We start from the raw sequence: 144179 nt of genomic DNA on the forward strand, positions 1-144179 counted from the left end.
ATTTAAATTATGATGATCTGTTACAAAATAGAATAAAAAAGTTATAGAACTACACATTTTAGTAACATTTTCTATAACCTAAACTAACCCTAAAATTATTTATAATGTAAAATAAACTGGTATCTTTTAAAAATTATTTACTTTTATTAGTTTTTTAAAAGCTAATAGATTAAATTTTCATATTAAACTTTTAAGATTTCCATCTGACTATCGCTAACAATTAAGTGTGTATTTCTGAATTTTACAAAATAAAAGTTCTAAATCAGTCAATCAAACTATAAAATTTAATTTCTTACTTTAAAAATATTGACACATTCATTTATAACTTATTTGTTAAGTAACACTAACAAAGTATTTAAAAAGAATATTTAAATAATAACATCTTATCTTGTATAAAAATATCCCTCTTATAAGTTGTTTGAAACTCAACAGTATATTTAATAAAAACTACGACAAATATATGCTTTCTTGAAGTAAAAGAAAACTTAGGTCAAACAGGTTACTTGAAGAATAAATATCTGATAATCATGGAAGCAAATCTAATTCATCATCTTTATGATCCTGTGAAACAATTTTAAAACTTAATTTAATACTGTAATCTAAAACTTTAGTCACAGACTTATGTAAAGATTTTGTATTTATTAACTAATATTTTTTTTTAACTTTTACATTTACTAATATGAAAATACTTTTGTTTATAATTGAGTAGTAATAAAAATACTTATTTAAAAGTAAATTTAAAAATGAGAGTATGAGTAGAAAACAAGACAATGTTCTTTTTTATGATTGAGAAAGATCATATTGTAATTAAGTAATAGATAAGGTTCTAAAAAACTAGTATGGTGTACGATTAGTATTTATACACGTTTAACTTCAAGATTTTAATTACTGAAACGTCATCAAACTCTTATCCTGGTAAGCCAAATTTTGGTATTTTGCTAAATACTTTAAAGTGTTTTTTAAAAACTTTTAATACTAACCAAAAATCATTCCAAAAATTTTGTATACCTTAGGTTATATTTTAAAATACACTGCTTCTGACTTTAAAAAAACTAAAGTTATCAGCTTATAAAATTAAGGCTATACAAATAACTTTTTTAACTTAACAATGGTAAAGTACAACTATAAGTTACTTTATGAAGAGTTAAAAAAATTCATTACAATATGAAATATAGTCAGTAATACATAAAGTTTCTTATACAAACTTATGACAAGTATCTTTTTTCATCATCAAAATTTTGACAAAAAAAATAAAACTATATCTCCTAAAGGTATTTTAAGCAAGAAACTTTTATATTTAGGACATTTATTTTTTTCTTTGAAGAGAATTTCTGATCATCTTATACTATTAGTGCTTTTTAAAAATATTAAAGAAAACCTCTATAAAGGGAAAAGTACCTATTCCATTTTTTAATACAAAGAAAAAAACCATGGAAAAGTTTCAGTTTTTTCTGCTTTAAGCGGGTGTGTTGAAAAGAAAGAATAATGTATACACAACTAGATTAGCCGCAGAAGAACTACTTAAATCTGTTATGAAACTCTGGTCTAAACTGACGGTCCAACATCTGGCGGCTTATTGGATAGAGATGCAGGTAGAGAGAATTGTACTAACAGGGGGTTTTTCTAAAGTATTTTGCCAAATTTTCCTCAAGTAGTAAACATTATACGACGAAGAGCCTACTGTTTTATCCGATGTTACTAAAGAGAAAAAGAGCCCTGGTTGCAAACAAGTGCGCCGCAAATTTATCAGTGGAATTGTTCAATGGCTTCCCATTTTCAGTACAACTCTTTTCGTACTGTTTACCAACAAAGCCCTTATGACGCTAAAAAGTTTCAGATAAAACGTTACTATTCGATGGATTTCAGGCTACATAAATATTTTACAAAATGAAATTGCTTACTCTGTTGCCAAACAAAAATGTTTTTGAAAATCACCAAGTTTTAACTAAACGGCTTTCTACTTTTAAACAAGGTAAAACTCTACTTAAACAGTTTGAAAGAACGTTTAAAGTTTTAAGCGAGTACAAGTCCACTAGAGAATGACAGTCAAGAAACGGAAGATACTAGAGTGGCCAAGCTTTTTACTAGATAATACAAACGGCTTTGTGCTTACAAATAGTTTTATAATCTTTTTGACTGTACAGTGTACACTCACCCTCTGTAACGGTAAAAATAAACTTTTTTAAGGTTGAAAATTATACCTACTTTATAAAATTAAATAAAAAATTCTTTGTTTCTGCCTAACTAGTGAATATGGAAACCGTGTTTTAATTAAAAGCTATCAGCAAATACAATTTTATAATTTCTTACCAGAAAAGCTTTTTTAAATTGAACTATTTGCGAAAAAATGTGTTGAAGGACATGTTTGGCATCTCTCTCTTTTACATCAAGTTTATTCGTTACTCCTAATATGTCTCCACATTCTCGTATGTAATATTCCAGGTCGTTGTCATTACCTGTTAAAAAACTGTATTAAGTCCTACATAAAAAATACTTAGTGATAACTAAAATTATATGAAGCATTGTTCTCAATCAAGAGAGCTTACATATTCAAACTTTATGCAACTACAACATCACGAAGTTAATAATATTTTTACATTAAAGTTTCTTTATTACTTGTAAGTAACAATGGATAAAGTTGAAGCACAAATATACAAAAACATTAAAAAGTAAAACAGAAAATGTAAACAACTAAGATATTCTACATAGTTGTTTACATTGAAGAATATAATTAAAGGCATAAAAGAAATAACATTCTATACAAAAGGAATACTGGTTGTTATCATTTAAGTTTAAAGTATAAACCATGAGTCTATTTTTGTAGAATATAAAAATTTTAATTAATTTTTGAGATATAGGCATTTTGTAAAAATTTTTCAATACAAATGTGTAGACCGCAATTTTTGTAGTCTTGTAGTCTTCAATTTTCAGGGAAATTTATAACTAAACAAAAAATGTATCTACTCTTTAATTTTTTTGAGCTAGAAACCTCAATTTTAATAAAACATTCTTTGAAGTTTAAAAGACTTTAAATGCTGGAATCTTAAATACACTATAAAAAAAACACTGTGCACTGAAAAATTTTTAACCTTAGTAATAAACTTACTTTAAAGTTTGAAGAAGTTTTGTTGAAAAATGAAGAAGAAAGAATTTTGGTTAATTAGTCTTTTATAGTATTTTTAGTTTGCGCGTTCAATGCGTAATTACTTTGTTAGTAACTACGAGATTGATTTAAATATAACTTGTTAATATTTTTACTTTATTAAATTTTAACCTTATGGACAACTTTAAAAACACTATTTATTATTTAGTTTATAACTGTGATATTGCTTTTCAAAAAAAGACCAACAAAAAAAATACAATCAAGAATAACATTAAATAAAAAACTCACAATAAGTAATTTTCCAAAAGATCTTGCAAACCAAGCGCTCAAACTCAAAGTGGATGATAATTTAAGTTGTAAAATTGTATAACTTTATTAATTGTAACGTAACTATTTTACTTGTGAACTTAAAAATTGGCGGAATAACTAATATGCTTTTTAAAGTGAATGGCCTTCACGTTACACGTTAATGGTTATCTGCCTGGATTCATTGAAGGCCTTGTTAAACATTTCAAACCAATTTAACTTACATTTTGGACTGACAAAATCTCGGAAAGATGCCATGACTTAACAAAGTTTGGCATAATTCAAAACTTGATTCACCAGAACAAAACAGCTCTGTATGCTTTGGCAGACTTTTAAGTTAAAAATTTGCAAATAGATATCAGGTATTTCAGCAGAGGCTTGATACGTCATCAAAATTTCTAAACTAAGAAAACACAACTAATCTTTTAACAGAGCTGGAATTTTTTAGGACTTCGAATGAAACCAACGCTCGTCAGAGATCTATCCTTTGTCACCAGTGATATTCTAACTCCAAATAAAAGAGAATGGTGTCATCAACATTTAATATATTTCAAAACCAAAATTGTATACAATTCAAACTCAAAAATTCAAGTTCTTAAAAATATGTTAAAATTGTCACAACTCAAAAAGAAACACATATTTATAAATTAAAAAAAAAAAGGTTGTACGTCTAATTAATAAAATTATGATAGTAAAAAATAATGAAGAAAAAAATATTATAATATAACTTATAAAATATACTAAAAATTACTTTTACTAAGACTTATTTTAGCTATATCTCAAAAAATAATTTAATTTTTGCAAAAAAAAAATTGTTAGACCTTTATGCTATTATAACTACTTTAAACTTTTTTAAGATATATTTCTACACGATCCGCTAAACATTTTTAACAAGACCGGGATAGGAAAGACATTTTCTGATTAATCTGGTAAAATAATAATAATTTATTCAAGAAGTTTTTGTAAGGCTATATTGTATATAGTTTATATTTATTGTATTTTCATATTAGAACATTTAAACATATATATAGTTTATATAAATATATACACAAACTTATAATAGTAGTTATATATCTTGTACTCTTCTAAGTACTTATATTTTAAAGAGCTCCGTAAATCTGTGTAATTAGTTTAACATAAAGATGTTAAGTCTTAAATATATTAAATACTTTGCAAACTATTGTATTTATATTCTAACGAAATTGTATCGTTTGGGTTTATATTAACAAACATTATTAGAAATTAATTATTAATAAAAGTTAAAAGTTGATTTTAAAGATGATAATAAATGTTTTGATTAAATTAATTTATATTTCTGTTTTAAGTTGTGTAAACTAGTTTTAGACTAAATTATAAAATAATACTAACATTTGTTAGTTATTTGTGCAAGGCGTACTTTTTCAGAAGAAAAGCATTCATCCAAATCAAACAAATCAAGTGGGGGGCCGGGTAAGTCATTGAATTCTGGAGGAAAAACCTGTGATCAACAGATACCAGTAGAAGGTTATAAGCTATGTGTATAATCTATATACATCAGACAAGATTTATCAGTAATGAATAAATTAATAATTTAAAAAATACACTAACGAGTTTTTCCTTTAACTATTTAGAGAATAATAACAAATAAAAACCAATCTATCATAACACAAGCAAATATTTTGTAAACGACACGATACACTGAACAATTAAAATAATTTATCATTATTATTTTGCTATTTTTAAAAAACTAACTGCAGGCTGCAATGTAGGTAGCGGAGTTTCAAAATTTGGAGGAATTAATGTAAGAGGTTCGTGTTTTACTTTCATTTGATCGTATGCTCTACAAAACAATTGTTACTTTTTAAACACTTTATTCAAAAAAGTAAATATCAGATAAAAACTATTTTCGTAAATGAACAACTAAATGTAGTAAATTAACACGTATAAGTAGAATTAAAAGGCATAAAACTAAAAAAATACTTATACAAAAAAATAATTTTTAGAGAGTTGTTTGTTCATTTTAAATTTCAAAACAGCACAAATAAAATTTCTATAAAAACAAATAACAAACTTTATTTTTCTGAATTCAACTGTATAAACTAAATCTTTATAAGCAAAAATAATATCTAATTTACTACATTTTAATTATATTGAAGAAAATACTTGTACTTTCTTTATGAAAAAAACAATTACAGTATTTGTTATATAAATTTATTATCTTTTACAATTTTTTTTTATATATCTTAAAAGATTAATGTAGCTTTTAACATAGTTAAAAATCATAATAATAAACCTTAAAACATCAGGTAATACGTTATTATCCATTTTGTAAAGGCTCAAATCAAAAAGTTTAGTATGATCATTTGGAATATCATCACCTTCTTGCAAACAACTTTTAAGTCTAAAAATAAAACTGTTTAAATTATAAAAAGCTATGACATTAAAAGAGTAATAAAACTAACACATAAAAGTTTTTTGAAAAAATTTCATACAAGATAGACGTTTTTATAACGAAGTTAAAATAAATATCAATTATTAAATGTAAAACAATTACTTTTTACTCATTTGTATAACTGTGTTTTACAAAAAACGATAAAAGCAAAGACAAAAACTTATATTTACTAACAAAAAATAATTTAATATGTGACTTCTATTGGTGTAAAAAAACAATGGCAAACATGTTGAAAAGCAATGCTATAAAGTAAAGCATTTTATGTAAACATTTTTAAACTAAGTTTTTTGAAAGCAACCTGTCAAACATCAAAGCAGTTGTAGGAAGCTGATTGTAATCTGATATCTCAGGATCTTCTGCATCTATAACATTTAATTCAAGCTCTTTTGTTGTAAGCCATTTTAATACGACATCCTGTTGTATTTTCACATGTAAAAACTCAGTTGTTGCTAAAATAAAAGACACCTTGGATTTAGGAAAGTTTTAATATTGGAAAGCTATAATCCGTGTAAAAAATCATAAAGCTTTATAATAACAATTCTGAAAAAGAAGTTAAAACTAATTGAAAAATAAAAAATATATAACGGTGTGCCGCGATAGTCTTTAGTTTTATGAATTTATAAGATACTTAAATAAGCTAAAAATAGAAGAACAAGCAAATAAACAACACTTTGAATGGTTATTGTAAAAATAAATAAGTTGTTTTGTTAACAAAGGAATACACTCTTTGAAATGTGTATAAAACAGAGTTTCACTTGCAATTTTGCGCAGTAGCAGTTGTGGTTTGTTGAGTTTTGCAGTATTGTTTTAATAGATAAAATTTAGGGCTTCGTTGCCTTAAACTCTAAGATTGCTTTTTAGTTAAATGCTCGTTCATTTGTGTTCAATTCTTTTGTTATTTATTGTAACTTTAGTTAGCTTGTTGTAGTGTTCATTTAACCTTTACTTTTTTTAGTTTATCCCATTCGTATTTTATAACATACGATTATGTTTTACTAAGGGCTTTCTATCTTTATTTAATAGTATTTCTTAACTTCTACCCAAAATACCATAAAATGCATTTAGAGGTTGCAACAGTAATAAGTAAATTATTTCAATGACAATTTTGTAAATCAAACGATTAAAAAATTCATTAATTAAATAAATTTTTTTAAAACACAAACTTTTTACATAAGTATAAATATATTTCAAATTAGGATCCGGCTAGATACAGATCTTAGCAAAAAAGGCCGGATTCAGATTGATCCGAATCCGGTAGATCACTAGTTCTTATTAATGTCTAATTTGCATTTTATTATATATAAGGTAAATCAGGAAACCCATATTATGATTACAAGGCAAGGAAAGTTTTGTTACCTTGTCTATCAACATCAGTTAATTTACTTCAATAACTGGCTGATCTGAGGTTAAATCTTACGTAGGCAAAGACGATTACAAACTTAAAGTTGATGCTAAAAATTCGGTGTGCAGACTGTGCATAAGAAAAATACAGTAGTTGTGTATGCGTAAAAATAAAGACTTAATCACAAAAGCAAATCGACACTTACTTGTCAACATATTTAAATCAATACATTTTAAGTTTATAATTTTGTTTAATAGTCACTAGCAAAAATTAGTATTAGTGTTTGTTGGCATAAAATACAGTTGAGATTTTACACTAAACTTGGTTATAAGTTTTCATCAAATTTAGGTCATGAATAATTTTCTGCTTCCTTTTGTAAAAATTGTCAATCTTTATAGTAGGTTTTTGTTTTTAACTTAAATATCTAGGAATCCTATTTGAGTGAAAATTTAGTAAAGGTGTTTTAGTAAACATAAATATTATTTTCTAATAGTTTGTCGATTTTAAAAAGTTACCTAAAATAAATAAATACCTTAATATAAGTACGTCGAACTATTTTAAAACTAAAATTAAAACTATAAATAAACTTCATTAGTTTTAAATCAATTAAATATTAAAAAAATAATAATTACTCACTTAAGTACTTTTAAAACTGTTGCTCCTAATACTAAATTATTCACCTCACACTAACAAAGTTAGAAACTTAATAGAAAAAAATATTGATGTATTTATAATAACAAACCTATATTGCTTTTTTAAATAATTAATTGATTTCTTTTTTTTTATTGTTTATTTTCGCAGTTTTAAATCATTTAGAAAAAAATATATATAACGCAAAAAATTTAAATTTTAGTTTTCAAAAAAGATTTTATTTTAACGTAAAAATTGTAGAAAAACCAAGTTCTAACAGTCTCGATAGTAAAAGTAACTTTCCGAAATAATTAGATTAAGTAAACTAAACTCTCACCTAAACTTATACAACTATTTTATTTTGATGAATAAGCTATAAAAGTAGACTTTTATTTTATTATTTTTTTAATTTTAGAACTCTAAAAACGAGTACAAACTTACCATTACTTTAGAATTCTCTTCCTTATCGATGTAACTATCATTAAACATATGGGCTGAGCCAAGTACAGCTAGCTTACCTGTCGCCTTCTAAATAAAAAACAATATCTTTAAATTAGTTATACAATATGGTTATGTAGTTCAAAAATTGACAGAGTTGGCACTCTTAAAAACAAAATATATAGCGTGAGTCACAAAGAAATAGCTTAAATAATGGCTCAACTTAAAAAAAAATTAAAAATATATGAAGTAGTAGATTAACAGTAACAAATGTGACTAATAAGAGAGCTTCAAAACTAAAAAATAAACAAAAACTAAATTTAACAATTTAATTGATCAAGGAAGCAAGACAAAAAAAATTAAGTGTAAATTTACTTAAGGTCAATAAAAATAAAAACAAAATTAGCCTAAGTAACATGGCTGCCACAGATAAAGCTGAGAAAAATTTCCTGACTTTTTACCAAAATTTTCCTGACTTTTCTAAATCAAACTCTTAATTTAAACTTATTCTCAAATACATAATCTAACATTTGAAACTATATAAAGCTTTCAATCTAATTTTAATACAGGTTAAAACAAGTTTTTTTTTGTTGCTGAAAATCATCAAACTTCCATTACCTCACTTGAACCATCTGTGTATGATTGATGTATTTGCAATAAACAGCTTTATAAGCAAAATACTTGTATCATTACCTTATAAACACAGCTTGTCTAAAAAAAGACACAATTTTTTAGCATTTCCTAGCATACATGTATCTAAATAAACGAAACGACATATAAGAAACTTTTACAATTAAAACCTTAAATTAATAAAGAACTTTTACAACTAAAATCTTAAAACGATAACGAACTTTTACAGTTGAAACCTTAAAACAATAAAGAACACAATTTTTATAATTTCCTAGCATAAATGTATATAAATAAACGAAACGACATATAAGGAACTTTTACAATTAAAACCTTAAATCAATAACGAACTTTCACAACTAGAACCTAAAAACAATAAAAACTTTTACAATTAAAACCTTGAAACAATAAAGAACTTAATCTTTTAGAAATTTTAAAAATAAACTTTAGTCAGACTTAGTTTAAAAGTTGTAAAACAACCTAGAAGGTAAAAATATCTAATAATAATAAATATTTACTTAAAACATGTTTTACTTACATAAATTGTACACTTAGTTTAATAAAATACTACCCAAACTACTTAATATAAAGTCCTTAAACTAAAAATCACTTAAAAAGAATACACTTAGTAATTGTAAAAAATACATAAAAAAGTAAACTATATATCTGTTGTATAAAATATTTCCTCTTATCATTTCGTATAAAGTTTGTAACAAATAAACATACTTTTATTTATTTTAAAAACTTAAGTTATTCTAAAAAAATACAAATGTTAAGTAAACTTAATCTGGCATATACCTCTCTAATAACTTATCTTATAAATTTAAACAACTTTAAAAAAATTTATAAAGAGGTAAATTATACACATCAGTTTGTTACATAAAATACTAAAATAACTGCTTAATTATAAAGAACTCAATTATTTACTTAAACAAAAAACACTTTTATTCTAAAATTATGCGAGGTGTATATATCACAGTTTCACTATAAAAGTGTCCTTGCTACAGATCATCAATACTAAAAAGCTTACAAAATGTGCTTGTTCAAGTAGAGTACTTGTTCAATATGTCAATAGAAAAAAATTTCAGTTTTATAAGGATATTTTACTAATTTATACCAGATGAAGGCATTGGAAATTAAATAATTTTGTAAATTTCTAGGAAAATATGGGAATTTTTTTCCGACTTTAAAGGATTTTTAATAAATTTTTACCATTTAAAGGCTTTGGAAATAAGGAATTTTGTAAATTTAAACTGACAAAATCTGACCTTTTTGTTTTTTTTTTATCAAATTTCCTGACTTTTTTTCAAAACTCCCTATTTTTTCCTGACTTTTGTCATTTTTTTAATTTTTCCTGACTTTTCCTGACCATGTGGCAACCCTGAACTAACCTGAATGGGCGTCTTTAATAATTATATCATATTTATTAAAATAAAAACAATAAATATTTATATTTTATTTGAAAGCGCATGATATATAACAATGTTTCACTCTTATAGGTTGTCTTAAATTAATATAATTCTTAATTTTTTTTTTTTTTTTAATTTTTTTTTTTTATATAAGCTTAACTCAAACCAATTTTTAAATATTTGTCATTTTTAATATTATTATTTTACCACAGATTTACAATTTGAAAATCCGCTCTGCGGTGAAACTGAGTAGTTGTTTATTCTCAAAAATAATAAATTATTAATGTTTCACTCTAACAAAGATATTCAGTTATAATTAAACATTTTAACAATTTTAGTTACACTAACAAAATAAAGTAATGTTAAAATCAAAACTTATTTCTTTAAACTTGTAACTGAACGAGTTATAAAGCTACTTAAAAGCAAATTTATCTAGATCTAAAAACGTCATTAAAAATAAAAGACTTTTTTTATTGATAATTCAATTAAAAAATAATTACTTTTGGCTGACAAAGTGCAAGCACAGGTCTATTGACTGGAATGCATGCAGATCCAGTTGACAATACTGCAGTTGATGGCTTCACTACGTTTAGTGTTGCTCCATATGGATAAACAAACTGTAATGCCCTATTTTTTTATAATTAAAGCAATTAAAACAAAGTAAGTTATTTGTACGCTGTTTTTATTGTATATTTTTATTTATCTAAGCTTTTATAAAACAACCACTATTTACTCTGATATAGATGAGTACTTTTCTTTGTCTTCGTCAATATTTCCAGGCACAAATTTTCCAGCAGCTTTGCTAATAGATCTATTCAAAACACCATTACTTATCAGCGCTTCTTTTGGATGGAAGTATTTATAGTACACACTTCTAACAACAGCATCTGAAAATTTAAAACAACTTTAATTTTAATTTGTAAAACTACTTAAAACAATTAAAGATATGTTTGTAAAGCTTGCTGTAGGTTAATGTATAGCTAACCCGCAGTAAAATACAAAGAATAAAGTTTTTATTAGGTATAGCACTATTAACCTTGTAGTCAGAATAAATAGTGATACAAACTTATCACATATATCAGCTACTATACAATGAAATTGGTTAAAAAAACAAAAGAAAAAAGCTGTCTTAACTCTTTAAAACAAAAAAAAAGTTCAGCGATATTTCGTTTTATTAAAACATATTCAATTCTGTTGAAAATTATTTGCTTTTAGAGAAACACAATAAAGACATTTTTCAGTTTGTATAGGATTAATTAAAGAACAAAATTTTATTCTATTAAAAATAGCACTTAAATATGTAAAAAAGTTAGATAATTCACTGTAATTTAATTAAGGGTTAACAATATAGATTTAAATGAGAACAAAAACTGAAATAATAGCAACAAATTTCTTTGAATCTAAGTAGACAAACTATCATTAAGATTTTGTACTTAACTGTAATTACGGTAATTATAAATAACAATTGTAAAGAAAAAATAAATAAATCTTGTAAGACAGAACTTAATAATGAATACTTTTTATATTGTTTTATAATCTATTGAGTTAGTGTTTGAATACATTGTTTAAATTAATTTCTGTTTTATTATTTTTTAATCCATCATTTTTCTACAAAATCTAAACTATTTTTTAGTGGTCTCTCTAAAAATTGTGCTTTTTAAGGTTCTTCCATTTCTTGGTATGTTTTCTTTATGAAAGTTTTATAATGAATAAATGAAGTAAATTAGTTCAAACAATCATGATTTAATTTTTCATATTATTTTTCCACGTGTTTCTGTTAGTGTTTCATAGTTAGTGAATTTTTTTTTATTCTTAGAAAATCGGCCTTGAAAATTTTTGATTACATACGGTAGTATCGGATTTATTTTATAAAACTGGTTACATCTCAAAAATTACTTGAATGTTTTTTTTGTTCTATAAATCGTACCTTATAGTATACATTCTAAAAGCTTTGAAATAAGAGCCAATACAAATTTTGGTATAAAAAAATGTTGGACCTCTCCTATGCCCTTAAATAGTCAGTAATGTTTCAATGTTAACTTAAATTTACAAACTACATTTAAAACTAATGAAAACAACTAAAAAACTGGAAGCTTATATTAATAAATTGCATCAAAACTTATTGAGTAATTGAAAAATATATCAACTTATTTTTAAAATAATTTATTTAAAAAGAACGTACAAAACTAAAGTTTGCAACAAAAAAAACTTAAGCGCATGTGTGGGTCTACCTTGATTTTTAAAAGTTGATCTTATTTAGATTTAATCTTAGTTATCAAGTATTTTTTACCACTAATAAATTTCTAAGTAAGTTTTGATAAATAAACGATCAAAGCTGGTGAGCTTAGTAGGTTCCTCATACAAGCAGGCGCAAACCAAAACAGCAGTAAAGACTGTTCACTAAAAAACCTATATGTTCCTTTATTTTATAACTGATCTTTTTAAAATTACTAATATCCGAATCGTTTCTATTCAGGATATTTTTAACTTTGAAAATAAAAGGGTATATTGTCAAAAAACCTTTTTTTTTTGTTTACACTTCTTTATTCAATTTTTTAATAATAACATTCAAAGAATTTTTAAACTATATAAGGAATATTTCCTGAAAGTTTGAGGTCTGAAATTAAGATTGATGAACTTTTAGTCAATTTTGAAATTTTGGAGAGAATTGCAGTCCATACGTTTGTGCCAGAAACCTTTTACAGAAACGTCTATATCTCAAAAATTTACTAAAATTTCTATTATCTACAAAATCTAAATAATTTTTTATACTTTTAGCTCTCATATAAGATTGAATGCTAAATCTTGTAAAGAAATGTCCTTACCCCCCTTTCCTAAGCCCTTAATGGAATTTTAAGATACAGCAAGTTTTGTAAAAACTACAGTGTAAAAATGTAGGGATTGTTTTTTATTCATACGTTTCTCTGTGTACTAAAATAAAAAACTTACACTTATAAAGACTTACTACATCTACTGGCATAAAGACAAAGTGGTAAATTCAACTTATTTTCTTATCTAGTTTTCTTATTTTCTTTCATCTATCTTAGCTAAAAGGCAATTTTTTTCTTAACAAAATTAAAAGTTTTTTTCTACCAAAAGATTTTTTTTACTCTTTTATATTAGTTTTAATTTTTTAATATTTTTAAGTTTGAACACTATACATCTCTTAAACTATATAAAACAATTTTCTAAAAATTTGAGATTAGATAAATAGCTTTTTAACTGTTTTTTTATTTTTTAGAAAATGTACCACAAAATTGCCGTCTATATTTATATATTAGAAGCGTTCTACAAAAATGAATATGATAAAAACTAATTTAATACTTTATATTCTATAAAACTGATTATAGTTTATGCATTAAGATTTCAATAAAAGCTAATGTGATTTTTTTAACACCCTTACCCTTCTCTCTATGACCTTAACTCTTTTGAGAAGTTTTCCTGTGCAAAATTATTTAAAGCAATACTTTAAGTTAACATTAAGTTTTGATCATACTACTTAGATAATCAGACCACAAGCTTTTGGTAGACTGAGACCCTGGTTTTATTTTGATTGAAACACGTCAGTCAGTTGCAACAGAAAAAACTTGCAGTTGGCAATCTACAAATGGTTATTCATGTTTTACTATGAAGCTACTCATAGCTGGTGTGATTAGTGTTGTCGTCAGCCGTGTCTGTTTTCCGTGCAACAGTTAATACAAAGTTCATTTGGCAATACAGGTGGTACTTTTCTTTCTAATACGATCAAACGTTTTGTGTTAATTTGAGCAATGGCATACGGAAGTCCAGATTTTGGCCTGATAGAATTTTAACAACGTTTTCTTCAAAAAATGCTTTATAAGGACATTTATAATTATGTTCGAGTGTGAAATTAAATCAAATTAATTTTGAGCGTATGAACAATTCCCTTATTTTAAATGACCTACATGTCTGGTTGGTACAATACAAAAGCAACTACAAAACTTTTATTAGTTTTTCTAGCTATGGTGCGAATTAGTGATCTACCATTTCTAGATCCCGCTGAAATCTTGTTTTGTGTTTATTTTTATAACTGTATCCAGATCCAATTATTTGAATTGAGCAATAGTATTTTTGTTGAAAAAATTTCACTCACGTTCGTACAAAAAACAATCACACTAAATTTACAACAAGAGTTTCCTGAAAACACACAATTAAACTACCAAGCATAAAAACATCACAGTATCAGTAATTTTACAAATTATAATTTATTTATAATGTAGATTTACAAATTTTTATTTGTGTTTTTTGTTGCTTTAGAAATAAAAAAGCTTTCATGAAAAAAATAAAGACTATCTTTTCAATTGCTTTTTTTTGGTAATGTTTACTCATGGTTGCCACTCATCAAGCTGAGAAAAATTTTCGACTTTTCCTGACTTTTTACCAAAATTTTCCCGATTTTTCTAAATCAAACTCTTAAATTAAACTTATTCTAAAATACATAATCTAACACTTTAAACTATAAAAAAGCTTCCAATCTAATTTTAATACAGGTTAAAAACAATAGTTTTTTACTGAATTCTATCATCAAACTTCCAGTACATCACTTAAACCATCTGTGTATGATTGATGTTTGTAATAAACAGCTCTATCAGCAAAATACTTGTATAATTACCTTATAAACACAGCTTGTCTGAAAAAAGACATAATTTTTTAGCATTTCCTAGCATAACTTTATTTAGATAAACAAACGACACATAAGGAACTTTTACAATTAAAACCTTGAATTAATAACAAACTTTCATAATTAAAATCTTAAAACAATAACAAATTTTTACAGTTGAAACCTTAAAACAATAAAGAACACAATTTTTTACCAGTTCCTAGTATAAATGTATCTAAATAAATGGAACGACACATAAGAAACTTTTACAATAAAAACCTTAAATCAATAAGGAACTTTCACAACTCAAACCTTAAAACAATAACAAACTTAATCAAATACTCTTTTTTTTATATGTATATACTAAAATTTATTTTCTTAGTTTTTTTATTAGCACTTCAACCTCTTCATCTAATACTAAATTAGTATAAAATTTGTAACAAATAGATATACTCTTATTTACTTTAAAAACTTGAGTTAATCTACAAAAAATACAAATAATAAGTAAACTTAATATTTGCATATACCTCTCTTATAACTTATTTTATAAATTTAAACAAATTTGGAAAAATTATAAAGAGGTAAAGTATACACATTAACTTGTTACATAAAATACTAAACTAACTGCTTAGTTATAAAGAACTCAATTGTTTACTTAAACAAAAAACTTTTTGATTCTAAAATTATGCTAGATAAACTTTTGTGTATATATCACAGTTTCACTATGGAAGTGTCCTTGCTACAGATCATCAAAACTAAAAAGCTTACAAAATCTGCTTGTTCAAGTAGGGTACTTGTTCAATGTGTTAATAAAAAAAATTTTGCAGTTTAATAAAGGATATTTTAATATTTTATACCAGCTTGAAGGCATTGAAAATAAAATTAAATATTTTTGTAAAATTCTAGGAAAACTTTGGAATTTTTTCTGACTTTAAAGGACTTTTAATTAATTTTTACCACTTGAAGGCTTTAGAAAACAAGGAATTTTGTAAATTTAAACTGACAAAATATGACTTTTGTTTTTAATTTTATCAAATTTCCTGACTTTTCCTGACTTTTTTTCAAAACCCCCCATTTTTTCCTGACTTTTCCTGACTTTTGTAATTTTTCAAATTTTTCCTGACTTTTCCTGATTTCCTGACTTTTCCTGACCGAGTGGCAACCCTGTTTACTATAATTATATCAATAAAAGCATGTTGATTGATTAATAGTAGCTTTGCTTTCTTCTTTTCATGGTAAACCAAAACTTTTTTATATGTATGTGTTTTAAATGTTTAATGTTTTTTTTTATTCCTAAACAAATTAGTTTTTGCACAAAACTTAATGTTCTATAATAGGGTTAGGCAACTACTCTAGTCAGTGGACCTGGTATTGCAGCGTTTTGTACATAACAGGCCGGATTTATTTGACACAGACAAGTTAGTTATGTCTATATTAAGCTCTACTAATAACAGCCAAAATATAACAAAGTACACAACAGCGGTTTCTCGCGACCAATCCTGCTTGATGAGTCTTAATAAGGGCGAAGTCGGTCATAGGTTGTCTCAAATATTGTTGTTGTTGGTGGTGCGGTGAAGTTCATTGTTTATTACAGTTTGTTAGTAGAAATATTTGTTCTTTTGTCTATATGAATTCATTTGTTTAGTTTTTTTTTTGTTTTAAGAGTTTGTACAATAAGACTTACATAAAACACAAATTCAATTAAACTGAATATATATAGAGCAGTTCTCATCAGTAGAGTACAAAGCTAACAAGACATAAAATTTTACAAACTTATATATCAAGTAATCATTAAGTAATCAAAAAAGTAGAGAAAAGAAGAAATTAATAACAATTAAAATCATAAAATTTAAGGTAAAAATGGCAAAACGTCTGAATCTTTCTAAAGATTAATACGCAGGAAATTTTTAATTTAACTATTAGCTAGAACATGTTCTATGGTTAGATATGGACAAAGTATGACTTGTAAGCTGGATTTGGACAGCTATGTAGAAATCTCTAGCATGCGACATACTTTTTAGTTAATAAAAGTTTTTGAAAAAAACTAACATTGCGAATTTTAATAACAAATGTAGTTTTAAAACATGTTGACAACTTTTTTCTCCATACACAGTAGTACTTCAAAATGATTCATTCAAAATAATATTGCAATTAAGACTTTTTTTATAATTTTCAGTTTTCAAAAATTACTAGGTCTTAGGATTTATTTTCTAACATATCCAACCCGCAAATAGCTTTTGTCTTAAATCTTGCCCATTGACTAGAGACTTTCCACCCCTTATATAATTAATTAAACATAACAATTTTAAAGTTTTAATCTGTAGTTTAACACAATAAAAGTTTTGAAAACTTTAAATTAACTGGATTCGAGTCCTGCCAGAACTTTTTTGATAAGAAGATCTTGATCACGTAGATATCACTGGTTTAAAATATATAATGCTTAAACTTGCCATTATTGACCATTATTCCAAAGTCTTCAAGTAAGAAATTTATGTTGGTGTTGCTATTGCTTTCACCACCTTCTCCGAGCAATACTAATACACTTCCTCCATTGAATATATAGTTTTTTAAAATTTCAAGCTGTTTATTGTATTTTATACTTTAAAATTTCTTATTCAAACTTAAATTTTAACTCATAAAATTACTATGAAGTAATTGCTTATAATAACACGAACATCTATAAAAACATCACCTCAAATGATGTGAATTTTTCTCTAGGAGCTGCAATCACAAATAGCTTAGCTTGCTCTAATGCTTTTAGATTTATATCTTCTTTGTTACTAAAAGTAGTTATATGATAACAAATAGCGTTTTAGTATGAACTAAAAAACTATTGTATCAAAAATAACAATTATATACTAGCGTTTGATTTGATTTCTTATTAATAAAAACTTATTAAAAAAAAACATTTAAGAAACATTTAAACTATTAGTATTATTAGTATTATTTGTAAGGTTACACTTTTGGAAACTAAATTTGTAAACAACATGATATCTATAACTTAAAACTGTACAAATAATATACTTTGACAGTGTTGTAAGGTATTTTTTACGTTTTTTATTTTTATTCTTTTATCAATACGTTTTTAGTCATCTTAAAATTTCCGTTTATATATTTCTAATTTATACTTAACTTTATGTCATTATATAATAAATATCATGTAGCTCCACTCCAAATTTATGTTTGTGTCTCATTTATTTATGAAGTAGCAATTTTTAATAACTATTTTATAAACATTTATTTTCAATACACTTTAGATTTTAAAAGTTTTGACTGATGAAAAACGAAAATAAGGTATTTTATCCTTTTTATGTACATATACGACTTATTTTTTTCATTTTTTTGTAATTTATGTACTAGAATTTAAATTTCTAAAGAATTTCAACTTACGTTTGCACTTTCCATACACTTCTTAACTTCCTGTGCCAACTTTTATAACCATTAGTTAATGTAAAACTTTCGTTCTTTGATTGATTGAAAACAATTGTATTACCAGATGGACTTTTTTCTGCATATGTTGAACCCTGAAAACATGTACTACTGTGAAAAAACTAATATCCTACTTACTTTGTTTTCAAATTAAAATTACCTTTAAAGAGTATAAAAGGATTCCCACTAAAACTTTTTTTTTAAATCAGGGTTGATTTTTTAGAATTTAGAAAATAAAAATTTTAAATGTTATCCACTACAAGGCCTGGATTATTTTATAACAAAGCTTACATCTAAATTAATTTTCACTTTTTTTAGTGAAAATTTTTAAAACTTTTTGCAGACCAGATTATTATGTATTTAAATTTAACTTAGTATAGTATAAGTTAAATAGACTTCTCCTTTTCTTATTTACTGTGCACAGATTTTAAAGAGTTAAAAAACCACAGACTTAAGTTACAGTTCATTCTATTTTTTCACTTCCTTTATAGCAGTTGATATAGTTGCATTTTTGTCATCATAGATTTTAACAGGTTTACATTTTTACAACTGAAATAACTTTGTTTACAGTCATTATTTCTTTCATATGTCATACAATAAAATGTTACTTTAAAATTTATTAAAAAATGGATAAAATTTTTAAAAGAATTTTTGCTCATAATTTAATTTTGAAAATGTAACAAAATTTAAAAGTCTATAACTATTGAGCCCTTTGATGAAAATTGGTACCTATAAAAACATTAAAAGAAAATAATCTTGTACACTGCTTTATCCTTTAATTTATTCAGATTTAGAAAACTTGATTGTTTTGCTTTTAAACAACACTAGTACACTTTATTTAAAAATTACCAAATTTTATTATAAAAAATTGTATACATATATATACTATGTACTAGGCAAAAAAATAGGGAACTCAGTAATTTTATGATTTATATCAGTAAGACAGGTAAAATAATTTATAAACATATGTAGAAAAAATTTATTAAAACAACTAAAAATACTAACTATCAGGTGTTAACCGTAAAAATCAGTCTAATAATCAAAACAAAACTATTTAGTATTTTTTTTAAAGGAGTTGAGAAAAAAAAATACTCAAAACTTAAGCTAGACTTTCTCAAAATAAAGAATATCAAACTCAATGCAAAAGTTGAATGTGTCACAGTGGGCTAGCAAGCGGCCATTGACTATTTTAGTAACTAAAAAATTAAACAAAAGTTCAATTTAATTGCTTAGAGCTGGGCTTCTTTTAAAACTGGGTTTGGTTCTATTCTGTTTTATGTATATTAAAAGTTATGTAAGCCTAAATGTAGCAAATTTTTGCAGTTTTGAAGTTTAAAACTAAGTCAAAAAACCTAAAATTTACGTCAAAATTAAGGCATACAGCAACTGCTAAAAAATAGCTTATAAGCTTTATACAATATTTTTTCTTTCTTTTGGTTTAGTGTTAATTAAAAAAGTCGAAATTCATCAATATTTAAAAATAAAAGTATATTGTTTTTCAACTAAAAAACTACTATTCTTTCCAAAAATTCATCGGTGTTTTTAGAGCAATATACGGTATTTTTAAGAGATTAATATCTCAATTGCTTATCACAAAAATACTTTTTTTTGTTTTAACAAACATAACAAGGATTCTATATCCAAGTTTACAAAAAAATAATTGATAGGTATAAAACTATTTTGTAGGTTTGTACAAGCAACATTTTGATGCCTATTTGCTTCTTCTTTTTTTTTTAAATATCATATTTTAACAATAAATTTTTTTTTTTGTTTTCAAAAAACTTTATCAACTTTTTGATAAACATCATACTACATTTAAGAAAAGCGGTGAAAGAGGTTTTTCTAAATAAGTATTTCAGGTGTTTTTCTGTATCTTTCTGCAAGCAAATTTTTGACAAAAACATTGAAGAATTTTGAGTAAATTTACACTCTAAAAGTCAAAAGCTGGTTGGATTTAACTTATACAGCTTCTTAAAAACTTTAACCAGAAAACTAACATAACCATTTTTGAAACAAAGAAATCAAGTTCTATCTAACTATTTTAACACTTATTTTGATTTTCTATTAACAAAAGTATTTTTTGTACTCGATGGTTGCTTAAATCCCGTTTTCAGCCGATTGTGCGTTCAATTTAAATTAAGTCCTTCTACATTGGTAAAAACAGTAACAAACAAAAAACTTTAATTTAAATAATTAATAGAAAATTTAAGAAAAAAAAATAGTTTTCTTAAAGAATTAAGCTACTTAGCTGTATGATTTTTGATAAAGAATAGACTAAAGTAAAGTTTTTAAGAATAGATTAATAGTTCTAAACTTTCAAAAACAAAGGTATCAGACTAATTTTAAACCGACTATTATCTAGGGTTATATGGCCATGCCTGTAAATTACTTCTTAAAAAATTTTAACTTACAACATAAACTTTAACTATTGTTAAAAGAATAAAAATTAATCTGTATAATAACCATCCATCTTAAATATTTAGTATAAAGTTTTTTTCTATTCAAAAGTAAAAAATTACTAAAAAAAAGATATATATTTATAATTTTAACAAAGAAATAACTTTAAAAAAAAACTACTTCAATCAAAGTGAACAAAACAATTAAAAACATTTTCTTACCATTTGTGGCACTGGTGGCATGCTTTTGTATAACTTTTAATTATGATTATTAGCTACAAAAACAAAGTTGTAATAAAGTTACATACTGAGCAAAATTTAAACAATAATAATGACTTGAATAAATCAAACTATTCATATATCACAGTAGATAACTACGAAACATTTAGAAATAATTAATTAAGTAAAAATAACTATAAAAAAATAACTTTAACAAATTAGTTTTAATGCTTAGTAACTGCTTCGGCTCTTTTTATTTCTTGAGTAATCTGGTTAAGATCTAAAATAAAATTTCTAATTTTTTCCAACTGAGTGTTTGTATCATCTACTTTAATGCTATCAGGTACTTTTTGCTTTAAATGTTTGTTGACAATTTGAAAAAGATTGTGAGTTGCTATTTTTATTCTACCAAGAAGAAGGGTTCGCTTAGCTGCAGTATTTTGAATTTGAGCCCATTTACTTTCCCATTTTACAGCTTTGCTTTGAGCTTTATCAAGTCTTGTTTGTAGCTCAGCAAGCTGATTGTTACAATTTAGTATTTCATTGTTTTTTTCTTCTGTAAACTTTATTAGCTTTGCTTTTTCTATTTCAATTGCATCTTGGTTTATTTGATCTCTTTCTACCAAATCAAGATGAGTTGCAACTAAAGTATCGTACCTGTCCATAATATCTCTAACTTCACCAAACTCCTCAGCACTTTCATGAACTTTTTCCATAAACTTGTGAAATACTGAAGACTTGTGTAACTTAGTTTTATATCTATCTTTTTCATATTCTAAAACTTTTATTTCACTCATAAGTTTGGATACTTCATATTCTTTATGTTTTCTTAAATTTTGCTCAATGTGAGATTTTTTAATTGCTCGTGCCCTTTTTGAATCATTTTCTAATAGAAATTTATCAAATTTCAGAAGAGACTCTTTAAGTTGCTGTTCTTTTCGTTCTAATTCCTTTCTTCTTTGCTGTAAACTTTCCATTTTCATTTGAAACTCTTCTTTTTGAGCACCCAAAGCTTGTTCAACCTCACTCATTTCTCTTCTTTTCTCTAATAATCTTGTAGCAGGAGTTAGATGATCATCCTCTCTTTCCGGCATTTTTACAAGAACCTTATCTTCAAAAGTACTTTTAAAGTATTCATCTAAGTTCACAGCCATGGTGTTTTTCCTACTTATTATTTTTAGTTGTTATTAAATCTGTAAAAATTATAGTCTACTTAATTATGGTGGAGAACATTTATTTTTTTATATGTATAACAATTAAAACTTTTTACTTTTAAAACATGTTCTATAGTAAGGAACTACTGTCTAAGTAAACATTTACCATTTTTTACATTCATAATATTTAATCTTTTATTTAGTTCCTTAAGATAAAATAAAACTTAAACTAACAAAAATCTAAATAAAAATACTGTGTAACATCTTGCAAAATTTAACATAGCTTTAATACTCTAATTTCTAAAGGTATAACTCTAAAGTAAAAATAAAGTTTTAAAAACAAAACACTCTGATATATTATCACAAACTTTCCAGCAATAAGCAGAAAAAAGTAGTCTAGAAAAACTAAGGGGCTTTCAGAAACTTTTCGGTTTTATCAGGTTAAATCTAGTGATTTTTAACTAAATTGCAATAATCTTGCAAAATTTAAAGGAAGTGGGAGGGAACTACATATACTATGTTTTGACAATTTTAAAATAGATTTTTTTTTCATTAAAATAAATATTGATAATGCTTGAACTTTAGTTGTATTAAAGCAGATTCCAGCACATTTTTTAGAGCATACCACTTTAAATTTTATTACTATATATTTTTTAAACTTCAAGTTCTCATTCTTATATTCATTAATTGTGGTCATGAATTTCAACAATTACAGTTTTATTGGCCAAACATTATTATTTTAACATTAACTTAGAATTGTTGTCTTCGATTGAAACTAACATTGTTGCATTGATTAAAGTTTTTCAGTTGAATTATTTTTAAACTTTTTGATATATAAATTAACATAGTAAATTTACTTTTTTTGTGATAACCAAAATAAAAGCACTAAAAACAATTGTTCCTTAGACTGGTGTACAAAAAATATTTTGGTTATCAAGTTGTACTCCACTTGGATACAGTTTAACTTCTTTTCAGAGAATAAAGTTAAAACAACACTGAAAATAATTTAATATTTTTTAAAGAGTCATTTTGAATATTAAAACAACATTTACAGTATGTTGATATGATCTGATCAGTTTATAGTGAACATAAATAAAAGAATAACAACTTTAATAAAAAGTATTCAAAATAAAATGATAATTTCAATGAAAGAGTATTTTGAAAAGATTGTAACCAATTTTTATGATTAAAAACCAATAGTCTCAAACTCTACCCTTTGCAAAAATAAACGATTCTGTGCGTGTGTTACAACATGTAATTTCTTTACTAAATATAATTCAAAAAGTTAAGGTAAATTAGAACTGTGTAGATGAAGACCAAAAGATCTTTCTTTACGCCAGGTCTATTGACCACAATTATTTTCTACTTTGTTTTTTTATTTTCATATTTTATAAAATGTATAGCTTTTTACTAAAAAATCGGTAATTACCTACCATGATGTCACATTAATATCAAGCTGAAATATATTATATTTGATGTCGTTACTAACCATAATTTATGCTAAAAATTAATGTTTTACTTCAAAAGTTTAATTTAAAAAGATACTTTGTTTTAAACAAGATAAATAACTACATAGCAAGAATTTTTTTTTTGTTTTAACTAATTTTAACCATAATTTTAGGCTAAAAATTTGTATTTAATAGATACATTAATAAAATTATTTATCATAAACTAATAAAACTTGAATATTTAATTGCTTTAATTTTACAATAAAAATTTATAATCAACTATATCTATAGTTTAAATTGATTTCAATATTGTAAAATAAAATCAATTAAATATTTTAGTCTATAAATTTAAATTTAAATCTTACTATGTTACTTTTAGAAAAATCTAAAAAGTCTAAATGCACCTACAAATGTAAAACGCTTTCAGGTTCAAAACCCTCCTCAATAAACTTTCAACAAATTATTAGAACTAAAACTTATTTTTGTATTTAAGATAATATGACCAAGTAATTCATAATTTGTAAAAAGATAGAATATCTTAGTTTAATATGATGATATTTTTGTTTGTTAAGTTAATTTAATTTACTAATAGAAGTATTGATGAACAAAATAACATTAGTATGAGAAGTTTGTAAGAAAGAGTTTCTTATTAAGTTTTATTTTTATACTTACTTTAATTTTTGTTTTAGAAAAGCTTTTATATTTATTTAACCAATAACAGTAACTATTTATAAATAATAATTTACATCAAATAGTTCCTTACACTACAATATATTTCACTTTAAGGCTCATATGAACGACAAAAAATATGCTCAAAATATTTGGTACTTGGAATAGTTTTTGTGTTTTATGTCATTATATTTAAATTTACTATCACATACAAAATATATATATTATACTAAAAATCTTCTAGCTTTTTACACAGTTTTTTATCTTGTGTGTATTAATGATATTTTTTCCTCTACTGAGATAAATATAAGATTATTTGCTGATGATGCCTGCTTGAGCTACCAACACAGTGATCCTGAGTATTTAAATGAAACTATTAATAAGGAGTTGGTTAAAGTTGATAAATGGTTGCGTGATAATAAACTTTTTATTAATTATTCAAAAACTAAATTTTTGCTTTTTAGAAAAACTTCAAAAAATTGTGAATTTAGTGTTAAGGTTAATGTTTTTCTTATTGAGCAGAGTGATAGTATAAAATACTTAGGTGTGGTTTTGGATGATAAGCTGAATTGGAAGAAACATTTGAGTTCTCTGAAATTGAAATTGTCTGGGAGTTGTTATGTTTTGTCAAAATTGAGATATTACTTGGAGACATTTACAGTTAAAATGGTATATTATAGTTTGTTTTATTCTCATATCCAATATTCTATATCTGTTTGGGGTAGTGCTGCTGACTGTTACTTAAAACCAATTGTTTGTATGCAAAAAAGAGTGATCAGGTATGTTAGTCGTGTGCCTGCTTTGACCACAACAAACCCTTTGTTTAAAAAAACTGTTGTGTTAAAATTAAAGGATGTGTATAAATTGCAAATTTGTAAGTTGATGTGTAATACTATAACAGGGTTTGATGTAGAACACAATAGATTTACACTTGCTAGCTCTGTTCACTCACACAATACAAGATTTTCAAAGAAAATGAATTTTATAACTGAAAGACTTAGAACAAGACTTGGCCTAAACTGCTTTAGGTATTTGGGTCCCAAGTTTTGGTCTAGTGTCCCTGAAACTTTTAGAAACTTAAAAAAAGATCCTTTTAAATTTAAATATAAAAACTTTCTGTTGAATAACTACATGGAGTAGATCTAGAGTACTTCTACATGTATGTTTGTTTAAGTTGAAATTTGGTTCATGTTATTTGGGAACAGACTGTAATGTGTGGATCGTTATTTTTATGAATGTCCTGGTAATGAAAGAAAGATTGTTACAAATTATTGTAATAAATTTTGTTTATTGCTAAGTTGTTTTACTTGTTTTTTTTTTTGTTATTGTGTTAGATTCATGATAATTCATTTTATTTATATCATTTATTAGAAATTAGAGGTAAAAGTATAAATTTAATACAAAATTTTTATTTATTTTTTAATCAAATCATTTATTTTAAAGTTTTAGTTTTTTTTTTGTATTTATTTTATTTATTTTTTATTTTTTCACTTTTTTTATTTGTTTATTATTTATCTTTTTTTTTTTTTTTTTTTGAGTCTTGTACAAAGTTAATACTAACAAATTTTTAAAACTCTTATTTTTTATTGACTTTATTATTGGTATATATTTATATATATGTTATTTTTTTCAATACAAATGGTATCTTTTTTTCCTACTTACAGTATTTCTTTATTTTAGTTAGTTTTTTTTTATTTTTTAGAACTAAATACTTAAAATTATATATTGGTTTATTTGAGTCTACAACAGCTGATTGTGAGTTCACACTGGTGGAAGTGATCACATGATTGGATTGTTGGTGTGTGTTTTGTTGTAGGTCAGCAAATACTTACTTGGGGATTTGAGCTTCATGATTTTCCCACACTTTGTGGTTTTTAGTGTTGAGATTTTAACCTTGTGAGTGTTTGCCAAATGACGTGTCACCAGAGGTTTTTTCAATAAAGGGTTAGAATTAGTTATTATTTCAGTTATCGAAAAAAATTTTTTATTACATAGACATTTTTAGTTTTGTCTTCAGTTAAAAAGTTTTTTTTTTCTTAGTAAATTTAAAGATAGGGCAGGTGGAATAACATGTGATAAGCTCAAACTCACTTGCTTGACCTTCAGAAAATGTTTATTTGCAGAGGGGAGAGTAAGTATTTTCTGATGTTTTTCTACCTTAAAAAAATAGTTTTGAATTACTTTGTCATTATATAATATATTTTCATAGTTTTTAACTTAGTTCCAAAAAATTGTTTTAGTTTTTTATAGTTTATTGAAAGTTTATTGGAGAAGGGTTTTAAACCTGAAAGATTTTTCTAAACAATCATTTGATATTTTCATTTACTTGAGATTCTGTAAAAACATTGAAAATAAATACTGATTGTGTCCTAGACAGATTTATATTTAATATATAAATCTTAATATATAAATTAATAAATCTAAATAATATATAAAATCTTTAATATATAAATCTTGTCTTCCTATTTTACTTAAATTAATTCTATCTTTCTAAAAATAGTACTAATTTTTGTTTTTGACATATAGATTTAAGTAGAAAATAGCTGTCATATTTATTTTTAATTCTAGCTGTTTAAATGTGAAACTTAGTCTACACACGAGCGTTAACTTAGCTTCAACAACAACTTTTGTGATTTTTTAAACTCTAAACTTTCAAACTTATGATTTTCGTTGTCTTTAAAGCTAACAATAAAATTTTATTTTATCTAAAACAGTCTTCCTTATCTTCTATATAACAGTAAGAATATCATATTTTTAAGTATCTCAAATCTTCCCTTGGTTGTGTGTTTTTCTTCGTGATTTTTTTGTCTTTATCAAAATCGTTTTAAATAAAAAGTCTTTTTTATTTTACAAAAAAATCTACAAAGTTATAAGTACTCGTTACATTGCCTTAAGTACTTTCAAAAAAATTCGTTTTCAGTAGGCAATTAAAATAGAACTGAATTAATTCAAAACTTTCTTGCATATAAAAAGTTTCAAAAAAGTATATATTGACGTAATTATAAATCAAGTTTTAAAATTTTAAAGTAAACTTTGTTTTAAAATGCCTTGCTTTGAAAATTTTAAAAGTTTTTAAAATAGTAAATCTTATTAGTATCTCTAGTTTAAACTCGCATAAACTAAATGAAATACAAAAAAGAAATGAAATAAAATCAAATCAAAGACAAAGGACTAAATGAAACTAATTTTTTAAACTTTGATGTGTTTGATTTAATGTGTTATAATACTTTAAAATGTAAAAAGAAAATAAAAGTACTAATAAAAATAGTAATCGAGCCTATTGTTGGTTAAAGTTAAAAAATCAAAAATAAATAGAGTAAATAATCATAATAAATAAGTCGATAAAAGTAGTAGTGCGTATTACCTTAATTTGTTAAGATATTTAGAAATGTAGAATCAAAAAATTTATAAACATTAAAACATGTTAAATAATAGTATTCTAGTCAATTATCTGTAAAGGGGTAATATAGTTTTGTTTATATTTATTTTTGCTTCGAGTTTATTGATCCATTTACTTTCCAAAAAATCCAAGTCTGAATAATTATTAGTGGTTTCTACTGTCTACAAAGATAATTGAAAAAGCTTCTTTAAATCTTTTTTTGATGTTTTGTGTTTTTTGGCGTAATGTAGTTTAAGTGCTGCTTTATCACTAACATCATCTATGATTGTACTCTTCCAAATTTGTCTGTGAGAGCACCATCTTTGCGAAAAGGACGAGATTGTCTGGCCGACATAGAACTTTTGGCATTCACTACATTTCGCCGCATATATCCCAAAATTTTTGCAATTTAAGTTTTTTTTTCAATTTTATCGTTTTTCTGTTTATTAACTTTATTAAGCTTGTTTTCTTTACCATTGTATCTTTGCAAAGCAAACATTTACCACAAGGGGATAAAATTCCTTGTTCATTATTAACTTCATGAGCTAATGTCTTTTAGTTAGTTAATAAAGTTGCAATAGTCTGCGGTTGTTTGTATGTTATCATCACGTTTTGATTAGATTGCTTTTCTTGTTCTGTTAGTTTAAGCAAGTTTGGAAAGATTGTCTCCAAATGCTTATGTTTTTTTACTTTCCTTCGTTCTTTTTGTTGGTGGTCTGAACCGATCTTTCCATTTTTCTGCTTTTTCCAGCATCTCTACAACTAAACCCTCGCAAAAGTATGATTTTATGCACTTATCTTTAAATAGTTTCAAAGTTTCCAAATATTCACAATCCCGTTCACACAACCTTCTTAATCTTATAGATTCGCTAAATACAATAGATTTGTAAATTGAGCGAGGATGATAAGATCTTCCATTGATATAAACCCTATTGATAGCGGTAGGCTTTATGTAATTTCTTACTAGTTACTTACTAAGAAATTACATAATCTGATGTTTTTCTACTGAAATCCTGTTTTGACTTATGCTACTTTTCTTAATTATTTTCCTATACTTAGTGGATTTTAATTCTAAAATTTTTACCAAGCTTTAGTCAATTTTTTTTTTGATACGTTTAATAAGGAGAACTGTAAAAAAAATATGATGAAGTCTTATTTTTTGAATTTAATTTATATTAGTATAAAAGAAATCATGACCAGTGATATTTTTCAAAGGCACCATATTTTATACTTCAATGTTTTACAGTTTTATACAAATTAACTGTAGTATAAAACAAATAGATATGACTAAAACACTAGAGCAACTCATGGAATACAGAGTACAAACAGCATTTGCCATCACAATTTGGCAGGGAGCCTATAGATCTTTGACCATCTCTAATGGCCGCTCCTCCTTGTAGCAACGAAACAACTAAAATACAACAGACTAAAGAAGGATGATGAGCCTTGGAATATGCCTAATCAGTACCTATTAACTGCAGATCCATGACACATACAGAGGATCAAAAATAGTTATATTTATAATTTTGTATGTTATCAGCAGTGCTTAATATTTTATGAAAATTTTTATTTAAATACTTTATACAGTTATAGTTTTTATTTTCATCGAAAAGTTTTAGATTCATAATTTTGTTTGTTTATGTTTTATTTTTTTAAATTTACTGAGTTGCTTTTTCACTTTATTTGTATGTTTTAATACTTTAAAGATTTAATTTAAGTGTTCTCTTTCTAAATTTAAGCTGATGTTAAGTACAATTTCATCAAATATTTTCAAAGTTTTTCTGTTGGAAATCTGTTCATTAAACTGTTTTAAATAAATAAAAAAAAGTTAGTTGTTTTTATGAACAAATGAACAGTTGAGATTACATAACAAAAATATTTCATTCATTTTGTAAATATAATTTTATTTTAACATAATTTTACTCAAAACAATGGCCTTGATTAATTTTTTTTATCAGAAATTTATATTAATTTCAAAAGACTATGCATGTTAATTATTTTACAGAAAGTTTTCTCGTATACTTGATTTATAACTTATAATATTTAATAAAATTAATTGTCTTAATTTTTAAACTTTTAAAGCAAGCTTTTTTTATGGTCATAGAGGAGTCTAATATTTTTTTTAAATATAAAATAATTTTGGTTATAATATGTAGAATTAAACTATAAACTACAACGCATATTTATTTAATTATAAAGATTTTCTTTATTTTATTAATATAAGTTTCTTTTTTTTTATGTTTTTATGTTTGTGATTTTTTTCCTTGAATCGAAGTACTACATTTTTTCCTTAATTCAAAGTTTTATAAGGTATGGTATTAACTTCATTAGAACCTATTGAGTTCACTAACTTTGATCGCTAATATTTCAAAAGTTACTTTGAATTTTCTTAAGGCTTTAAAAACTTCTGGTACCTTAGTTAAAACTTTTGAAATTTGATAAACCATGGGTTGATCCCCGACCCCTAATGTTTTAATTTATAAAATATGATTCATATTTTTAATGGTCACATTTCAACCTTGATACATTTTTATGTTAAACAAAACCAAATTGTATAATAGACTCATAGAATTTAAAAAAAACATCAAATATTTTACAAAAACTCCAATAAACTAATTTAAGGGCGTAGGGGGACTAAGACATGAGTTATTTTTTTGCTTATGACTTTTGAGCCTTCCATGAGAACCTGTATATTTTTTTTTATATAATCAGATAAGCTACTAGTTACACTTTACCGCTTGTTAAATTTAAAGTAACTTTAGAGATATAAGGGACCAAAGTTAGAGCATTCAATAGTTTTCTTAAAAGATGCGCAAACTAAAAGAGAAAAAATTTTAACTAAAAATCTATCTCCTAATTCAATATGTGAGTAATTGCTTTAAAAAAAGTATTCAGAGTAATTGTTTATAAATTCTAAACAACTTGTTAGAAACATACTTAATTTTATTTTTAAATAAAAAGTATGCAGTTTTTTTTTAATAATTTCTATCATAAAATTTTTAATGTCTTTTTGTTTTAACTAAGTTTTTTCTGAAATAAATTTCATGATATTTTAAATTATATTGCTTTTAATATAAAGGACGAGATAGGTTTTCAATGAATTTGTTTGAATTCCAAGAAAAATTGCCCTTAGAAATTTTGAATTCTATATAGTTGTGTCCGAATTATTTTACAATAATTGTTATATCTCAAAAGTAATGAGTTATTAGTTTTGTAAAAACAATCTTATAGTATATAATCTAAGCTTTGAAATATAAGGCTTATTTATTTAAAATGTTAGAATCCATTATGCCCTTAATATTTAAAAAAATTTAAAATTTATATTTGCTAGTTACTTCTTTCAAAATTAATGTTATAACTTTTTAATATTTACGAATAACTAGCTTTTGAAAAAAGTAATACAAAGTTTTAACCTTTTACAATGTAAATCGTTCGATGACCATTGATCTTGGTGTCAAAATTCCAAAAGAAAAACCGGTTAGGACTATTTAAAAATTAATTTTTTTTCTTTCTATCAAGCTGCAAGCTATAAATTAAAAATTTTAATCATTATACAATTATTACAGCCAAAATGAAACCTAAACTTTTCTTTCTATTAATGTACTCAAATTAACTTTATATAAAGTTGTTTATGTAAAAAATGTAAAGTATAATGTAAAATATGTAAATATTAAGTATAGTTTAAACAATATAATGATTTTAAAAATACTTAAAACAAATTTAACTAAATCTTTAATAAAATACTAAAAATTTGTAGTTTTACGATAATTTATATGTTAAATAATTAGCTAAGCTTGTATCTTATATGCTTAAGTGGACTAAGCTATTCATATCACAAACTATACAGTTTATAGTAAATAAATAAAATAATAATAAAAGTCTTATTTCTAGTAAATTTTAGACTGTATATTAAATTTTAATATTTTTGTTTTATTTACAACAAACTTGATTTAATTAGCTTTATAATTAAATATAATGTTAATCTTAAGTTTATTGCTGAAAATTTATTTATAAAAATCGATTTTATAACATAAATACTAATAATTGTCTTTAAGATTTTGTACTATAACTGATTTATGTAGTTAATTTCTAAACGTCAGTTTATTTTTTAAATAAAAAAGTTAAGTTTATGTCATAACATTTGCTTTAAAAAATTATCGTTGAGTAAAAATTTGTTTGACAATTGCAATTTTGCTTGTAAACTTAAAAATAAATTTTAATCTTCCCTAATAACTGATTAAATAATTAATATTCAATTTTGTTTAGTTATATTTTTATTTTTATTAATTTTAAATTAAACTTGTTTTAAAAATTTAACCATAAAAAAATAGTAAATATTTTTGTATCATAGTATGAATTTGATATAGGTGAAATAAGCAAACTGAAAGTTAGCATTAGTTTGTATATTTCACCTATCAAATTCACCACATCCATTAAAAATAACACCATACGCGATCAATTAGTTTTTGTTAGTTATTTATTTTATTTTTTCTTCTTTTTAACACTCGATAAGCGGTTTTCAGATTAGATTTTGCGTTATGATGATAAATATTACAATATATAATAATTAATATTTTCGCCTCTGATTGTGCAGTTATAATTTACTATTTAAACATTTCAAGTTTAACTTGTTTTGTACCTGAAATTAAATTTTAACCAACTAATTAAGTAGGGGATTACCGTAATATCTACAAAACGACTCCTAAATTAATGAAAACTGTTGTGAAAACGAAGGAAAATGAATTTTTTTTGAAAGAATTAAAAGTTTCGTAATTAGGTATAAAGACAAAGAAAATAATATACTTTAAGTTTTATTTTATTTTTATTATTAAAAAATGGCCAGTGAAGGTTGGTTGACGCTTTTTGTCTTCGTTTCACTCTACTAAAGTTTACAATGTACACACTGTAAATTTACGACTTGTTACGCTTGACTGCAATGTTTCATTGTTTAAGTTATTCTAAATTAAGCGGTTGCATATGATATGCTTAACTTTTTCTGTAAACTATCATAATCTCCCCGCATTCAAAATTTACCCGATTTTTTTGAATATTTTCTTTATTTTATAATTAATTTTACCAAAGATGTTCTTGTGCTAAAACTTTATTTCAACTAACGGCGTTTCACTGTTCTCAAATAAATTTAAGAACATATCTACGGAGTCTATAAAATATTAACACACATTAGAAAAAAAAAGCAGAAAAAGCATGTATATTTATTTGAGAGCAGTGAAACGCCGTTAGTTGAAATAAAGTTTTAGCACAAGAACAGTTGTGGTATATATTCCGATAAGCTTAGCTTATCAGGATCTCCAGGATTTAACGCTTTTTAACGTTACATCTTATTAATTTATTTTATATATATTTTATATTTTTTTATTCTTACTTTATTTATTTTTCACTATCACTGTTACTCCTTACCTTTTTTAACGCCCTGCTATACTATTGATATTACCCATAATCATAGTTATTAAAATTTGAGTATTGCTTTAATTTAGAAGTTATAAATGCTTTGTTTTCTTAGATTGAGATCGTCAAGTGACTAGTTCTGACGTACCCAGTCCAAATAAGTAAATTTTCATAACAGCTAGTATAAAAAGAAACATTAATAGCGGGTCTGCTTCGAAAAAAATCAGGATAAATTGCCAGAAACCATTTAAAACAGTTTGTTGTCAAAAATTTGGCCCTACTATAAAAGTTTTACACTCTAGTTGTGAACATTAAATTCTTCATTTATAAGCTTAGTATATATTATAATAATATACATATGTGTAAACTCTAACATTAAAAACTTTTATAAATATTGGCTTTGGAAAAAGAAGAGCATCCAATTTAGAACTATTACTTTTTGAAGAATTGTTCTGGAGAAAAAATAATCAGTTATGTGAAATTATCTTTTAAATTATGGTATTTTTACTATGCCTACTATTGTAATAACCAGTAGAGTTGAAAAATTCACTAGTTTCTGAAGCAAACTAGTCAAGTAACATATAAGTAATTTTATACAACTTTTTATCAAAAAAATTATAAATAATCTTCCCTGAAAAAGTTGTTTTTTACCATCAAATAGTAAAAAAATAAAATACTATATTAGCCTCAAAAAAGTATGTAAATATACTTATTAAACTTGAAATAAAAACTTGTATGATATATTTGTTGTTTTAGCTGCCTCAGGCAGCCTGTTAAATAGCACATTTTCAAATCCTGTTTATTCAAATAGTCTGGCTTGCCACAAAATCTGGAATTTGACAATTTAGTCTAATAATATCTTTTTTGTTTATTTTTTATATAAAATTTTTATTTTTTTTTAAATTTGATTGGACAAAATTTTTTTAATACTGCAAGAAACATTTCCTGAATATTTGAGGTAGTTATCTCAAAAAAAATGTAGGAGGAGATAGATTTTTAGTGAAATAGTCTATTTTTGCTGTTTTAGTTTGCGCCTCCCATAAGGATCCTATTGCTTCCTCCAACTTTGACAGGCTATATCTCAAAAGTTATTTTGAATTTTTAAAGTCTGTAAAAAGCATCTTGTAGCTTAGTAAAAACTACATAAAATAAGATCAAATTGTGAAAAAAAGTGTTTAACCCCTATGCCCTTAAGGGCATAGGGGGGGTCCACCTTGATTTTTACAAGTTGATCTTAAATTATAGAGTTTTATCTTAGCTATCAGACATTTTCAACCGCTTGAAAAAATTCAAAGTATTTTTTGAGATATGAGCGATCAAAATTGGTAACCTCAATAGGTTCCTAATGGAAGGCACAAACTAAAAACGCAAAAAGAGACCATTTTACTAAAAATCTATCTCCTCCTTCATTTTTTAAGCAATCTTCTTCAAATTTTCACAGAAAGTGTATTATTAGATTTTAAAAAGAATTGCAGGATTTTTTTTAAATTTGAAAAATAAAATTTTTATTAAAAAAAAACCACCTATTTTTTTGTTATTTTTGTCTAAAATTTTTATTTTTTTAATATTTTAAAATTCCAACATTCAAAGTCTTCTAAACTACAAAAGGAACATTTCCTGAAAGTTTGAGATCTCTAGCTCAAAAAATGAAGGAGAAGATAGGTTTTTTGTCATTTTTTAAATTTCTGAGAAAATTGACGTTAAAAAATTTTCAGTCCATTTGTTTGTATTGGAAACTTTTTATAAAAATTACAATATCTCAAAAGTTAAATAAGATTTTTTAATTCTCTATAAACCAGCTAGTAGTTTGTACTTAAAACTTTCATATAAGATACAATGTTATTTTTAGTAAAAAAATGTCGGACCCCCTCTATGCCCTTAACTAAACTCATACTAAAAATAGACCCAAAAACATGTACTTAAACCTGGAATAAATTTCTCAAAACCCACTGCCAACCATGAAGACACCATTTTTCATAAATTTAGTGAATAAATATTACAGGAGCATACACATACAACCTTCCTTTTAATTATTAAGAACAAAATGAACATGAGGTATAAGTAGTTTGGGCCAGAGGCAAAAGTTTTTTTTAAGGATTTGAAAAAAAAACTCAGGATAACTTGAGGCAGTTTTTTGACTTAAAGAGTGGCAACCTTGTAAATAGATATAAAAAATATATCAAGTTCAAAAAAAATTGTGTTATTTAGATTTCTATATTTAAAATCCCTTATTAATTTGCATTGCAGTATCTTATCAATATTTTTTTATAATTTATGTCAGTTTTTTACCTTAAATCTAAATTTATACTAAAAAACTTCAATATTTATAAACCTGAAACTAATTCAGAGAATCTAAAAATAAATTTCATAAAACCCTTGGCAGCCCTGATTTTATAATCAATATTACCAAACATTTGGGAAAACTCAGGTTAGTTAAAAAATTTTGAAAAAGATTCTAGCTAATTTTGATATTCTTTTTGAATAACAGACTTTTTATGACTTGAAAAATTTATTTTCTTTTAATTTTTTTAATTATAGCCTTTTTGTTATTATTTTAGTATTTTTAGTTATCAATCTTGATTAGTGGTTTATTTTTTGGATGTTGGCTCAAATCAATTAAACTGGCTTTTTTGCCTGTAAAAGTGACAACCCTCTAATATTTTAATTAAAGTTTAAAAGGCATACATATGTTTATGTAAAAAATGCTTTGCCTTATTATTTAACCTTAACAATAAACAAATTAAAAACCACCTATCAGAATATAAGTTAAAACATTTTAACTTGAAACAGGGTTGCTAGTTTATGAGGCAATTAAAATCAGCCTGAGTTACAATAAATTGAGTTGGCGTTAGTTTATGAAAAAAAAAACTTTTGAGTGAAACTATGAAAGTAATTACAATTTAAGGGTTGCCACACACCCAGGGTGCTCAGTACATTTGGATATTTTTAAATTTTCAAAAATATCAGGAGAACTCTGTATTTTGATTAGTACTATTGTAGTTTCTGACTTTAACCAGCTTTATCTCAAAATTATTTTCAGCTTCAAAAATCTGCAAAAAGCAACTCATAGCTTAGTTACAACTCAATAAAATAAGACTAAATTGTGAAAATGGTGATTGGCCCCTATGCACTCAACATAACAAATTCAGTGATAAGTTTTAAATTAAGTGATATATCTAATCTAAAACTAGTGTGAAATTTAATATATCTTACTAAACACAATTGTTCAATCTAATTAGGCACTAAGTAAAAACATTATAACCAGAAGATTTATAATAAAACTACGTACATTGTGTGTTTTATTAAAATTTAAAATGAAACTTTTCCACAAGTATTAAAATAAATAAAAAAAGTTTATTATAGTAGTATAATTATTAAAAATTATAAATATTATAGTAATTATTAATACATATTTTGACTAATACTTGATACATAATTATAAATTCTAAACTCTAAATAATTACAGTGATTGTTGACGTTGTATCAGATTTAAAAAACTTACACTAAAATAAAAAATAAGAACCTTTAATGTTTTGTGCTTGTAAAGAAAAATGAATTGTACCTAAAACTTGTACTCCAATACCAACTAAGCTCTGAAAAACATAGCTGATGTAAACAAGTTCAAACAAACAGCTAAGTTTTTGAACTAAACTGTAATGTTTTAATTGTATTTAAAAAAAAACTTTCATAATTATGCTGTATATAATCTACTTAAGACAAAATAATGAAGATTCTTGAATTTTTTAGAGATTCAACAAAAGGTCTTAAGCATTTATTTTTACAAATACTGACTGATTTTGTCTTTGATAACTAAATCTTTATTTTTAGAAATAAGTTCACATTTCAATTTGATCTTAAAAAGATTTCTCAATTTTTTTTTATCAAAAGTTTTCAAGCATTTGAACTGAGAAAAACTGAGATTCTCAAATTTAAATAAAAAAACTGATTTAGCATGACCTTTTTCAACTTTTTTCAAGAAAAAAACTGATTTAGCCTGACGTGCACGTACACTGGTAAATTCAGGCTGACTCAGGATTGTTTTCTTATAAAAAAATCAGAATAATTAAAAGATTTTAAAACTTTCAGGGCAGATTTTTTCTTGATCTTGAATAAGATTTGTTGATCCAATTTCAATATTTTGTTATTTTATGTAATTGTATTAAAAGACCAAATGGAGAGGCATAAATATACAGCCTTTTTGTTTTGTTCTTTCAAAGAAAATGAACTTGAGATATAACTAGTTTGTTATAGAGGCAAAAAAAAACATTTAAGGATTTTAAAAAATCTCAAGATGACTCTGGATATTTTAAGGTCACTCAAAACAGTTTTTGGTCACTCAGGATAGTTATAATCCTTAGTTTAGTTTAAACACTTAAAAGTATTAAAAAAATAAAAAAACAATTGTATAAAAACAGGTATTTTAAGAAAAAAGTACACGGCATAAGGGGTCCAATTTTTTAAAACTAAACTTATATTGGGCCTTTTATGAAAGCTTATGAATATATACTATAAGATGATTATTATAGAACAAAATGATCTTAATTAACTTATAAGATATAACCAATTTTGTAAAAAAAAAAGAAACAATGACATGAAATCAAAAAAAATCATTGCCATTTTTCTCCAAATTTGAAAAATTTCAATGAAAATCTATTATTTCCTTTGTTTTTAAAGAAATTTATTTTAAAATTTCAGGAAGGTACTTTTCGATATTACAAACAACTTATAAGAAGCAGATTTTTGAATTTAAAACAAATTATGATCAAAATAAAAAGAAATTCATTATTTTTGTTTTTTTTGTTGTAGAAAAAGTTGTACAAAATAATTTTATTTAATTCTTACAAATTGTTTAAAATTTACTTAAGTTTACTCTGACAACTAATCAAAAATAAAAGAAGAGATAGATTTTTATTGAAAAAGCCTATGTTTACTTTTTGTTTGCATCTATTTAAAGAAGTTATAGAACTCTCTAACTTTGATTGCTTATATTTTAAAAGCTACTTTGAAACTCAACATGAGGTTAGTAGCTGGTAACTTAATTAGTTATGTTAAAAGTAAGACAAAATAAAAAAGTATTTTATTCCCTATGCCCTTAAAGTCATCAAATGCACACTATGTTTAAAAACATTATAGTTAAAAAATCTATCGTAAACCTGAGTTTACCAAAAAAGTTTTAACTAGCCTAAGCATCTTGAGTATGTGGTTACCCCGTTAAAATTATCTGAAAATTTCAAAATTATTTTATATATATAAAGTGAAAATAAAACTTAATTAAGTATTTTTGATGTTGCAAAGAACAACTACATTTGAGGTTGAAATATAGAGAGAAATTAATTTTAATATTATCATATCAAATAAAATAGAATTTAACAAAAGTATAACACTGCTGATGCAATATAATAATTTTCTGAAAAGTATTGATTACGAATAGTTTAATAGATAAGGCTTCATTTATGATAATTAACTAAAAGTTATTCTTTGAAAAATAAAATGGATTGCAACAAATTTTAGAAGATGTAAGGTTTCTCACTATTTTATTATACAAATTTTAAGTTGATAAAGAAAACATGTATTTAAAAATGATGGAGTGGAATAAAAATTTCCAAATAAATGAGAATACATAAAATAAAGTAAGAAATTCTCAATTTCAAAAAATATTAATGACCCTTGATAACACTAATAGTTGTGCATGAATCTGCTTAATTATATTTAAAAAATTCTTCTTGAGGAAAAAAGTATCTGTTATCTGTAAATGCATTTTTCTATCAATTTCTCTGCATTTCCCTAAATATCTACAGTTATACAATATAAAACAGTAATTTTTAAAAAGTTTTTGATTACTTGTAATATTTTTGAAACATTTTTTCCAAAACTTAAACTAAATCAGGCTAGTCTCTGTTCTCAGAATGGCTTTTTTGCTATATTTAGTAGCAACCACTAAAACATTTTTTTATGAAAGTTTTGATACTTTGGTTTAAATTACAAACTATACTTTTCATGCTTCAATGTTCATGTCATTTTAGCTAAGAATCTATAGACATATTACATTAGCAATATTTCAAAGTTTTCTTTCAAATAGGAATTGGAGTATTCTATTTAATTTTTTCTTAAATTTAATTAGTTGTTTGATTTACTTTTTACTATCACTGTTACCCCTTGCCCCCGGTTGGTAGCTTTTTTTTTACTCTCTTGCAAAGTTGTAACTCGTGTCTTCATAAAAAAGTATCTTTGTGCAGAATTGACCCTTCATGAAATTTAGTCCCCTTGTGCAAATTTATCTTTATGCAGTTTTGTCCCATTCCCATTAAATTGGATGTCTCATGATTGTTTTATACATACTATTAAATAATTATAATAATTTTTTTAAATTTTTTTTTTATTATTTTCATCATTCCACTTGTCACTAATAGATAAAAAATTAGCAGAATTTTAGACTTAAAAAAGTTAACATGTCAGCAAGTGACCAAATGAGAGCTATGCTTGACGAGCTTATGGGCACAGGTAGGGACGGTTCTACTAACAAATCTATAAAATTTGATGACCCTCAAGTTTGCAAAACTTTTCTCGTTGGCTGCTGTCCACATGATGTTCTTACTGGAACTCGAGCAGACATTGGTGAATGTAAAAGCATACATGACCTTGCACTAAAAGCTGATTATGAAATGGCACAAAAGAAAAAAGATTTATTTTATGACTTTGAAGCTTTGAGACATCTTGAATTGTTTGTTTTAGACACAGACAGGCGCATTGTATCATCAAAACAAAGGTTAGAAGACCAGCAAGCTGAAGTTAGTGCTGATGTAAAATCTAAAGAAAATGAAGTCCATGACCTGAATGAACAAATAGGAAACCTTGTAGTTCTTGCTGAGCAGCAAGGCAATGATGGTAATGTTGATGATGCAATGGAAACTCTTAAAAAATGTGATGAGTTGAAAGAAAAGAAAAGAAAAGCTGAAGAGGTATATAGGAATGCAATGCCTGCTTCAACATTCCAGCAGCAAAAGCTTCGTGTATGTGAGGTATGTTCTGCATATCTTGGACTACATGATAATGATGCTCGTCTTGCAGACCATTTTGGTGGAAAGCTTCATTTGGGATTTCTTTCTTTGCGAGCCAAGTGCAAAGAACTTTCAAACAAATGTATTGCTAGAAAAGAAGATCATGAAAGATTTCTGAGAACTGAAGAAATAAAAAGACGTGAGGATCGAATGAAGCGTCTAGAAGAACGAACACGTGAAAGGAGCTATAGAAGAAGCAGATCTAATTCTCCTTACAGGCGTCGCAGAAGTCGCTCAAGAGAACATCGTCGTAGGAGTCGTTCTAGGGATCGTCATTATCGAGACAGAGAACATTCAAGACACCATAGAAGAAGTAGAGACCGTTATAGTAGGAGGCGCAGATCAAGGTCGTGAGTTATTAACAAAACTGTTGATTTTATTAATAAATTTGTTATGTGTCATGACGAGAACTTGTTGATTTTAATTTGTTTTAAAATACTTTTTACAAATATTAATATTGTCTGAGATTTTTCAAGGGACTTGCTTCGCTTTGTATCTGGAAGGACAGTGTGCCATAACTTCAAAATTATTATCAAGGTCTCATTGCTTGTGAGTTCTATTAGTTATGGTTATTGGTTGAATTATTAATAAAATATTTTGCATTTTCATAGTTGTTATTTATACATTAAGCATATAAAAGAACATTAAATGTGTTAAATTAAGATATTTGATAAAGAAGGTGTGTTATTGAAGCTATATTGAAAAACTCGCGTAATTAAAAAAAAAAGAACCAATAGTGCATAAAATTTTCAATAAAATAAAATTTGCTTAAGTTATTGTTTTTATTTCGTAAAATTCACTAATTTAAAAATACTGGTCTTTAAATGAACATATTTACTTATCAAAATTTAACTATTTGTTCAAATTAAGTGTCTATTTTTTAGCTCTCATTTGAAAATGAATATAATTGGCGAATGTTCGCTCAGAGTAACACGTGAGTTTATTTTATTCAAACCAATGAAAACACCGTGAGTTACCAAATAGTTGTATTATCAAAAGAATAACTTAAAATAATGAAGTTATTTACTAAAATTTTTATTAGTATTTCAGTCATTTAGATAGAGCATTTTATTCTAGCTTACACTTCGCCTGGAAAAAGTCACTAATCTTTTGAAATTTCTACACTTTTAATGAGTTAAATAAAAAGTTATGCATGCTAAATGCAGTCTTTATAAATAAATTTTTAGGTGTTTTCAGAATGTAATGATGGCCTCAGTCAAATCTTTTCGCTTCAACAAAAAAAATATTTTAAACAAATCTCAACATGAAGAAAAAAGGCCAAACAGTTAACTCCCTGAAATCGGAGAAAGAAAAGCTATAACTGCTTTTAAAAACTTTAAGGACAATAGTTCCAACGTTTTTTTATAAAAATCAATATTTGCTTTCATTTAAAAGCCTTAACTCTACATTATAAGATACTTTTTATATAATGAAAATAATCAATTAACTTCTGAGATATAAACTTTTTTTTTTATGAAGTTACAATATAAACGTGTGGAATAGAAGTTAAAGTAGAAAAAATTAATAATTAATTAAAAAATATAATTTAAGTTTCTTAACAGAAATGCTAAATTATAACTACAGTTGTTTAACTATGATAATTGGATATGGCATTTGGTTAAATAGATAACATAAACTTATTTAGTTATTTATAACGAAGTGTAAAATTTTTTTTAGTGTTTTAAGAAAAATTGTAGTGTATGTTTCACGTTACAAACTTCTTTTAAAAAATAAGAATAATATGTTTATTGTTTTTGATGAAATCAAAATAACCTAATTAACCATTAGGATCTAAAATATTATTTTTTCAGTAGACGAGGTCTATTTTTAAATATCGAGTAAATTTTTGTAAAAAAATGTCAATTGTAATTTTTGCTGATGGATAAAACTTTAAAGCTTAAATTGGTAATATATTATTCCGTACTAGAAAGTGCTATTTTATTTTAATTATTATGTTTTAAAATATATTAAATATAATTTTGAAAGATATTTAGATTATTACTTTTGCTCTGGACTGCACATTAAGGTGCTTATAAAAATGCAACTTTTAGTTTTTATTTTAAAATAGTTTTAAATGTGGTTAATATCACAAAAACACATTGTGCAGAACTGATGAAGATTTGAAAAAATTTTTACAGAGGCACTACTAAATTTTTCCTAAAAAAACTTACAGTTAAAGTAAATAAGCAAAGTCTCCGTGATTTTTTTTTCAAATATCTTAATTCCGCACTATTTAATTTTGTAACAATTACCACATGTAAAACTATTTTCACCTAAAGCTCAAAGATTGCATTTTTTGGGTCCCATACAGCTTACATTAAGGTTGTTTTTAGAAATTCAAAAGTAGCCTATAACAGCAGTTCTTAACCTTTTTTCGTATTTTACCCTTAGTTAAAAGATAAATACTAAATTCACCCCCAATATACAAGATGGTGTTTACTTTTTAAAAAACAAAAAACGAAATTTAAATGATATAAATAATTTAAGTTACATTTAATGTAACGGCTATTCTTGTTTTATGGCAATGAGCAGATCAATGTCTCGACAAAGTAGTAGATAATAACTGCGTATGTCTGATTCAACGTCAATTCGGTTTCGTGCTTTCGGTTTGATGGTAAGCAATGCAGAGAAGCAGCATTCGCACAAGTTCAACCAAATGGTTTCAAATTTTCAGAGCTTAAATACTTAGTCGTCGACAGCAGCGTTGCATTTTAATCCAAAACGTCTCAAGTTTTCAAGAATGAAACTTATCTCTTTCAAAAGTTTACTGGTTCATTAAATTCTTCCTGTGTGGCTTCAGGAACATCCTCAATATTAAAAAGAAATAGCTAGCTCTTCAATCTTAAATTTTATAAACAACTTTAACTACAGTAATACTGATACACCGAGTTTATAACACTCCACTCTTGCTGATAAACATAGCATCTATTAAAAGAATTCGAAAAATTTGTTAAAAACTTTTAAAGCATTTCAAAAGACAAATTCTGACGTTTGCTAATACTGCCTTAATTTTAGTAAAGTTAAATTAGAAACCTTTATTTTGTAACACATAAGAACTTTTATGTGTGCAATAGTTCAACTTAAGGAAATTTACCTCCTAGAACCAGGGAATTCTTCCTTAACTGTAAAGCATTTATAACTAAAATTGTGAGAACCACTGGTAAAAAGGTGTGAACTATTTGAAGCTAAAAACACTGTAAATTATATTTTCACTTAAACATGGTTCAAAAATACTTAATTTAAGAAAATGTATAAAATCAAACAGTAGATCATTTTAATAGTAAACCCCTAAGCGGATTTCAACTGATTAAAACTTTTATAAAGCAAATAAAAAGTTATAACTATACTAAATACATCTTTTTAAGTATACACATTTTAATTTTTTGGAACTATTTGATGCTTCCCTGTAAATTAAATTCGAGATAAAAACTAAACAAACTCTTATACTGCACTAAGTAAATACTGAATAGATACCTGGAAATCATTCAAGCTCTCTTTTAGAAAAAAATTGGACAACACTAAATGTAAATAAATTAACATATAGTACAAACTTTACCTTTTAATAGTCAAGAATAATTACACTTAAAAAAATCTTTATTAGTAATAAATATAACAACTTGTTGACTTACTTTAGCCATTTTTCAAACAAATGATTTCTTGGACTGACAAACATGTAAAGGTGACCACTATGGCGTACTCGGTGCACCTTTAAAATGCAGCTTTTGTAGTAAAGCTTATTTGATTTTCTAGCATGGATATTATATAAAAAAGTAGTACGAAAATAGTTTTCTAGATTTTAGCCAGTTTGAGTTAATGACATTTTAACCTAGTATTTTTGGAAGACGAAAAGAGGGTCAAAAATTTAAATTCTACAAAATATTTATATTTTGTAAAATTCGATTTAAGATTTTTGTTTCTGTATATAGTTGTTTCAAAAAAATATTTAAAAGAAACAAGTAGAGTAAAAGTTGTACTTACCTAGACGTTAAAAGGTATCCGTTGTGTGCGACTCGATAACAAAAAGGTGTTTCGTGCACCAGGTCCTAGGACCAAACACTGTAAGCAATTTTTTTATGTCGTTCAATTAACTGAGAAGCGCTCAGCTCCAACCCGCGATCATTTCTCACCCTATCTAATTTGAGAACCGTTTACCGACCAAGGGTTAGTGGTACCAGTGATAATAAAAAACATTTATACTAACAAATAATGAGTACTAAAAAAAAATATTTCAGTTGGATTTGTTAGTATACTCAATAAAATATAATATTTTTCAATAACTCTTTTTTGAAAAAGAAAATTTTTAGAGAAAAAAAAAAGTTTTTTATCTAGAATTACTTTCAGCAGTGACATTTAAATGTTAATATATTAGTCTTAGCTTAATATCAAACAGTTTATTGTCAGAAATTTAAACAAAATAAAAAAGGCAAGCTTTTTGTAATCATAACGCAGAAGAGACAATGTATAAATAAAACTAAAAAATTAAAAGTAACAAAACAACTGATTAAGTGAAAAATTTCCATCAAGCTGTTTCCAGGTTTCATTACAACTTTTATTAAATCTTTCAAAAATTTTGTAAAATCAATTTGAGATTTTTCTAAATTTCAATGAAATATAGCAGAAAACTTAATCTCGTTGGTGATCTAGTACATAGTGTCTACAAAATAATAATAATATAACTAGTAACCTAATAACTAGCTTTTCAAGACGTTCCAGACTATAACAAAAATTCCTGAGACGTGCCTTGTATTACAGTTCGTACTGTCAAAATCCATGCTGTAAATTCTAATCACGAAGTTCTATTTTTTAGAAGACTCGATAAACTTATTTATCGTAAATGTTTTACAGGTTGTTCACTTACTATTTTATTCTCCTAATTTTAATTATATAAAAACGAGTTTTACCCATATACGTACCAATGATTGTATAACACGTAATCATGTCAATACTTGAAAAATATGATTGCAGGTAGGCTGACAATTTGTTTACAAGAACTGCTTTGTTTTGAATAAAATAGGAAAACATGTTGATGATATAACCCTTTGCTGTTACAGTTTCGTCTGATACCACATTGTTTTGGTCAGAAACTGCATCATGCTTAGGATTACCTTTACAAATATGCTTACTAGTACCTGATGTCTTCTCGGCCGGTTGGGCTCGCGTAGCGTGCTTAGAAACTAGCTTTGTAAGGCTATTGGCCGAGAGCGTCTTGGGCTTTTTACTGGTAGCACTCAGAGTTAAATATAAATTGAATATCTTATTCGTGACTAAACTAGACAGTAGTTATCTAAGTTTAACTAGTTGTCTTAAGTTTTTTTTAATGAAACGTTTAGTACAGCTTTTTATATGAACTATCGTACTTATTTAGTTTAGTCTATGAAGATTCTAACGTTTACTTAATTAATAATCTAATATACACTAGAAAGTAAGTCTTTAACTTAATCTTAGAGATTTCAACATATACTTCACTATATAAATTTAATAAAGAACAAAATACAATACACTAATTTTATCATTATTAAAACTTACTTAGCTACGTTCTACTGTTAATACTAAAAGTATAGGTTTGGCACCCTAAGTTTATTTAAAATTTTACTAATAAGTAAAAAAAAAGACTCACACGCATGCAAGGCAGAGCTTGATGGTTTGTTTGTAAGGCAATTTTTATTAAATGTATTAGCGTTTGTTTACAGTCCTCAGCAATTCTTACTAAAGTCAGAGCCAATCTAGGTCTTGAAGCGTATGAAACTTCTAAAAGTCCGCTTTGGTTGAACTACAATAGAAGTTTCTACTTGAGAAACGGTTGTTAAAAAAAACAACGAAAGCTGGAAATACATACAAACCAAATATACAATTACTTTAGTTTTTCGGCGATTTGTACAGGAAAATAACTCACTGTAGAAGTGTAGAGCTCAAAAACGGTCGTAGCGAACAACGAAAGCTGAAAAGTGTATGAAGTACACTTGTTTTCGTTTCTCAGCGGTGTTTATTGAAGTCAGTGGACTACAATATAAGTGTAATGCTGAGTAACAGTCGCTAAAAAACAACGAAAGCTAAACGTATATAATTGCTAAAATACAATCTAAGTGACGTTCAGAACTAGACCGAAACACGTTCTGGTAAACGTTTCTAGAGGTCCTGTTTGTTACTAATTCAAACAATACGTAATTCTAACAAGAAATAGCGAAATATGGTTCACAGATAATCTAAAAAGTACATAATAAAACAAAAGAGCGTTTGCTTCATTTCTAACCAACCTTGCCAACAATTATAGCTAGCCGAAACGAAAAGCGAATCAACCTGCAAATGCAAAGCGCACTCGCTTTAAACAAAAAGCTGCGACGCTTAACTACGACAGAAGTTTTAAGATTCTACTCAAGATTATTAGAAATTGCAAAAACTCCCTTTTTAATCAGCGCTCGGCTTTATATAGTGTTTTACTAGAGTAAAAAACTTTATAATGCTTACAAAGCTAAAAAAAGGGAAAAAGTAAAAGATATTTTGAAATTTGAAGTTGTTAAACTTGTTTATTAAGAATTAACATATCTAGTATAGATCTAAATAAATTTACAGTACTTAAATAAGACTTAGATAAGCTTTTTTAGCATCATAAGTTATTGTGTAAAAATGCAAACAATTGATCACAAAAATTCCCTCCGGCCCAAAAATACTGAAATAACAATTCAAAAAGCTGAAAACAATAATAGTATCTAATGAAGAAAAAATATCCTGAAAACTAACTCGCAGTAACTTCAAAGCAAAAAAACTTCGGAATAGCTAGTTATAGATACTTTGACTAAAAATGAGGCATTCAAAGATTTAAGTGGATCTTGATTGAAATTTGGCAACAATTTGATGCAGGGTTTTTATTAACTCGATACTTCTGAGTTTCGTAAAAAATCTTTAAAAACTATCTCTTCTGCTTAATTTTTATAAAGATTTTGTCGATATTTAATATTAAACGAAAAAAATTGCTCAAAAAACTTGGTCCTAGTGCACGAAAAATTCTTTCGAATATCGACACGCACACCACTTGGATAGCTTTTAATGTCGTGTCCAGGAATATCCTTTTAATGTCTTAATTAAAATTTCTGACAATTAAATGTTTAATACTTAAATAAGAACTGTATGTCATCAATTAAAAGTTATTGCCTAAGAAACTGCAGGTGATAAATTTTAAATAAATATATTTAGTTCTTTTACATTCTTCTTCTATGTAAAATCTATTGAAAAATCACATAAACTGATTGTTTAGAAACTCAAAATAAGTTTATTTTGAAATAATTATAAATAAGCAAAAAAAAAAGTAACCTATGTTAAAAACAAATATCTAAGTTCGCTTTTGCTTTACAAAATTTATAATATACAAGGTTGCCACTCGTTTTTTCAAAAATTTTTCCAGGTTTTTCATTTTTCTTCCAGGTTTTTAAAAGTACACATTTTCAGGTCTATTTTAGTTAAGATTTAAGATAAGAAACTGTAGTATAAAAACATACTGTGAAGCTACTTTAAATATGTTTTTGAAGTTAAAAAAAAATTGATGATGACAGATATTTTTAGTTTTTATTATATATTTTTTGAGTCAAATCAAAATTTTACTACTGAACAAGCGAAAATTGTTAAAATTCTAGGTTTTTTTTATAAAATTTTTCAAATTCCAGGTTATTCTATGTTTTTTTGCCTAAATTGTCAAATTCCAGGTAAAGTGGCAACCCTGAATATAGTAACAATTTCAAATGTTAATAAAACTAACAGCTTGAAAGTTTATTTATTTAGTGCTTCTTTTTTAAATTAATTAGGTTGAAAAAATTAATTAAGCTTAATAACAATTTCACGGCTCCGAGTGCGTCCTAATGAGAGCTTTTTCTTGTCTACAGGACTCAGTAAAAACTTTTGAGGTTGGGACTTCTTAAAGTCTTCGTGAGCCGCGTAATTTAACTACATATCAAAAAAATCGTTAATAAAAAAATTGTAATGAATTAATCATTAAATAAGCCCTACTGCGTAATAAAATTAAAACAAAGAACAAATTTTAAAATATTTGGTATAATAAACTTAATTTTATTTGATTTGTATAATTGTTTTCAAGCTAAAAATAAGTCGAAGCCAGTTATTTTATCTGCGGAACAGCCAACTCCTAATGCAAAGACTAAGGTAGTTTAAGTAGTTTTATCTGTATTTATGATTTTATGTATTTAAATAGTTTTATCATTCTTTTTTAATTTATTTAAATATGTTTTTACGTTCAAAAACTTAATTATTTTTCAATTAGGAGAAAAATAGGCGTAATACTTTTTATTAATGAAGTTTAAAATTTGATATTGTTTTAACATTTCTTATAATTTTACGTAACTATAAGTTTTAAAAACATTTTTTTATTATTCAAACAAATTATTTTATGAAAATACTTACTATTCGTCTTAACTTAATCATATAAAACAAAAAAAACCTAAAAAGCATAATAAAATACTAGATCAACTAGCTGAAGGTGATTAATACAATTTAAAAAATTATGAGTTAATAGTAACATAATTTTAAATCTATCATTAAAAAACAAAACAATCTTTTAAGTTAAATTTTAAAATTAATTTCAAGTTGTCATTTAAACTGTTTATAATAATCTTTTAATTAATGAAGATGTTTGGTTTTATTACTAAATTTCGTATTCGAACTTTATCATTTTTTAATGGAAAATAAGTTCTTTTAAAAAAAGATTTGTGTAAAAATTAAATGAATATCACAAGTGTAGATCAGCAGTGAGACAGCTAGAAAATGTAGACATTTGTCTATACTTGTTATCATTTGTAGACATATTTGCAATCATCCTATTCATTATAGTCAAAACCTTTAAAATAATAAAAATAATAAATCAAGATAATAATTTACTGATAAATTAGCTTGTCATAAAAAATAAAAGACTGAATTGCAAAGTTATAAACCTTAAGGAAGACACCTATACCATTTATAAAGCTTGATTTAGACTCTTAATGGAAGAATTTGCTAATACGTATATATTTTATACCATATTATTTAAGACACTAGTTCAGGGGTGTCCAACCAGCAGTACGTGGGACATTGCCAGGGTTCGTGCGCGAAATTTTTTCATTTAGCATGACTGGGACCAATTTAGCCTGACATTTTTTCAAAGTAAGGAAAATCCTCTTTACAAGTCATTTTAGATATTGGGGGGTCTTAATTAGTACTATAGTAATCTCTGAATTCAACTCAAATATCTAAATACTCAAATATCAATCTCAAAAATATTTAGAGCTTTGAAAATCTGCAAAAAGCAACTCATAGCTTAGTAAAGCTTAGCTCAATAAAATAAGACTAAATTGTGAAAAAGGTGATTGACCCCCCTCCCCTATGCCCTTAACATAAAAAATTCATTGATAAGTTTTAAAATAAGTGATATACCTAATCTATCACTAGTGTAAAAATTTAATATATATTACTGAACACAATTTTTAAATTTAATTAACCACTAAGTAATAACAATTATAACAGAAGATTTATAATAAAACGACGTGCATTGTGTGATTTATTAAAACTTAAAATGAAACGCTTACACGAGTATTAGAATTCAAACAAACAGCTAAGTTGTTGAACTAAACTGTAATGTTTATACTGTATTTTTTTATGAACTTTCATAATTATGACGTATATAATCTACTCAAAACAAAATAATCAAAATTCTTAAATATTTTAGAGATTTAACAAAAGGTTTTAAGCATTTATTTTTACAAATACTGACTGATTTTGTCTTTAATAACTAAATCATTATTTAGAAATAAATTCACATCTAAATTTGTTCTTAGAAAGATCTCTCAATTAATTTTTATCAAAAATTTTGAAGCATTTGAACTGAGAAAAAGTGAGATTTTAAAATTTTTAATTAAAAAAACTGACTTAGCCTGATTTAGCCTGACGCGCACGAACCCTGCATTGCGGTCTACTATAAATTTCTAATAAAAGGTCATTTTGGTAGAAATAATCGAATCTTAATGGATTAATTTTTAGACTAACCTATTTTTTTTAATAACACTTATAGTCTGTTTTTTAACTTTATGTGTATTTAGTTGTTATATAAGTATACTTGTTATTATTTGCATTTTTTAAACTATAATAATAGTTATTATAAATATAATAGTTAATTAACTTAAAAACTATAAAAGTCATACGAATTTTATTCAATTACATCTATTAATATAAGATATAACGAAAGAAGGTGTCAAACCCTAGAGATAAAACCAAGCAGAACTTATTGGAAAACCAAAACAAATGTTTTTATACACAATATTTGATTGACTTGCGGCGTTCCGATGCTCATAAAGTATGAACAGCTTTACAAAGCACACTTATGAATATTTTACAGTATTAGAGCTGTCAATATTTTATGAGCAGCGATTTACCGTAATTAACTAAAGTTTTGCGTACATAAACAGTTGATTTTATATATACATATTGTTATAGGGACACGCTAAGTTCTAATCCGCGATTAACTCCAACGCAATTTAATTCCCGCCAAATCAATTCCGACCCTAGTTAATCGTCACTTTTGCAAGGATATTTACTATTGAACGGCATCATTTTTGCACGAGTATCTGCTTTAACAAGGCGTCACTTTTACAAAAGTTGTCAGCTCATTGTCACTTCGCCACGGGTGTCACTTGCTCTCGAAAGTCACTTTTGCATTGCATAAATTTTGCAAGGTTCAACTTTGTCAAACTTAACTAAAACTATATTTAAAGTTAATCTTAAAGCTACATTTAAGGTAATATTGTTTGAAAACTAAAACATAATTAAAATTAACTTAATAAAATTACAACAAAACTAAGCTAATACTAAATTTTATTATTTACTTTTATGAGGGTTGCAAAGGCTTTAATAAATTTCTTCCAGGTGTTCTAGTTTTTTCAGATTTTCGAAAGTATAAGTTTTTGGGTATACTTTGAGTATAAAATTAAGTTCAAGGTAAAAAATGTCTTAGATAGTATAACAACATTGAAAAGATACTGTAATGCTACTTCTAAAAAGTTTTTATTTAAAAAAATTCAATCTTAACAAAAAAAAATTATTAAAGGAAACAAATTGGTTAATTTAAGTAAATAAAAACACTTTGTAATCAAATTCTTTTTGTTTGCACAACTCTGGTTTGTTTAAAAATATAGAGACAGCCTCTAACTTAACGAATCAAAAACACTATTCGGGGTTGCCACTCTTTGAGTCAAAGAATCTTCCCTGAGTGACTAGAAACTTCCCTGAGTAACCTTAAACTTCTCTGAGTTTTATTCGATTCCTTAAAAATGTTATTACTTATTAAAAAATTACAAAGTTAATTCTAAGAATATTGAAAATTAGCCGCAAGGCTAGAAAAATTTCTATTAAGCACTTCAAATTTAATAAAATTATCTTTTTTTTTTAAATATGGAAACAAGATATTCCTTGAGTTTCCCTGAGATTTTCTATATCTTGAAAATTCCCTAAGTTTCCCTGAGTGTGTGGCAACCCTGACTATTACATGATTAATTATTTTAAATCTAGATATCTGATTCTTCCTAGAACAATCTCTACTATTTATTAAATGTTCTGCAATTGATAAACTTTTAGCTGCGTTTTTGGTTGCTGTTGTCTTAATTTCAGGTTTTCTTCTGTAACTTTCAACACACATGCAGGCAAATGTTCCTTGATCCTAGCTTTGAAATGCCAATATAGCTACTTCGTCCGATATAGCTTCTTTAACAGAAGCAAATTGAATTTGTATACTATAGAACCTTTTTTTAAAATCTGGTATCGGATCCTTCAATTGCACTTTTAATATTGATTTCGAGACAAAAATATTTCTTGGATTAACTTAATTGTACGTTGTTTTTGTTAAATTTTTTACTCTGTTAACACACGTGATGTTTCTACAATATATGATAATTTCAAAACTGCTGGGAACTTCTCCGGTCCGTATATTAGGTTTGTTCAGGTTGTTATCATGTAATTTTAACCCCCTTATCAAATCATTTTTTATTAGAATGTCTTTTATTCTCTCCACCTTAGAATGGAGGAGTTCTTTAGAACAGACCTTCTAGGCTCTATGGTATATAGTTTTTATTAAGTTTAATGTTCGCTTCTTGCTGCAAAAAGATTGGTAGTGTAAATACTACCCAGTGGAAGTTGTTTTCTTATAGACATTCGTTAGGAACTTAGTTTCATCTTTTGTTATCAATATATCTAAAAATGGTAGTTGGTAGTTCTCTTCCACTTCTTTAATGATATACATTTTTCCATGTAAACAATTAAACTTTCGAAATATAGCTTCGTTTTCATTTTCTGTTCTGGATATAACTAAACAATCATCAACGTATCTTATGTAGACAACCTGTGACGACAAATATTCAACAAATGTTTATCTATCTGATAAATTTTTTGTGTCAAAACGAAATTTCATTATCATACATGTAAAATTTTATTTTAAATCCTAGGTTCTTTAGATTTCTGTTCAAAATTATAGGATTCTTAGCCTAAATTGTCAAACTTAAGGGTTTTCCAGGATTCCAGGTTTTTGGCAATCCTGTATTATTAAACAACAGTTTATTTCTATTTGAAAGTGATTATAAGTAAAATAAAAACAAAACTTGAGATTATTTTGAAACAACTAACATGTTTTAACACGATTCGGAGAATTTATTTTAAGGTCATCATGGGAATTTGTTAGACGAGTAGGATTAATTGAACAGGTAGGAATTAATTCGGGAGGGTTTTGATAGATTAGTACATACAAATTTAGTAACTACAAATCTTGTTGACGAAGTAAGTAAAACACAAAAATAATAACTTAAGTTATAAACTAGTTATTAAGTTTCTAACATGGTTTATGTTATAATTCTTAAAAAAAACAGAGACGTAGTATCACTGTTTAATTTAAATAGTTTCTTGCCTTTATGTGGTCAAAATTTTTGATTGATGCAAAAAAAAGTATAAAGTAAATGATACCAATGTAGTATTTGTAACAAAATTAGTGTCTTAAATTCTGCATAAATTATTTTTGTAATAAAAATGTTCTTTACTTTGGATTAAAGTTATGAAGTATTAGATGTAGTTTTAAGATATATTTTTTATTACTTATATTAGTAATTCTTTATACCCAATTAAGTTTATGTATTAGTAGTGAATGTTGTTTTTAAATTAATTTTATGTTACTAATGCTTTAATTTAGTATTTACTGTAGATTATAAATACAGTATATCATAAGCGTAAAAAAAAGGGTTGTTTTGATTTTCCAACGAACTTTACTAATCTAAGTCCTTAGGATTAAATGCCTTATTACAATTATATTAGTATAAACTTATTATAACTTTTTCTTGAAATTATATTTTGAGTTTGAGCGTCGAAATAAAATTTTTGTGTCTACAGTGCGTAAAATTAATTAAAGTTAGACATTCCTATTTAAGATTACTAACTGAAATATTAAAAAGGGAGAACTTTTGTAGGGGCTATTGAAGTAAGTATATAAATCAATATTTATCAAGTGTTGAAAAAAAATGTTTTACGTAGGTATCATTTCACATAAACAATATGATCGTATTCTATTTACAAAAGTTATAAATTATATGCTTAATCTCAATGATATTAAATACTTGAAAAAATCAACTTACTTTTAAAAAATCGTATTTTTTGTGAAACATCTTGGTACATTTTATAAAAGACTGAATAAACCATGACCCTGATTGTTTCTTCCACGAAACGAAACCTAAAAATATTATTAAATATAACTTTTCATATCTTAATTATCCGCAAGTCTTTTAGCTTTCAGACTAGGGTTTCCTAATCATAGTCACCTCCTTTTAAGAAATATAGAAATAAACAACGCTCCTTTACTAGTTATTGCTCTCAGGCGCAATACTGCCCACATTGGAAAAATTTCTAAGTTTTTTATGTGCTTTCTTTGAAAATTAATTCGATAACTTTATTCTTGAGATACATTTAGAATGATCATCTTTAAAAGTGCAGTAAACTTTTTAAATAAAACACTCCTAGTAAATTAGTTATATACTTCATTCGTTATAAATTCATTGGTTTGACTCTATACACTGCTCTAAGGACCGTCAATTTCATTTTCTAAATTCCTTTTAATATTTAGTGATCTTAAAGAAATTATATAAACTTTAAACTAAGTTTTAAATATCTATTTACAACTGAAGCTACAAGAATTTGAACAAGGTCGTTTAATTTTTTTTGTTTTGCTAAAATAATAATTACTAATTGCATAAAACTCAATAAAAAATCTAAAGATTAGCTTAACATGAAACTCTATGATTTATTTTTTCATATTTTTCTAAAGTTTTGTTTATCAAAACTAAGGACATGGAAAAGTTTACTTTAGTTTTACAAATTGATCTTATTTTGTAAAGTTTTATCTTAACTATTACATTCTTTTTTACTGCTTACAAAGTTCATATTAACAGGCCGATCATTTCTAACCCGCTATCATTTCTAACCCGATCATTTCTGACCCGATCATTTCTGACCGGATCACTTCTAACCCAATGATTTCCAACCCAATCATTTCTAACCCGAACATTTCTAACCCGATTTAACCAAATGATTTCTAACCCAATCATTTCTAACCCATTCATATATAACCCGATCACTTCTAACCCGATCATTTATAACCCTATCACTTCTAGCCTGGTTCATCTAACCCATTTTACTAGTTTATTTTATTTTGTTATCTAGGTTTCTTGCAAAAACAAATTAATCAAAATAAAGTTATTAAACTTATAAAACAATTTTTTATTTTTAGTTACTATAAAACATAAAGATTTTAATGTGTTACGTAAAAAAAAATTTTTAGTATCAACTTAATTTTAGTATTAACATAACATAATTTTAATTTATTTTTATTATAATAATTTTTTGATTTTGTATCCTACACATAATTTCAATTTATTTTCATTATACTATTTCTTTTTGTTTTTAGACTACTTTAACAGACGTTTTTGTTAACCATATACAATTTACTAAACCGTTAACTTTACAATATTTTAAACTCTTCTTTATAGGATTTTAAAGTAAGCAGTTATAACTATATAAAAGATAGATCTTATTGTAATTCACGTAATTATAATATTTTTAACATAAGCAAATTTTCAAAAACAAACCTTTACAACTATAATATTCAGATACAACAACTTTTATATTACGGTCTAAAAACTACATTGTAAGTCTGACGTAAATGTTGAACTATTTCTGACTAATATATTAATGTTTTATAGAAGGTTAGATTTAAGTTTCATCACAATAACTTATACAAATTGTTCTACAACTTGCATAGGCCTATTAAGATAACAAAATTCAAGTAAACATTAATAGATATTAGCACAATAGATATAATTACATCGCTAATAAGTTCCTACTTAATCCTAGAGCAAAAAAAAGTCACTAATAATTAAAAAGACATGTTTATTTGTATAACAAGTCGGAAAGTAATTAAATCTCGCCTTGGTAATCTTCTTCAAAACTTTCACTTTTCTTAATATTTCTTTAAAATTTACTTTATTAAGAAGAGTTGAAATAACGTAAGTAAAAACAAAAGTAGAACTAAAAAGGTGAGAAATCTGTTCAAAAATGAAACTCCAATTAAAAGATGAGACAGCAGGTCAAAGATGAAACATGAGATCAAAAATAAGATGATAACTTTGATATAGGTAATTACAATATGGTATGTTTTTCACTTTGTTGGAAACAATTTTTTTGTAGTGGAGAACAGGTTGTCAGAAATATTTTTTACAACTACACAATTCTCAGGCAGGTTTGCGTGGATTTATTAATTGCTTTAGCAATGTATTTTTCTATTAATTAATCTACTTTTGTAGGTTTTATCTTTGCTAATTGATATTTTATACAGCTTTTTAAACTTTAAACTTCAAATGCTTTACTGAAATGTTTTAAACAATGGTTTAAATGTAAAATAGATCGAATTTCTGCAACTTAAACTGAGTTACGACAATTGCTAAGCAAGCTTGTGTGCGGGTTAAGATACTTGATTTTGGTCGATATAGATAAATTGACAATTGCTACTTTACAACAATGAACTCGGTCTACCAAGCATTGGAACCAAAACTGACACATAACACTACAAGAATTTGTTCAATTTTGTTATTATTGTACTTGTTTTTTAAAGTAAATATCAGAATAATAATAATTCATTTGTTTATTTCTTTTTCTCTAGAAATCTTTCATCGTTTTAAATGTAAAAACACAGACAATAAAGTTTTTAAAAATTCATACCAGTTTAAGCAGTTTATTTCATAATATTATTCCTTACTTACTACTTACTATTCTTAAGTAACTTATTTTTATATAAATACAATACTTTTCTTTTTCTTATAAACTAATACCTTCTTAAACTATAATTTATATTTATTAAATTAGCTACAAACTTGGTTGCGTTGAGTAAATGATTAAAAAGTCAGCTGACACAGGAATTTTTTCATTCTCATTGACTGAAGTTTGTAAAATTTTACAACCTCTGTCTAAATTGCTTCCTCGGCATGCCTTAAGTAGTTAATTCTCATTAATATTATTAATGTTTTCTTTATGTAATTAACTTTAAGAAATGGAACTTTCATCTTTACAACAACAGTTTTTATAAAATATTTACGTTTGATTGACTGGAACTGTTAGCAAAGACAAATTTTGTTCATAACTTTTCAAAATTAACTTTATGTTGGTAAATTTTTTTTAGACAATTATATTCTTTATTATTTTATATTATCTGGAAAAAAAAATTACCTGGATTAAAAAAACTTTTGGTTTCGTTGCTAATGTAGAACATACGTCAGCATTGAAAAGTGGAAATACTTCATTGTTAAGGTCAATTAAATCATCACTTGCATATATTTTATTTTCTACTGTTCCGTGAGTTAAGAAACAACAAGCAAATATTGAATAAGATTCATGAGAGGCTTTTGAAACTTATGATTAAAAAAAAGTTTAATAATTTTGTATGTCTTTGTCAAATATTAATTTCGTATGAATATTTCAAAAACATAAAATTTATTTATACTAATTTAATTTATTGAAACGATTTACTATGTTTAGATTTACTATATATAAAAACATATTTACAGTAAAAGTTTTAGCTACCCCTTTTTTTTATTTCAGCTTAATAATTTTTCATTGCTGCTATGCTAAATTTAAGCTATATTTAGAGATATAAGAGAGTAAATATTACGAGCATAAATACCATATGGAAAGAACATACTAAAAATAAAAAACATTTCATTACATTTTTGAAAAATTTAATTTTTATATCGAAATATTTTTTCAGACAGTCTTTTTGAATTTCTAAAAATCAATTCTTAATCTGAAAAAAAAACATATTTTTCGAATTATGTAGTTTTAAATTATTTTAGAACAGTTAAGGCCATAGGGGGGTCTAACACTTTTTTTTACAAAAAATGGTTTTGGTATTTATTTAAAAGCTTAAAGTACAAACTACAAGCCAGTTCAAAAATGTCATTTAAATTTCAGATATTTTATTTTTTGTGAAAAGTTTCCGATACAAACGCATGGACCCCAAATTTTTTGGGTTCAGTTTTCTCAGAAATTTAAAAAATAACTAAAAATCTATCTCCTCCTTCATTTTTCAAGCAATTTTCTTCAAATTTTAAAGAAATGTTCCTTACATTATAAAAAAATGTTACTTATGAATTTTAAAAAATAGAAAGGACAAAGTTAAAAAAAAATTGTTAATCCCCTGTTAAATTTGTTTTCTTAAAAGCTTTTATTTGTATTTAGTTTACAGAAACATTTAAAAAAAACATGTATTTCTTTTTTTCTTTGCAAAAAGTCATGTCTAGATTTGACAATTAGTGATTAAAACACTTCAGATTTCTTTCTATACCTTTATTTCTATATAACATAAGTTTAAATCTTGAGACTTACTTTGCTTGAGCCAGTTTAATACTTCATACTTTGTTAAATCCTGAAAAATTTTCACAATTGAGAACTTAAGTTCTTTTTCAAAAAGTTCTTTTAGTTCGTTTGCATCTTTTACACTAGATGGTCTAGGACTTAAATTTAAATCGGTGTTGTAGTTCTGGAGGATTTTTATATTGTTAACTCTACTTATATATCTCTTCAAAGCAAAAACTATCATAACATTTTAACTTAACAATATTGACCAAAAAGACTACTTGTATTTTAATATTAAATTAATTTTGTTCATCATTTATTAAGGAGTATTTTATTTCTTAATAAATACATACTTTTCTTCAGTATAATTTGTATAATATTTTTTCATAGGCAGTGTTATATGTGTTATTTAGTTATAGTATAATAGAGAATATAATAAGTTTATAACTATTATTTTTTTTATTGTAAACGTCATTGGATTTAAAATGTTTACATTGCTGATGATGTAAAAACTTGTTTTTATTATAACTCTAGTTTGTTCTGATGACTCATCAAGTTAAAAAAGTTGTAAATGTTTATACTTAAAAATTATTAATTTAAACATAATCACATGCAATTAAACATGAACTTAGGTTTCTTGTTATATAAAACGCATCATAGGGGTCACTTCAAGTATTTTCCAAAAATCAAGCCAAGCCTATCTGAAATTTTCTTCAAAATATCTCAAATTTTTCATAGGTGTTTTTATGATATATCTGTAAAATAAAAAGTAAAGGCTGAATACTTAAAAACAGTATTTTTAAAAAAGGTATAGAGCAAGGAAAAAATGTGTGTGTCAACTCCTGTCCATAGACTAATGAGGCTATTTTAATTTACAATGCTGATGAATAGAAGTAATGGATCATCTAAAACAGTAGCTACTAAACTAAGTGATGCAATTGTCCATTTTTGGAAACAGTTGATTTTCTTTGGGAAGTTGGTTTTGCCTTAATACCTTTGTAAAAAAGGCTGCAGAAGAATAAGAAATTAATGATAAGCCAGTAATAAATAGAAGTTGTACATACAGATTAAGGATATACTGGCTGAATAGTTTAAAAACCTAAAATAGAAGGATTCTGAAAAAATTGCATGGTGGTGCAAATTGGTTATACTACTAATATGTCTCGTTATATTAAGTACAAAATGTTTACTAGTTTAGATTTTTTGTTGTTTTATAAAAAACAATCAAAATAAGCATCATTTCAACAAAAAATAATAAGAAATGTTGTTAACAGATAATCATACATACTTTACCTTCTATACGTAACTTAGTTTACTTATACAGACTAGTTAAACTAAAAATTAGCTTTATCTAAATTAATTATGTTTATTTTTGCATTTTCTAACCAGAAACTTGAACTAATACCCTAGCGTAAAAAATAAACTAAACGATGCACATTATTTACTCTCAAGATAACTGAACATAGTTGAAAAATACCTTTAAATACTTCTATCATAAATAATAATAAAAATAATAATAACAGGGTTGACACTCTTTAAGTCAAAAATCTTCCCTGAGTGACCAAAAATTTCCCTGAGTAAGCTTAAAATTCCCTGAGTTTCCCTGAGTTTTTTTTCTAATCCTTAAAAATTTTATTGTTCATTAAAAAATTACAGTGTTAATTCTAAAGATATTGAAGAACTGGCCGCAAGGCTAAAAAAATTCTAAATAAGTTCTTAAAAATAAATAAAATCAACTTTTATGAACAAAATATTGAAACTGAATTAATTAAATCTCATTCTAGATCTAGAAAAAAATTTCCTTGAGATTTAAAAAACAAAATCTTTATTTCCCTGAAAGTTTTAGAAAAAACCAAAACTGCTTTGAGTTTCCCTGAGTAAAAAAAAAAAAAGAATCAAAATTCCCTGAGTTTCCCTGAGATTTTCTATAACTTAAAAATTCCCGGAGTTTACCTGAGTTCTTTGAGTGTGTGGCAACCCTGTAATAACAATTAATTACAACAATAAAATCAAATCTAACCACGTGGTTAAAAATTAGGAAGCATCCTCTATTATTTTTATTTATAGGATACTCAACATCCAAATTATCCAAGTTCCGTAGAAAACATTTATCATTTAACACAGTGATTTGTTCTGTATCTTTAAAGCAACCCGCATCTGTTCTAAAAAATAGTACTAAAAAGCATAAAAATTAAAAGAATAAGTTTTGGTAAGGTAAATAGAGATTTTTGTTTTGTTTAACCCTTGCTAAGCGAATCTTTGCTTATTTGGTCAGTTCAGTCAAGAAGTAGATTTTTAAAATTCAGTCAGGCCAATCATGTTGTATTTTTCAACTAAAAATCTGACCAGATTTAGATCAAGATCCAGGTAATGTTTAAAATTTCAAACTTGAAATGCTAAATAACGTTTTAAATATAATTTTATATTTGCTTTCAACCTACAATGGAGGTTAAGAACTTTTTAAATAAAAAAGGCCAAATTTACAAAAAAAAACTTTTGTAGATCAATATATATACAAAATTAATCTTGACTCGCTGCATAATTTTGAAAAGTTCCAACAGTTTTTTAAATGTACTATACACCTTTCACACTTTATGATCACTTTATGATCTATGAAAAAATAACATTTAATTTCAACAATCTAAATTGTACAAAATAAAATAGTAGATTATGAGTTAAATATAAAATATCTAATTATTTGAAGTTAAATTTAAGCTCAATTAAAATCTAACTAAATAGCCTGAGTCAACTTGAGTGCTTAAAAAAATCTTTAAATTTCAAAATAGCTTAAGTTAGCCTGAGTATTTGGCAACCCTTTTTTAATTCTTTTATAAGTTTAATTATACTCACGTTTCTACTTTAATTCCATTTCTTTTGGAAATATTCAAATCATCAAGAGTTAATTCTTTGTCAAACTTTTTTCGTAGAACTCTGCTAAACAATAGATATAATTGTAAAGAAGATTCCATAAAAAATGAAACTTGGAATTTTTAAATGAAAGTCTTGGTTTTGTTAAATGATCAATCTGTTTATACTCTATACTTGAAAAGTGAACTTAAACAAAATATTATGCATGGAATAAATCTATGAGCTATAAAATATTTTATTCTTGTTACTAAATTAAGATTCAAAAAAGTAAATATGTAGTGTAAATTAAAACATTACGCAACCTTTCAAATGATATTTAAATCAGTACTGGCTTGGATAAATTTGATGTTCTAAGAAAAAGAAAAAATTAAATGGTCAAATTATTAAAATAAAAATTTAAGGGCTTCAGCATGAGATATTTCACCAAATTCTGTTTGATCTGTTTTTAAGTAATAATTAAGATAGTAGTTATTTTTGATGTCTTTAGAAACTTAAAGTCACTTTTTATAGATAAGCAATTAAAGTTTTGAGAGTTTCATAGGCTTACTATGAAAGGAAGAAAATTAGATTACAAAATAGACTATTTCACTACATCTATTTCATCCTAAAGTTTTCAAGCTATTGATTTCAAACTATTCAGTGTAAAATTTAAAAAAATCTTTAAAATCTGTTTAAACGTTTTTTGTTAGGTTTTGTTAAGCAAAATTGAACAATCTTTTTTTTTCTGCATTAGGTAAATTTTTTTTTTTCAATATGTACTGATACTTTTTTCTTAATACTACTGGAACAAGTTTTAAAAAATCTGAGATTTTCTTACTCAGTGCTTATGGTTTAGGTTTTTAGTTTGAGAATATTTTGCTTGCTATTATTTTAAGAAAGCCAGAACTACTTTAAGTATTAGAATTATATTTTCTTGTAACAGAAGTGATATCAAATGTTTAGATATCTGCTTGGAATTCCATGCGGCAGGGTTCTATTTTAAGGAAATTAAAGCACAAAACATTTGTTTTGAAATTTAAGGAACACTTCCTTAAGTTTGAGGTCTCTACTACCTCAAAAAATAGATTTATTTTTTGTTTGAAATTTTCAACAAGATTGATAGTGAAAAACTAAGAATCTTAAGTTTTTTAGGAAGCTTTTTACAGAAATAAGAATCTCTAAAAGTTAATGCTTATTTGTACTATAGTTAATACTACTAGCTTTAATTTATTTGCAATATAATCTTTTCAAAAAAAATGACTCCATCTCAGCTCTTAATTAGTAAATATATTGTTTATTGAACAATAAAAAAAAGGGCTTAAAAAGTTTGGTCTAAGGATCTGGAGTACAAAGAAACCTTTTAGTTATGGAGTCAAATCTTATTATTCTAGGTTTTATTTGATCTACCCAAACACAACAAACAGCATCTAATTAGACTCTTAAAGAATTAGTTTAGGATTTCATATAAATATTTCTCATTCAAAAACTACCTTTTTTACACAAAACACCAGTTGTCTTTAACAGTTTATTTTTAAAGTTGATTAAAAATATTCAAAACAAACAACTAACTTTGTTTTTGATGTAGAATATATAACCGATGAAGTATCTCTGAACAATTTTTCAACAGAATTTGTTGTAGTTGTTGTACTAGAGCTCATTTTTAAATAGTTAAGTTGGAATTAAGACATACTATATCAAATTAGTAACAAATATTGCAGCTGTGGAAATTTTAATATAAAAAATTTTAGTTTTCCTCACAAAATTACATTAATTTTTTTTTTTTGCAAAAACTAGTGAAAATGGAAAATGAAGCAAAACTACTTAAGATGGGTCAAAGTCACTTTTGCACAGTGTTATTTTTGCATGATTAGTAAATTTTGAACTTTTTTGTTTTGCACTGCGAGAAGTTTTACATCACTTTTGCACTGATTGACATTTTTGCACACTTTTGTACTAAGTTAGTTTAGCACCGGTTTAAACTTAGCTTTAGCTAATTGGTAAGCACTTCCTCATGTCAGCTTGAAGAACCACTGGAAACAATTGTAGTAGTGATTTAGTACCATTTTTACCCCTAACCCTTGGTTGGTAAGTGGTTCTTTTTGCCAGCCTGGTAACGGGCAGTGGAGGATTGTAATAGTGATGTAAACAACTCTGCCTTACAAAAATGAAACTTTGTGTAAATATGAAATAGTATATCATTAAAAGACTAAAATAACAAGATGTAAATTTACAATTAGAAATCATTTATTTTTTTCATTTTTTAATTTGAGTTACTAAAACTAAAAAAATATTTATAGACCCTTTTGTGTTTACTAAGTCTGAGTAACATATTTCCTAAAAAATATTAAAACTAGAATTTTTTATCTAAGAGTATTTAATAAAATAAAATATTTTCTAAATAAGCTAAGATTTCTATAAAACAAAATAATTTTTGATACTATAATATAGTAAAAACTTATATGTATTTTTGAGTTATACTACTACAAACAAAAAAAATAAATTTCCCACTTTTTCTATGATCTCTAGCAAGAACCCTAGAAACCCTAAATAAAAAAAATAAATATTTTGTCTATATAATTTAGCTATCAAATCCTATAAAAAAATTACAAAAAAAAATAATAAAGATATTTTTGTGTGTTGAAGTTGTCAAGTCAAAATTTTTTTTTTAATTTACTCCTAATTAAAAAAATATTTTTTAGTAGTTTACTACAGAAAATTAAAATAAATTAGGTGGTTCCCCTAGTTTTGTTTTTGCTGACATTATTGAATATTATTGAACGAAGACGTATATTACAAATAAAATATATAAATCATGGTATGAGACAAAAAATTGAACTTTAAAATGAATTACTAATTATTGAAGTTAAAGATAAGTATTTTTTTTTTATTTACCGGTTAAAATTTATTTAGTAGCTTTAATATTTTTAAGTCAATTGTTTATTAACAAAGTAAAAATTATAATATTTCAAATACAGTCATCTTCAATTTAGTTCGGTTCGCACTTTAAACAAAACCAAGTGTGCAGTAATTGGTAAATTTGAAACGGCTAAAACTGTAAATTCTACCCGCAGTCAGTTTTTAGTTTTAAACATTTATAGATTTTCATTTTTTTAAATGCAAGCTAGAGAAAGGTGCTTAAAAGTCAAATAATTAAAATTTTGAAAAATTTTAGTTATATACAAGAGTTACAACACTTGTGTTTAGTTTTTAATAACTTTTGTATTGTTATGGTGGTGTTTACTGTCAATGTGACTTAAATATTACTGTAGGTCATATGTAAGTGTTATATTGTGAAGTATTAAAAATAAGTAAATAACAAAAGTATGATTATTTCATTGTCTTAATTCAAATATATAACTTATTATAACTTTTAAACTTTCAAATAATTTAAAATATGTTAAACCAGTTTTTTATAAAAATTTAACTTCATTATAATTACTTGAGAAGTAGAACTTAATTGATATAATCTTTTTACACAACTTATTGTTTTTTACTACTCATAAAGACAGTAACATTCTTGATTAAATGCTTTGTGATTATATGGGTTTGGATAGAGTTAAATTTCGTTCGGTTGATTCGCCTGTAACCGATGCTAATGACCACAGCGTTATTTCGTTTGGCATTGGTGTTGATAGGGGTACAAAGCCAATTTTTCGGTCCCTCTACCCAGACTTTTACAAAGTAAACTTTGATAACATTATAAAAAATTGTCAGAAATAAATTTTAAAGTTAAATATAAGAATTTGAAAAACTTACAAGAGTTTTATGACGAATTTATAAACATAATAAACTATTTAATCCAACAATTTGTGCATTTAACTAAACATCACATAAAACTAAAAACGTATCCTTTTTATATAAAAAATTGCTGAGAAAAAAACTAAAACTATATAATATGGGCAGCTGTCAAATTTGCACGAGCGTGCAAAATTGCACGAGTGCACAAAACGAATATACTTTTGCACGAGAGGATAAAATTGCACCAAATAAAGTAGCAGGCAGACATTTTTGCACGAGTCTAATTTATTTTTTATTATTTAATAGTTTTTAATTTTGAATTATTTTTTTTACTATCACTGTTGTTACCCCTATTTTACTGTTGTCTGTAAGTTTTTTTTTTTTTTTTTTTTTTATTATTATTTTTATTTTATTTTTTACTATCATTGTTACTCCTTACCCTTAATCGGTAGTTTTTTTTAAGTTTTTATTTTTTGTTTTTAATTTTTTTTTTTATCACTGTTACCCCTAATCCTTACCCTCAGTCAGTAATTTTTATTTATTTATTAAATCATTCATTAGTTATTTATCTATTTATTTTTTCTGTGTTTTTTTTTTTTGTGCAAAAATGTAATTCGTTCAAATTTTGCTCAGTGCAATTTTGTTCTCGCGCAATTTAGTAACCTCGTGCAATTTAGACCCGTTCCAATAAAATATATATTAGTATAGAACATTAAAAAAAAAAATTCCAGAACATAAAAGCAAAAGTAAATACTGCTATGTAAAATCTAAGCTTAAGATAACACATGCTTTCTCTGTTTTGCACGACAAAAACAGTTTACCAAAAGTATCCAATTTTGATAAAGCCTTTTTTTTAATAAGGCCTTTCAAAAAGTATTTGATAAATATGGTGAAAACAAAAATTATGAACTTATTGATAAATACTGCCTAGAAATGCAAAAAATGTTTATAAGCATGATGAAATAATTAAATATATCAATCATTTAAAAGATAAAACAACAAGAAAAACAGAACATATTGCTTCGTTTTTTATTTAACGTTATTTTTATTCCAGTGTTCGTCAAGCTGATAGAAATACACCAAGTTGCGAAAAATAATTTCTGTGCACCCCCAAATTGTGCCTTTAGCGGTAGAAACACGGAAATAATTTAATTTTTCTTAATAAGGATATTGCAGCAATTTCTGCGATGTTGTTAGAACTAGCTTAGTAGTCATGAAAAACTCCCACAAAGTTTTGTATTTCTTTATACTTCCAAAAAAAGTTGTTTCATTAATTTTATTTTTACAATAATATTATGTCACTCAATTCTTACTTAAAGGGCTATAACGAGAAAATGACAATTATAGATATGTTGACAGAGCTCGCGAGAGGTAAAACTTGCATTAGAAATTCTAGGAATTAAATTGTAAACGAAAAAAATCTTGGGTTTTATTTATGGGAAATATAAAACTTCATAATTAAAAAAAGTTAATACAGAATTAGCCTTTTGGTAAAAATATTTTAAGAATTTTCGTGTATTGAATAAAGTTTAAATGTTTCGGCCAGCCAATAACTAATTTTTTCCACATCTGGCCAACTGAATAAAAAGGTTGCACATTTCAACAATTAAACTGATACTTATTTATCTTAGTATGCATAATAAACTAACTACTACGCATTTAATTTGTATTTACTTTTTTTTGTTGATTATTATTTGGTTTGAACAAGAAATCAAAATAAAGACAGAAGAAAGTCAGTTAAAAAACTTGAGTTTATTGAAAGCTTCATTTACTAGTCATTTTTTCTTGTGCACACTGCCCGTCTGTTTACTTGATGCTGCACTGATATGGTACTTCTCATTCCGTATCCTACACGTTAGGTGTTATAGCTATAGCATTTTAAAAAAACAACAAGTTTTAAACTAATTTAAGTTAAATTCTGAAAACTAAATTAATTTTACAACTTTAGTACTTGTAAAGAAAAGATTATTTGTAAAACCAATTTATTTACAAATTTTAGAATTTTTATAACAAGTACTTCAATAAACAGGTAAGCCATTATTTTTATGATGTGTTGCTCTTCAACACAATATAACAGGACTTAATACATACAAAGTTGAAAAATGGAAGCTTACCTTCTTTTTGGTTGGTGTCTTTTTTAAGGAATAAGTCTACTAAGTTAATTTATACCGATACCCAAAAAGATTTTGACTCTGTCTACTATCAAATTAAAACAATATCGGATTATATTAGTCTAGCTAGTTGGTTCAAAGAGTTTATAAACGATTGAACTCAAAAAGTAGTAATTACTAACACATTTTCAGAATTTTTACTTATTTTTAGTGAATTCCCTCAAGGAGGGGTTATTGGCCCACTACTATTTATTTTCTACATAATTTATATAGCTTTAGAAGTTGATGTTAGCAGCAGCACTAACCTCTTCGCATTTTTAGCTAATCAAACACAACTTTACAGAATTCCTTAAACAAAATTTACAATTGGCTAAAAAAGATAAAAAAACATAAACTGAAGTAAATGTCAAGTTCTAAATATTCGAAAAACACTACTATCTTTACTTTTTACTTTAAAATAAACAATACAAACATTATCTTCAACTATTTAAAGATCTTAGAATTTTTGTTGCTGAAAATTTAAAATGGAACCGCCATATTAATTACTTTTATCTTTCCAAGATTTAAAAAGCTCTAAGTCAACGGATATAAACATCCTTAAAATGTTGTTTAAGATACACATTCGTCCTTTTTTGGGTTATAACACACCAATCTAATCTCCATACTTAAAAGAAGATATTAACCACATAGAATATATTCAAAGAAAATATACCAGATTAATCTTCAATGGCTGTAATATTTCTCATACGTCTTACTTTTTTGACAAAAAAACTTAATATTAAATCTTTAGAATACAAGAGACTTGAATTTGACCTCATTACCTTTTTAAACCAGTTAACTACAATAAATATACAATAAATTTTTGAACCTTATAGATTTAAATACTTACTGAGAGGAAATCGCAAAAAATTTACATGCAAACATTTCAATAATGAGACTTGTTATAATTCTTTTTTTTTTTATCGGTCAGTTGAAATATGTAACAAATTTCTAAATGAACTAGTTTTTCACAGTTAAATTTTATTAGCAGCGCCTTTCCTCTATAATGATGAGTCCTTTTTAAATATTATTTATCTGACCAGTTTATCGGTAATGTGCTTTGGGTTTTAGGTTTTTATTTTTGTTGTTAGTCTATTCATTTAAATACTTCATTTTGATTATTCTACATAAAGCGTAAATAAGTATAAGTTTCTGGTTAAACATTTTGCTTTTTATGATAATATATAAATTTTATGTATACAATATTATTTTTTTTTTTCTTTGTTATAAACAAAATGAATTTTTTGTTTTATTTTTATTTTGTTATGTGTCTTTCTGTTTGAGTGGCCTAGGTTTTGATGCCTAGGTCCATCATATGGACAATAAACTTGCAATAATAATACTAAAGAAATGTTTATGTCTACAAAAACCACAAGCTTATCTATTGTGACGTACTATTTACTTTTACATTTAAAAAAAGCGGGATCAACTATTTTGTCCTTTAAAATAAATGACCTAACGTTACACAATTACAAAGTCCTTAAAAGGTGTGCTCGAGGTGAGCTTTATAGTTCGGAATCAATGTTGTTTAATAAAGAAAAACCAAAATTAAATACGCAGGTATCTGTTAATGGAAAGATAGCCCTACTAACAATATATTAACTCATTTTTTGTTGTTAATTTTAGCTTGAATAGCCTATTTTTAAAACTTCGTATAACTACTTTAAAAATGTAGTTGTATATATATTTTTAAGTTCATATGTTACTAAACAAGATTTATAGTACATTATTAAACACAAAATTCAGTTAATCTTCGTTTAGTTTTATTTTCTTTCATTTTTCTTTTCGTTTATTGATTGTTCATTACTAAAGATTTTAATGATAAAAAAAACTATGTGTAATAGTTCGTAAGAAACTTTATAAGTATGTGGTGTACGACTCGATAACCAAAAGGCTCCTTTGTACACCAGGTACTTACACAAAACTTTTTGAGCACTTTTTTTATCGTTCAATAAATAATATATATATAGAAACTTTCAGTTATTCTTTATTTGCTTTGAAGCTTTACCTATAAGCGTTGAAACAACTGTAAGAAAAACTGTACATACAGTGTACAATTGTACTGCTCTTTTTTTAGTTTAAAATTTTAAATAAATCATGTATACATTTATAATATTAATAACATAAAAATATATCTGTTGTTCGTATTGTTTACTACAGTTTCTACGCATTACTCATTTCGTCAGAACAATAAAAAAAGCAAACAACAATTTTTTTGTAACTAAAAAATTTAAACATAAGTCACTCATTTAAAAAAGGTTTATTAATTAATTTCGTTTAGCTCTTCATAAGAATAAACTTGCTAAAAACTGATACTAATATAGTGCATATTTAGTTATAAACATTAATTTTGAAATACATAGCTAAAAATTGTTACGTCATAAAGCATAAAAGTATGATTAAAATGCTTAAATTATAGTTGAACTATACATAGCTGACTTGAAGTTGTTTGTAAAAAACAAAACTGTTAAAACAAAAACATTTAAGATAGTAGAAATTTTACCTGAAACAAAGTTAAATAAAAAGTACATTACAAAAATACGACAATAAACGACAACAATAATACTAAAACACGCTATTTATAAAGTTTTAAATTGTAAAAATCTCTTTGTTTGCAAATTCTCGGCTCACAAGTTCTAATAAACAAATATTCTAGAACTGAGAGATGGTAAGTGTTTCTTGCTCTAGATAAAGTTTTAAGCCTACTATCCAGGTAGTTCTCAGCACAAACAGGGTTGTTGAGGATGTGTTTTTTGGTAGATAACTGTTCACCTTTCGGCTTAACGTCGTCATTAAAAATAAACCTTTTTAGCTTTTTCGTGACATGCTGCTCCACGTCAGGCGAGAACCAGGTCCTAGGACCAAATATTTGAGCGCATTTTTTCGTTCAATAAACAATATTATTTATACTTTTAACCTTAACCCAAACATAGAATTAAAAAAAAAAAATTATGCTGACTCAGCAAAGATTGGGGATTTCCGTCACATCAACAAAAGGACTCCTAGGCAGTTATTGTCAAAAGGGCGTTTTTCTTTTCTGCAGTTGCAGGCTTTTTCTTGCTGTTTGAGGTTATTTAATATTTTGTTATTGTGTTTAAGAATTTTTGTTTTGAAATTTTCCATGCAGTTATAAGAAATTTCAAGTGTATTCCTGTTAAAAATTTTGTGGTATGGATGGTTTGTGTCAAGTGTTTTTTACTAAATTTAAGAATTCTTTACCTATTTTAGTGGCTACAGTTAGGGAAAAAGGTGGGTTGAAATAAATATTTTTTCTTTGGTTTTTTTATTTGCTTTTTGGTTTGTTAGATTGAACTTGTAGTTGGTGAGTTTGAGGACTGATTGGTAATAATGTTTTATACATATATAATATATATATATATATATATACATAAGTAGTTTTGTTTAGAAGTAGTAAACTTTAATTTTGAAATAAATTAAGAAACATTTCGTGTTAGTTTTGAATAACAAATTAACTAAAATTGGCCGCATTCATAGTGACATAAAATTTGAATTGCTTGAAAGTAATAAAACAACAAAAAAATACATAAACCAAAAGCAGTTTGAAAAGAGGAAAGCCAGTGCTATTCAACAACAATTATCAAGTAAACATATTTTGTAAAAATAAAGCCACCTTATTTAAATTACTTAATGTTTGATACATAGCTAAACGGCTTTTAGCTATGTATCAAACATTTAGTAATTAAATAAGATGGCTTCACTTTTACAAAATATTAGTTAAAGTTTTAAAAATACTTCTGTACGTTAAGCTTAGGAATTTAATTGATGCAATACCTAGTATATATAAAAAACACCAGTTTTAGTGTAAATTTTAAAAAATGTTAAAGTACTCAATTTAAATAACTACGAACATGCTAGGACTTTTTTAATATCGTAAACTGAATCGCTTTTTTTATATAATAAGTAACAAACTAGTTTTTTTAACAAAAATATATTCAAACTTTGAACGTACAATAGTTTTTTGAAACTTGTAATTCAAATGTACAATACTTACTTTTCATTCATTTCAAAACGTCATTACTGCATGGGTAATTTTTATGAAATTACTGTTAAAGGAGTAATGTGATATTATGTCATCGATTAATCATATTCAAATAGAATCAAATAATCTTAACTTGATTAATCTATTTGAATAAGAATTGAAAATGTTTGTTTTTTAATAAACGAGAGATCTCTTCAACTTTTTATAAAACTGAGACTGATTTTTTTGATGGTTCTAACCATTTTTTGTTTATCTAAAATGCAATCCTGTCCGGTCTTTAAAATCAAAAGAGGAAGACTACTTTCATCCCAATTTAATTACTTTAGGTAGATGTAAACATTTTCGTTAATGTTAATGACTCTAAAAAATCAAACTGTTTTGAACGGAAGTTAAGGATAATAAATTAAGTAGTTTTGAAAAGTATAAAAGTTATTAAAATTATAATATAAGTTAAATTGAAAAAAGTAAAGGCTTATTTAAGCTAAAAAAATAATTAAAAAATACTGTTCTTCAAAGTTAAGAAAACTCATATGAGTTAGGCTGGTAAATTTTTATCATGTTGGTTTCATGTAAATTTTGAAAAAAATAAATAAATAAATTGCTAAACTTGTATTCTAAATAGTGAATAACGTAGTTAGTGAGTCATCTTAACAATTTTGAGTTCTAAAAATAAATCTAGCCTGTTTAAAACTTTAAGCATTTTAAACTTGTTAAAAGTACAAAAATTAAGATCCATTAAAATATTACAACTTCAGCAAAAATGGATATTAAACTTGTAAGGAATTACAGTAGTATTTTATTAATAACAAATAGAAAATTAGTAAACTTATAAATTTTTAAGTATCAAATTTGTGCATACAAAAAAATGATAGTTAAATTTATAACTTCTGTAGTTGTATATATAAAGCTAACTATTTTATACTACTGATCTAAGTTGACTTTAAAATAAAAAAACTCAAAACAAACTTATGATTATTTATTTCATAAAACACTTGTATAATCTAAATATGATTTAATAGACGAAGAACAGATAAAAAAAATTTTGATTAGTAATGGAATGTTATTACACTTAAAATTAATGATTACAACGAAAAGAAAGTATCGTTATTACTACGTCTAATGGTGGCTAAAGTTTCAAGTGATACTCTTTTACTGTATAAGAAATAAACAGATTTTGCTTCGAAATGAACTAAAAAAAATTATGCCTTTAAGTTAGCTTGGATTATAAATGTATCTGCATCAAAGACTAAAAATGTCTAAAAACATCAAAACTATAACTAGTAAAAATATTGTCATGAAAAAATAAAAAACAGTAAACACTAAAAACAAATTAAAAACGCTTAAACATAAATTTAATAAATTTCTTTTAAAATGCTGCTTACAAAAGAACCATCAAACTACTTAAAGATCCAGAAAAACTTATGCATGGAATTTTATGATAGTACACGCCTTTTAATCAAAATAACTTTGCAAAAATCCGCTTATATTAACTTATAAAAACTAAATTAAAGCTTGCTTGAAATATTTTTTGCATTAAACAGTTCTTTCATATCTTGCATTGCTTCTATAAGTGCATTCGCAAACTTGTCTACATCATATTCCGGATTGCTAAAAGATGAACACGAAAAAAATATCTTGTTTGGTTTTGGATTATAACAGATACCATAACCGTTGTCCAGAGCTGGTCCAAAAGCCATACATAAGTCTGCTTTACAACTGACTTGACTAGTTGATAAGTTAAATTGCATAGCTCGTTCAAAGCTTTTATCTTTAAAGATATCTGGTAAATCTATGTTATTTTCAAGAGCTGCTAATTTTAATCCAAGTAAATGACGATCAATTCCTTCCCCTGATATTGCAGCTACAACATAACTCTTGTGCTCCTCAATTGCTTTTAACATAAAATCTAAAAGTTCTATTGTTGAATATGTATTTTTGCACATGGATTTTACAAATTTATCAGACATAAGAGAACATGATCTAATAGTATCAGTTCTTCCTAAAACAAACTTTCGCAAAGAAGCACTCTCATAGGTTGATGGAGCTAGCTTATGTAGTCGATAATATGCAAGTTGCATTGCAATTTGTATGAACGAATCAGGACTTATTTTGTGCTTCTTAATTTCATTTTTTCCAAAACTGTCAAACTCTCTTACTGTTAAATGCAAGCTATCTACTAGACTGTCAAGCTTTTGAGAACTATCTTTGATGGAGTCTTTTAGCTCTGGAAGATCTGTAGAAAAACAATGTTTTTTTGGAAATGGAAGTTCATCTACATTTGTTTCCTGTACGTCATTTGTTAGATTTTCACAATAATCATAAAGATGGTCAAGCATTGCGGCCACAGGCGGTCCTTCTGCAGGAGAATGCTCATATACAAGACCAACACCACCTTTTGAATCTACAACTATCTGAATAGTTTTGTCAAACCAACGATTACCACTGTTACTTTTACTTCCACCACCATGAAGACATCTTAAAGCAAAATCACTTCTCCATATTTTATCATCATTAATTACTTCTGCTGGAGACTCATCAAGACAGAGCATAAATATAGAGCTTTGGATGGAAGCAATACTATCAGGGTTTTCATTTAGCAGTAAACTGTAATTTTTTGCCCAGTTGTCTCTATCCAAAGTAGTCAGTATACCTAGTGGATCAACTTTTTTGGAAGAAGCTTTAACAATTCTACTTAGCTGAGTCTCAAGTTCGGTCCTAGACAAAACACTACCATCATTGTGATAACATTTTAGTTCAAAAAATGCATTATTATGAGCTACTGTTATGTGTTTTGGTGGGTTATCACTATGTCCATAGTATTTAATTTCGTCAATAGGAGAACCAGGAACTCTACATGTTGATAATAAATCATAGTACTGATTCATACACAAAGATGATTTACCCATTTTTTCTACTGGTACAGATTTTTTATCAATTTGAATTTTAAATGTTAATATTCCTGATATAACTTTTGAAGCATGCTTTATTTGAGCTGCTGTACCAACAAAGTCATACCTAGGAAAAGAAACCGATGGACTGTAGTGTACTACTATTGGAGAACGCGCTCTTAGGTAAGCATATTCTAACCACCATTCAGAAAGCCAATTTTGTTTTAAATTAGCTCTCTTTTGAAGTATTTTTTGAAGCTCTTCTCCTTTACCTCCATTTTTACCAAAACTTTCTACTAAAGTTTTTGTTTTCTGAAAAGTTGAATCATTTACCAATGGACGAACAGCTTTCAAATACTTTTTTAAGGTCTGGTTTAATTGTGGAACTGGTAGTTGTGGTAAGCTATTTTGGTGGTTATAGTACCTGACTTCAGTGCTTGTAATTGAAGAACAGAGTACTAACCTTCTTGTAAACATTTTTTTTAAGCCACCTTGGCTTAACATTATAAATTTAGTATATGTAGCTTTATATCTGAAGTAAGGATTTTAAAAATAATTTAACTGTTTACAAACTATAAATAAATAAAAAGTTCATAAACATGGTGTTATATAACTTTGTTTTGAATATTAATATCTTTAAAACGTTTAAAATAAACAATTTATATCATAAAAATTATGTTTTAAAGCTTGTTTAGTAAGAATCTAACTTTTAATTAACTTTTTTATTTATGTAAAAATATCAAAAAACTCGTAAGTAAATTATTAAAAATTTGATACTAATTTTTGAAGCAAGAACTAAAAAGTAGGTGTTTGTTAACTTTTGTCATTTAGTAGATACATGAAAATTATCTACAACAAAGGTTAAACTTATTAAGTATTATTACTTTTTTATATGTAATTTATTTATAATTGGATACAATATAAAGGTTGCAACTCTTTGAGACAAAAAAAGCTAGTATGAGTTGACCTGAGTTAATGGCAAAAAAATTAGCCAAAAACTAAAAAAATACTGTCAATATGCAGAGGGGTCAAATATGCACAAAAAACATATTCAAAAAATTAAATAAAACATTTATTTGCACAAGACTAAGTTATTTTGAGTATGTGGCAACCTTGAAGAAAGAAAACAGCAAAATATTACAAAACTTATAATAAAAAAGTTAGCAAATCATTAATCATAAACAAGTACTCATTTTTTAAATTAATAAACTGGTTTAGTGCTTAATAAAAAAGAACTGTGAAAAAACTAACTAATTATTTGTTTGAAATACATGGTTATAAAAAAAATTCTTCATAAAAATAAAATAAGTTATTTAACATAGTTTATTAAAACAACTTATTTATTTGCAATTTTTTTTTCATATTTAAGGGTTTTGATAACCTAGGTGTAAATCACAAAACTAAAACCTTGCAAGGTAAGTTTGAGGTACAAAGTTAAAAACTGTTTAACAATAACTTAAATATTTTTGGTTTTGTAACTTTTTAGACTAACACACCAAAAGAATCTTTTACTAATTTTTTTAATTATATAAGTTTTTGTATTCTGAAACATAATTTATATCATAAACTTTAAGATTTATGCATACTGGCCACTGGTTTATTAGAAGATTGTTTTAAGGTTCTGATTTTTATCAAGGTTTTTAAAAGTACAAGTTTTGCTGTCTCTTTTTAGTAGGTAATAAATTTCAGGGTTAAAAAAATACTTTAATGTATAAAACTACTGAAAAGATAATGTAATGCTACTCTAAATGTTTTTATTTAATAACAAAATACTAAAAAATTAACTTTTTTGTATAACAGTTAATATATATATATAATCTGAATTTAATTATTTTAGATGCAAAAATTGATCAAATTCAAGGTTTTTTCAGTTTTATTTTCATAGTATCATACTTAAATTATTTTTTTTTATTTTTCATTAATTTTTAAAATCCAAGTTTAACGGCCACCCTTTGTATATAAGAAAATAGCATATTTTTCACATACTTTTCACTCTCATATTAACCATACTATATACTATCTACCTTAAACCCTTATTTTTTTATTATCTCCAGGATATCTACTGTAAGTTTAAAATCTCCTGTCAATTATCCCTCAGAACTTTTTCAACTAATTTTTACATATCCTAGAATATCTAGTGTAAGTTATTTATTGCCCCCACTTTTTAATTACTCTTTTATTAAAAATTCTATAACTGCCCAAAACTACAAACTTTCTCCTTATCATTTATTGCCTGTTGGCTTACTAAAATCACCCAAAAGGGGTATTAATTTAACTTTTGGGAAACCTGCAGTAGTTCTAACTTTTCACAGCTTATGTTTACAAAAGACCATGGAAAATACTTTTTTCATGCTTATCTTATTTTGTAAAGCTAGTTGCAATACATAAAACTTTATACAATAATTCAAATTGATTGTAAAATCAACAAAATTTAAATAGTAACACATAAGTAAACTATAAAGTTTTAAAGAATTTAAAATATTATAAAAAACTAGCCTGAATTTTTCAGAAAAGAGAGTTTTCCAGAATAGCCTGAGTGTGTTTAGGATGGTCACTTTTTATCAATTTCTTTCATGCTATTTTATTTGCTTCCAAGTTTATGTAAATATAGTTTTCTTGTATATTTTTAATAGAAAACTTAACTAAAGGTAAAAAAAATACAGTGTTACCAAAGATTTTTGTAAATTTCTTCCAGGATCTCTAAATTTTTTCAAGGTTTTAAAAAACAAGTTTTTTGGTCAATTTTTAGTATAAAATTTAGGTAAACAAACTGTCTTTAACAGTATAACAACATTGAAATAAAAAATAGGTAAAGCAACTTTAAATGTGTTTTGATGAAAAAATAAACAAATGATAAAAATATTTTTAATTCCTTATGATAGATTTTTTGTAACTAATTGAAATTTTGTTACTTAAGGGCATAGGGGTGGGTAAACACCCTTTTTTGTTTTTGATATTATTTTATATAGTTTTTACTAAGCTACAAAATGATTTTTACAGATTTGAAAAATTCAAAAAAATTTTGCGATATAGCCGGTCAAAGTTCCCAACAATAGGTTCCTTATGGGAGGCGCAAACTAAAACGGCATGATTCATGATTTTACCACACTTTGTGGTTTTTAGTGTTGAGATTTTAACCTTGTGAGTGTTTGCCAAATGATGTGTCACCAGAGGTTTTTTCAATGAAGGGTTAGGATTATTTTTAATTTCAATTAGTTAATTTTTTTTTTACATAGACAGATTTAGTTTTATTTTTAGCTAAAAGGTAATTTTTATCTTAGTAAATTTAAAAATAGGGTAGGTGGAATAACAGGTGATGAGCTCAAACTCACTTGCTTGACCTTCAGAAAATGTTTATGGTTGCAGAGGGGAGAGTGAGTATGATGTTTTTCTACTTTTAAAAAACAAAAGTTTTATTTTTCTTGACATTTAAGTTGAATAACTTTAATTTTACAATCTTCAATTTTTTAAAACAATTTTTCTATATGCAATAAACAAAATATAATACAATGTTAGTTTACTTTAAAAATCATCAGCAAAAAACTTTTAAGTTTTTTATTGATGGGGTAAGTAAAATTACATACAATGTAACACACTTACTATTGCCTGGAATACATTTATGTTGCAAAAAATAGACTGATTGATTTATTTTACCATTATAAAAATGTTGGTAAAATGAGGCTAAAAGTTAACTTGTAAAATATATCTTTAGAATTTATGCATAAAAACTTTTCAAGTCATAATTGATCATATTATCCTTAACTAATACTTTCTTTGTTATTTTTATTTTGTTAAAAGTTTTCTTTATTTTTAATGTATTGATTTCATTGCTCTGTTTACAAGTCTGTTAATCTCAATAATTTTACCATTTAAATTTTTTTTTAATTTAAATAGAATCTCGTTATATACAAGTAACTTATGACTTAAGTATATAAATTTTAAACTTACAATGTGCTTAAATGTTATTTCAAAGTAGTGAAAAACTAATGCAGAGTTAAAAAAAAAAATTCTTATGGTAAAAAAAAATAATAAAAATAAAGTCTTAGAACAAAATTTGTTACAAATAACTAAACATTAAAACTGTATCAAATAAATCTCATTCAAGATCTAGAAAAAAACTAGTCTAAAAAACTATCATATAACTAATAACTTTTAGTGAATAACTTAAATAACTATATTTATTGCACTTAGTTTTTTGTCTTCAAAGAAATATTTCCAATTCAATGTTATCCTCTTTTTAACAATGACAAGGTCATTTGTTTAGCAAAGCATTAGGAAATTTATTTTTAGATGTAAACAAACAATTATCTTTTATACTGTTTCTACTTTAAAAATGCTCTTTTTACATTCTCCTAACTTTTATTTTGTACTTAGATATCATGTATCACAACATTCTTGTGTGGAAATCTTAATTTCTATGTATGCTTCAACTTAGCACTTATTTTGGATAGACTGAAAATTATACACTGTTTTAAAAAGCTAAATATTTCTTTAAAAATAAAAACGAAAACTATTTGCATAAATAGTTCCAATTTTGTCAGGGGCAGGCAGTTGATGGTCGCGGGTGGCTTGGCATTTAGCCAACAGATCCTTCGCTCTACTGAGCACAAAAGATAGCTTTTTTCAAGAGAGTGTTCAACGTTTAAAAAAAGCTTACTGTTAACTAATATGAAAATTCATTATCGTAAATAGTTAAATAGCGATGGAACCAATGCGAGTTGGATAAATTAAATTAAAATATCAGTTTTTAAACGGGCATATTTTCAAGTGTTTTTTACTGTATTCTTACACTATACTTTATCTAACTTTTACTATTTGTACAAGTTAGTTATGCTGTTTTTTAGGTTAAAATATTTAAATAATATTATTTTATTTAAGAAATACATGTAAAAATCAACCTTACCTATTCAAAAATTAATTTATATATAAATTAAGTATTAAGATAAAATGAATGTTGTTTAATAAAACTCATAAGAGTGATTTAAAAGTTTTAAACAAATACTTTTATAATTTTTGTACATTTAGTGTAAAACAAAATTACACGATTTTAAAATATTTTTAATAAAAGCATAAGTTGATGTATTATTATTTTTCTACGTTAATTTCTTTACACAAAGGAATATTTTTAACATATATTAATTTATTAATTAATTCTTATTTGCATATAAACTAATAAAAAGTAACATCTACTTACTTAAAGTATAATAATAAATTGTATATTGAAAAGAATTTAGACTTTAATGTATAAAAAATTATTGAAACTGGTAAACGAATATACTTTTTCTCTTAAAACAAAAAAGAAACTGTTAAACCGTAATAAAACAAATTTATAGATTCAAAGGTTAGAATTTGATCAAGTTTAAATAAAAAATAACATTAATAAAGTTTATGTTTAAAATAAAAACAAAAAATCTTTATAAACATATTAACTAAAACTCATTTTTAGTAGTTATAAGTAATAATTTTAAAAGTTTCAATTAAATGTTTTCAATAATTAGTCTTTCAGTTAAAATAAACACAAAAAACTGTTTAAACGTCCTTATTAGAACCCTTTTCTACATATTTAACATTAGTTATTGGTCGAGGTATGGCTTTATAGGCAATTTAAGTAGAGAATAGGAGAATAAATGTACTTTCAACGTTTAATAGACACGAAAACAAAGTTATAGCATCCAAAATTCTAAAATATTGCTTTAGTACATAAATTAGACAGACAGTTTTAATATAAAAACTACAAAAATTACAAAAAATAATAAAAATGTAGTTTGCGCAAGTATAGTATATAAACTTACATGAAATAACTTTTTAACAGAAACAAAAACACAATTAAAGTGTCTTTAATGTTTTCTTAAACAAAGTTTAAAAAAAAAATCAATTACTGTACTTAACAAAGAAAATAACTTTTCATAAAAATTTATACCTACAATCTTTATTGACAACATATATTACAATTCAGATAGCTTAATAATCCGTTAAGCAGTTAAACTTAGTAATAGTTTGTATAGGTAATTTAATTTTCTATGACAATAAACAATCTAAAATGGTTTGGTAAGCAGTTATAACAACGATAATCTTACAAAGTACAAACATTTTGGTAAAAACAAATACAAAAAAACTTTTAAAACTTCTTAAGTAGAGGTTTTTATCACATAAACTAGAAAACTAGTTTAAAAATGTAAGTTGAGCATGTTTAATAAAAAAATTTACAATAAATGAACTTTTAGGCTTAAACAACCACAAAACAACATTTAAAACGACTTCAAAGTTGTTGTAAACAAATTGTTTTATAAATAAAAAAGTTTGTATCTTATGTTTGTTTTAGGAATTAATTTTTTATTTTGTTTATTTAGTTATATTAGTAAAATAGACATTTAGTTAATTGTTTTAGCATATATTTCTTTAACTTACATCTAAGAATGTAATTGCAGTGCAGAAATTTATAAAAAATTTATAAAGTTATGAAATATATACAAGCTAAATATGACAATCGTAGCAAGCCCCGATGGCCGAGTGGTTAAGGCGCAATCAGCACCATAACACCTCCATGGTTTCAAAACCCAGTACTACCATATTTTCATCAAAAAAAGTTGATCTGCTAGTGCCACCCTTTGACTCAAAAAATTTTGAGTTTATAATTTTTGTTTCTTTAAAAGTTTTCTTTTTAAAGTCAGTAGAGTAACCAGATTAGCTAATTGAAATTACCTTACTGAAATTTAAAATTCACTAAAATAGATATCCTCCATCTTTTTTAAAGCAATATACTTCAAATGATTTCATAAAGGCAAATTTAAATTGAATGAGAAAAGAAACAAACAAACTTTTACTAAGGCTATTAAGGGAGGGGTCAATCAATTTTGTATAGAAAATTTAACACTAGGTGTTAAATGAAAACCTAAGTGTTACCTATAAGTCTGTTGGAATAAATACAAAAATTTGAAACTTTGGCAGAACAGAGTTTATATAAAACTATTTAACTAATAACTATCAATAACTAAAGTTTATTAGAATAAAAAAACTTTTATGGTATATACCTAAAGCTTTTAAATGTTATATATCAACTAAATTTATTAACTATATATAAACTGGAATATATATTAACTAAATATCTTCTATAAATTATGAGAACTTCAACTAAACAAATAGACTTAAAAAACTATGATATTAACACTATTATTACATTCTTAGGTTTGGCTAACATCAATTTTATTTATTTATGTGCTGTTAACTAAGGCACCATTACCACTGTTTATAACTTCAAATATTATAAGATTTTATTGTTTCACTCAAAAATTTTTGTTGAGTTTTATTGTTTAGCTGTTAGCATCAATTTTTACGGTTGAATGATTTTACCTCATTTAAAAAAGCTATCTTTCGTGCTCAGTAGAGCGAAGGATCTGTTGGCTAAACGCCAAGTCACCCGAACGAGCATAAAGTTATTGTTATAGGAAAATTTATTAATTTTTCAAAAAACATAAAACTTTAATGTCAATTATTTTCCTTATCTTAAAAGCTATCTAAAAAATTTTTTTTTTATTATAGAGAACGCACCTTTGCCTTTAATTTAAAAAAAAAATTATTTGATTTGGGGTTGGAATTATTTCATGGGGTCCCTCCAAAAATAAAGGTTTTTTTTCGTTTTTTTTCATCAAATGGTATTAGAACCAAAAATAAATATTTTTTTTTTAATTTTTTTTTTGATTTCTCTTAATTTGCATGTTATTAAAACTCGTAAATAGTTATTTTATAAATAATGTTAATATCTTTTACGATTTGGCCCAAAATCAAAATGTAGTATATTACACTATCATTTGCCTTGGCCATTTCCTAGATAAAAAATTGATAAAAGGAAAAAAAAAGTTAATAAGAATGTGAATATACAACAAATTTAATTAAATTATTTTATTTTAATTTAGTTTGATGTAATTCACATTCTTATTAACTTTTTTTTTCCTTTTATCAATTTTTTATCTAGGAAATGGCCAAGGCAAATGATAGTGTAATATACTACATTTTGATTTTGGGCCAAATCGTAAAAGATATTAACATTATTTATAAAATAACTATTTACGAGTTTTAATAACATGCAAACTAAGAGAAATCAAAAAAAAAAATTAAAAAAAAATATTTACTTTTGGTTCTAATACCATTTGATGAAAAAAAACGAAAAAAAACCTTTATTTTTGGAGGGACCCCATGAAATAATTCCAACCCCAAATCAAATAATTATTTTTTTTAAATCAAAGGCAAAGGTGCGTTCTCTATAATAAAAAAAAAATTTTTTAGATAGCTTTTAAGATAAGGAAAATAATTGACATTAAAGTTTTATGTTTTTTGAAAAATTAATAAATTTTCCTATAACAATAACTTTATGCTCGTGTCACCCGATGGTCGCGACTTGTGTTTTGTAGCTATAAGAGAAATCCCCTACTACAATTAATAAATTAAAACTATCATATCAGGGGCAAAAATAGTTAAACATCTAATTTCTAACTAGTAAATTAAAACTACAGTATCAGAGACAAAAACTTCAGTTGAAGATGCAATAAATATTATTTAAAGTAAAATTTAAATTACATAATTCCGCAAAATTTCCATCCGATCAAATCTGAAAACCGCTTATCGACCAAAGGTAAGGGTTTAGCTTTAGGATTAAAACGAAATTAAAAAAATAAACAAATTAATTACGAAAAACTATGTGGGATGGCAATTGATCGCGTGTGGATTTTTTTTTGGGGACGGATTCTAACCCTCAGTTTGTATATTTCACTTATATTAAATTCATAATATGATATGAAAATAGTTATATAAATGTAATGAAATCTGAACTTTTTACTAATTGTCTTTTACAGATTTTTTAGAATAAGTTTTATTTATAAATAACAAAACAAAATTAAAATATCAATCATATAATCAATTATTAAAATTTAGTTAAAATTATTTTCAGTTCAAAAGTAAAATTGCAATTGCTAATTTTAAACAAACGATAATTATTAAAGAGCAAACTTTATAACTTAAACTTAACTTTTTTACCAAAAAAAGAAATTGAAATTAACAAACTTGAATTTCGGTTATAGCACATAATTTTTAAGATCAATATTGGTATTTACCTTATAAAATTGATTTTCGTTAATAATTTTTAAACAAAAAAATAAACATTTACATTTTTTCTAAATTATAAATAATAATTTAATAAAGTTTGTAGTAAATAGAGCGAAAACTTTATGAATATTATCATTTACAGTTTAAAATTTACTAAGAAAAAGACTTTTATCTATATTTTATCTATCTTATCACTGATACTATAACTAAAACTGTATAGTTTATTAAATAGACTAGTTAACTTAAGAATATAAAATACAAGCTAAACTAACTAACTATAACGAATAGTTTAAAAAGTAACTACAAATTTTTATTATGTTTTCAAAGATTTTGTTAAATTTATAGAAAGTGCTTGTAAAAACATTAACACATTTGAATTATACTAAACATTTACATTTTTTATATTACATTTTTTACTTAAACAACTTTATGTAAAATTAGATTAAAATAAAAGTTTTTGTTTTATTTTGGCCGTAATAATTGTATAAATAACGAAAAAAACTTATCCCTCTAAAGTCAGCCTTTCTAGACATCATCCTGTTTGTATTTATTATAATATTAGCATAAAAGTTTAAATTTATAGCTTGTAGCTTAATACATAGAAGAGCATTTAATTGAAAAATAAGTCTTAACCGGTTTTTTTTTAATTTTTGCATCTAGATCAATGGTTATCTAACGATTTATATTGTAAAAGGTTTAAATTTTGTATACCTTTTTTCAAAATCTAGTTTTTCGTAAATACGAACAAATTATAAAATTAATTTTGAAAGAAGTAACTAGCAAATATAAATTTTTTAAATGCTTAAGGGGTGTAACATAACAAAAACAATGCCTCTTATTACAAGGCTTATATATATATTATAAGACATTTTTTACAGAACAAAAAAAATCAATGAATTTTTTAGATATAACCATTTTTGTAAAACATTTCCGATATAACCGTATAGAATTGAAAATTTTCAAGGGACATTTTCTGGAAGTTTAAAAAATTAACTAAAAATATATTTCCTCCTTCATTTTTAAAGCATTTAGTTTGATGAATAAAGCAATTACTTTCTAATATTACAAATAACTTGTGGAAAGCGGATTGAAAAAAAAGTTAAAAATTTAGGACCAAAATAAATAAAAAAAAATTTCTATTTAAAAATATGTTTCCTACAAGTTGTTTAAAATATATTTTAGATTACTATGAAAATTAAAAAAAAAAATGCTGAAAAACTGGAAGAGAAGATAAATTTTTGTGAAATAGTCTATTGTTGCCCTTTCAGTTTGCTCCTCCCATAAGGAAACCATTGAATGCTCTAACTTTGATCGCTTATAATCTCAAACGTTGCTTTCAATTTTAACAAGCGGTAAAATGTAACATGTAGCTTGTCTGATTATATAAAAAAACAAGACAAAATTAAAAAAAGTTTTTTAATACCTATGCCCTTAAATTAGTTTGTTGTAGGATTTTTAAAACATTTAATTTTTTTTTTTATTATATGTATCTTTTATACATTTAGTTTGTTTAACATAAATATTTAAAACAGTTTAGTTGTGAAAATTAAAAATATGAGTTATATTTAGTAAAATAAGACAATAAGGGAGTCCACCTATGCTTATCTTATTTTAAGAGTTTTATCTTAGGTATCAGAAGTTTTTAACAGCTTAAGAAAATTCAAAGCAACTTTTGAAATATAAGCGATAAAAGTTGGTGAATTCAATAAGTTTAATAAAAGGCACAAAATAAATATGCAAAAAAATAAGTTCATACCATACATTTAGATACTTTAAATTAAAGCCTAAAAATGTAGTACACCAATATAATAAAAAAGCGTAACAAAAATCACAAACATAACAACGTTTTAAAAATAAAAATAAATACAACTGTTTGAGCAACTAATTTATCATCGTAAATTATAATTTTATAATGTATAAATCTCTTCAAATGAAAGTTCACACATAAAATATAATTTATCTTTAAACTTTCTAAACCAAAAAAAATAAGAAAATTGTTAAATTATGCTGAAAAAAAAAACTAACAAAGATTAAAAAAAACCTTGCCTGTTTTAGCCAATATTGTTTTAAGTAAAAGAAAAGTTAAACACCACTATGGCTATAAAAAAGCTTGCTTTACAAGTTTAAAATTGAGAACTAAAAATCTTATTAAACATTATACACTATTAAATATTAATTAAGTATACAAGAAAACTTTCCATAAAAATTATTAACAAGCGTAGTTATTTGAATAAATATGAGTTTTAAATTTAAACAAAAACTAATAAAGGCAATAGTTTTTAGTATATGTATGTCAAAACAAGTTAAAACTAAAAAAAAGAGATATTGTAGAATTTTATTATTGACCGTATAATTAATAGTAAACCATTGTTACATACTTAACTGCTTATTTTATAAAATCATAATTGTGTTTTTTATGATCTATAACTATCAGCAAGCATTTATATTACATATTTTTTAATGTTGATTTTCTGTTTAAGTTTTAAGTAGTATTGATATTAATAACCAAAAATTGCTTATTTTCAACAGCTTATAAAACATATTTATTACTAGGATTAATATTTCTATTTATTTTTGTTGTACTAAAAAGTGTACGTTATAAGGGTTGTATACCTGTTTTTACTTTTTTTTTGTTTGACAAATTTAATGGAAGGAATTGTTTGTCTTTATATTTAAACGTTTAAGTTTGAAAAGTATAACAAGTTGATCATATTTTTTCATACTTAAGAAATATTTTTTTCAAAATATATTTGGTTTTTTTATATACTAAAGATAATTTATCAATATTATTTAATGTTGTATAATGAAGCATGAATCTAATATGTTTAGGTATATATAAAGAAATTCATTTTTTATGTGTAGTGTATGTGAAAAATTAAGATGATTTAAAATAATCAACTAAAAAATTACGAAATTGTTTTTATTTATTTGTTTAACAAACAAAATTATTGGAGATATATAGTTTTGTATACAACTAATGATAACTTTTAGTTCAATTTATAGTTAAATACTATAACAAAATGCAATAATTGAAATTGAATAATTTTAACTTAAGCTTTCAATTATAAGCAAGTATAAATTTTGGTAAACAGTAAATTTTAGAACTGTTAAGGCTAGTTTTTATTATCAATTAAATAAATGTAATAAACAGCTTACAACAATTTAAAGTTTACTAAATTTTTATTTTAAACACAACGCGAGTAATCTCTTTAAACTTAGTTTAGAACTAAGTTTTTTTAATTGTTATTTATTTCAGTATACCAAAACACATATATACCTTTAATAATTTTATTAGTTTGGTCAAGTATGTTGTAATAAGAATATCATAATATAGATTTTGATTATCATACAATTAATTGTATTTGTCGTGGACATGACTTTAAACTGTATCCTGGTGTACGACTCGATAACCGAAAGGTTTTTTCGTACACCAGGTCCTTGGACTAAACATTTGAGAGCTTTTTTTTGTTCAATAAACAATATTTGTTTAAAAAAAACCACAAAAAAAGTGTATTTTTGATAAACCGAGACGCTTTTTCTTGTATGTTTACAAAAATAAAGCTCCATAAACTAGCACTATTTCTTACATGTAATTTAGCATTAGAAAAGGGTCGGTCTTTTTATGGGTATCCTAGTTGTAGCAAAAAAAAAACCATATAAATTGTTAAACTTTATAATGACGTCACGTGTTTATCTACTACTTTGTCTAAAAAATTTAAACATAAGTCACTCATTTAAAAAAAGTTTATTAATTAATTTCATTTAGTGCATCATCAGAATTATCTTGCTAAAAACTGATACTAATATATATAGTGTCAATTTAGTTATAAACAATGAATTTGAAAAGTCTAGCTAAAAATAGTTACGTCATAAAGTATAAAAGTCTGTTTGAAAGGTTTAAATTGTAGTTAAGTTATACTTTGCTATCTTAGAGTTATTTATAAGACTAAATTGTTAAAACAAAAACATTTAAGATAGTAGGAATTTTACTTAAATCTAAATAAAGTAAAAAGTACATTACAAAATACGACAACAATAATACAATAACACGCTTTTTTTAAAGTTTTAGATTGTAAAAATCTCTTTGTTTGCAAATTTTCGGCTTGCGAGTTCTAACAAACACAGATTCTAGAATTGAGAGATGGTAGGAGTTTCTCGCTCTGGATAGAATTTTGAACCTACTATCCAGGTAGTTCTCAGCACAACTAGGGTTTTTGAGGAGGCGATCGTGGATAGATGACTGTTCACCTTTTGGCTTAACGTCGTCATTAAAAATAAGCCTTTTTAGCTTTTTTGTGACATGCTGCTCTCGCCTGACGTTGAAACGTTGAGATATTCGACCTACGTATTCATTTCTGCAAGGACTTTTAAATATATATACTACATCACTTAACTCATGGGTAGGTGTGGCATCTTTCACAATTCTGTTAAGCGGGCGGTTGGTGTTATACACAACACGTAGCGAAACGCTATTAAAGGTAGATTTTATAGCTAATGAAGCTTGCTTAGCCAGTCTTATTGAGTTTTCACCCATATAAAAGGAAGACGGAGGTATACTAGGCAAGGATGTGGACCGAAAGAGGGTAAGCGGTTCATTTTGGACTGAGTTGCCTTAATTGTCTTTTTGATGACTGTTTCAGGGTAAAAGAAAAAAACTGTAAATGTTGTCTAGTTCTAAACAATCGGCCGTATTTTGTATAATTAAAAAAAAAGTCTTTTTACGTATATTTTCTCATAAAATTGTTCCATTTATCAAAACTTTAGTTTAATTAAAATGACTTTAAATATTTTTTTGGTATAGTGACACTTCCCACCCGCGTGCAATATACCACCCGCACGATTACCACCCGATCAATTCTAACCCGAACCATTTCCCACCCGAATCAAGTCCAACCCGACCAAGTACCACCCGCTAAACTCTCACCCGGATCAATTCCCACCCAAATATGTCCCCACCCGATCAAATCCCACCCGAATCAATTCAAACCCGATTAATTCTGACCCGAACACTTCTTGCCTGAATCAATTACCACCCGATTAATTTCAACCTGAATCAATTCAAAAAAAAATGAAATTTTAATTAATTTATTGTTGTTTAACTTAAAACCTCACATAAAACTTATTCTTGAACAATTCAAAAATTTAAATACAAAAGGAACTCAAACTAAACTGTAGTTTTTATTCTTTATAAAAATAATTAAAGAGTAAATTTAGTGATGTAAAGCATAATTTTTTAAATTAAAGTTTTTGAAGATAGAGTTGTTATTATTACAAGTTGTATCGTGTTTTTAGTCAAATGTAGGTTTTCTTTGTTGATTAAAACGGTAATTTTAAATAATTACGGTTTGTGGGCATCAGAAAATTGGCATGTTACTTGTAAAAGGCTTTTATGGCTAGTAAAACTAAATCCAGACTTTGAACAAAGTAAATTTTAGTTTTTTAGCATCGGAAGTTTATTTATAATGGTAACTGATTTATGTCCAATTAAGTCTACTTTTGTACAAGTTGGAACAATTGACACTCAATAAAGTTTTAGATTTTATTATTCAGTTAAACAAAAAAAAATTAGTACTGTACAACATAGCTTTTTTAATGATAGTTATGGAATTTAATTGCTTATTTTGATATACTCTTGATCTAAATTACTTTTGTTTGTTGATTACTAAACTACTTTATTAATAATTACGGCTGGCAAGCAGCTTTTTCTAGGAAAATTGGTCAGTTTCTTTTAAAAGGATTTTTTAGCTACTTATAAAAAATCCAGATAAAGTTTTAAGCAAATTCAATTTTTTAATATCCGAACTATTTTGTATAAATAAAATTTCTATGGTATACATTTGTGTACGATCAAATCTACTTTTATAACAAGTATAGAAACTTTTATTCTACGGAATAATTTTATTAAGTGGAAATTTTGTGATCTAAAAATTTTATTATTGCTTCAAATTTCTTGTTTAAAACAGTATTTGTTTTGTTGATTTTAGCATTAATTTCAAACTATTGATGTCCACGATCAGCTTTTAATAAGAAAAATGGTCTTTTACTAGTAAATTCTAACTTAACACTGTGACCATCAAAACTAAACAATAGTATAGTAATTATTTAGTGAAAAATGCTTTACCTAACTATTGATTGCATTATTTTGATGATATTTCCTATTGTTGTTATTTTTGTTTGAAACTTTTGTATTCTTAACATACACATTTCTAATTATGTATAAATATCAAAACTCCTTTGAAAGTTATTTAAATCTGTGTTAAAGTTTGCAAACTAAAATAAATAACTTTATTTATGTATGAAATTTACTTTGTCAAGGCATTTAAAATCCTTGTCCCAATACTTTTCACAGGTATAGAAACTAACATTTAGATATTTTTTTGATTTTTTTACAAAAAAATATGATCTACCTCCATTGCAAACAACAAAGGTACTTTTCTGGTTTTTTGTAAACTCAAATAACATATTTGTATTTTATTTACAAAAATAAATTAAGATTTATTTTGTTAAATTAATAGTGTTTCCAAAAAAAATGTAAATCTTAAAATTTTATGGCTCTAGTTTTAGCTTCTTTTAGTAAGTAGCAGGTATATTATATAATTGCTCTGTGCTTCCAGAAAAGCTAATTTTAAAAAAACTATAGAATGTTGACTTCATTGACGTTATTTATGTAAGTTCTGCCCCCAAGAAGACAAACTGTACCTTATACGATTAATGAAAAATTAAATTCAAATTATATATTAATTTTTGTTGTTTAAAAACTAGACAGTTTTATTAAGAATACGAATTGCCTTTAATAAATTAATTTTTACCAGTGTTGCAAAAGTTATACATTTGTTATACTATCTGAAACTAAGTACCTATTAAACGTTTGCCTATTTGTTTGTTTAAGTTAAAATTTCACGCTTAATTAGTTAATTTGTCAATTTATCATTATGTTTCAACAACTACGCTCTTTATTATCTTAATGATTTCTGACCAGTTTAATTTATTTTCTATCATTACTCTAAAATACTTTATCATTTTAACAACAGTTTTATCTATTTTGATAACAAAAGTATTATTTTTTATTAAACTATTTCAAATGTTGAAAAAATATTACAATTTTGGAAACAAAACACAAGCAAATCTGCTAAAACAAGTAAACATAAGTAAACAACATTTTTAGTTAGTAAAGCCTTCCTTTTTCGTCCTCTTTTCAGGGTCGCACAGACTCCAGGAAATCAGTTTAAACACACCCCTGCAGTTCAATACAGCTTATCGAAGATAAAATATATAAAAAATAATTTAATTAATGTTTCTACTTATTATAAGTAACTTGAAAAATATTCAAAAAATGCTAAGCTTTATTAAATAATTAACTCATTTGATCGAAAAATAGAATGTGAATGAACTAATATAAAAATTTTGATATAAAATACAGTAATCTGCCAACTAGGTTCTCATTTTGAACACTACACAAAAGTGCGTACCGAACCGGCAATGCGTACCTAGGAATTTTTGGTCTTTAATTACTTATGTTAAGCCTAATACAAATATGTTAAAAGCCACTATTGTTTAAAAGTATTTGCTGAAGCAAAATCCCACCAAACAAAAACTTTTATCATAAAAACAAAACATATTAGGTAAAAGTTTATTAGAAATAGTAAGTATTTTTTTAGTATATGTATTTATAATTGTATTAAACCCATAAAGCTTGTTAAGGCCATAGGGGGGTCCAACATTTTTTTTTTACAAAAATTAACTTTGGCTTTTATATGAAAGCTTTAAGTACAAACTACAAGCCAGTTTTTATAGAATTCAAAAATATCATTTAACTTTTGAGATATTTAATTGTTTGTAAAAAATTTTTCATGTAAACGTATGGACCGCAAATTTTTCTGGGTCAATTTTCTCGGAAATTTTAAAATTCACTAAAAATCTATCTACTCCTTCATTTTTCAAGCAATCTTCTTCAAATTTTCAGGAAACGTTCCTTATAATAAAAGGAAAAAACGTTATTTTGGAATTTTAGTAATTAAAAAAATAAAAATTTTATCACAAAAATTTAAAAAAAAATGTTTTTTTTTCAAAAAAAAAAATTTTACAAAAAAATTTTAAATTCCAAAGTAAAGTTTTTTTGTTATTAAATAAAGATTAGACTGTGAAAGTTTGAAGAAGATTGCTTGAAAAATATAGGAAGAGATAGATTTTAAATGAAATAGTCTTTTTTCGCTGTTTCAGTTTTCCCTTCCCATAGGGAACCTATTATGCGCCCCGACTTTGACTGGTCATATCTCAAAAAATTATTCGAATTTTTTAAAACAATAAAAAGCATCTTGAAGCTTAGAAAAAACTCTATAAAATAAGATGAACTTGTAAAAAACATGGTTTACCCCCCTATGGCGTTAATCTATTTTATATTTTCTTAAAGGTTAAAAATTTACATCGTACATATAATTATTTACTAGTTTTAAACAAATAATGATATATCAAAACTTCGATCATGCTTTTATTAAATTTTGTTAAACCTTATTTATAAAACCTAGTTTAGGACTATAAAACTTTACTTTTGCTTACTTATTATTTGGCTTTTTTATTTTATTACGTTTATGTTACAATCATTGGTCAAGTAAATGTAAATTTTACTGTTCATTAAGTTTTTATTTAAGTTTTGTTTAACATTAGAGTTTTAGTCATTGGATATTTAAATGAAAATTACACTAAGAAATTTTTTTGTTTATCTAAAATTTGTACGAATTTTTAAGTATTTTCTATTCCAATGTTTTAATCATTGCGTATGTAAATTTGAATTGCACTGTTCGAGATTTTCGTTAAATAGACTGTAATATACTTGTTTTAAACATTTGACTTGACCTACAAACTGTGAGTTCATAAAACTTGCATTAAAATTACAATCAAAATTCTAAAACTTGCAGTTTGTTCTGATTTATCTAAAAATACTTAACTACCTTGAAGTGGCAATCTTCATTCAACTTTAAATACTTAACACAAAGTATGATTTAAAGATATTTTTCAATTTCTTAAAAAAATGTTTCACTTTATCTTTTGTAACAAAATAACAAGGATAAATGTTATTTAAAAAGTACATTAGATATGTTGTAAGTATCACATGACCTACTTAGAATTTATTTTATTATCTAGCTTTTAGCTATAATTTTTTAATTATGTTAGTAGCGTGAAAAAATATTGTTTGAAAATTTTAAAAAGTGATGAAGTATAAATTTAATACCATTTAGTGTCTTAAATTTTTTAAAATATTAAATCTATTACCATTTGGTACTTCTGACAATTATATTTATAATTGTATATATCTCAAACAAAATATAACACATTTTAAAAGGCCTAGCCAAAGCTTTTTGAACATTGTAGTAGCATTTAATACTTAAACAACATACTTGAAATCTTGGCTCACACACTGACATTTAAACATTTTTATCATGTAAATCTAAAAAACTTTTTCAAATTTAGTTTCAGTTGAAATTTCAAAGGAACAATATTTCAAAATTATAGTAGCATTTATTAAGTGAAGCTAAGCTTTTATACATATAAAATTTTAAATTAAGCTAGTATACATCATTGTAAACATTTTTACAACATTTAAACCAATATAATATACCATAAATAGTTTATAATAAAGATTGTTATTTAAATTTACTGTGTATACATTTAGAATTTGTTTGATTGCTTCTACGTTGTTTGCTTTAGTTAGAGAATGAAAAATTTATCTCAGTATTTTGATGACAACATTATAAATTGAACAATTTTGCAAAAATAACTGCTGCAACTAGGACACCCATAAAAAGACCTAACGATTTTTTAAATACAATATAATGACGTCACATTAAATTATGGGTAGATCTGATTGCAGCAACTCTACCCACAAAAAAGTGCTCATAAAAAGCCATACCCCTAAAATTGAATAGCAACTTAAATGTCATAAGAAAAACTTGATATTTTAATTTTGCGGCATTTACATAAACATTAATTTAAATAATTTGTAAACTTTGCATTTCAAGTAAGAACAATTGTATACAACTTGCGATTCTCATTACAACGTGGTTCATAGATTCAGATTAACTTGTCGTCAAGGACACAACATTTTTTTTTCCTACATTGTTTGCTTTGAAAAAATTCTTCTATCAGTTTTTGTAAATTATCTTCTGTTTTCTTATCCATTGGAGTGCTTAATATTTCCATTTTTGTTGCTGCAAAACTAAATAAGTTTGCAGGAAGAATAAAAGAGTTTAATTGTCTTTTTTTTTGTGAAAAACTAATATTTGATTTTCTTAAGTAGTATATTATGTACTTACTTCTATGTAGATGGCATCTAAAATATAAACTGTCATGAAATATTTTGTATGCTGAATTTATTAGAGCTTTTCCAATATTTCACAAATGATAGTTTAGAGAAATCGAATTCAGGAAATTAAGTGTATATTTTTGATTTAATGAAGTTAAAAAATTATCATAGTCCTCTTCTTTAGCATTTGTATGTAAACAACATGGACCTAAAAACACAGGATTAGAACTATTTTTTTCTAAAGATAACTTTGTTGTTTAAAAAAGTGATAGCTGTTAGGAAATATTTAATTTTTGTTGTACAAAAGTTAAAAGTCTTGTCTATACTTAAAACATATCCAAGATCTTTTGAACATGTGATCATTTCAAAAAATTGATCATCGGTTAAAAGGACAAACGAAGACAAGCTATCAGGTACATTATCACATACCGTTTTTTTTTTTAAATAAGGAACAGGTCAACAACCAATTTCTAAAAACATTTTTCTATGTCATTTGCAATATTTTTTCTTTTAACTCTTTGTGCCTATTATTTATACAAGACACACAAATTCAATAAAGCTAATTATATTCCGAGCAATTGTCATCAGTAAAGTACCAAGCTAACAGGAGATAAAATTTTACAAACTTAAATAGTAACCCAGCAATAACAGACAAAAGCAATTAGTAACAATTTAAATAACTTAGTTTATAAATAACCTACAGTAAAACTATACATTAATATAATGACAATAACACGCCTTATTAAGTATTATGAAAATAAAGAAATACTCTAATCAAATTTTTTGCTTACATAAAACAGGTTTTCTTAATAAAAAACAAAGAGCTTATTATTTTTTCTGTATTTTTAATAGTTTTTGCTTATAAAATAAGATTATCAATAGTATTTTTTTTTTTAATTTGTATCATCTTTAATTTCTTTATTGACATTGGATCACCTCTCATTTCTTTACATTACATGGGTTGTTTACTAATGTACTGAAACAATGCTCTTTTAAAATTATAACAGAAACTACTCTAATAAATTTTGTTATACCGTACAAATTTAGTTATGTCATGTATTTTTTAAATTTCATCCGGTAGTTTTACAATAGTTTCTACAAAGCAAGTTTTAGACTTTCTAAATAAAAAACCGTATCTTTTAGGTAAACTTAACAAAAGTCGAGTTTTAGACAGTATCATTATTTATAGTTTGATAATCCTACTCCCTGAATCATCATAATACTAAAAGGTTTTTTGCTATTTGGAAAATTTTAATTGTTCATTTGAACAGGGTTGCCACTCTTTGAGTCAAAAATCTACCTTGAGTAACCTTAAACTACCTTGAATTTTTTTCAAATCTTAAAAAAAAAAAATATTTATTAAAAAATTACCATGTTAATTCTAAGAATATTGAAGTACTTGCCGCAAGGTTAAAAAATTTCTGAACAAGCACTTAAAAATGAATAAAATATTTACTTTTTTTGATAAAATATTGAAACTGGATTACCTAAATCTCATTTTAGATCTAGATCTAGAAAAAAAATTCCCTAAAATTTTTAGAAAAAAAAACAAAACTGCCCTGAGTTAAAAAAAATAGAATCAAAATTCCTTGAGATTTTCTAAAACTAGAAAATTCCCTGAGTGTGTGGCAACCCTGTTTCAACAATAAATTGTGTATTGCGTTTTACAGGGTTGCCTAAGTTTTTTGAGAAGTTTCTTCCAGGTTTTTAAAAGTACACGTTTATGGGTCTATTTTTAGTTTAAAGCTAATTATAAGGTTAAAACTGTTCTAATTAGTATAACAACATTGAAAAGATACTTCACATGTTTTTTTAATCTTTATGGTGGATTTTTTGTGTCAAATCAAAATTTTACTTCTTATATGGATAACATGTAAATTTTTTAAAATTCCAGGTTTTTTTTTATCTTAAGTTGTATATTCCAAGTTTTTTGGCAACCCTGGTTTTATTATTGGTATTTAAAAAAACTTGATCAGAGTTACTTAATAATTAATATACATCTGTGTTTTTTATTCTCTGTAAGGTTTAATAAAAACATTATCCAAATTGTTTTCTAAATCATTGTTTTTTGTATCTTCAAATGTATAAGGTTGCTCAATTTTATTACCCGTATTGTTGTGTATATACCAACGAACAGTTTTTAGTAACTTTTTTTTACTATAGTTACTATCAATTTTCTTATGAATACTATTGACAAAATTATTATCATCTTATTTATTTGTTATCATTACTTGTTTATTTTAAGTAAATAGTTGCTTAAATTTTGGTTGTTAAAATAAAGCGGATAACTTTTTTATCTTTTTTGTTGTCTTATCGCACTAGTTTTGATTGATAATATCGTTTTCATTTTTGTTAAAAAAAAATTTTTCCATTCCACTGTACACTAAATGGTTTTAAACAATTATTATTTGTATTGACATTACAAGCAACTTAATTCTTTAGGATTCAAATTATCAAAATAATCGTACTCAGGACGGAACGGATCCAAGTTTAAAATAAGATCCGGCCGAATAATAATCTTAAAATAAGATTTGGATCCAAGTTTTTGGATTTGGTAGATCACTATTCAGAACCCTAATATTTTAAGTTCAAATATCAGAAAACTTTCTTTATGACATCTACTTCAGGATTTCCAAAGCTCAGGCTTGCCACAGATCGAGCTAAAAAATTAACTGACTTTTCTAAATCAAAATCTTAATTAAAACCCTTTCAATAACACATTACCAAAGACTTGAAAGATTTTATTTATTTGGAAAATTCAATTGGATCCTGAAAAAAAAATGAATTTCAAATAAATTAAAAAAATAATAATATTAGCAAAATGCAGTTTTCAGTTATGACAAACTTTATTATAAAGAACATGCTAATATCAAATATTCCGACTTAAGTCTTTTATTTATTTTTTTTACTGACTTACTCGAAAAAGGAGCGGTATTGCTTCCTTTGGGGACACTAGGTTCTATAAAATGAACAGAAAAAAAAATTACTATCTTACAAGTACTTTACTTACTTAAACAAAAAAACAAGTTAATGCAAATTGTTTATTTAAAAATTAGCCTAGAAGTTAATACCAAATATAAATAAATACCATGAAACTTTTAACAATTTGGTACAATAATAACTAACGAGTTTAAAAACATTTTATCGAAAATTTTTTGAATCTTGAAAAATTAAGAACTGTTTGTATTGTTCTATATAGTATTTATATAATTTATTTAAAACCTAATAGGTATTTTAATAATATGTTTAAGAAATTAACTTAAGTTTAATTAACTTTTGAAGAAAAATAAAACGTATATATCTATTTTTTTATGAAAGACTCAATGCCTTCAAGCGCTCTAATGTAGCAGTTGTTTTCCACAGCTGTAGAATACTGAACCAGTTCATCGCTAAAAATATTATCTATTCCACGGGCACCAAGGTATTTTAAAAAGTAGCTGTACAAATCCTGTAAAAAAAATAATTTTTAGTCAAGTAAATATAGGATCTTATCAATTTTAATATAAAATGAAAATTATTAACTTAAATTATGTATTTTTGAACGTTAAAAAAAGTAAAACTATGTACAGATTTCTTTTAATAAAAACCCATTGCATACTAAATCACAAAACAACTTATATTACGGTATATTAGTTTTTATTGATAAAGATTAATAAAACTTATTAAGAAATACTGGAGCACTCGAATTCAAACAACTTTTTTAATTTAAACAAACTAACTAATAACTTGTGTACTTTTGACTTTTAAGATTACAATAAAAGTTCTTAACTTATAAATAAGAATAACATAACATTTTTGAATTTTCTGACCAAAGAATGTACCACTTGTTAAAACAATTTTAAGGAGATCTTCAGTTGTTTAATTAAACCTAAATTATAACTAATTGAATAAGGTTATATTAATCAACTAAAGATCTCCTTAAAATTGTTTCAATAATTTAAGCATCCTTTAGTAAAGAATTTAGAAGTGGAACTATTAACTTGATTAAGGCTATTAGAAGCCAACATTTTTTTACAAAAATTAACATTGGCTCTTGTATTAAAGCATAAAGTATAAACTACAGTTACCTCTCGCGAATCTACGCACGTGGTGTCTACAGCAAAAGTAACTAAACGAGAAGTAGCAATTATTCCTACTACATTGGCTATTTTTTTATAAAGCATTTGATTAAACACAGTTTGGGACCTTTTTTTTGTTTATAAAATAGTTTTTATTCAAGTTGTTCACACATGTGAAAAAAAGAAACATCTATCATGAAGTAGGTCTTTCTCAAATACCATGCAAGGCAAATTTAATCTTAAGTGGGCAAGGACAAATTAGCTGAAAACAAGTGATTTATCAAGTTAAAATGAAACTTTATGCCATAAACAATGTAAGGAATTAAAATTGACTTAAAGGTATATAGGAGGGTTAGGGACACCTTAATTATAAAGAGCAAAGTCATAGAGTTCAAGAGATTACTTTATAGAAAGCACAAACTAAAAATACAAAAACCTCAATTTTATTAAAAATCTATCTTTTCCTGTGTTTTTCTTAATATTACTTCAAATTTTCTTGCAATGTTCTTTTTCATTGTTGCCAAAAAACCTGGAATCCTGTAAAAAGCTAATATTTGACAATCTAGGTAAAAAAATTTGGAAAACCTGGAACTAGAGAAACTTGGAAAAAAATAACAGGAATTTAAAAACGTTTTTGCATAAAATATCTATATAAAAAGTTTAACATGTTGTTAACTCCAAGACATACAATAAATTTACAATCAATAAAAAATATTATTTTTGAGCAATCTAAAATGCGGAACTAAATGAGTGTGCGTAACCAAATGAGTGCGTAGATTCGCGAGAGGTGACCATACAAGACAGTTTTTATATAATTTAAAAATGTTGAGACCTCCGATTTTTTGGAAACATTCCTTTTATAGTCAAAAAGACATATATGTTCAGATTTTTAAATATTATATCTAATTTTTAACAAACAAACTAACTTTCTGATAAATACCATGATGGTAAAAAAAGTAAAATCAACAAACCTTATCGAGATTTTCAGTTTCCATAACGTAATCATACACGTTAATTTCGCCGTCATGAAGTGTTAGATGTCTAATTGAGAAGTTGCTTTCATTGTCTGCTTGAAAAAATACTAATTTATACAAACTGTTATTAAGAATTATTAAACGAATATAATTTTTATTGCTTCAATAGAGGGATTGCTACTCTTTCATTCAAAATCTAAGTCACTAAAAAGCTTTTTAAGTATCTAAAACTTAAACTAGGTCAATTAGAGGTTACGAGTATGACGTTTCTTTAATAACCTAAACAGAAATAGCTGAAAATAGAGTTTGAGATAAAATGGTGAATAATAAAACCAAATAAAATGATCGAAATTTTAAAATACAACTTCAAAAATAGTACAAGTCTGAGTATCATGAGTGAATAAAAACCATAATAATGAAAAATTGATTGATACTCATTAAGAACAATTTTAAGTAATGTAACTTATTAAATAAATGAATAAAAAATAATTATGTGAAATAGAGATAAATAAAGAAATGGACTTCCGGATCTTTAACAAACTTTTACGATATTTTTGTGAATCCTTAAAATTAAATATAAATTCTTATATATTAAAGATGGCTTTTGGCTAGTCAGCAACTAAGACTTTCTAGATGTGACTTTATAGCTACAACTGGATTGCTATAAGTCATAAAGAAAACCAAGTTCTCGAACAATTTATGTATATAAGAAATCAAACCACTCGCGCATATATTAAAAAAAAACACCGGTTGAAGTAAACGAGACCATTTAGAAGACTTCTAGCAGTCTAAATATATTCAAAAAAAACTCCGACTTTACTAGAAGCAAGTGGATACGATCACAAGTTAACCTTCAATCTTCAGTCTAAAATAGGGTCGGTAGCCTTTCACAAGTTACTGACAATTTTTTTAAGAAAAAGACTTAGATCTCTTACATCTCGAAAATTACATTTAATTTTATTTAAAGCAATTATAAATGTCTGATAGCTAAGATAAGACTCTACAAAATAAGATCTACATGTAAAAAACAATGTGGACTCCTATGGGCAAAAACAATATTTATGTTTATAAAAATATACTAGTATGTCTATTAAACAAAAAAAAAATTCTTGTTTAAAAGTACATATCAGGGACGTAGCTAGCTCAAAAAAATTACAAATCTGCAAAATACAAAAAACAACAGGGACCACGAATGTTGTAATAGGGGTTACGGGATAATTTATACTACTTATAGTTGTGTTAACATTTTAAAGTATACATTTCTAACTAAAAAATAAATGATACTTTGATGTATTAGACATAACTGTATGTTGCTACAAACCAGTGGCATCGCGTGGTTTTTTGTTAGGAGCTACGAAAAAAAATTTTTTACATAATTTAAAATTTAGTATTTTGAATTAGTTTAAGACCTTTTAACATTACAACTACATCAATTTGTCAATATAACAAAAATTATATTTTCTTAAAAAATTTAAGTAACTATAAAAAAAACTTAATGTAAAAAGTTTTCTTAATAGTTATTATAACTATTTTTTTCAAACAGGGTTGCCATGCAAAATTTTATAAATTTAACCTGACTTTTACCTTTCTCTTAGATACGTGTTTTGAGTACATAATTTTTGACAAGTATGCATTTTAGTACGCACTTCTTACTAAGTACACATTTTTGAACCAAAATAAAAACTTTCTGCCAGGCTTCTTTGTTACTTAGACTAGTTATTCTTAGCTAAAAACTTTCTATAAATAGCTGCGGTGTTCAGAATGTGTACTTCAGCAAAAAATAACTGTAATAATAAGTTATTGGAATGTAAAAATAAACAATATAAACTTATTTATAAAAATTTTTGCACTGAACTATAGGTATACTTTTTCTCACTGCTTACCTCTTTGCAAATAACCTGTAAGTGTCAATAATGTGAAGTAAATTACTGGCAAAGAAAACGAAAAATGGTATTAAAACTTTATTTTTAATTAACTTCGTTAAAACTTTTTAAATATTATATCAGATATATAATAATATATATACACTTTTGTGTATATATCAAAGCTTAACTTTGGAAGTGTCCTTGTCACAGATCATCAATACTAAAAAGATTACATACAACAACTACTTGTTCAAATAGGGTAATAGTTCAACATGTTTCAAGAAAAATTTTGCAATTTTAGTCTGACTTTATTAAGAGTTTTTTATTATTTTTTTTACCATTTGAATGCTTTGGAATTTAATTATTTTGTGAGTAAATTTCTAGGAAAATTTTGCAATTTTACTCTGACTTTAAAGGATTTTTTGTTAATTTTTACTATTTCAAAACTATAAAAATTAAGGAATTCTATAAATTAGAACTGACAAATTCTGATATTTTGACCTAAAAAAAAACTGAATTAGCCTGATTCAGCCTGACCCGTGCCAATCCTGTCAAACTAAAAATATTCTGGTCCTACTGAGTTTCCCCTGCTTGAACTGCTCCTACTCGAGTAGTGCTTTTTCGAGTTGTCCCTGCTCGAATTCAACTTGTTTCTACCTGTCTTATTGTTCTCACGTCGTAGTGATGATTTAACAACGCATGTAATGATTTTTAACTCATTCTTTCACATTTGAAAAGTATGTAGCTTTTAGAAAAATTTTCTTACAATGCATTGTTTTCTGATAAAGAGAATCTGAGCGGAGTTAAATTTATGTAATTTGTTCAATTCTTTAAACATTACAAGTGCTAAATAGGGGTGGGCAACGTACGGCCCGCGGGCCGGATCCGGCCCGCAGAGTGGAAATGACCAGCCCCCAACCGTTTTTTAAATTTGAATAAGATCCGGCCCGCAAATGAAAATGACCGGCCCGCAAAGGGTCAATATTATAAAACTTTGTATCATATTTTTATAAAACAAAACTGTAAGAATTTGACTTAAAAAAAAATTCAAAAAAATGACTTTATAATTTAATGTGTACCAATAGATACACCATTTTGTCCTAATATTTTGTGTTGTTCTAACTTAGTTTGAATATCTTTTTGTCACATTACCTCAAGCAAAGTATTTTTTAAGTACGATATTTTATATACGTAGTACGTACTCTTGACAATTACAATGTCTATTATATTTATAGTTATTATTTGAACATGTGACATGTCTCAATCTACATCTTAAGCTGTTAGACTTGAAAAAGTTTTGTGAATTTAAAGAATTTAAAAAAGTGATCAACTGCATCTATAAAATTAGATTCTTGCCGGATCCAAAACTTTTATTTAAACTAGAATCTGACCGGATCCGGATCTCGATTTAAAATTAGTATCTAGTCGGGTTCGGATCTAAAAAGTCATCATTCGGTTAGATCCGGATACCGGATCCGGTAAATAGCTAATTCGAGATGCTCCGGCCCGCAAATGACAAAATTTTTCTGGATCCGGCCCGTTGTGTAAAAAACGTTGCCCAACCCTATGCTAAAGAGTGTTTATATTTCAAAATTATCTATAATGAGGGTAAAACTAAGTATAAAAATACTTAAAGCTAAGAAAGTAGAGACTTTTTAAGCTAAAGAATTGAATCAAAAGCGCGTTTTTTTTTTTGCATAGTTGTTTACGTTTTTGCAGATTTATAGAAACGTACCAAGCTACGTGCCTGGTACATACAAAGTTTAATATAGTGTTGACGAGGTTTTTGACCGAAACTTAATGTACTAATTAAAGTCTTCCTAGAAATATTATATTAATTCTTCTCTAGAAGTAGAGATCTTTGTATATTGTTCTCAATAAATCAAAACATATCATGTTGTTTAAAAGTACTATAAAAACTAAGTTTTTTTTTTTATTTAGCTATTTTCTACTTATACCACAACCAAGGTTCATACGCGTCAAGCTAACTTTTTATAGAAAAAATTGGCAAAATATCAGTTCAAATGCTTGAAAATTTCTGAATGTCAGTTTTCGCCTCAAGAAATATTATTATGTTACTGGGTTGCCAAAAGATTTTTGTAAATTTCTTCCAGATTTTTAAAAATCAAGTTTTTTGGTTCATTTTTAGTATAGAACTCAATCTAAGGTAAAAAAAAAACTGTATTAAATAGTATAACAACTTTGAAAGGATACTGAGTAATTACTTTAAACGTGTTTTCTATGAAAAAAAGTTAAATGATACATAAAAAATTGATAAATTTTTTGGATCTAATCGTAATTATGTTACTTTATATGTAAAAGTAGTTTATAGTTCCAAGTTTTTCTAGGTTACTTATTGATTTTTGTTCGTTTTTTTTGCCTAAATTGTCAACTTCCAGATTTTTTGGCAACCCTGATGTTATGATTATTTTTACTACCAATAAAAAATAGTATATCATACCAGTGTAGCCATCATCATTGTATTCACCTTCTTCGTCTTCATCAGGAAAGAAACACTCAACACTTAAAACTTGACTGCCTTTTTTAATATCTACATTGAAATCAGGCTCAGCTCTCACTTCATCCTGTTTAAGTTTTATAAGAAACTAAGCACAAGTTTCAGTCAAAATATCGAAGAAAAATTAATTTAACAGAGAGTTTACTGGGTTTCTAAATTCATTAAACTGCCCATAAAATACATAATTTTTCATTAAGATTACATTTATTGTGTTATTAACAGGGTAGCGGCTGAATTTTTGGAACTTTTTATCAGGTTTTCTGATTTTTCATATGTTTTTTAAGTACAAGTTTTCTTACTTATTTTGAGTGGAAAACAAAAACTAAAGTAGGGAATATATTTGATAGTACAAAATTATTGAAAATATAATGCTACTTTAAAAATGTTTTCTAGTAAATAAAACTTCGAATAATATTAAAACTTTTTGTTGTAAATAGTACTTTCTTTTACCTAATCTAACTTAATTATTTTACATACGAAAATTTTTAAAAATTTCAGGTTTTTTAACAATCTAAAACAGATCATAAGTTTGTGTATTAATTTTTGAGAAATTTAAAATTGGAAAGTTATTATTCTACTCGTATTAAAGTTTTGTTGTATGAGTTTTTTAGTATCAGTAACGTTTTAAAGTGGAATTTGAAAATTTCGTAAGATTAATTAACTTAAATTGAAAAGATAATAATTATGTTGCAATTTTATTTAGAATAGCTATAATTTAAATTTTAAAAGTGCAATCCGTGCAAAAGTAACCCGTCTCCTTATAAGATTTACCTTTGCATACAACCTTTTAATAAATATTCTGCTTTATTATTAATATAAATAAATCATTTTTATGTGTTACAGTAACCCCTCGCTTATTTACGCACATTGTGTCCACAAAAAATGCGTAAAGATACGAGAGGTACCAAATATACTTACTATAATGGCTGTTTTTTGATATTGCTTCTAGTTAAAAGCAGACTAGGGACTTTCCCGCTTTTAACAATTTGTTTACTGTATTTATAAATACAAAAACAAAAGATAAAACTATACATACATTAAAAAAAAGGTTTTTAAATTTATATAAAATAATAATATGAGTAGAAAATTTTTACTAACTTTAATAACAAGTAGATTTTATCATCTTTATTTATATGTGACTAATTTGATACTTAACATTTATATTCTATTCTTATATACTTGGCAAATTAAATTTATAATTAAGCATTAGTTTACAGTTATTAAAATGTGTTTATCCATATATAATATAGGGCAAGAGTGCTGTATTATTTATTTGAGTTTTAAATTCTCATTATTTAATTATACTTTCATTATTTTTCAGTCATATTTCTTTCCGAATTTATTGTTAACTAAATTTCTGATATACTGAGGTATAACTAAATGTTTATCAATTAGTAAAGGAATATAGTTTACAAAGTCTAAAGATATAAAGAGTTGAGTTAGCATTTAAAAAAATATTTTAAATTAAAAATATACAATAAACCTAATTTGTGCAATATTAAAAAAAATTAAAACTTTTATTTTTTGAATTTTCTGGAAATCTAAAATGCGTAACTAAACGATAGTGCGTAACGTTAGAGTGCGTAAAGATACGAGAGGCTACTGTACTAAAATAAAAAGGATACTTTGTATGTAGTAAATCAAGCATTTCAAAAATTGTTGTTAATAAAGAATGTCTCACTAAACATATTTAAAATATCCGTTTATTATATATTTTGAAACAAAAAATTATACTCTAAAGATTGATAATTAGCAAATGTAATATACGAACAAACAAGTTTAGCATTGAAAAGAAAAGAAAAACATGTTTAACAAAGTGGCAAATAAAACATCTTAAATTTTCGTTAGAATTAACTTAAGAAACATTAGTTAACAAATATATTACTATGAAAAGCAGTGTAATAAAACATTTTAAAATAACTTAAGTTAATAAAACTAAAGTTTTATAACTTAAATACAAGATTTTCTTTTAATAAACTTACTGATTAGTTTTCAAAAATGAGGCTAACTACTGTTTCAAATTTAAATATTTACTTAGCGCAGTAGAAAAATATAATAGCTTTGTTGTACAGTACTTGTTGTCACTACTTAAAAACGCATCGAATTAAAAAATATTCATATTTATAAAGCATTTTTTAACAACTCACAGTTTCATTTGCATCTTCAGATATCAATGGCGGAACTGATTGATTCACATTGAACGTAACTTCAATACTGCAATGTTTTTTATGATAAGGTACACGATTACGGCTATAGGTCAATTTTTAATAAAATAACTAATCTAAAATAATGTGGTATTGAGTGTATAAAAAGCGGAAAACATACATACCATCAAGTAATTTTCTAGCCTGTTTTTTAACACTTTTTAAATAATAATGAGCAAATTATATTAATTAATTACTACCAGGTTTCGGTAGCAACAAAAATTACCATCTTTTCAAGTATACTAGATTATTCTTAACATTAACTTTTGTTAAAAATATAATTTTATAGACTGTGTTACATGTGACATTTTAAAAACTGTTTTATAAGTTTACTGCAGCTACAATATTTTCTTGTAGAAAAAGAAAATATTTTACTATTTTTAATTGAGCTTACAATGGAATTTTAATCTTTGAAAACATGCTTAATTATATGGCAAAACAGATACGTGTTTTAAATACGAATTTCCACTTAAATGCACATTCTTAGTACGCATATTTTGATAAGTATGTGCTTTGAATACATATACTTTGACAAGTACACATTTTAGTACGCACTGCTTACTCAACACATTTTTGAACCAAAATAAAAACTTTCTGCCAAGTTTCTATTTAACTAACTCTAGTTATTCTTAGGTACAAACTTGCTAATAATAGCTGCGGTGTTCAGAATGTTTACTACAGCGAAAGATAACTGTAATAAAAATTATTGGAATGTCAAATTAAGTAAATAAACTTTATTAAAATTAAATTTGGACTGAACAATGTATACTTTTTTCTCACTGCTTTCCTCTTTGGAATAACCTCTAAGTGTCACAAATGTGAAGTGAGCAACTGGCAAGGAATTTTTATTTGAAATACTCAAATTAAATTATAAATAAATCTGCAATACTAAAAAATTTATTAAAATTTAAACATTTGCAATTATCACTCTTCAAATTAAACCTTGGTTTTTGAAATTTTGAACAATTTATTTTAAAAACCCAAGTACTACTACAAATATTACAAATAAGTAAACTTAACCATGTTCTGTGATATAAATGAAATACTTTCTCATACCATTTAAAATAAAACCTTTCATTCAAAAAATAAATTAATATACTTTTTTACTCTTACTTATTTTACAAGCTTAATAATAATTATAACAAAGTCAACTATGCATTTGTTTTATAAAATACTTCTTCCTATTATTTGTTATGAAACCTTTAAATTAAAATTAAAATAATCTTCTTTTACTTATTTTTAAAATTTAAATAACTCTGAAATAATTATATTAAGAGGCAAACCATACACATAAACTTTTTACACAAAATACTAAACTTGGTGCTTAATTATCAAGACCTTAACAACTTACTTAAACAAAAAACAGTCTGATTCTAAAATTTTGCAAAATAGACTTATGTGTATATATCAAAGCTTTACTATGGATGTGTCCTTGCAACAGATCATCAATACTAAAAGATTACATACAACAACTACTTGTTCAAATAGAGTAATAGTTTAAGATGATTCTAGGAAAATTCTGCAATTTTAGTCGACTTTATAAAGGATTTTTTTGTTTAATTTTACAATTTTAAGGCTTTGAAAATTAAGGAATTTTGTGAATTAGAACTGACAAATTCTGATATTCTGACCTAAAAAAACTGACTTAGCCTTATACATGGTAACCCTGGTAGTCTTTTAAGATAAAATAACTGAACATAATTATTAATTCTATTTTCACTATGTTTGTATTTGTTTTTTTTAGTTGTGTATATCATACATAATAAAACTTTTTGAGCACAAGAGGCATAGCCGATTTTGGGCTTATAATTATGACTATTAGTTCTGCATGCTTCTTTTTTGCCTGTTTTCTCCAATACTTTATTTTACAAAAACTAACATTGTCTCTTTATTATATAAAAGCTCAAGTATAGACTTAACTACAATCCAGTTTTTATAAAATTTAAAATTTTTGTATGGACCGCAAAATGTCTATGAAATTCAAAAACTAACTAAAAATTTATCTTTTTTATTTTGTATAAAAATTAAGTTTTTTCAAATAATAAAATTGACTTCAAGTTTTTAAATATTGTATTATATTTTTCAATGTATACAAAACAAAAATAGTAAAATGTAAGTACAGGCTTGCCAAAGGTTTTTGAAAAATTTCTTCCAGGTTTTGAAAAGTAAAAGTTTTTTAGTTATCTTAGTTATTAAATTTAGTTTAAGGTAAAAACTGTCATAAAAGTATAAAAGCATTAAAAAGATACTGTAAAGCTACTTTAAATGTGTTTTGAATACAAAGTTTATGGATTGCAAAAACATTTACCTATATAATAAATTTTTTGTGTCAAACATAATATTATTATTTTACGCATAAACATTGTTTAAAATTCCAGATTTTTCTAGGTATTTTAGTAATATTTTTTTTATTTCTTAAACTCCAGAATTTGTGTCAGCCTTGTAAGTATTTCTGTTCTTTTTATAATGATTACATACCATTTTTTTTTTTGAAAAAAAGAGAATAAATAATTTGTAATGTTTAAACTCAAAAATGGAAAATATGATACTTCTGAAGTACTTGAAATGAAAAAAAAAACTTTTGAAATACTTCTGAGATACTTCTGAAATACTTGAAATGAAAAGAAGAAACCTAGCACTAAAAACTATATATAAGTTGTATTGAACTTTAAATTTTGATTTTATAGTCGCTAAAAATAAAATTTCCGCTTGAACTTCTTTTTCATCCCACTGTGCATTAAAAAAACTATTGGAAAATATAGTTGGAAAAAAAAATCCTTGTCAAGAAATGACATCTGTGTAACACCAATCATGTTTCTAACACACCATATAAAGAATTTTGAATAACAAAAATAACAGAGTTTTAAATCAAAAGTTTGAAGAAAAAATCAAATAATTACCTTTCATTACCAATCTTTTTAGTCAGTTTGCAATCTGGTCCCCGTCTGTCAACTCTCCAATCTCCTCTAAATGTTGGAATTTCATACATATGTTCTTTCTCTGCATTAAGTTCATCTTTAAGTAAACTAAGGAATTCTGCATCAACTGAAATAAATTTTATAAATTAGTTTAATTATAGAAAAGTAGACATGTTCTATTAAGTGAATAACCAACACAAGAATAAGTGTATTTTAATGGGTTTTATTAGTTATTTATAAAATTATTTATATGCTTTAAAATGTGCTTTAAAGCAAAATACACAACAAAATATAAAATTAATTAAGTAATATTTTAAGAAATATTTTCATTCAAAAACGTGTTCAACTTTAAACTAACTAAGTATTTAACCATAAAAACCACAAAAACATTATTGTTTCTTTAACTTATCAGGGTAGCCGCTTGTTATTTTCTAAATTTTTCAATACTTTCTAATTTTATTTAAGTTTTCTGAACTCTTACTAGATTTTCTGATTTACTTTTTTTTTTATAATAAAAAATTTCTTAACTTTTAAGTAGATAAACAAACTTTAATTAAAAAGGTGGTTTTTCACTTTTTGAAATCTACTGATTTAACCAGGGATACAACTTTTTAAGGTAAAATAGCTGGGAACGGGTAAAAAATGCACAAAGATACTTATCCATGAAAGTAAAATTACATATAAAAAAAATTAACTAAATGTTAAGTTAATAAAAAACAAGAAAAAAATTTACTGACCAAAGGAGGGGTGATGGTAAAAAAAATAAATAATAAAAACTAATAAAAGTCTAGTAATTAATTTCGTTTAGCGCATCCTCAGAATAATATTGCTAAAAACCATTAATCTCATAGTGTAATTTTAGTTATAAACAATGATTTGAAAAGTAAAAAGTAAATAAAAATAGCTATGTCATAAAGTATAAAAGTCTGTTTAGAAAAAGTTTAAAATAGAATTGAGTTGTAGTCGAAATTTTTACCTGAAACTAAATTAAATAAAAATCAAATTTTGTTGTATTTTGTAATGTGATTTTTATTTTTATTTAATTTAGTTTCAGGTAAAAATTTCTACTAATCCCCTCGTGCAAAAGTGTCTTTGTGCAAAAGTATTTCTTGTGCAATATTGTGCCCTTGTGAAATTTTGTACCCTTGTGCAAATTTGACAGCAACCCAAAATAGCTAGCTTCAGTGACCAAGTAGTCTGAATAGTTTTTAAACAACATTTTGACTTTTTTCAATTTCCCTAAGGCATCTATCTGCACTATATACTTAAGCTATGTTTTACTTATTAAGTACCAGCATCAGTGTAAATATATTCTACACAATTCATAAAAATAGCTTTGTAAATATCTAAAACTTTTGTAATTGTCCAGTAAAGTTTTAAACTTTAAAAAGCATCTTTAATAAAATTTGATTTTAAATTATGAATATATGAAATTCTTCCTATTAATATTATAAAATTTAATTTAAGGACTAATTTTGGAATATATTTTTATAGATAAGATTTAAAAAATAAATACCTTGAGAGCTAAAACTTCTACTGATCATATTTGAATCGCTCATTGTGCTTAGCATCATAGGTAACTTGGATTTAGGTAGAACACTACTGTATTGAACATTTCTTGCTAAAGAAGACAATTGCCTGTGGTAAAAACTACTTTATATAACATATAAATATGTGGACAGCCGGATCTGGTAATAGCTTACCATTTTATATTGTGGCTATATCCAACCAGATTTTGCTTGAAAAATATTTAAATGTGGTTTTTGCTGGATCTCAGTTTAAAAATAAGATCTTATCTGGTTCCAGTCTGACCTCAATTTAGATTAAATATATGTATCTGGCTGAATTTTTTAATTTAGCCAGATCAAAATATTTATACTAAAACAAGATAAGATATCACACAAACCTGAGAAGAACTTTTTTATAATAGAACCTGACAACCCCTGATTTAAACAATTCAAGAAAAAATATTTCTAAAAATACTGTTTAAACAGTTTTTTTTCTACCTGACTATTTGTAAGTCAATGTTTTATAAGTCATCAAATAAAAAGAACTAAAAGAGTTTGTTTGAACTAGTCTAGTTGTTCTAGTTTCAATATTTTGAAATTTTATAATTAAAATTTTGTTAAAACTAGATTTTAAGTGATTTTAAAATTTTATTAAAACTTTCCATAAACTTATTTAATATTTTTATAAAAGCAGAGTTGCAACTCATTTAGTAAAAAACTGATCTGAGTCATTTTTTTTACTCTTTAAAAGTTTTTATTCTTATTTTTTATAAACAAAAAAACAAGTTCTTCCACAAAGTTGGTTATACAAGAACAAAATGTTGGAACTAAATTTCAAAAGTTTAGTTAAAAATCAGTGATTTTTTAAAACCTTAAAACTATCTTGAGATTTTAATAACAAAAAACTATCTTAAGTCAGCCAAGGTTTTCAAAAATTTCAAAATATTGAGTGTAGGGCAACCCTGTACAAGGATTTAAAAAAATAAGGACTTAGAAAAGGTTTTAGCCACTCAGGAAAGCTTTTTTGACTCAATGAGTAGCAACCCTGTCTTTACCAAAACTGTTTAAAAAATATTAAAACACTAAAACTTAAGTAACTAAATATAATTGGAACTATAAAAACACTGACCTGTTATGTTTAGCAATCATAAATTTATCCTGAATTAATTAAACAACTAAACTGGCCTGAGTTGAAGTGAGTATTTCAAAAATCATGACTGTAACTTTATGAGTTAAAAAACTATCCTGAATGAAAAATAACTGATCCAACTCATTCTGAGGTTTTTTAAATCCTTGAAAGATAAAAACTTTTGAAAATCAATAAATATCAAGTTCTTCAACAAACTGTTACAAATCAACACAATAGTAAAACTAAATCAGTTAAATCTATATCAAAAACTAGAAAAAAAGACCTAAGATTTTTAGAAACCGTAAAACTATCCGGAGTTAAAAAAAAACTATCCTGAATGAGCCTGAGTTAATAATAAACAATCTCGAAATCCCCGGAGTTATCCGGAGATTTTCAAATACCTGAGTGTGTGGCAACTCCTGATATATTATTTTTAATCAAAACTATTTTATTAACTTGCTCACTTCCATGTTTAAATAACCTCATTGTTATAAAAAAATATTAAAAAAAGTAATAATGATTAAGTTTTAAGATTAACAACTAATGATCTCTTATATCACAATATAAGAATAAAACATTGTTTTGTTTATAACAAACAGTAAGTAATATATATATATATAGATTATGATCTACAAAAACATTGGCATAAGTATAGAGTGCCGGAGCCTAAACTTTTGGATGCCATGAGACAATCTCAAGTTAAACATAAGCTTTGATCATATCAATTCAATAATCAGACCACAAGCCTTTGGACCGAACTGATCAATACCAACAAGACTGAGGAGTCCTAATAAGGACAAAACCAGTCTCAGTCTATTGTAGGCTTGTGGTGTGATGATCAAACCTTATGTTAAAATTAAATAGATTGTGTAATCAGTTAATCAATATAGTATAAGTGCAAAGAACTACACAACAAACCTTTGTTTTAAATGTGTGGAAAACATTCTTGTCAATCCTCTACTGGTAAAAGAAGCCATTTTAATTGCAGTTTTCTTTCTAAAAAAGTCTAAGACATACACAAACTATATAAATTTAATAAACTTTTGTTGTTCAGTTTTATTAAGCTGATACTAGTAGTACTGTTACTGTGAGCACTAAGGTGTAATGAAACAACTGCTTTTACTTGTTGTTTCATTGTTTTGAATATAAATTGTGTCAAGTCAACAACAAAATAACCAAATATATGCAAGTTAAAATTTATTCTGCTTTCTTTCTTTGAGTATCAAATTCCAGGTTATTCTTGCCTAAATTTTTTAATTCCAGGTTATTCCAGGATAAATGACCACCATGTCTAACTACGATAAATTTGTAAAAAATGAGGTTGGATTTTTAACAAGAACAGTCCAATAAAAAAAATGTAAGTCATGAGTTGTAGTACTATATCTAAAAGTTTCTTGTTTATGATCTTAATACTAAAGAAGAAATTTATATTATATGATGTAATTTGCTTGATTTTTTACAAAACACTTATTGTTATAAAGAGGAAGTTTTAATTTTTTTTTCGTAAAAAATACTTATATATATGCATATTCCTATACATTGTAAATTTTATAATTTTAGATTAATTATGTATACCAACATTTCAAAATTATCCTTCTTACATCTTTACCATAAACTGATGACAACATTTCAAATTTTAGTATTAGATTGTGAAATTAGACTGTGAAATTTTTATGTCATGTAAATTTATCTTAAGAATTGGCAATCTAAAAAATTAAAAAAGATTCCTAGAATTTCTGACTTTCTTCCGATTTTTTATAGTTTTATTATATTTATTAAGTAGAATTTTTAATTCAAGATTAAAAATTTGGTTACATAATTTTTTTAAAGCTTTTATTTACATAATTTGAAAATACTAAAGATACTTTAATGCTACTTTAAATACGTTTTATAGTAAATAAACACTTAAGTAAAAAATAGCTATAGTGTATTACAGTTTATCTCATATTATCTAAGTTCTATTCTTTTATAGTTGTAAAAACTATGAAAACTCAAGATATTTTTTAAGTATCTAATTTGAGTTATTTTTACTTAAATTACCAATTCAAGTATAAAACAGCCATCCTGCTTTTCTGAAAATACTAAACTTTAGCAATAACTTTTTTTTCTTGAGTTAAAAATATTCTTTTTAAAAACATACTTTTTTTATTTTTTTATTATACATATGGGATGGTAAGCATGTTTTGGTTTATTTAAATGTAATGAAATTATAAAATTATGTTGTAGAATTCAAGTTAGGTCGTATACCCAATATGGATTATTTTTAAACTTCCATTCGTAATAGGAACCCAACTCTTTCTAAAATTCAACTACTAGAATAAACTTTTGTGTTAAAGAAAAATAATTGTATGTATTACATATTTTTGGTACTAACGAATTTGTATCTAAAGCAACTAAATAATAAGAATTATTATATTGAGAACAGATTATACTATATTACTAAACCGTCTACTTTTCTATCTAAACTAGAAAAATCGCCTTTAGATCCAACATACTTTTGTCTAATAATTTAGAGCAGCAATTCTTAACCTGTGGTAAATTTCGTTATTTTAGTGGGTGAACTTTCTTTATTACAAGTTATGTAAATTAATGTTTATTAGTTGTCTTTTTAAATTATAAGTTAGTATTTATCTGTTAGCATTTCTAAGTTAAATAAAAAAGTTTGAAAAATCTATTTTTTTATTGAAAATAAAACAATCTTTTGTATATTGGGGGTAAATTAAGTAAAAGCCTTCCAAGAAGGGGTAAAATATGACAAAAAAGGTTAAGAACAACTGCTTTAGAAGTACAAATTTGTTTATTTAGTTTAAGATGGCGCTACGTTTAGCTAGAGTTATAGTTTTATAAGATGTAGTTTTTTTAATTAATAGATAGCATTTAACAGTTTCAATTTCTAAAATGATTTATTCTTTTTTGCCTTTTCACTATTTGTAGGTGATATTAAATAATATCGACAAAAACCCTGTGTCTTGACTAAGTTTTAAACAAAATCTCCTAAAGTAATTTATGTTTTCTCAATGATTACTTCTAAAAGAATTATAATCGTGTTTTCTCTCTAAAACTGCGTCGATGGTGCTATGCTATTTGTTTAACACGTATCTAGTAAAAGCAAGTAGTTACAGGGGAGTGTTTTGGCTGATTTTCTGTCAAAATATGAAAAAACTGAAATAAACATAATGAAAAAGCAAATGTTTATGTAATTTTGATAGTTTACTAAAAGTTCAATTCTTTAAGTTAACTCTATAATATCAAGTAAAACTTAGTTTGTTTTTTTTATATAACAACGTTAAAAAAGAGTAGTTTTAAAAGCTCTTTTGTAAAAATTAAAAAAAAAAAAAATCATAATTACGAACGCAGCACATTTGGAAAAGAAAACTTTTTATTGAAAGTTAGCTAATGAGTGTTTTAAATAAATAATTTTCAATGATTATACACTTAAATTTTGTCCCGGTTAAGACGTTAATAGGTACCCGTGGTGTGTGATTTTGATAACCAAAAGGTTATTCGTGCACCAGGTCTTAGTACAAAATATTTTGAGCGTCTTTTTTTGTAGGTCAATAAACAATATAAAGAATCTGTCCTGAACAAGACGTAAAAAGGTATCCACGGAGTACAACTAGATAACCGAAAGTTTCTTCGTACACCAGGTCCTGGGTACAAATATTTTTTGCGCTTTTCTTTTTGTTTAACAATTTATTATAACAATTATAGTATAAAAGGGTATTTTTTTAATTGTGAAACCATTGAAAAGTTGCATATTGTTTTGATTTTTACAACATTAAAAAAGCGTGGCTATACAGTTTTTTTTCATTAAGTTTATATTTAATTGTTCACGTCTACTAATGGTTTGTTTTTAATAATATAGTTTTTTGAAATCTAAGTTTTATTTCTTAGTAAATTATTTTACATGAAACTGTTTGACTTAGTAAATTATTATTTTTTTTTATATTAAGACTAATTAATAGCTAGTTTTGATAAAGACTTCGTTGTTCATGTTAGCTTCACAATAAAAGACAAAATTTTAACTTATTAATTCATAACATGATTAAAGTGTATATTTAAATTATTATACTTAAAATCAAAATACTGAATAATTTATTAAGATTTTGCCTTCTGTTTTTTTGTACTTCTAAATTGTTTAAAGTTTATATTCCTAAGGAAGTTATGTAGTAGATAGTTTTGTAACTATCTAGAGTGTTTTATCAAAAACTGCTACAAAAAGTACTTTTTTATTGAACAAAAAATTGTGCAACCCACTCAAAAAATCACACCCCTGTTTAGTGCTAATTGAATATTTATTGATTCAAAAAAATACGTTTTGCAAACTTTAATTTACTTTGAAATGTTGGACTATGAATTTTTTTTTGTTCAGATTAAATTTGTCTTAACTTAGGCCAATAAAAACTTTGAATATACAGATGACAAAAAAAGTACTTTTTTCAAGTTATTTTATTTGTAATAAATTTTTTTCTCGGCCTTCTTATTTACAAACTATTATGTTATAACTTTTTACTAAACTTTGAAAGTTTAAAGTTGTATAACAAGCGTTTTTGAAACTAATTTTATCAATTTAAAAAGCTAGATTGACTGCGGTTATCCAAAAAGCTGAGATAAACGCCTTAAATATGTACTTAATTTATTTAAGAGTCTAACAAAATTTAATTATAATAGCTTTTATACTGTGTGCAAAACTCTAAATAAAAGTTGAGAAGACTTTTGTAAGCACTGTTTTATAAACACAAGCGTGAAATCACTAATTAGTTTGGTTTACTATCATTTCTAACCCGATCATTTCTAACCTGATAACTTCTAACCCGATCATTTCTAACCCGATTACTTCTAACTGGATCACTTCTAACCCGATCATTTCTAACCCGATCATTTCTAACCCGATCACTTCTAAACCGATCATTTCTAACCCGATCACTTCTAACCCGATCATTTCTAACTCGATTACTTCTAACCCGATCACTTATAACCCGATCATTTCTAACCCGATCACTTCTAACCCTATTTAACCCAATCATTTCTAACTCGATCATATCTAACCCGATCATTTCTAACCCGATCATTTCTAACCCGATCGTTTCTAACCCGATCTAATCCGATATTTATTAACCCGATCTGTATTATTATGTTTGTTTATTATTGTTCATAAATAAGGGTTTGCTTTAAAAACAAAATAATCTCAACAAAGTTGTGTTTAAAATGAAATTTAGTTCGTTTTGTTTAAAATAAAACTTAATTTTCTTATAGCTTTTGTTAAAATTTAGGTTTTGATATTTTTTGCTATTGGAAGTTTGTTATCGTACGCTAGACCCAGGCATCAAAATCTGGGCCACTTAAACTGAATGACACTTAACAAAGAGACGAAAATTTATATATCTTAAATCAAAAACTACAGTTTTATCAAATATTTATAGATTAACAACAAAAAAAATCAACACTTTCGTATAATATTAATTGAATTATTTATGATTTGAAAGAGAAGGTTATTAACAAATGTGGATTTAACTCCCTAATAAGCAAGTGTAACATCAGTTCTTTCATCGATCAGTGAGTTCCAATAAAGCCAAACACAGCTGCACAATCTTTCAAGTTAGAATTAACTTCCGATTTCTTTTCAATAAAAAAACTTCTCTTAAAAATTCAGCAACACATATTAAAACGATTTAGTAAATTATTTCAATGATTTTAGTGCAGTAATCAGCAAAGTAGTCTGAATCACGCACTTCTTCATTCAAATAAGGTTCATGGTTACTTTTTAAAAATTCATATAGAACATACTAGAATGTCAGAATTTAAACAAACCACAAAAGTTCATGAATAAAAATTATTATTGTTCAAACATCAACCGGATATACACATCCTGACTTTTAGATTTAGGTTCTGTAGATTTGTGCGACCATTTGTTTGACCGTTTCATTACACTTTATCAATTATTTTTGTCGCTTTGCCAAAGCATAATCGATACAATTAAAATAAACATTATTGGAATTAAGGTACAGACAACTGTAAAAAAAATCAAAAATTCAAGTGCATGACTAACCACTAAATTTAAAATTTAAAGTCCAAAGCACATTAAGAATACAGGTCAAATAAACATCTATCGAAAATATTAAAAAACGGTTTTTTATTTAGAGAAGAAAGGCGCTGCTAATAAAATCAAACTATAGAATGAACCTAATTCTACTTATTAAATCAATGGTTTATAAGTTTAAAAACTTGTTAAATTACTGATAGTTTCTAGTATAAAGTATTTCATCTGAATCAAGTAAGTTTAAATCAAATATGTTCAATTTTTTGATTTATTTTTCTGGTAATTAATTTTTTTTAAGGTTTAAAAATGGATTATAAATTAATTTTAGACAATTAGTTTTAAAATGCATTAGAAAAACTATAAGTCTTTTGAATTTTAAAGATTAAATATTAAGTTCTGATAGTCGTCAATGTAAGAAATATAATGAGTATTGCAGCCGTTAAAGACTACTCTGTACTTTTTCTTTGAAAGGATTTTATATGGTTGATATATATTTGTCAAGTATGGAGACCAGATTGGCAAGTTGCATTCAAATTTAGGGCGAGTTTATATAAAATGCAACTTTTTAAGAATATTAATATCAGTATATATGAAACTAACTGTTAAAAATATAGTTTTTATTGTTTGCTAACAAAAGATCCTAGTGAAGTAACTTCACTGGAATATAAATAAAAACAAATTATACAGTAATCTTCCTTTATTCTACCAACATATGTTTCTGTGTGTCAACGAATCAACACACAATTAATATAAACAATAATGATAACATTAATCTAACTAATAAAAACAATTATAATAGGCCTATAACTAGAAGTATCAGTAAAAACCTAACTAAAAATATAAACTCAATTGTACATAAGGATTCATGTTCTAATAGTAATATTAATAATAATAATAATAATAATAATATTAATCATAATGATGATAATAATAATAATAATAATACAAATAATGATAGTGGTAATAAGAGTAATAGTAGTAACCATATTAATAATAACAATGATAATAGTATTAATAATAACGACATAACCAATAATAGTAACAATATTAGTAATATTAATAATTATGATAATAATAATTACGATAATAATAATAATAATTACAATAAAAATGTAACTGTAGTAACCAGAAAAATACGAATATCTGTAATACTTATATCAATTAAGTAATTAAATGTGGTTTTAAATTCAAGAACAATTTAGGTAAAAATTGTAACTGTCGTAAGTCGAATAAAATAAACTGTCCGTTACATGGTAACTGCTTAATTAAAAATGTTGTGTATAAGGTGCGTTTTAATATAAGCTTAATGAAGATAATAACAAAAGCAATAATAATGTTAATGATAATAATAAGGATAAAGTGTATATTGGTTCGACAGGAGGTCACTTTAAAGATAGGTACACTGGGCATAAGTATACTTTTAAGCATGTAAATAAAAAGAATAGTACAAGATTGTCAGATTTCGTTTGGCAGTATTTTGATAAGTATGGAACCAAACCAGAAATTGAATGGAGCATCCTCCACCACGCCAACAATAACATCAGTAGCGCAAGCAAGATCTGCCAAATATGCAACCTTGAACGAATGGCAATTTTAGCAGAAGATAGTAAACAATTACTAAATAAAAGACGTGATATTTTAAACAACTGTGCACACAACCGACGGTTTTTCTTCAAATAACACCTTGGCGCCTTCTCACCTTTCATACTTTTCATTCACCTTCCACATACACACACACATTCACCTAACATATATTAATATAATTATATATCCTAAGTAACATCTAGTTTTATTTATTTATTATTTATATCTATTTCACACAAGTCACTTTCTATTCTCCGATGTTTCATATATTCACTTTACCCTCCGACTATAATTCTTCACACCTTTATATGTTAAGTTCCAAGTTTAATTGAAAGCCTGTATTCAAATCACAGATAAACCGTGCTTTTTTACCTACTACGCCCAAGAGAGCTAGTAGGTTTTTTACTGCAGGTTTATAATTAGCATATGACTACCTTGTTGTTTTACATTTTAACTTTCATATATAACACAACTTACTTATTAAATATTTAAAATATCTGTATGGGATATTTAAATTAAACAGCCGACTCCTACTTTACCAATTAATTATTTTATTAATTATAAAATACAATATATATTTAATTTAGTTCATTGTGATTTTATGTATGTCGCTGTAAATTAATTATCGGTCAGTACATTGTAAGCCCAATAACAATTTTTTTTTTTTTTTTTTTTTTTTTAAGTTTAATTTTTTCATTTTGGATTTTTACATTTGAACTAAATCTGCTTCCTAATTCTATTTAACTTTGATTCAATCATTACAAACATTCAATATATAATATACATGTTACATCGAATTTCTGTGACTTTTATTGCCTTCACCGTCGTTAAGTTTTATTAAATTTTATTGATTCACTATCTAATGGTTAATGTTTTATTTTTGTTCAAAATAGATTACATAAAAACTAAATTAATGTTCTGTGCAATACAAATTAAATAGTTTAAATAACCTCGTTTACATTGTGACGTAATTATTAGTTGCAATGAATGTATTTTTCATTAGTTAACGACAATAAATTTTAAATCAGTTATCTTTCCCATTAACGTGAGTTGTTTGTTTATATTATAATTTGTTGTTTTGTTGTGTAATTTAGCTTACTTTGCTTATTTTAGACTTAATAATCACAAATATTATATATTTTTATAACAGTCGGATTTAATATTAAGTATTTTACCTATTAATAACTATTATCTGTAGAAAATATCTTATTTTAATGAAAACATGTATACACCTACTTTATTCTATGCTTCTATTCTCTCATTACAGTAATTATTTTTTTACAGAACCCAGTTGAAGTGTGTTGATTCGTTGACACACAGAAACATATGTTGGTAGAATAAAGGAAGATTACTGTATAATATGTTTTTAAATATATGAAACTAAAAATAATACAGTTAATAAAATTTATCAATCTTAATTAGTGTGGTGGTTTTATTTAAAATTATCATTATTTAATATTAAGTTCTTAAAACGAAAGTGTATACTGTTTAATAAGTCAAAAGTAGAGGTAGACCTTTTTTAATATTTAGAACCTGTCATTTAGTAAAACTTTTTTTTTTTCGTTTAGCCAATGGTAAATTATATTATACAAAAAACTTAAATATAAAAGTAAGTATCGAAAGCTTATTATTTTGCTTTTTTTTTTCTTTCAAAATATGATGTATAGAAATAGAGCAAAATAAATTTACATTTATCATGAAAATTTAAAATTGCAAAAACAGTTTCTCACGATTAATAGTAGAAACTACTTTAAAAATTTCTTGATATTTTTTAAAAGTTATTGTTTCACAGGTTTAGAAAAACACAAAAACTTTAAGATTATTAGCGATAATTAAATATGAAATATAAGTTATTTGATTACTTTATATAACTTAAAAACTATAATAAAACTTGTTTGTGTTGTAAAACTTTAATATAAGTTTATAATGAAGAAAAAACTCATGCCACTTATAGAAATTTAGAGGTGCAAAAAAACATCAAGAATAAGGTCAATAGACTTTAAGCTGGCTTTACTGTAATGAATAAAAAGTAAATATGTTGCGTGTAATAATCGTCTGAAAAAATAGTTGATTAAAGGAAACAAACAACTTGATGGAGATTTTTTATAAATTTCTGCTCCTAGTTATACTTAATTTAACTTTAATTAATTTATTGCTCCATTTCAAAATGCTTTTTCAGTACTTATTTCGTTTTTACTTACGTTATTTCAATTGTTCATAATAAAGTAAATTTTAAATAAATTTTTGTCAACTAAAGTAATTCAAGTCGTTAGATAAAACATTTTGTATATTGTAAAGATTTAAGTGAAGGTTTTAAAGAAGATTACCTGGGCGAGATTTGATTAACCTCGGACTTGTTATACACATAAACATGTCTGCTTAATTATTAATACATTTTTTTGCTCTAGGACAAGGTAGGAATTTTTAATGATGTGAAATAAAGACGGTCAATCGACGTAGCATACTTTTGCGGTTTATTAAATGACATAACTGTTTTAATATCTGTTTAATGTTCATATCTGTTTATACCTAAAAATCATGCTTTTTAACTAAATATAACAAAAGTATTTAATTCTTCTAGTGTTTGTTTGAATTCCATTATCTTAATAGGCCTATTCAAATTGTATAAAAACTTGTAAAAGTTATTAAAATTAAACTTAAAACTAACCTACTATATAACCTTAATACATTAGTCAGCAATGGTACAACATTTGCAACAGACTTACAATGTAGTTTTTAAACCGTAATACAAAGTTTTTTGTACCTGAGTATTACAACTGTAAAGGTTTATTTTTTAAAATTTGTTTGTGTTAAAACTAATTTATTTACGTGAATTATTATAAGATGCAACTTAAATATAGTTATAATTACTTACTTTAAAATCCTACAAAGAATAGTTCAAAATATTGTAAAGTACACGATTAAGTGAATTGTTTATGATTAACAAAAAACGTCTGTTAAAATAGATTGAAAGAACAAAAAAATAAAAATTGAAATTTTGTGTAGGATGAAATATCAAAAAATGAGGTAATAAAAATAAATTAAACTTATGTTAATACTAATATTTAAATTTATGCTAACAATGTTTTTACGTAACACATTAAAATCATAATGTTTTAAAGAAACTGAAAGTAAATGTTAACAAATGTCTTAATAACTTTATTAAGACTAGTTTGTTTTTGCATGAAATCCAGATTAAAAAATAGAATGGGTTAGAAATGGTCGTGTAAGAAGTGATCGGGTTAGAAATGATCGATCCCAATTAGTTTACATTTCATTTAACTTTTGACAAACAGTTGAGTACAATTCAAAAAGTTTAAAGTAGTCTATCGGATACAAAATTTCGGATCAGCCCAAATCTGAGTCTCATTTTTAAATTATGATTCGGCCTGATCCGAATCCAAGAAGGCCAAATTCGAATCTTGGATTCGGTAGACCACTAGTCATAACAACATATACGTCTATTTTGAAAATGCACTTCACATTTTGAAAACTATGTTGAATTTTTGATAAAATATTCTAAAAACAAAGTTTAATTAGAAAGCTAGCTATCTGAAGAAATTCAGTGAACACTAATTGAAAAATAGTTTTATATTCTTGCTAAAAAAGAACTTTAGGTAATATATACTTTCACAGAACAATTTAAATTCACAAAATTAAAAGGAACTACGTCTCAGAAGTAATCATTATTTGAAAAAAACTCTAATAAAACTGTGGTGGTTAAAAAAGTATGTTATGTTTCTAAATAAAAAATGAAAATAAATAGTTGATATATTTTAGTAGGTTTCAAAACTGATCTTAGCTAATTTACTAAAAATAGTTTTTATTGTTAGGAAATAAAAACTTTAAAATATATTGTAATTAAATGCATTATAATGATAAAACATTTATTCAAAGAGCTATGAACATTAATTCAGAATCATTAAAACTGGAAATGTCGGAATTTGAATAATCGTGGATCCAAAGCAAAATATTTTATCTTTCTTTTGGATCTTTAATTTTAAGCTTCAATCTTTTACTTAGATAGCTAACTGCGATAAAGTTGTAGCATTACCATATTACATACGGTCGTAGGTTGTCGCGGATGCTGTTGATCGTGCAGTCAAGTTCATTGTATATTATAAACGTATACATACAGTAATATTTCATATATGTCATTAGAGCTATATATTAAAAATCTTTAAACAGTATATAAAAAAACAAAAACATTGGCGAATGTCTACAGAACCGAAGCCTGGACTTTCATATGCCGTGAGACAAGCTCAGTCAACCGAAAGCTTGTGGTCCGATAATCGAATTGGTGTGATCAAACCTTGTAACTTCAGTATATAAAAAGATACAGTTTGTAAAATGTTTTATAACATGTTTATTCAAAATATTTTTATACCAAACTTTTTTAATCATAAATTTTTACTCTAGCTATATAATCAAAAATTTAAACGCTGTTTTATAGTAGATATAGCTGCAAGATTTACTGATGTTTTAAATCTTAACTACAAACTTAAAAACTATATTTAAAAGTTAATTAAACCAAAAATCAACAAATCATTAAAACCTCTATTTAAGTTCTAAAAAAGGTAGCATGAGTTTCTCAAAATTATTTTCTTATTATACAAAAACTTCTTTTTTTTTTAATTAGTCAGAGTTTTTCAAAAACTTTATATTAGTTTGAGTGTGTGCAGGCCTTACGTTAATACATATTTACATTTAAAGGAAAAACTGTAGCAGGCAACAACAAGGAAAAAAAAAACACTCAAGAAGGTGCCTACACTCAATCACATGAATATCATAACAAAGTATTATAGTTTTCTGTTAAAATAAGTTTAAAAAATCTTGTAAAGTTTGATAATAAGAATTAATTTATAAAGTTTATTGCACACATTAGATAATGATAATAAAACAAGTTGAAATGTTTGAACGGTAAAAGTAATATTTTTTAGTAACCTTATCACGTATTATAGATAATTTATGATACATAAAAATATTTTTTACATTCAAGTATAACTTAATTTGATAAAATTAAAACATCACTGGATCATACTCACGTACATACAAAAATAACATCAGAATATTGTATAAGAAATTGCTAAGTTTTCATCAAAACTATAAAAAATGTAACTTATATTAGATGTTTTATTTTTAGAAAATTTCTGCTTCTTTAAGCTGTTTTCCTAAGTATTCCCTGCAAAGTACATTATTTAATATTTAAAAACTAAACTCTAGTTTAATAAATTATAATTTAATAAAAAGATTAAACAAACTTTGAATTAATTATAATTTTTATGTTAAAAACATTATTTATATAAACTAAATTTACTCTATTTAAGTACCTTAGGGTTCCACAAAATCATTGGCTAAATCGCTTGATTTTTAAGTTTAGAATAATAATTAGTTTAAAAATATTGATCGTATGTTTTTTTTTACTAAAAATTTTAAATGTATGATGTTCTACAGTTATCTTAACATAAAATTTAGTAAAGACTAAATTATATTAAATAATGCTTTGGGCAGTGTAAAAAAATTCGATAATTATCTAATAATTATCAAAAAAGATGACAAGTTAAAGAATTTAGTTTGGTCAAATACAGAGTAGAAAACAAACTTTCTTTTACTAAATATTCATTTATATTATTTGCATAAGAAAATAGCTTTTATGCATACTAGTTATGGTACAGACTGCTAAGTAAGTGTGAACAGCAAGAATGACTGGTAATATTAATGTAAAAAAATATTTTTAGAAAAAAGTTATTAGAAATTAACAACAAAAAAAGTTCAAAACCATTTTAAGTTTAATTAGCTCATATATTATTAGTAATAGAAAACTAATTTTTTAGTATCAAAAAGTATTTATTTTAGAAACATATTTAGATATGTTATGCTTACAAATATTACTTATTAATCAATGCGTAATAATTTTAGATCTTTTTACACTCCTTTAAATTAATTTTGATGTAACAAAAAATAAAAGCTGTATTTTATTGTTGTAGTAGTAGCCTTAAAAGTAAATATATATATTTGCTTCTAAGGCTACGTTTATATATATATATTCTACATAACATATGTATATATCAAATTAAATCTAAACATCTGTTTAAAAAAAAGTTAAACTTTAGCAATAATGTAAAACCCAAGTTTTTAAAAAGTATTTTAAAATAGCTTTGTTTATGTTGTTCATTCATTTCAATTTATTGACTTATAATAAACTTAAAACATTATGAAAAGCATACCAAGTTTAAACTACAAGAAAATATATTCCATTAGATAATCCAATGTTACACTTGTTACAAAAAATTACAAATAGAATAAGTAAACTATTTGTAGCAATAGTCATAAAAATTAGGTTACTAGAGTACAATTATATTACCCATTTAGTTTGGTACTTGTTGATTTAGTAACAGATAAAAACAATTCTTTGATAAAATGTTATTTTACAATAACCAACCGCTTTGTTGAATTTAAGTAAAAAAAAGACTTTTTTAAAATTCTTAAGATTACTTGGATATATATAGCTTACAGCAGCTTGTATGAGCAAACCATACAAATGTATGTACACAGTAAAATACTACTAATATATAAAAAGTATTTTACCACATATTTTATTCTGTTATATTTATTAGTACTATTACATACAGCTAAAATAAAAAAACATTACAAAAAAAAGAATCATCTAAATGCATATTTTAAGTAACTGATTTGATAGAGGACTTGGTACTGATTAAAAAGGTTTAGGTTTTTGCAAGGTTTAAAAGCTAGTTAAGAAACCTTAATAATTAAAAAGACTTACCAGTTTTGTACCATAAGTTTTTGCACTGTTACCAAAGCATTATATTTGACTTGTGAGTTATCGTGCACCATCAATTTCATAACAAGATGCTTAATGTTTAGATCTTCTAAAATTCTGTAAAAAATTTTTTACAAACCAAAAAACATTTCGTTTATACAATAAAAATTAAAACACTTTTAAATTATAAATGATTTCTAAACTGTTTGTCAAAACAGTTTAAATTTACAATAAGGTGCGCTGTTTTAACTACAGTAACCTCTCGCATCTTTACGCACTCGTGACGTTACGCACTCTCGTTTAGTTACGCATTTTTGCATTCTAAAAAATTCAAAAAATAAAAACTTATTTTTTTTTAGTATTGCACAAGTTAGGTTTGTTGTATATTTTTAATTTAAAATATTTTGTTAAATGCTATCTCACCTCTCTATATCTTTAGACTTAGTAAACTTATGTTCCTTGACTAATTGATAAACATTTAGATTAATTATGTTAGCAATAAGCGATTAAATAAAAATTCTGAAAGAAATATGACTGTGTTAAATAATGAAAGTATAATGAAATTATGAGAGTTGAAAACACAAAAAAATAATACAGCACTCTTGAACTATATATGAATAAAGCAACACAAATTTTAATATAGAAACCACGCCATTTTTTAATTGTAACTAAATGCTTTATTATAAATTGAATTTGCTAAGTAGAATAGAATATGAATGTTAAGTATCAAATAAGTGACATTTAAATATAGAAAGAGATAAAATCTACTTATTATTTTAGATATATTTTTATCCTATTTTTTAGTATATGTATAGTTTTATCTTCTGTTTTCATATTTATAAATTAAGTAAACAAATTGTTAAAAGTGGGAAAGTCTGCTTTTAACTAGAAGCAATATCAAACAACAGCCATTATAGTAAGTATATTTGGTACCTCTCGTATCTTTACGATCTCTGGCATCTTTACGCACTTTTTCTGTGGACACAATGTGCGTAAATAAGCGAGAGGTTACTGTAACTTAATTATGCGGACCTTGAACAACTAATGTTGTAAACTAAATTAAAATATATCTGTTAAACACATATTTTGTAAAGTTATTTTGATTATACCTTATTCAAAAAAATTCTAATTGAACTACCTTAATTGCATACTTAAAAAAAAGTCTACCTCAATGTATCCTATTTCATTAACTATTATTAACGTTTTAGACTATTCATTATTTAAAACTTATCAAAATTAATAAGTTAAATAAGGGGTTTATCTTCTACAACGTACGTATATCGTTTTAATATAGACGAAGAAATTAACATTGAAGATTGATGAAGAGCCTCTTGAATTTCTTCTTGAACAGATTATATATTTCCAGAAACCAAAACCAGCGAATTTTGAAACTTACAGAATGTGTTGTAAACATGCCCACTAAGTTTGAAGGCTAGAAACATTACAAACGCACCTTAGCAAATTTGATAAAAGTTTGACTTGGAACTAGTCAAAAGACATAGAATAATTTTTCAGAAAATGGGAGTCGTTTAAGTTAGGGTCAAACGGGTGCACGACTATTCAAATTCGGACAACTCAAATTATTAAAATAAATTTAAAGGGTCACAACTAAAAAAGTAATTTATATTTGACAAATATCAAAAACATATTATTCCTATTAATATCTACAAGCCATTTTTTCTTTATGCAAAATATTAAGTATTTTTCGAGGTATGGCTTAAATAAAGTAAAAAACATAGTTATTTTTAGTATTTTTATAATATATTAAGAAATATTTAAGATTTCGCAAAAAAGAAAAAGACGCTTGTAGATTTCAATAAGATCAACATATAAAATTTTTACTTTTTAAAAAATAGTCTTTCAAATATTTTTTTAAGAATTTGAGTTGTCGGAATTTGAATTGTCCAAATTTGAATTGTCATGTAATCTTTTAAGTTAGGGTTAAACATATGCACTAAACTTAAGCTTCTCTAAAGACGCATGACAAGCTACGTGATCTTGTGGTCGCAATTGATCATAGAAAAATCTTAAAACTCAGTAGCTTAATTGATAAAATCATTGGCTGCAATCAATCATCCAGTAATCAACGTAGAAAATCAAGTAAATTCAAAAAATTCAGTAGTCAACGTGGAACATCAAGTCAATTCAAAAAATTCAGTAGTCAACGTGAAACATTCAGTAATTCGGGACTTCCAGTGGTAGACAAGGTATATCCAATGTTCAATAAGAAAAAATGATAGCAGGTTGTTATAAGAACACATTTACATTCCCAACAACAGTCTTAGCTTTGCTTACAGCAGCACAGCTTATATTGTAGGAAGTGGAAAGCAAAAGTATTTTCTAACTTACGTTACGTGTGATATTTGCGGTAAAAAGTACAGATATTATAAAGCGTTGGATTCATACAAAAAGTCCCGCAACATACCGAAGCTATTCAAATGAGATTTAGGAGAGATGTGAAGGAGAAAGTAACTGGTAGGTAACATTATTGATGGAAAGTACTTCTTGGACACGAAAGAGGTGTACTTCTACCTGCAGGAACCAGATCTGGTGAGAAAACAGTCTTGAACGTTTCCTCTGTATTACTACCTGATATTTAAGAAATACACATCCATGGGACATTGTTGGTTTGCAGCAAGTTTTTTGTAGAGAAAAATTTGATGGAAGACCATAAGAGAAGGCCGACCGGAGAAATATATTGGGGCGTTTTTAGGGCATTCAGACAAATTTAGGTGTTGTAGCGCGTAAATAGACTAACAAATTAAAACACCAAGCCGATTTTAAACAGAGGTGCAGAAGATACCAAGGATAGAATGGTACAAAACATGATTCATGGTAAGAAATTGCAGGTTCAACTTGCTGCTGGTGACAGAAAAATGAAAAAAGATGATTGGTATAAGTCATCCAGCCGCATCGACTGCTGAGACTCCAGATACTCAAATTCTCCTTGCAGAAGTTACTACACTTCTTATCATCAAGAGACATAAGTCTCAGTCCTAGATATTATAGCAGGAGCAGTAGACATTATTATCAACCAGGCAGATTTAAAAACTGTTATTACAACCAAACCTTAAGTCCCAAAAAATATAGTAAAAGCTGGTACAATGGACTACAGGTATCCCATGATAGATATGGAAATATACCCAGTCCTGAGGTTCATGATTCTCTGATAAATGTTGCTGACCATTTTATGGTGCCACTACTGGAAAATCATTTACAAGGCAAGTAGAACAAGAGCACCTTCTTGTTTTGGTGATTCTGAGAAGAAATGATATGTCACTTGCTTAATGACCAAACGCGTTAGGGAGGTTTGAACGCGAAGTAAAAGGTATAAGAAAGACGATTAGCATTCACGATTGACCAGGTTTGACTTAGAATGAACATCTAGTAAGCTTTTTTTGTGAGTTTTCATGGCTTTCTTATATTAACATTCTTGCTTCAAATTTTTTAAACTTAGCTATGATAATATTCCATTCAATACTTCTAGAGTTTGATAATGTCTTAAAAATTTCTAACTTTTCCAACTCCCTCTAGGTAAAAATTAGTATTTTTGCTATCAATGAGCTAGGGGGATTAGAGTTACTTAGCTCATTGCATCGTTTTTCATTGACTGTTATTGTTATCTTTAAAGACCGTTCATTATTTAAAACTAAATAAACTTAATTAATTAAATAAGAAGTTTTTCTCCAGTCCAGTCTAGTATTTATTATATTCAGCCTAACTACTATAAAAAATGTTTAAATAATTAAGAAGACTAAATAGACATCTTAATTAAAATAAATGAGAAAAAGTTAAACGAACGGACACAAAACGATTTCTCACATTCAACTATATTGAAAAATAAAACACATTTTGTATAAAAAGAATTGATAGCTGCGTATATTAAATCGGAATTGTTGAGAAAAATTTAAAAAGAAGCTAACTTTTTTCCCCGTGGATAGCATCTCACATATTCACCAATATCATGTAATGCAACTGCCAATATTACTTCATCTTGAGAGCTTTGAAGTAGCTCACCTAAAATCCTTAATTTTTTTTATGTTTAAGTATTACAGAGTGACTAAGTTAACAAAAAATTCAATGGTTAAATTATATTAAAAGTATCGTTAATAAAAAAAATCAAATGATGATTTATAATATGTTAAAAGATTTAACCTTATTAAAAATAAACTTATAATAAATTTACTTTAAAAGGAAATAATTTTTTTCGTTAAGTCTGACAGCATTTTCTTTCCAAAATTTATCAGATTTGTGAACAGGACTCCAATCAAGTCGCATTGACTGTAGCTCACTTGAATATTCATCGAATGAACTGTTGGTATTATTTTTGCTTGTGGTTAGTGTATTTAAAATTAAGCAACTAAAAATATCACCACTTAAGTTGTTAAAATACATAAAAAAAAAAACAGCACACTAAATTTGCTTAATGTTTCTAATTATTATAACTTAAAAAATTTGTTTATCAACGTTTATTATCAATCACTAAACAATAGTGATTTTTTCCAGAACAATGTATAAAAATTAAACTATTAAAGACGGTTAATAATAAAAACTTAAAGTGAAAAATGTTTGAATATAAAAAGAAAAATAATTAAAGTATTGAATTAAAATCAATTTACGGTGGTTTTCCTTTGCTAATCTAATAACATAAGAATAGTAAAAAAGTACGAAACGTAGTAGTACATATGTTTATTTTATGTGTAACTCTATATTTTAATACCATATCTACAAAAAAAAAATTTGAAGCATCAATGAGTAAAACCATTAAAATAAAAAATTATTAATCTATGTAAGGTTGAAAATTTTAATTAAGTAAGCATGTATATAAAAGATTTGCAGGTAGAAAAATATTGTACAAAACAAAATATCAGTTCTTAGATAAAAGAAATAAAATACTTTTTTTTATTTGTTTAAACAGACAGTCATAAATATATTTATTTATTAATCAGTTATAGCATTAAAACTTATTTGAATAATTTTTTTATGGCTACTTGTTTACATAAATAATTTTGGTTAAAAAAAGCAAATAACTTAATTAAATTTACAATTACAAAACTATAACAGGTATGATTTGAAACCAAAAATGAAATGAAATCCACTATGTCAAAGGTGAAAACGCTTAAGCAGGGAAGTCTTCCTTACTATTTAACTTAGAATGATTATTAATATCAGCTGGAGATATAAAGTAACTATTTAAGAAAAGAATAGTATTTCAAACAAATGTGTATATAGTCTTTCATATAATTTTTCAAGAGTTTCACTTCGAAGTATATACAAACAAATTTTAAGATTTATTATTATAATTAGTTAAACAGTTTTTAAGTCTTTTTACTGACTCGCATATCTTTTGTGATTTTTATTACAATTTTTTAAGTTTATTTAAAAGGCTGTACTAAAATTACGTAAAACTTTTATTTTTTGTCTATCTCACAGAAAAAAAATCCTATATTTAAAATTGAGTATTAAATTGACACAAAACAAAAAAAAGTTCGGTTTTTAACATTTAAAAGTTAATCTTTAACTTGTAGTGTGTTATTGTCCAAAGTAATTGATAATAGAATAGTTAAAAAAGCTGAAAACATTTAAGCAATCAACAATAAAAGAACTTTTATATTTATAGTTTTTATAAAGTATTAGTCTTAAAATTGTTTCTGTATATAATTGATATATTGAAAAAATATATGATGATGATCAACTTTAAGTTATAACATATTTTCTATGTTCTATTTATTAACATAATAAGTTATTTCTAGTTTTGTCTGATAACAAAACTTATTTTGATTTTGACAATTTATGATCAGTAATCGAAAATTATTGTAATATTTTTTTATAACATTTTTATATCATCAATTTTAAAGTATTTATAACCTTATTAGATAAACTTAAGGACATCAAAAAAACTATATTGATTTTTATATGAGAGCTTAAAAGAGGAACTATACGTCTTTTATTGTAAGATAAAAAAAGCGATATGTAATTTTTAGAGATAGTTTTTTAATTTCTGATACAAAAATGTGTGCACCACTATTTCCTTGAAAATTTAAGTTGTATAAAATCCATCTTTTTTTTTTTGATCTAGAGACTTAAATTTAAAAACATATCTTGAAAAGTTTAAAATATTTTAAGTTACGAAACTCGAAAAACATTAAAAATAAGATTTAAAAAAACTGCTTAAAAAATTATTTAGGATAATGATTCGAATATTAGTAAATATACTCAATTTAAAAAGCTACATATTGGATAAAAATGAAGGAATAGATAAAGTTTTTTAAATTTATTTTTGCATACCATTAGGAAACTATAGAACTGAAAAACTTTGGTCCTTTATTTCTTAAATATCACTTTTATTTTTATGATGCAGTAAAAAGTTCATGAAAGCTTAGATAAAGTTCTACAAAATAAAACCAATTTGTAAAAAAAAAAGATGAACCCCTATGCCCTTAATTTTAGTTTTTGTTACATATTTCATTTCTTAGTATTAACCGCACATAAGTTTTATAAATAAATTATAGTTTTTTTATAAATGTTAACAGTTTTACATGTTTACAATTGTAGCTACACAACACACAATTACACAAAACAAGTTCTTTTATATTCTACTCCTTAAGTAAGTTTATTTTTTCTGACTCCGTAGAACTATATTAGCAAATGAGTTATTTAGTTAGAATAGAAAAGTTTCGAAAACTTTCGAAAATTGAGTAAAGTAATGCTGCGAAACCTGACATGTTGAACCATGGTGAAAAACTGTGACATATTCAAAAATAATTTTGAAATCTATTTTCTAAAAGGAGCTATGTTATACGGCAGGTAAATGTACTACATAAGTTTGTTGTTAAATATCATATTGTTTATATAAATAAATATATAAACAATAATTTTATTATATATCGTTTTGTTAGGTTTACTTAGTATTCAGTTAAAGTTGTTTTAATTTTTAAAACCAGTCGATTAAAATAAATACACAAGTTTTCAAGCAAAATACAATCAAAAGAGTTTCAAGTTGATCTTTATAAAAATCTACCTCATTAAACACCTAATAGATAAAAAAATAATAATAATTTCAATGAAACATAAGTTAGCAAACCTAACGTCTTGTAAGCAAACTTGCAAATGTTCGTTCAGAAACTCAACGTCAGCAGTTATGTCATCATCAGCAAACTGTTTATCCTATAATGTAGTTTAGTATTACTAAGTAGTAAATTTTACAAAAAATCAATAAACATACACGTATAAAACTAAAATTTATATCATATAAAGTATAAAAGATTAAATATTATTACATGAATTTACACAACATTTAAACTAATAGTTATTACTTCCATTCGTTCAAGATGTTTAAGAGTTTTGCATCCAATCATCGCAAGTGAATAAGCCTTTATAACTGAAGCCTCAGTTGGTTTTTCAATTAAATTCTAAATCAATATTTGGTTTGAATTTTACATAAAATATATAAGTGTAGCGTTTTTATAAATAAATTTTTAAAATTAATTTGTTATTTATTACCATCCATACTTATTTTACTGAAAACTTAATAATAATTTTGATATTAAGTTACAAATGACTAAAGAACAAAACTATTTTACTTTATGTTTATAAGATGTTAAAGTTTTTGTGACACAACACATAAAACAAAATAAAATTACTCTGAATGTAGCAAGAACTATTCGAATAACTTTATCCTTCTGAACACCTTTTAACACATCAGCAAGATAGGCAACTGGGTTGTGTTTAATCATTTTATTTGCTATGTATGGCATAAAACTCATAGTCCAAATGCATACTATCGACTGATAATGAATTTGAAATCCACTTTTTGGTCGTAACAAGTCTAACAAGCTTAAAATATCGAAATAATTAGACTAAGTATTAAACACTTATCTAAAAGTAAATAAATTAAGTAATGCATACCATTAAAATACTATTTTATCCGTAAAAAACTTGTTTTTGTAGTATTTGCTAAAATTTCAAGTTTAATATAGCAGCATCTTAAATAGTAATTGTGTTTATCAATTACAAATTTAATTTTTCAAATTGAAGAAAGAGTTAAGCATAGTAAAAGTTAAAGAACTTCAAAACAGTTAAAAAAATTTAAAAACAATTTGACATACAAAGCAGAATCAAAAATAACCTTGGTAAACCGCCATCGATTTCGAAAAAGGCTAGTCTATAGTTTTTTTTTCTCAACAACTTTTGCAGGGATGCTAATATGCTTTGAAGAAAATCAACATTCTGAAATGATTTGAGAAAATTACCCAATTTATTGGTTAAGTTTTTAATAAAAAATCAAAAGAAATTAGTCGTCTATCAACATCTAGCTTTTTATATTAAATATACTTGATAGTGCTTAGATTTTTTTTTTTATGAAAAATATACTCCGTTTCTTAAAGAGAATAGTTTAATTTTTTTTTAAACAATAAGCTTTTTATGTAAAGTCAATTTAGAAAATCTAAATATATTAATTTAAAATTAAATGAAAATATTTTGTACAATATAAAAAAAACTGTTCACTGTAAATTGTTATGTATAAGCTAGTTTAAACAAAACAACTAATAATATATCTTAATTGTTTTTATTATTATTTATTAAATTTTAACAAAATTAATGTCGGCAGCCTTTTATAAGTCGCGGGCGGCACTGCATAGAACTTTTTTCGTTACTTTGAAATGTTAATACTATTCTAAACAAAAATTGTGATAAAATAATTAATAATTGAACAATAGTAAACATAATTATTAAACTAAGAGCCTAACTGTATTTGTTCACCACAACTTTTTTTTTTCTAAAGAGTATATTTTTAGCTTTAAATTTTTTAATGAGTCGCAGGTTTTTGCTTTGCGGGCCGCAGTTTGCTGACACATTAACTATTTTTCTAATGTTTATATTATTACAATAAATAAACTTATTTTATTCAATCAAAAATTAAATAAAACATATAACTTGTAAGTTAGTACTCTACAAAAACATAGAATGTTGATTAGTTCGATAGAACTATTAATATCAGATTAAAGAAATGACTAAAACATTAAACTTTAATTAGCTTAGTTTTTAGTAGCTTTTAGTTTCATCGTATTAAACTATATTATACAATAAGACATATGAATTATGACTTTATAACTAACTTAAAGTAATAGGTTATACTAAAACAAATAAAAATTAACAATTTTTTTATTGTAGTTCTATAATTGGACGTTTTACATCCAAAAACATATAATTTTTATTTTTTCAAAAGTCTATTTGGAAAACTAAGTTTCGCTTAAATGGCTCGTCACTCACCAGTGAATTAAACAAACTAAAAAATTCTAGTTGAAAAGAATTTCTACCTTTTTTTTAATAATCAAACCTATATCAAAATTAAACGACGTGTTAAAATATAAATAAAAGTTAAAATGGTAAAATTTAAATCTATGTTGTTGTATTTTAATGAAATAATATTGTAAACATTTTGACAAAAAAAAGTTATAACTTACTTCACTTAAATAGTAGTTTATGGATATATGGATATTGCTTTTAGTATATTTACTTCATAATTTATTTATAAATATAATAAAATAACAAAAGTTAATAAGTTGAAGGAAATAAAAATTTTAAAACTTAATTTTTTGTGCATAGTAAAAAAAATACTATGCTTTTTGGAGAAACACTAAATAAAACTAATACCTCAATACTAAATTTGCTTATTATCCAATTGAAGAAATAAGTAAGATCCTTAGAAGACATCTCCTCATCTCCAAAGCAAGCTAATTTTGTCAAAATGCGGCTTGCCTGAAAATTTTAATTTTCGTTTAATTGTTTAAAAGATTTTATAACCTACTTATTAAAGTTTTATTATTGATTTAACACGGTTGCAATGCATTTAAGAAACATATATTTTATTCAGAGATAATGTAATAAGGAGTTAAAATCAAAAGAAGCCATCGGATAATCAAAACACCTTTTTTTGTATGCAAATAATGATAAAAGTTATGGTATATAAAAGTTGAATAGAGTATACAAGAAAAACATTTAATTTGTATTTTGTGTTTATAGAGACATAAGTTTTATCAAAATATACTCTTCAGTGTAGTTTATATATTAGAATTATAACATTGCAAATAGCAATTATACTTGCTATTAATTCAGCATTTTTTGTATACGTTTTTGTTTTCTTTTCAGGAAAGTTCCTTTTATTATACTAAATTTAATGTACAAACTAGAGTTTAGGTATACAAATGTTTAGTTTTTAAGAGTTACTTAACTAGAACTTAGTATTTCAATATTTTAAGGATTTGAAACTATGTTTAATCAGTATATTATGATAGAATGCATTTAAAAATTAAACAGGTAAACAAATTCAAAAAACCCAACTTGGAAATATCCTTTAAAAAACAAACGACCAAATAAAAACAATAAACTTGAACTTAGAACGGGTAATTAATAACTTGATTAAAGAAATACTATTGTAAAATCTTTAGTAAACAATAAGATGCTATAAAAAGAAGAATTTAGATAAATTCAATAGAAGGTTTAGATTTGTAGAGATGCTAATAGCTTAGGTTTTAATTACTTCTTAACTTAATTATAACTTTGATGTTTTGTGTTACTTAAGTTTGTCTTAAAGTATTGAAATCCCTGGGCGGGACCACCGGGATTGGTAGTCACATTATTGCTAATGTTTAACCTTGGTGAAGGGTTTCTACTAAGTAGCTTAGCTAAATCTAGGCTAGAGGGGGTTTATTATTATAGTCAATGTTCTAAATTTGAATTTGAAACATTTGCAAACACTTAAATAAAATCAAAACATGCAAAAAATTTTAAATACCAAATTTATTCAGTAAAACAGCTACATAAAACAGTACAAACTAATAAAAACCCTAAAAAAATTGGCAATTAATCAAATATAAAACTTAGCAATACAACAATAACTTAAATTATTATAATCCCTAATCAACTTGCAATTAAGCAAATAAAAGCAGTTAAAATATTATTTTAGTCCAAACTCCAAACAGTTTGACCAAAACAGAGTTAAAGGTCAGTAATCAATAAAGATTGGATTCCAAAACAAACTGATCAAAAAAAATCTAAACTGGTTGACAAATAAACAGTAAGATTAAACACCCTGGTTGAAAATCAGTAATCAATGAACAATTATATCAACAAACAATTCTTCTTATTCTTCATTTACAATGACTTGCAATTAATGATGTATGTTGTTTGTTGAATGCTCTTTCAGTTTCATTTTGATATTCATGAAACTGCCCTTTTAACACTGATGCAACGCATTACTGAAGATGTTTGATTTACTAAAAACTAGCTTGAGTTTTATTGATTTTGACTATTTGAAAGATTTAATTAAAATAAAACAGCAAAAATGTATCTGTGCATATCGATCTCTACGGATTCAGTGGTTATACATATTTTAAATTACAACAATGTCAGTAATAACACAACTATAAGATACTTCAGTTTAAATTGCCAAGGTAACTTAACTAACAATAACTCTTTGCGTTCATCCACTTTCAAATTACCTTTCATTTTATACTATTTTTATGATAGCCTCTTAAATATTTTAAGATTTGACACGTATTCACAAGTTTAATGGTTTTGTCAGGACTGGCTTAGCTAAATTCTGTATACTTATTTTATGTTTTGTTATTTAGTATATATGTTTGATATCTCTAAAAATTAAACTAATTAAAAGATTAGAAGAGACCAACATGTTTTTAAACCCCTCAGAATTTGGATGGACACGGGTTTGAAAAAACCATCTAACAGATCATTGGCGATTGCCGAACACTTATTAAATAATTCTGATTGTGCAAGGAATTATAGTGACAGAAATTTTTCAATTTTAAGTAAAGCTCGTAATGATTATTATCTAAGTGTTTTAGAATCTTTATTTATAATAACGTTCAAACCTAATTTGTGCAAGCAACAATACGTTTATAAACTAATTAGGTTTTAAAAGAAAAAGTTTGTATTCTTCAACTTGTATAGAGAAAAAAAAAAGGAATTGCTGTAATTATTGTAACTTATTTTCAATTTTTTTTTAATTGTTAGTTTAGTTTTTTTAAGCTTTCGCAAGCTAAGTATCCAAATGCTTCTTATTAGTGCTACCGTTTTGACAATTTCAAAAAACTTAAACTTCTTAGTAGAAGTAAGATTTTTAATTCATTACTTTTTGTAGTAAATTTGTTTGTTTAAACTACCTTTGTAGGTAAGTTTTTGTTACTTTAAAGAAACCATTTGCAACATAAAATATATAGGCAGAAACTACTCGTTTTATTTTTATTTTACACAAACGTTTTAGTGATAATTAAACTTAATGTCTTTATCAAATGATAAAATGAGTTTATAATTAATAACTAAGTATATAGTTTAAAAAATAAGATGAAGATGTTATAATGTATGCAAATAAGAATCATCAAACACAAAATTTAACTTAAGTATAGTGAAGAAATATTAAATAAAAATAAACTTATTAGTAAATTGATTGTAATGATGTTGTACCACTTGATGTAACTAAGTATTTAAGCTAGCAGGTATCATACGCAATATTTTAAATATTTTAGAGTGGTATTCTTTCATTTAGACCTATTTTTTAGATTGACATTTTACCTAACTTTTGTTGGTCAGCGCCCAGTTTAGTTTAAAACCAGATAGAACGACGTAATCTAAGAGATTAATTGTAACTGGGTAGCCCTAGTGATATTTTTTTTTTTTTAAATTTCAAAATATTTAATTTAATATGGCCCTGTAAATATTATAAAAATTCTAGTACTTTGTACTTGAATTGTTATGCAATTGCTAAAAGATACAGTTATAATTTTATTTTCAGAGTGCTAGCTCACTTAATTTTCGTATGAACCCTGCTAAGTTAAATATTCAAAGTATATAAAATGGTAAAGCAACATTTAGGGATCGTGCGCAAGTTTTTTTAAATTTAGCCTGATTTTGACCAAATTAGCCTGATATTTTTTCAAAGTAAGGAAAATCCCCTTTAGAAGTAATTTTGGGTATCGGGGGGTTTTAATTAGTAAATTAACACAATAAAGTATTCACAAACACTACTTTTAAAGAAAATAAAAGCTTAATAAAGTTATTTGTCCACATCTGTTAATCCCTTACCCAGCAACTTGAATATTTTTACTGGTCATTGTAATTTCTGCTTCAATAATTTGTTATCTTTATCAAATTTTAGGGCATGGTTGCATCTACCACACATCACGCATATACAGGGTTCGTGTCAAATAATCCTTGAATTAGTCTATTATAAGTTACATTACTGGTCAAGAAGTTTTTATTAAAACAGAACTCTGAATAAGTCTGTAAATGAAAAACAAAATCTAATTAAACACATCTTTCAAAAACTTTATCTTATCATGAAAACATCATAATTTTAAAAATAACTACTCAAACTAAAAAACAATTTAAGCTTATCATGATATTCCATAAATTTTATCAAAAAATCCTTTTAAACGAATAAATAAAAACAAATTATTAAACACATAATCTTGACTCTAAAATTTATGCCATTAAGATCACAATTTATAAAATAACAACTTAAACTAAAAAACAGTTTAAGCTTATTATGATATTACATAAATTATTCAAAAAAGCTTTATAAACAAATAAATAACAAAAAAATCATATTATACATAATTTCAACTCTAAAACTGTTATCACAAATAAATGTCTATAAACGAAAAATTAACTAAAAACAAACACTTTTGGATAGACATTGGCTTTTTTAATAAAAAAAACTCAAAAAAAGTTCTGATTATTTTGTCACTATTTTCATTTTTGTGAGCAACCCAATCTCTTTATCTAAACTTGCTTATTGACGCTTATTTTGCAAGTGCCGCAGTTCTCTTTTCCTAACTTCTCAATATTATCTCTCTTGCCTTTCTAAAACTATGACATCTCTTTTTTTTTTGTCTAACAAGCATGATAGTGCTCTCGTGCAAACAAAACTGAGTCTTTTGTACATTTTTCGATGTTTACTTCATAAGGCTGAAGTTTGTGAGTTAGCACAAAGTCTTTCACTGAGCGTCTATTAATTACAGTTTTTTCCTACAGGTTGTCGTTCACAAGAGCCTTGTTGACACTAAAACTTCGTTCAACTTGACTTTGGCCATGAAAAAGAACTAAAATACATTTTATGACATAAGAAAGCAACTCATATTGTTGTATATTCAACTTGTTAAAAATAAGCTGTCTAACCTCTGTGTACAACTATCATATCTGTTAAACATAACAACATTGGCTTGTTTGCTGATCTAATTCAATTAAACTTTCATCTCCAACATGACAATTAATAATTTTTTGCTGTGACAACTGTTGTACTAAATTTTGAAAGCGCAATAAAATAGCGTCTTTCCTGAAAGCTGACAACATTGATGGATTTAAAGAAGTCCATTAATGAGAAAAGACGATCCGATTAGCAATCTTGACTTCAATTTTTCAATAATCTTAATAACAAATGTTTTAGTCAATTCATTTATATCTAGGTAAGCTTTTTCGCCAATGTTATTGGTCTTTTTTAGTTGGTTTAGTTCAAATTGACCACAACAACTATAAAAGATAGTACGCTTCTTAGAATTGGTTTCATTGAAATTGAATTTTTTGATATGCTTTAAGTTGAAGACGTCACTAACGTGGCCTGCTATATAAACTATACTCATTAAAGTTTTAATTATACCAAGAGCATGATCTGCCATTATTGGCACCAACGGATCATTGCTCTGATACTTGCTTAAATACGGCTTTAAAACAGAGGCAGTGTAACTAAAAATTTAAGTTTAACTGCAATTAACTGGTCCTCAATTGCTTTAAACCAACTAAGCTCTGAAAACATACCTGGTGTAAACAAATTCAAACAAACAGCTAAGTTGTGGAATTAAACTGTAATATTTAAACTGTTTATTTTTTAATGAATTTTCATAATATTGACGTATATAATCTACTTGAAACAAAATAATAAAAATTCTTAAAATTATTTTAGAGATTCAACAAAAGGTTTTAAGCATTTGTTTTTATAAATACTGACTGATTTTGCCTTTAATAACTAAATTTATACTTAGAAATAATTTCACACCTTAATAAGATTTACTCAATAAAAATAAAAATTATTCTTAATTTTGTTTTAATTCAGAAGTTTTTAAGCATTTGAAATGACATATACTGAAACTATAAAATTTTCAAGCAAAAAAATAAAAAAAAATACTGATATTTTGCAATTTTTTTCAAAATTTTCTTAAGCCTAATTTGACCTGATTTAGCCTGATGCGCACGAACCCTTAACACTGTTAACAATTTACTAATTAGAACAGCTTTAATTAAAATTGTTCACATAAACCTAGTTTAATATTGTATTTATTCAAATCTTATTTGCATACGTCACAATTTCTTAATTTTATTTACTACCACAACCAATCTAAAACAAGGAGAATTTGAGAAACTTTTCTTGACACAACAACTTCAAAACATAACAATTTTCTATTCTTTGTTCTGAAAGTTTAATTTATACAGATACTAATAGATAAATTACATAGCTAAAATAATTAGTTTTTGTTCGAGTTAGGGTTTGTTGAGTTGGTGCTAGAGCCCAAAAGAAAAAGTGAGACATTTTTGATTTCTATATTAAAAGTTACATAACTCGAAAAATAAATACAACATTTTATTTATTTTTTAATATTTCTCAGTGATTAAACTAAACTGTTTATGTGTTCTTGATTCTTAAATAAACCTTCTATTTTTTTGAGACATTGGCTACTGTTGTTTTTTTTTCAGTTTTCAGGGTTCGTGCGCGAAATTTTTTTCATTTAGCCTGACTGGGACCAATTTAGCCTGACATTTTTTCAAAGTAAGGAAAATCCCCTTTAGAAGTCATTTTAGATATTGAGGGGTCTTAATTAGTACTATTGTAGTCTCCGACTTCAACTAGCTTTATCTCAAAAACATTTTGACTTTAAAAATCTGCAAAAAGCAACTCATAGCTTAGTTACAACTTAATAAAATAAGAAAATTGTGAAAAAGGTGATTGACCCCCCCTATGCCCTCAACATAACAAATTCAGTGATAAGTCTTAAAACAAGTGTTATATCTAATACTAGTGTAAAAATTTAATATATATTACTAAACACAATTGTTCAATTTAATTAAGCACTAAGTAAAAACATTATAAACAGAAAATTTTTAACAAAACGACGTGTGCATTGTCGTGTTTTATTAAAATTTAAAATGAAATGCTTGCACGAGTATTGAAATTCAAACAAACAGCTAAGTTGTTGAACTAAACTCTAACGTTTAAACTGTATTTTTTTATGAATTTTCATAATTATGACGTATATAATCTACTCAAAACAAAATAACGAAGATAGAGATTCAACAAAAGGTTTTAAGCATTCATTTTTACAAATACTGACTGATTTGGTCTCTAATAACTTAATCATTATTTAGAAATAATTTCACATCTTAATTTGATCTTAAAAAGATTTCTTAATTCTTTTTAATCAAAAATTTTGAAGCATTTGAACTGAGAAAAACTGAGATTCTCAAATTTTTAAATAAAAAAACTGATTTAGCCTGACGTTTTTCAACTTTTTTCAAAAAAACTGATTTAGCCTGACGCGCATGAACCCTGAGTTTTGGTCTTTTATTACGAAATAAAATGCGCTCAAAAAATTGGTCCAAGGACCTGGTGTACAAAAAATCTTCCGGTTATCGAGTCATACACCAGGATACAGTTTAATGTCATGTCCAGGACATGTTAGGGTAATATTAGGACATATTACGGTCTTCTTGGTTGGTCAAAAAATATTTTGTTTTAAGAAAATCTAAATTTAATAAAAAAATTTTTTTTTTGAAAAAGTTATCAAATAGTTAGTTTTAATTTCTATAAATATAAAACACTATTTTTACTTTAGCTTTAAAAAAATACAAACTTGCATTTTTTACTCGAGCAAGATTACAGTTTATTCAACATACTTTATACTTAAAATTCTATAGAAAAAAACTGGTAAGAAACAAATGTAAAAATCAATAGGTTGCTTTACTTCTTTTTAAATGAATAAAATGACAAATTTTTTTTTACTGTTTTTGCGCAACAGACTAAGTAAAGATCATTGATGAGTAAGAGATATAACTTTTATTTTGAATAAAGACTAAGCTAAATAAATTAATTTTATTTTTATACAGAAACCAAACTAAATTAGTTATATCAAAGCATGTTTTAAAGTATCAGTTATTCTTTCATTACAAATTTGTTAGATTAAAAAAAAATACTGATAGGTAAAAGAAATAAAAAAGACAACCTGATGAACAATAAACAGGTCTTCTCTATTAAGCATGTTCATAAACCCGGTCCACATTGATAACCGTCTGCTGGCATTTATGGAATAGAAAAGTTTGCACCTGCTATCTGATTCTACCAACATATCATCAACTAGAGTTAGTACATATCTTACTGTTTGCTCTTTTGAAATTCTTGTCATCAGCTGCATAAACGTCCATGCGCACTAATTTAAAGTCATGTGTTATAAAACATTTTTTTGATGTTTAAATTAAGTTTAAATTATACTAATATTCAATATATATTAATTATAATAGATAATGCTTTTATATTGTAATTAAGATAAAAATTAAAAAGATGATTACGTTCAAATTTAAACGCTCGAAAAGCTTGGTTGAAAAGCAAGAAGCAGGTAGGTCAATGACACCCTAACCATGAGAAGTAATTAAACCCCTTTAATAAGTAACAATAGTACTGAACAACTCCAATAAGTAACAGTAGTACAACACACAAGGATATAACTGCACGTTTCTAACATTATTAATTTCTAACTTGATCTTTTCTAACTCAACAACTTTTTACTTAATTTGTTTATAGTTTAATTTATACTTTCAAAAGACCAACCTAAAATATATTGAAATAAAAACATTAAAAGTAAAAAAAAAAGAATCAGAAAAAAAAAACGTAAAAATTAGAAACGATAGTAAATTGTATTATTTAAAAGAAAATTTGAAAGTATCTAATTCCTGTCCCGAGAAAGTCTTGATAGCTGCTGTAGAAATAAATAATAAATAATTTATTATTTTTGAGAATAAACAATTACTCAGTTTCACCGCAGAGCGGATTTTCAAATAGTAAATCTGTAGTAAAATAATAATGTTAAAAATGACAAATAATTAAAAATTGGTTTGAGTCAAGTTTATATACAAAAAAAATTAATAAATAAATTAAGAATTATATTGATGCAAAACAACCTTTAATTTTAAAACTATCAAATTAATTAAACCATAGTATACTGTGGGGTATTGATATCTAATGGATTTAAAGAGATAAAAACTTTTACAGAGTTAGAAGTTATGGAGTAGTAGATACATATTATTAAGCACACAGAAATAAATAATACCACATTAACGTTTTCACTATCAACACTATCAACAATGCTTCTTAAAATGTGCTCAGAAATTTACAAATTTAGAATCATAAAAATTATTCAAGAAAAAAAAAACTTTATTAAATGTGATAAGAAATCGAATGTAAACTATTCTTTAAGTTTATTATCAGTGATAATAAGTTATAGAACTTAATTTAAAAAATATTTTTTTTACTTGTACGAAAAGAGTATCACTTTTTACTTCTAAAATATTTTGCTATCGTTTATCGTTTCCTTTACATTAAATAAAATGAAAACTTATTGAAATTTCTATATGGTAAAACAAGCTTAAGAGAATACTTTTACATAAAACTTTTAAAACAATACAGACTTTTATTGTAAACAACTGTGTTTATCGATAAAAAATGTTTTGCCACTTAGAAAAAAGAATAAAATTTATTTTATTTTAATTTAGTGTTTTATGCAAATTTAAGTATCCCAGCAAAGTGCGAACAAATCGGTTTTTTGTTAACTAAAAGTCTTAAATGCTAACCTAAAAATTGAAAGAAAACTCAAAAGTTTTATCTTTATTTAAAAAGAGGCATAATATACCCAAAATGTACAAACAAAAATTTGAAAAGGGTACAAACAAACTTGGTGCACGACTATTCAAATTCGGACAATTCAAATTATTAAAAAGAAGTTGAAAGGACCACAACTAAAAAAGTAATGTGTGTTTGTCAAAAATAAAAAACATACATGTAAGTCCTATTAATATCTACAAGCCGTTTTTTTTTTCAAAACATTAAATAATGTTTGAGACATGGCTTAAATAAAGTAAAAAACATAGTTATTTTTATTAGTTTTTAAAAATATTTAAGATTTTGCAAAAAAGAAAAAGTGGCTTGTAGATATTAATAAGATCTTCATATGTATTTTTTACTTTTTTCAAATTTATATTACTTTTTGAGATTAAGTCTTTTAAATATTTTGTTAAGAATTTTAATTGTTGGAACTTGGTTGTCCGAATTTGAATTGTCATGTAACCAAACCAACTTTATATTATAAACATACATCATCCTTGAATTGATCTAGAACAGCCTGCCGTGCATCAGCAGTTTCTTCTCTATCGTATGCATATACTATCTTGTAATCTTGTTCTGTAATCATTTGACTTTGTAAGTAGGATTGCCAATTAACCTTGTGCTTTCTTACTTCTTCTGCCTATTGTAATCAGAATTTTTAAG

At 25.3% G+C, this 144179-nt stretch overlaps 7 protein-coding genes across 11 annotated transcripts in view; 1 reads left to right on the forward strand and 6 right to left on the reverse strand.

Annotated features, from left to right (window-relative positions):
- Positions 1 to 245: 245 nt before the first annotated feature.
- LOC145835122 (intraflagellar transport protein 52 homolog) lies at positions 246 to 21009 on the reverse strand. The gene is made up of 13 exons (XM_082942671.1): positions 20955 to 21009; positions 18298 to 18431; positions 17600 to 17687; positions 17358 to 17487; positions 11020 to 11173; positions 10787 to 10913; positions 8254 to 8340; positions 6139 to 6254; positions 5682 to 5789; positions 5141 to 5228; positions 4778 to 4886; positions 2311 to 2456; positions 246 to 561 (listed from the first exon to the last, which is right to left on the reverse strand). Exons 1-13 carry the CDS (start codon positions 20973 to 20975, stop codon positions 526 to 528), a joined length of 1344 nt encoding a protein of 447 aa, XP_082798797.1. The 5' UTR covers positions 20976 to 21009; the 3' UTR covers positions 246 to 525.
- LOC145835123 (coiled-coil domain-containing protein 42 homolog) lies at positions 21007 to 22138 on the reverse strand. Its single transcript, XM_082942672.1, has one exon. The coding sequence runs from the start codon at positions 22103 to 22105 to the stop codon at positions 21176 to 21178; it is 930 nt and encodes a 309-aa protein (XP_082798798.1). The 5' UTR covers positions 22106 to 22138; the 3' UTR covers positions 21007 to 21175.
- Positions 22139 to 39434: 17296 nt separating this feature from the next.
- LOC145835202 (putative RNA-binding protein Luc7-like 2) lies at positions 39435 to 41558 on the forward strand. Its single transcript, XM_082942766.1, has 3 exons — positions 39435 to 40614; positions 40950 to 40999; positions 41253 to 41558. The coding sequence occupies exon 1, from the start codon at positions 39457 to 39459 to the stop codon at positions 40417 to 40419; it is 963 nt and encodes a 320-aa protein (XP_082798892.1). The 5' UTR covers positions 39435 to 39456; the 3' UTR covers positions 40420 to 40614; positions 40950 to 40999; positions 41253 to 41558.
- A 6996-nt stretch (positions 41559 to 48554) lies between these two features.
- On the reverse strand, positions 48555 to 62617 carry LOC145834584 (caspase-3-like). 5 transcript variants are annotated; one of them, XM_082942053.1, is made up of 8 exons: positions 62389 to 62617; positions 60823 to 60906; positions 59993 to 60134; positions 58003 to 58156; positions 56848 to 57029; positions 56496 to 56610; positions 53709 to 53803; positions 48555 to 48907 (listed from the first exon to the last, which is right to left on the reverse strand). In XM_082942053.1, the coding sequence occupies exons 1-8, from the start codon at positions 62475 to 62477 to the stop codon at positions 48800 to 48802; spliced, it is 969 nt and encodes a 322-aa protein (XP_082798179.1). In that variant the 5' UTR covers positions 62478 to 62617; the 3' UTR covers positions 48555 to 48799. The 5 variants fall into 5 exon arrangements, with proteins under 5 accessions (XP_082798179.1, XP_082798180.1, XP_082798178.1 ...); XM_082942054.1 differs by lacking the exon at positions 48555 to 48907 and adding an exon at positions 52163 to 52432 and having other exon boundaries at positions 58003 to 58042; XM_082942052.1 differs by lacking the exon at positions 48555 to 48907 and adding an exon at positions 52163 to 52432 and having other exon boundaries at positions 56848 to 57020.
- Positions 62618 to 71709: 9092 nt separating this feature from the next.
- On the reverse strand, positions 71710 to 74123 carry LOC145833921 (carnitine O-acetyltransferase-like). Its single transcript, XM_082941191.1, has one exon. It carries the CDS (start codon positions 74097 to 74099, stop codon positions 72213 to 72215), a length of 1887 nt encoding a protein of 628 aa, XP_082797317.1. The 5' UTR covers positions 74100 to 74123; the 3' UTR covers positions 71710 to 72212.
- A 21822-nt stretch (positions 74124 to 95945) lies between these two features.
- On the reverse strand, positions 95946 to 111170 carry LOC145834722 (complement component 1 Q subcomponent-binding protein, mitochondrial-like). The gene is made up of 7 exons (XM_082942225.1): positions 111087 to 111170; positions 109048 to 109169; positions 107514 to 107658; positions 104557 to 104623; positions 102353 to 102476; positions 98024 to 98118; positions 95946 to 96442 (listed from the first exon to the last, which is right to left on the reverse strand). The coding sequence occupies exons 1-7, from the start codon at positions 111143 to 111145 to the stop codon at positions 96296 to 96298; spliced, it is 759 nt and encodes a 252-aa protein (XP_082798351.1). The 5' UTR covers positions 111146 to 111170; the 3' UTR covers positions 95946 to 96295.
- An 11223-nt stretch (positions 111171 to 122393) lies between these two features.
- The window catches only part of LOC145835037 (V-type proton ATPase subunit H-like), a 26264-nt gene continuing 4478 nt past the window's right edge, over positions 122394 to 144179 (reverse strand). Inside the window, exons 2-12 of the mRNA XM_082942568.1 lie at positions 144007 to 144156; positions 141865 to 142068; positions 134231 to 134335; positions 132702 to 132802; positions 132217 to 132409; positions 131890 to 131985; positions 131658 to 131740; positions 128760 to 128885; positions 128497 to 128598; positions 124577 to 124690; positions 122394 to 122974 (exon numbers count right to left, since the gene is read on the reverse strand). Of these exons, the coding sequence (XP_082798694.1) occupies positions 122932 to 122974; positions 124577 to 124690; positions 128497 to 128598; positions 128760 to 128885; positions 131658 to 131740; positions 131890 to 131985; positions 132217 to 132409; positions 132702 to 132802; positions 134231 to 134335; positions 141865 to 142068; positions 144007 to 144156 (1317 nt within the window). The 3' untranslated portion in view covers positions 122394 to 122931. The remainder of the gene's footprint in view (positions 122975 to 124576; positions 124691 to 128496; positions 128599 to 128759; positions 128886 to 131657; positions 131741 to 131889; positions 131986 to 132216; positions 132410 to 132701; positions 132803 to 134230; positions 134336 to 141864; positions 142069 to 144006; positions 144157 to 144179) is intronic.

The sequence above is a fragment of the Thalia democratica genome, chromosome 4 (assembly GCF_965202585.1).
Source record: "Thalia democratica chromosome 4, ktThaDemo2.hap1.1, whole genome shotgun sequence".
Classification (NCBI taxonomy): domain Eukaryota; kingdom Metazoa; phylum Chordata; class Thaliacea; order Salpida; family Salpidae; genus Thalia; species Thalia democratica.

Coding starts and splice junctions, on each gene's coding strand:
- LOC145835122 (XM_082942671.1), bottom strand. CDS start 20,975: ATGCCACCAGTGCCACAAATG. Junction 18,432..20,954: donor TGCCACCAGTGCCACAAATG/GTAAGAAAATGT, acceptor ACATGTTTTCAG/GGTTCAACATATGCAGAAAA. Junction 6,255..8,253: donor AAGAGAATTCTAAAGTAATG/GTAAGTTTGTAC, acceptor AAAATACAACAG/GATGTCGTATTAAAATGGCT.
- LOC145835123 (XM_082942672.1), bottom strand. CDS start 22,105: ATGGCTGTGAACTTAGATGAATACTTTAAAAGTACTTTTGAAGATAAG.
- LOC145835202 (XM_082942766.1), top strand. CDS start 39,457: ATGTCAGCAAGTGACCAAATGAGAGCTATGCTTGACGAGCTTATGGGC.
- LOC145834584 (XM_082942050.1), bottom strand. CDS start 62,477: ATGAGCTCTAGTACAACAACTACAACAAATTCTGTTGAAAAATTGTTC. Junction 60,135..60,822: donor AATGGAATTAAAGTAGAAAC/GTGAGTATAATT, acceptor ACTATTTTTTAG/AACAGATGCGGGTTGCTTTA. Junction 58,157..59,992: donor TCCTAATTTTTAACCACGTG/GTTAGATTTGAT, acceptor AAAATCCTCCAG/AACTACAACACCGATTTAAA.
- LOC145833921 (XM_082941191.1), bottom strand. CDS start 74,099: ATGTTAAGCCAAGGTGGCTTAAAAAAAATGTTTACAAGAAGGTTAGTA.
- LOC145834722 (XM_082942225.1), bottom strand. CDS start 111,145: ATGGCTTCTTTTACCAGTAGAGGATTGACAAGAATGTTTTCCACACAT. Junction 107,659..109,047: donor TAGAAGTTTTAGCTCTCAAG/GTATTTATTTTT, acceptor AATTTATTTCAG/TTGATGCAGAATTCCTTAGT. Junction 102,477..104,556: donor CTGAAGATGCAAATGAAACT/GTGAGTTGTTAA, acceptor AAACTTAAACAG/GATGAAGTGAGAGCTGAGCC.